The 144,179-nt window shown below is 44.1% G+C and overlaps 1 protein-coding gene and 1 long non-coding RNA gene across 4 annotated transcripts; one reads left to right on the top strand and one right to left on the bottom strand.

The window, feature by feature from the left end:
• Positions 1-33,192: 33,192 nt before the first annotated feature.
• Positions 33,193-44,296, top strand: LOC138852986 (uncharacterized). Of its 2 annotated transcripts, XR_011392226.1 has the most exons (3): positions 33,193-35,589; positions 42,982-43,145; positions 43,490-44,296. It is a non-coding gene; the product is annotated as an uncharacterized lncRNA (long non-coding RNA). The 2 variants fall into 2 exon arrangements; XR_011392225.1 differs by lacking the exon at positions 33,193-35,589 and having other exon boundaries at positions 42,715-43,145.
• A 14,603-nt stretch (positions 44,297-58,899) lies between these two features.
• Positions 58,900-131,234, bottom strand: LOC128700551 (cingulin). 2 transcript variants are annotated; one of them, XM_070086930.1, is made up of 6 exons: positions 130,661-131,234; positions 104,775-104,964; positions 104,503-104,685; positions 73,976-74,074; positions 60,765-60,944; positions 58,900-60,244 (listed from the first exon to the last, which is right to left on the bottom strand). In XM_070086930.1, exons 1-6 carry the CDS (start codon positions 131,098-131,100, stop codon positions 59,663-59,665), a joined length of 1,674 nt encoding a protein of 557 aa, XP_069943031.1. In that variant the 5' UTR covers positions 131,101-131,234; the 3' UTR covers positions 58,900-59,662. The 2 variants fall into 2 exon arrangements, with proteins under 2 accessions (XP_069943031.1, XP_069943032.1); XM_070086931.1 differs by having other exon boundaries at positions 59,529-60,244; positions 60,765-60,941.
• Between the last annotated feature and the right edge of the window lie 12,945 nt (positions 131,235-144,179).

Below are 144,179 nucleotides of genomic sequence, written 5' to 3'. Positions count from 1 at the left end.
TTGCTCTGTTTCTTCCCTCCTCGTCTCTGTTTCCTTCCTCCACTATTCTGTTTCTTTCCTGCACTCCTCTGTTTCGTTCCTCCACCTCTCTGTTCCTTTCCTCCACTACTCTGATTCTTCCCTCCACCTCTCTGTTTCCTTCCTTCACTACTCTGTTTCTTTCTTCCACTTCTCTAAATCCTTCCTCCACTATTGTGTTACTTTCCTTCACTACTCTGTATCTTTCCTCCATCCCTCTGTTTCTTTCCTCTGCCTCTGTTTACTTCCTCCACCTCTGTGTTTCTTTCCTCCACCCCTCTGTTTCTTTCCTCCGCCTCTCTGTTTCCTTCCTCCACTTCTCTGTTTCCTTCCTCTTACTCTGTTTCTTTCTTCCGCTGTTCTGTTTCTTTCATCCACCTCTCTGTTTCTTTCCTCCACCACTTTGTTTCTTTCCTCCACCTCTCTGTTTCTTTCCTCCAATACTCTTTTTTTCCTTCACCTGTCTGTTTCTTTCCTCCGAGTCTCTGTATCCTTCCTCCACTACTGTGTTTCCTTCCTTCACTACTCTGTTTCCTTTCTCCACCTCTCTGTTTTTCCTGCACTTTTCTGTTTATTTCCTCCAATACTCTGTTTCTTTCCTCTGCCTCTCTGTTTCCTTTCTCCACCTCTTTGTATCTTTTCTCCAATACACTATTTCTTTCATCCACCTCTTCGTTTCTTTCCTCCTCTACTCTGTTTTTTTCATCCGCCTGTCTGTTTTCTTTCTCCACTTCTCAGTTTCTTTCCTCCTCTACTCTGTTTTCTTCCTCCACCTCTCTGTTTCTTTCCTCCACCTCTGTTTCTTTCCTCCACCTCTCTGCTTCTTTTTTCCACTGCTCTGTTTCTTTCATGCGCCTCTCTGTTTCCTTCGTTCACTATTTGCTTTTTCCTCCACTACTCTGTTTCTTTCCTCTACCTCTCTGTTTTCTTCCTCCTCTACTCTGTTTCTTTCCTCCTCTACTCTGTTTCTTTCATCCGCCTGTCTGTTTTCTTTCTCCACTTCTCAGTTTCTTTCCTCCTCTACTCTGTTTTCTTCCTCCACTACTCTGTTTCTTTCCTCCACTTCTCTGTTTCTTTCCTCCACTAATCTGTTCCTTTCCTTTACTACTTTGTTTCTTTCATCCCCCTCTCTGTTTCCTTCCTCCACCTCTCAGTTTTTTCTTCCACTAATCTGTTACTTTCACCCGCCTCTCTGTTTACTTTATGTACCTCTTTGTATCTTTTCTCCACTACTCTGTTTCTTTCCTCCACTACTTTATTTTTTTTCTACGTCTCAGTTTCTTTCCTCCCTCTCTCTGTTTCTTTCTTCCACTTCTCTGTTTCCTTCCTCCACTACTGTGTTCCTATCCTCCTCTTCTCTGTTTCCTTCCGACACCTCTGTTTCTTTCCAGAACTACTGTGTTTGTTTCTCCCCATCCCTCTATTTCTTTCCTCCACCTCTCTGTTCCTTTCTTCCACTTCTCTATCTCTTTTTCCAATATTGTGTTCCTTTCCTCCTCTTCTCTGTTTCCTTCCTCCACTACTCTGTTTCTTTTCTCCACCTCTCTGTTTCTTTCCTATGCCTCTCTGTTTCCTTCCTCCACTACTCTGTTTCCTTCCTCTTCCTCTCTGTTTCTTTCCTCCACCCCTCTGTTTCTTTCCTCCACCTCTCTGTTTCTTTCCTCCACTTCTCTGTTCCCTTCCTCTTCCTCTCTGTTTCTTTCTTCCACTGCTCTGTTTCTTTCATAACCTCTCTGTTTCTTTCCTCCACAACTCTGTTTCTTTCCTACACCTCTCTGTTTCTTTCCTACGCCTCTCTGTTTCTTTCCTCCAATACTCACTTTTTTTCCTTCACCTCTCTGTTTCTTTCCTCCGCTTCTCTGTTTCCTTCCTCCACTACTCTTTTTCTCTCCTCCAATACTCTGTTCCCTTTCTCCACCTCTGTTTTTTTCCACTACTCTGTTTCTTTCCTCCTCTACTCTGTTTCTTCACTCGACTGCTCTGTTTCTTTCCTCCACCCCTCTGTTTCTTTCCTCCACTACTCTATTTCTTTCCTCCACCCCTCTGTTTCTTTCCTTCACCTCTCTGTTTCTTTCCTCCGCCTCTCGTTTCATTGCTCCTCTACTCTATTTATTTCCTACATCTCTCTGTTTCATTCTTGCACCTCTTTGTTTCTTTTGTCCACCTCTGTGTTTCCTTCCTCCACTACTATGTTTATTTCCTCCACCCCTCTGTTTCCTTCTTCCACCTCTCTGTTTCTTTCTCCGCGTCTCTGTTTCTTTCCTCCACCACCCTGTTTCTTTCCTCCATCCCTCTGTTGCTTTCTTCCACCTCTCAGTTTCTTTAGTTTGCCTCTCTGTTTCCTTCCTCCACTACTCTGTTTCCTTTCTCTTCCTCTCTGTTTACTTTATGTACCTCTTTGCATCTTTTCTCCATTAATCTGTTTCTTTCCTCCATTTCCCTGTTTCTTTATTCCTCTACTCCGTTTCCTAATTAAACTCCAACTCTATGTATCCTTCATCCACTACTCTGTTTCTTTCACCCGCCTCTCTGTTTCCTTCCTCCACCTCTCAGTTTCTTTCCTCCCTCTCTCTGTTTCTTCCTTCCACTTCTCTGTTTCCTTCCTCCACTACTGTGTTCCTATCCTCCTCTTCTCTGTTTCCTTCCGACACCTCTGTTTCTTTCCAGAACTACTGTGTTTGTTTCTCCCCATCCCTCTATTTCTTTCCTCCACCTCTCTGTTCCTTTCTTCCACTTCTCTATCTCCTTTTTCCACTATTGTGTTCCTTTCCTCCTCTTCTCTGTTTCCTTCCTCCACTACTCTGTTTCTTTTCTCCACCTCTCTGTTTCTTTCCTCCGCCTCTCTGTTTCCTTCCTCCACTACTCTGTTTCTTTCCTTCGCCTCTCTGTTTCTTTCCTCCACCCCTCTGTTTCTTTCCTCCACCTCTCTGTTTCCTTCCTCCAGTACTCTGTTTCTTTCCTCAGCCTCTCTCTTTCTTTCCTTCACTATTCTGTATCTTTCCTCCACTCTTCTGTTTCTTTCCTCCACCCCTTTGTTTCTTTCCTCCGCCTCTCTGTTTCTTTCCTCCACTTCTCTGTTCCCTTCCTCTTCCTCTCTGTTTCTTTCTTCCACTGCTCTGTTTCTTTCATAACCTCTCTGTTTCTTTCCTTCACCACTCTGTTTCCTTCCTCCACCTCTGTGTTTCTTTCCTCCACAACTCTGTTTCTTTCCTACACCTCTCTGTTTCTTTCCTACGCCTCTCTGTTTCTTTTCTCCAATACTCACTTTTTTTCCTTCACCTCTCTGTTTCTTTCCTCCGCTTCTCTGTTTCCTTCCTCCACTACTCTTTTTCTCTCCTCCAATACTCTGTTCCCTTTCTCCACCTCTCTATTTTTTTCCACTACTCTGTTTCTTTCCTCCTCTACTCTGTTTCTTCACTCGACTGCTCTGTTTCTTTCCTCTACCTCTCTGTTTCTTTCTCCGTCTCTCTGTTTCTTTTCTCCACCCCTCTGTTTCTTTCCTCCACCTCTGTTTCTTTCCTCCGCCTCTCTGTTTCTTTCTTCCACTACTCTGTTTCTTTCCTCTACCCCTCTGTTTCTTTCCTAAACCTCTCTGTTTCTTTCCTCTTCCTCTCTGTTTCCTTCCTCCACTACTCTGCTTATTTCCTCCGCCTCTCTGTTTATTTCCTCCGCCTTTCTGTTTCCTTCCTCCACTACTCTGTTTCTTTCCTCCGCCTGTCTCTTTCTTTTCTCCACCCCTCTGTTTTTTCCTCTATCTTTCTGTTTGTTTACTCCAGTACTCTCTTTTTTCTTTCTCCTCTCTGTTTCTTTCCTCCGCTTCTTTGTTTCTTTCCTACACCTCTCTGTTTCTTTCTCGACCTCTGTGTTTCCTTCATCCACTACCCTGTTTCCTTCATCCACCTCTCGTTTCATTGCTCCTCTACTCTGTTTATTTCCTACATCTCTCTGTTTGATTCTTGCACCTCTTTCATACTTTTATCCACCTCTGTGTTTCCTTCCTCCACTACTATGTTTATTTCCTGCACCACTCTGTTTCTTTACTCCACCCCTCTGTTTCTTTCCTCCACCTCTCTGTTTCTTTCCTCTACCTCTCTGTTTGCTTCCTCCACTACACTGTTTCTTTCCTCCGCCTCTCTGTTTCTTTCTTCCTCCTCTCTGTTCTCTTCCTCCACTATTCTGTTTCTTTCCTCCGCCTCTCTGTTTCTTTCCTCCACCCCTCTGTTTTTTTCCTCTACCTCTCTGTTTGTTTACTCCAATACTCTCCTTTTTTCTTTCTCCTCTCTGTTTCTTTCCTCCACTTCTTTGTTTCTTTCCTACACCTCTCTGTTTCTTTACTCGACATCTTTGTTTCCATGTTTCCTTCATCCACTACTCTGTTTCCTTCCTCTTCCTCTCTTTTTCTTTCTTCCACTGCTCTGTTTCTTTCATCCACCTCTCTGTTTCTTTCCTCCACCACTCTGTTTCCTTCCTCCACTTGTGTTTTTTTTCTTCATTACTCTGTTTCTTTCCTACACCTCTCTGTTTCTTTCCTCCGCCTCTCTGTTTCCTTCCTCCAATACTCTCTTTTTTTTTTGCTTCACGTCTCTGTTTCTTTCCTCCGCCTCTCTGTTTTTCTCGTCCAATACTCTCTTTTTTATGCTTCACCTCTCTGTTTCTTTCCTCCTCCACTCTGTTTCCTTCCTCCACTACTCTGTTTCTTTCCACCGCCACTCTGTTTCCTTCCTCCACTACTCTGTTTCTTTCCTCCACTACTCTGTTTCCTTCCTCCACTTCTCTGTTCTTTTCCTCCACTACTCTGTTTCTTTCATTCGCCTCTCAGTTTCCTTCCTCCACTACGCTCTTTCTTTCCTCCACTACTCTGTTTCTTTCCTTCACTACTCTGTTTCCTTCCTTCACCTCTCTGTTTCTTTTCTCCACTACTCTGTTTCTTTAAGCCGTCTCTGTTTCTTTCCTCCTCCTCGCAGTTTCTTTCCTCCACTACCCTTTCTGTATGTTTTCCTCTACCTCTCTATTTGTTTACTCCAATACTCTGTTTTTTTCTTTCACCTCTCTGTTTCTTTCCTCCGCTTCTTTGTTTCTTTCCTACACCTCTCTGCTTCTTTACTCGGCCTCTTTGTTTTCTTCATTCACTACTCTGTTTCCTTCGTCCACCTCTCGTTTCATTGCTCCTCTACTCTGTTTATTTCCTACATCTATCTGTTTCATTCTTGCACCTCTTTGTTTCTTTTATCCACCTCTGTGTTTCCTTCCTCCACTACTATGTTTATTTCCTGCATCACTCTGTTTCTTTCCTCCAATTCTATGTTTCCTTCCTCCACCTCTCTGTTTCTTTCCACCACTTGTCTGTTTCTTTCTTCTGCCTCTCTGTTTCTTTACTACTTTGTTTCTTTCCCCCGGCTCTATGTTTCCTTTATCCATTTCTCTGGTTCTTTCCTCCACTTCTCCGTTTCCTTCCACCACTACTCTGTTTCTTCCCTCTTCGTCTATGTTTCCTTCCTGCACTCCTCCGTTTCGTTGCTCCACCTCTCTGTTCCTTTCCTCCACTACTCTGATTCTTCCCTCCACCTCTCTGTTTCCTTCCTCCACTAATCTGTTTCTTTCTTCCACTTCTCTAAATCCTTCCTCCACTATTGTGTTACTTTCCTCTTCCTCTCTGTTTCTTTCGTTCAGTACTCTGTATCTTTCCTCCATCCCTCTGTTTCTTTCCTCTGCCTCTCTGTTTACTTCCTCCACCTCTGTGTTTCTTTCCTCCACCCCTCTGTTTCTTTCCTCCACCTCTCTTTTTCCTTCCTCCACTTCTCTGTTTCCTTCCTCTTACTCTCTGTTTCTTTCTTCCACTGCTCTGTTTCTTTCATCCACCTCTCTGTTTCTTTCGTCCACCACTCTGTTTCTTTCGTCCACCACTCTGTTTCTTTCATCCACCTCTCTGTTTCTTTCGTCCACGACTCTGTTTCTTTCCTCCAATACCCTTTTTTTCCTTCACCTGTCTGTTTCTTTCCTCCGAGTCTCTGTATCCTTCCTCCACTACTGTGTTTCTTTCCTTCACTACTCTGTTTCCTTTCTCCACCTCTCTGTTTCTCCTGCACTTTTCTGCTTATTTCCTCCAATACTCTGTTTCTTTCCTCTGCCTCTCTGTTTCCTTTCTCCACCTCTTTGTATCTTTTCTCCAATACACTGTTTCTTTCATCCACCTCTTTGTTTCTTTCCTCCACTACTGTGTTTCTTTCTTCCGCCTGTCTGTTTTCTTTCTCCACTTCTCAGTTTCTTTCCTCCTCTACTCTGTTTTCTTCCTCCACCTCTCTGTTTCTTTCCTCCACCTCTGTTTCTTTCCTCCACCTCTCTGCTTCTTTTTTCCTCTGCTCTGTTTCTTTCATGCGCCTCTCTGTTTCCTTCCTCCACCTATTAGTTTCTTTCCTCCACCACTCTGTTTCTTTCCTGAGCCTATATGTTTCCTTCGTTCACTATTTGCTTTTTCCTCCACTACTCTGTTTCTTTCCTCCTCTACTCTGTTTTCTTCCTCCACTACTCTGTTCCTTTCCTTTACTACTTTGTTTCTTTCATCCCCCTCTCTGTTTCCTTCCTCCACCTCTCAGTTTCTTTCTTCCACTAATCTGTTACTTTCACCTGCCTCTCTGTTTACTTTATGTACCTCTTTGTATCTTTTCTCCATTAATCTGTTTCTTTCCTCCACTACTTTATTTCTTTTTTCTACCTCTTTGTTTCTTTCCTCCATTTCCCTGTTTCTTTATTCCTCTACTCCGTTTCCTAATTAAACTCCAACTCTATGTATCCTTCATCCACTACTCTGTTTCTCTAATCCACTACTCTGTTTTTTTCGCCCGCCTTACTGTTTCCTTCCTCCACCTCTCAGTTTCATTCCTCCCTCTCTCTGTTTCTTTCTTCCACTTCTCTGTTTCCTTCCTCCACTACTGTGCTCCTATCCTCCTCTTCTCTGTTTCCTTCCGACACCTCTGTTTCTTTCCAGAACTACTGTGTTTGTTTCCCCCCATCCCTCTATTTCTTTCCTCCACCTCTCTGTTCCTTTCCTCCTCTTCTCTGTTTCCTTCCTCCACTACTATGTTTCTTTCCTCCACCTCTGTGTTTCTTTCCTATGCCTCTCTGTTTTCTTCCTCCACTACTCTGTTTCCTTCCTCTTCCTCTCAGTTACTTTCCTCCACCCATCTGTTTCTTTCCTCCACCTCTCTGTTTCTTTCCTCCGCCTCTCTGTTTCCTTCCTCCACTATTCTGTTTCTTTCCTTCGCCTCTCTGTCTCTTTCCTCCACCCATCTGTTTCTTTCCTGCAGCTCTCTGTTTCTTTCCTTCGCCTCTCTGTTTCTTTCCTCCACTACTCTGTTTATTTCCTCTACCTCTCTGTTTCTTTCCTCCACCCCTCCGTTTCTTTCCTCAACCTCTCTGTTTCTTTCCTCTATCTCTCTGTTTCCTTCCTCCACTACTCTATTTCTTTCTTCCGCCTCTCTGCTTCTTTCCTCCGCCTCTCTGTTTCCTTCCTCCACTACTCTGTTTCTTTCCTCCGCCTCTCTGTATTTTCTTCTACCTCTCTGTTTGTTTACTCCAATACTCTCTTTTTTTCTTTCACCTCTCTGTTTCTTTCCTCCGCTTCTTTGTTTCTTTCCTACACCTCTCTGTTTCTTTACTTGAACTCTTTGTTTCCTTCATCCACTACTCTGTTTCCTTCGTCCACCTCTCGTTTCATTGCTCCTCTACTCTGTTTTTTTCCTCCACCTCTCTGTTTCTTTCCTTCACTACTCTGATTCTTTCCTCCACTACTCTGTTTCTTTCCTCCATCCCTCTGTTGCTTTCCTCCACCTCTCTGTTTCTTTTCTTTGCCTCTCTGTTTCCTTCCTCCACTACTCCGTTTCCTTCCTCTTCCTCTCTGTTTCTTTAGTCCACACTTCTGTTTCTTTCCTCCACCTCTGTTTGTTTCCTCTGCCACTCTGTTTCCTTCCTCCACTACTCTGTTTCTTTCCTCCGCCTCTCTGTTTATTTCCTCCACCCCTCTGTTTCCTCCACCCCTCGGTTTATTTCCTCCGCCTCTCTGTTTCCTTCCTCCACTACTCTGTTTCTCTCCTCCGCCTCTCTGTTTCTCTCCTCCACCCCTCTGTTTCTTCCCTCCACCTTTCTGTTTCTCTCCTCTCCCTCTCTGTTTCCTTCCTCCACTACTCTGTTTCTTTCCTCCGCCTCTCTGTTTCTTTCCTCCACTACTCTGTTACTTTACTCCACTACTCTGTTTCTTTCTTCCATCCCTCTGTTGCTTTCCTCCACCTCTCTGTTTCTTTCCTCCGCCTCTCTGTTTTCTTCCTCCGCTTCTCTGTTTCTTTCCTCCACCTCTCTGTTTCTTTCCTCCACTGCTCTGATTCTTTCCTCCACTACTCTGTTTCTTTCCTCCATCCCTCTGTTGCTTTCCTCCACCTCTCTGTTTCTTTCCTTTGCCTCTCTGTTTCCTTCCTCCACTACTCCGTTTCCTTCCTCTTCCTCTCTGTTTCTTTCCTCCAAACTTCTGTTTCTTTCCTCCACCTCTGTTTGTTTCCTCTGCCTCTCTGTTTCCTTCCTCCACTACTCTGCTTCTTTCCTCCGCCTCTCTGTTTCTTTCCTCCACCCCTGTTTCTTTCCTACACCCCTCTGTTTCTTAACTCCGCCTCTCTATTTCCTTCCTCTGCTACTCTGTTTCTCTCCTCCGCTTCTCTGTTTCTTTCCTCCACCCCTCTGTTTCTTCCCTCCACCTTTCTGTTTCTTTCCTCTCCCTCTCTGTTTCCTTCCTCCACTACTCTGTTTCTTTCCTCCGTCTCTCTATTTCTTTCCTCCACACCTCTGTTTTTTCCTCTACCTCTCTATTTGTTTACTCCAATACTCTCTTTTTTTCTTTCTCCTCTCAGTTTCTTTCCTTCGCTTCTTTGTTTCTTTCCTACACCTCTCTGTTTCTTTACTCGACCTCATTGTTTCCTTCATCCACCTCTCGTTTCATTGCTCCTCTACTCTGTTTATTTCCTCCATCTCTCTGTTTCATTCTTGCATCTCTTTGTTTCTTTTATCCACCTTTGTGTTTCCTTCCTCCACTACTATGTTCATTTCCTGCACCACTTTGTTTCTTTCCTTTACCTCTCTGTTTCTTTCTCCGCGTCTCTGTTTCTTTCCTCCACTACTCTGATTCTTTCCTCCATTACTCTGTTTCTTTCCTCCATTCCTCTGTTGCTTTCCTCCATCTCTCTGTTTCTTTCCTTCGCCTCTCTGTTTCCTTCCTCCACTACTCTGTTTCCTTCCTCTTCCTCTCTGTTTCTTTCCGCCACACTTCTGTTTCTTTCCTCCACCTCTCTGTTTCTTTCCTCCGCCTCTCTGTTTCATTCCTCCACTACTCTGTTTCTTCCCTCCACCTCTCTGTTCCTTTCTTCTTCCTCTCTGTATCCTTCATCCACTACTCTATTTCTTTCCTCCACCCCTCTGTATTTTCCTCTACCTCTCTGTTTGTTTACTCCAATACTCTCTTTTTTTCTTTCACCTCTCTGTTTCTTTCCTCCGCTTCTTTGTTTCTTTCCTACACCTCTCTGTTTCTTTACTCGAACTCTTTGTTTCCTTCATCCGCTACTCTGTTTCCTTCGTCCACCTCTCGTTTCATTGCTCCTCTACTCTGTTTATTTCCTCCATCTCTCTGTTTCATTCTTGCATCTGTTTGTTTCTTTTATCCACCTTTGTGTTTCCTTCCTCCACTACTATGTTCATTTCCTGCACCACTTTGTTTCTTTCCTCCACCTCTCTGTTTCTTTCTCCGCGTCTCTGTTTCTTTCCTCCACTACTCTGTTTCTTTCCTCCATTCCTCTGTTGCTTTCCTCCACCTCTCTGTTTCTTTCCTTCGCCTTTCTGTTTCCTTCCTCCACTACTCTGTTTCCTTCCTCTTCCTCTCTGTTTCTTTCCTCCACACTTCTGTTTCTTTCCTCCACCTCTCTGTTTCTTTCCTCCGCCTCTCTGTTTCCTTCCTCCACTACTCTGTTTCTCTCTTCCGCCTCTCTGTTTCTTTCCTCCACCCCTCTGTTTCTTCCTTCCACCTCTCTGTTTCTTTCCTCCGCCTCTCTGTTTCCTTCCTCCACTACTCTGTTTCTTCCTTCCACCTCTCTGTTTCTTTCCTCCGCCTCTCTGTTTCTTTCCTCCGCCTCTCTGTTTCCTTCCTCCACTACTCTGTTTCTCTCTTCCGCCTCTCTGTTTCTTTCCTCCACCCCTCTGTTTCTTCCTTCCACCTCTCTGTTTCTTTCCTCCACCTCTCTGTTTCTTTCCTCCGCCTCTCTGTTTCCTTCCTCCACTACTCTGTTTCTCTCTTCCGCCTCTCTGTTTCTTTCCTCCACCCCTCTGTTTCTTCCTTCCACCTCTCTGTTTCTTTCCTCCGCCTCTCTATTTCTTTCCTCCACCCCTCTGTTTCTTCCTTCCACCTCTCTGTTTCTTTCCTCCGCCTCTCTATTTCTTTCCTCCACCCCTCTGTTTCTTCCTTCCACCTCTCTGTTTCTTTCCTCCGCCTCTCTATTTCTTTCCTCCACCCCTCTGTTTCTTCCCTACACCTCTCTGTTTCTTTACTCGACCTCATTGTTTCCTTCATCCACCTCTCGTTTCATTGCTCCTCTACTCTGTTTATTTCCTCCTTCTCTCTGTTTCATTCTTGCATCTCTTTGTTTCTTTTATCCACCTTTGTGTTTCCTTCCTCCACTACTATGTTCATTTCCTGCACCACTTTGTTTCTTTCCTCCACCTCTCTGCTTCTTTTTCCGCGTCTCTTTTTCTTTCCTCCACTACTCTGATTCTTTCCTCCTCTACTCTGTTTCTTTCCTCCATCCCTCTGTTGCTTTACTCCACCTCTCTGTTTCTTTCCTTCGCCTCTCTGTTTCCTTCCTAATCTACTCTGTTTCCTTCCTCTTCCTCTCTGTTTCTTTCCTCCACACTTCTGTTTCTTTCCTCCACCTCTCTGTTTCTTTCCTCCGCCTCTCTGTTTCTTTCCTCCTCTACTCTGTTTCTTCCCTCCACCTCTCTGTTTCTTTCTTCTTCCTCTCTGTATCCTTCATCCACTACTCTATTTCTTTCTTCCGCCTCTCTATTTCTTTCCTCCACCCCTCTGTATTTTACTCTACCTCTCTGTTTGTTTACTCCAATACTCTTTTTCTTTCTTTCACCTCTCTGTTTCTTTCCTCCGCTTCTTTGTTTCTTTCCTACACCTCTCTGTTTCTTTACTCGAACTCTTTGTTTCCTTCATCCACTACTCTGTTTCCTTCGTCCACCTCTCGTTTCATTGCTCCTCTACTCTGTTTATTTCCTAAATCTCTGTGTTTCATTCTTGCACCTCTTTCTTCCTTTTATCCACCTCTGTGTTTCCTTCCTCCACTACTATGTTTATTTCCTGCACCACTCTGTTTCTTTCCTCCACCCCTCTGTTTCTTTCCTCCACCTCTCTGTTTCTTTCTCCGCCTCTCTGTTTCTTTCCTCCACTACTCTGTTACTTTACTCCACTTCTCTGTTTCTTTCTTCCATCTCTCTGTTGCTTTCCTCCACCTCTCTGTTTCTTTCCTCCGCCTCTCTGTTTCCTTCCTCCGCTTCTCTGTTTCTTTCCTCCACCTCTCTGTTTCTTTCCTCCACTGCTCTGATTCTTTCCTCCACTACTCTGTTTCTTTCCTCCATCCCTCTGTTGCTTTCCTCCACCTCTCTGTTTCTTTCCTTTGCCTCTCTGTTTCCTTCCTCCACTACTCCGTTTCCTTCCTCTTCCTCTCTGTTTCTTTCCTCCACACTTCTGTTTCTTTCCTCCACTTCTGTTTGTTTCCTCTGCCTCTCTGTTTCCTTCCTCCACTACTCTGCTTCTTTCCTCCGCCTCTCTGTTTCTTTCCTCCACCCCTGTTTCTTTCCTGCACCCCTTTGTTTCTTAACTCCGCCTCTCTATTTCCTTCCTCCACTACTCTGTTTCTCTCCTCCGCCTCTCTGTTTCTTTCCTCCACCCCTCTGTTTCTTCCCTCCACCTTTCTGTTTCTTTCCTCTCCCTCTCTGTTTCCTTCCTCCACTACTCTGTTTCTTTCCTCCGTCTCTCTATTTCTTTCCTCCACCCCTCTGTTTTTTCCTCTACCTCTCTGTTTGTTTACTCCAATATCACTCGCTCTTTGTTTTTTCTACACCTCTCTGTTTCCTCTCTGTTTCTTTCACTTCGCATTGCTCCTCTACTCTGTTTATTTCCTCCATCTCTCTGTTTCATTCTTGCATCTCTTTGTTTCTTTTATCCACCTTTGTGTTTCCTTCCTCCACTACTATGTTCATTTCCTGCACCACTTTGTTTCTTTCCTCCACCTCTCTGTTTCTTTCTCCGCGTCTCTGTTTCTTTCCTCCACTACTCTGATTCTTTCCTCCACTACTCTGTTTCTTTCCTCCATCCCTCTGTTGCTTTCCTCCACCTCTCTGTTTCTTTCCTTCGCCTCTCTGTTTCCTTCCTCCACTACTCTGTTTCCTTCCTCTTCCTCTCTGTTTCTTTCCTCCACACTTCTGTTTCTTTCCTCCACCTCTCTGTTTCTTTCCTCCGCCTCTCTGTTTCCTTCCTCCACTACTCTGTTTCTTCCCTCCACCTCTCTGTTTCTTTCTTCTTCCTCTCTGTATCCTTCATCCACTACTCTATTTCTTTCTTCCGCCTCTCTGTTTCTTTCCTCCGCCTCTCTGTTTCCTTCCTCCACTACTCTGTTTCTTCCCTCCACCTCTCTGTTTCTTTCTTCTTCCTCTCTGTATCCTTCCTCCACTACTCTATTTCTTTCTTCCGCCTCGCTATTTCTTTCCTCCGCTCTCTGCTATTTCTTTCCTCCACCCCTCTGTATTTTCCTCTACCTCTCTGTTTGTTTACTCCAATACTCTCTTTTTTTCTTTCACCTCTCTGTTTCCTTCCTCCACTACTCTGCTTCTTTCCTTCGCCTCTCTGTTTCTTTCCTCCACCCCTCTGTTTCTTTCCTCCACCCCTTGAACTCTCTTGTTTCCTTTTTCCACTACTCTGTTTCTCTCCTCCGCCTGTCTGTTTCTTTCCTCCACCCCTCTGTTTCTTCCCTCCACCTTTCTGTTTCTTTCCTCTTCCTCTCTGTTTCCTTCCTCCACTACTCTGTTTCTTTCGTCCATCTCTCTATTTCTTTCCTCCACCCCTCTGTATTTTCCTCTATCTCTCTGTTTGTTTACTCCAATGCTTTCTTTTTTTCTTTCACCTCTCTGTTTCTTTCCTCCGCTTCTTTGTTTCTTTGCGACACGTCTCTGCTTCTTTAATCGACCTCTTTCTTTCCTTCATCCACTACTCTGTTTCCTTCGTCCACCTCTCGTTTCATTGCTCCTCTACTCTGTTTATTTCCTAAATCTCTGTGTTTCATTCTTGCACCTCTTTCTTCCTTTTATCCACCTCTGTGTTTCCTTCCTCCATTACTCTGTTTCTTTCCTGCACCACTCTGTTTCTCTCCTCCGCCCCTCTGTTTCTTTCCTCCACCCCTCTGTTTCTTCCCTACACCTTTCTGTTTCTTTCCTTCCTCTGTTGCTCTCCCTCTCTGTTTTTTCCTTTCTATCTCCACTACTCTGTTTCTTTCCTCCTGTCTCTCTGTTTCTTTCCTCCGCCCCTCTGTTTTTTCCTGTACCTCTCTGTTTGTTTACTCCAATACTCTCTTTTTTTCTTCTATCTCTCATTTTCTTTCCTCTGCATCTTTGTTTCTTTCCTACGTCTCTCTGTTTCTTTTTCTCGACCTCTTTGTTTCCTTCATCCACTACTCTGTTTCCTTCGTCCACCTCTCGTTTCATTGCTCCTCTACTCTGTTTATTTCCTTCATCTCTCTGTTTCATACTTGCACCTCTTTGTTTCTTTTATCCACCTCTGTGATTCCTTCCTCCACTACTATGTTTATATCCTGCATCACTCTGTTTCTTTCCTCCACCCCTCTGTTTGTTTCCTCCACCTCTCTGTTTCTTTCTCTTCTTCTCTCACTACTCTGTTTCTTTCCTTCATCCCTCTGTTGCTTTCCTCCACCTCTCTGTTTCTTTCCCTTGCCTCTCTGTTTCCTTCCTCCACTACTCTGTTTCCTTCCTCTTCCTCTCTGTTTCTTTCCTCTACACTTCTGTTTCCTTCCTCCACTTTGTTTCTTTCCTCCGCCTCTGTGTTTTCTTATTCCACTACTCTGTTTCTTTCGTCCGCCTCTCTGTTTCTTTCCTGTACTGCTCTGTTTCTTTCCTCCACCTCTCTGTTTCTTTCCTTCACCTCTCTGTGTGTTTCCTCCACTACTCTGTTTCTTTCCTCCACCTCTCAGTTTCTTTCCTCCACTACTCTGTTTCTTTTCTCTGCTTCTCTGTTTCCTTCCTCCTCCACCTTTGTTTCTTTCTCCGCCTTCTGTTTTTCCTCCACTACTCTGTTTCTTTCATCAGCCTCTCTGTTTCCTTCCTCCTCCTCTCTCTTTCTTTCTTCCTGTTCTCTGTTTCTTTCCTCTGTCTCCCTGTTTCGTTCCTCCAACTCTTTGTTTCTTTCCTTCACTACTCTATTTCTTTCCTCCACCTCTTTGTTTATTTCCTCCACTACTCTGTTTCTTTCGTCCACTGTTTCTCTCCGTTGTCTGTTTCTTCGTCCACTACTCTGTTTCCTCTGCCTCTCCTCCTCCACCCCTCTGTTTCACCTCTCTTTGCCTCAACTACTCTGTTTCTCTCCTCCGCCTCTCTGTTTCTTTCCTCCACTACTCTGTTTCTTTCCTCCACCTTTCTGTTTCTTTCCTCTACCTCTCTGTTTCCTTCCTCCACTACTCTGTTTCTTTCCTCCACCACTCTGTTTCTTTTCTCCACCCCTCTGTTCGTTTCCTCCACCTCTCTGTTTCTTTCTCCGCCTCTCTGTTTCTTTCCTCCACTACTCTGTTTCTTTCCTCCACTGCTCTGTTTCTTTCCTCCATCCCTCTGTTGCATTCCTCCACCTCTCTGTTTCTTTCATCCGCCTCCCTGTTTCTTTCCTCCACTACTCTGTTTCTTTCCTCCACATCTCTGTTTCTTTCCTCCACTACTCTTATTCTTTCCTCCACTACTCTGTTTCTTTCCTCCATCCCTCTGTTGCTTTCCTCATCCTCTCTGTTTCTTTCCTCCGCACTTCTGTTTCTTTCCTCCACCTCTGTTTGTTTCCTTTGCCTCTCTGTTTCCTTCCTCCACTACTCTGTTTCTTTCCTTCGCCTCTCTGTTTCTTTCCTCCACCCCTCTGTTTCTTTCCTCCACCCCTCTGTTTCTTAACTCCGCCTCTCTGTTTCCTTTTTCCACTACTCTGTTTCTCTCCTCCGCCTCTCTGTTTCTTTCCTCCACCCCTCTGTTTCTTCCCTCCACCTTTCTGTTTCTTTCCTCTCCCTCTCTGTTTTCTTCCTCCACTACTCTGTTTCTTTCCTCCGTCTCTCTATTTCTTTCCTCCACCCCTCTGTTTTTTCCTCTACCTCTCCATTTGTTTACTCCAATACTCTCTTTTTTTCTTTCTCCTCTCTGTTTCTTTCCTCCGCTTCTTTGTTTCTTCCCTACACCTCTCTATTTCTTTACTATACCTCTTTGTTTCCTTCATCCACCTCTCGTTTCATTGCTCCTCTACTCTGTTTATTTCATCCATCTCTCTGTTTCATTCTTGCATCTCTTTGTTTCTTTTATCCACCTTTGTGTTTCCTTCCTCCACTACTATGTTCATTTCCTGCACCACTTTGTTTCTTTCCTCCACCTCTCTGTTTCTTTCTCCGCGCCTCTGTTTCTTTCCTCCACTACTCTGTTTCTTTTCTCCATTCATCTGTTGCTTTCCTCCACCTCTCTGTTTCTTTCCTTCGCCTCTCTGTTTCCTTTCTCCACTACTCTATTTCCTTCCTCTTCCTCTCTGTTTCTTTCCTCCACCTCTCTGTTTCTTTCCTCCGCCTCTCTGTTTAATTCCTCCACTACTCTGTTTCTTCCCTCCACCTCTCTGTTTCTTTCTTCTTCCTCTCTGTATCCTTCATCCACTACTCTATTTCTTTCTTCCGCCTCTCTGTTTCTTTCCTCCGCCTCTCTGTTTCCTTCCTCCACTACTCTGTTTCTTTCCTCCGCCTCTCTATTTCTTTCCTCCACCCCTCTGTATTTTCCTCTACCTCTCTGTTTGTTTACTCCGCTTCTTTGTTTCTTTCCTACACCTCTCTGTTTCTTTACTCGAACTCTTTGTTTCCTTCATCCACTACTCTGTTTCCTTCGTCCACCTCTCGTTTCATTGCTCCTCTACTCTGTTTATTTCCTAAATCTCTCTGTTTCATTCTTGCACCTCTTTCTTCCTTTTATCCACCTCTGTGTTTCCTTCCTCCATTACTCCGTTTCTTTCCTCCACCACTCTGTTTCTTTTCTCCACCCCTCTGTTTCTTTCCCCCACCTCTATGTTTCTTTCTCTGCCTCTCTGTTTCTTTCCTCCACTACTCTGTTTCTTTCCTCCACTACTCTGTTTCTTTCTTCCATCCCTCTGTTGCATTCCTCCACCTCTCTGTTTCTTTCATCCGCCTCTCTGTTTCTTTCCTCCACTACTCTGTTTCTTTCCTCCACATCTCTGTTTCTTTCCTCCACTACTCTTATTCTTTCCTCCACTACTCTGTTTCTTTCCTCTATCCCTCTGTTGCTTTCCTCATCCTCTCTGTTTCTTTCCTCCGCACTTCTGTTTCTTTCCTCCACCTCTGTTTCTTTCCTCTGCCTCTCTGTTTCCTTCCTCCACTACTCTGCTTCTTTCCTTCGCCTCTCTGTTTCTTTCCTCCACCCCTCTGTTTCTTTCCTCCGCCCCTCTGTTTCTTAACTCCGCCTCTCTGTTTCCTTCCTCCACTACTCTGCTTCTTTCCTTCGCCTCTCTGTTTCTTTCCTCCACTACTCTGTTTCTTTCCTCCATCTCTCTGTTTCTTTTTCTCGACCTCTTTGTTTCCTTCTTCCACTACTCTGTTTCCTTCGTCCACCTCTCGTTTCATTGCTCCTCTACTCTGTTTATTTCCAACATCTCTCTGTTTCATTCTTGCACCTCTTTGTTTCTTTTATCCACCTCTGTTTCCTTCCTCCACTACTATATTTATTTCCTGCACCACTCTGTTTCTTTCCTCCACCCCTCTGTTTCTTTCCTCCTCCTCTCTGTTTCTTTCTCCGCCTCTCTGCTTCTTTTCTCTACTACTCTGTTTCTTTCCTCCATCCCTCTGTTGCTTTCCTCCACCTCTCTGTTTCTTTCCTTTGCCTCTCTGTTTCCTTCCTCCACTACTCTGTTTCCTTCCTCTTCCTCTCTGTTTCTTTCCTCTACACTTCTGTTTCTTTCCTCCACCTTTGTTTCTTTCCTCCGCCTCTCTGTTTCCTTCCTCCACTACTCTGTTTCTTTCCTCTGCCTCTCTGTTTCTTTCCTCCACCCCTCTGTTTCTTTCCTCCACCTCTCTGTTTCTTTCCTCCGCCTCTCTGTTTCCTTCCTCAACTACTCTGTTTCTCTCCTCCGCCTCTCTGTTTCTTTCCTCCACTACTCTTTTTCTTTCCTCCACCTCTCTGTTTTTTTCCTCCGCCTCTATGTTTCTTTCCTCCACTACTCTGTTTCTTTCGTCCACCTCTCTGTTTCTTTCCTCCGCTTCTCTGTTTCTTTCGTCCACTACTCTGTTTCTTTCCTCTGCCTCTCTGTTTCTTTCCTCCACCCCTCTGTTTCTTTCCTCCACCTCTCTGTTTCCTTCGTCAACTACTCTGTTTCTCTCCTCCGCCTCTCTGTTTCTTTCCTCCACTACTCTGTTTCTTTCCTCCACCTTTCTGTTTCTTTCCTCTACCTCTCTGTTTCCTTCCTCCACTACTCTGTTTCTTTCCTCTGCCTCTCTGTTTCTTTCCTCCACCCCTCTGTTTCTTTCCTCTGCCTCTCTGTTTCCTTCGCCAACTACTCTGTTTCTTTCCTCCACTACTCTGTTTCTTTTCTCCACCTTTCTGTTTCTTTCCTCTACCTCTCTGTTTCCTTCCTCCACTACTCTGTTTCTTTCCTCTGTCTCTCTGTTTCTTTCCTTCGCCTCTCTGTTTCCTTCCTCCACTACTCTGTTTCTTTCCTCTGCCTCTCTGTTTCTTTCCTCCACTACTCTGTTTCTTTTCTCCACCTTTTTGTTTCTTTCCTCTACCTCTCTGTTTCCTTCCTCCACTACTCTGTTTCTTTCCTCTGTCTCTCTGTTTCTTTCCTCCACCTCTCTGTTTCCTTCCTCCACTACTCTGTTTCTCTAATCCGCCTCTCTGTTTCTTTCCTCCACCCCTCTGTTTCTTCCCTACACCTCTCTGTTTCTTTACTCGAACTCTTTGTTTCCTTCATCCACTACTCTGTTTCCTTCGTCCACCTCTCGTTTCATTGCTCCTCACCTCTGTTTCTTTCCTACATCTCTCTGTTTCATTCTTGCACCTTTTTCTTTCTTTCATCCACCTCTGTGTTTCCTTCCTCCACTACTATGTTTATTTGCTGCACGACTCTGTTTCTTTCGTCCACTTTTTTTCTTTCCTCCGTTTATCTGTTTCTTTCCTCCACTACTCCGTTTCTTTCTTCCACTACTGTTTCTTTCCTCCACCTCTCTGTTTCTTTCTTCCACTACTGTTTCTTTCCTCCACCTCTCTGTTTATTTCCTCAACCTTTCCGTTTCTTTCCTCCACCTCTCTGTTTCTTTTTTCCAATACTGTTTGTTTCCTCCACCAGTCTGTTTCTTTCCTATTCCTCTCTGTTTCTTTCCTCTACCTTTCCGTTTCTTTCCTCCACTTCTCTGTTTCCTTGCTCCGCGTCTCTGTTTTATTTGTCGACCTCTTTGTTTCCCTTCTATATCTCTATTTCCTTCCTCCACTTTTGTGTGTGTTTCCTCCACCTCTTTGTTTCCTTCCAAAACCTCTCTGTTTCCTTCTTTAATCTCTCTGTTTCCTTCCTCCACATCTATGTTTCCTTGTTCCTCCTCTATGTTTCCTTCCTCGACTTCTCTGTTTCCTTCCTCCTCCCTGTTTCCTTCCTCGACCTCTTTGTTTCCCTTCTATATCTCTATTTCCTTCCTCCTGCTTTGTGTGTGTTTCCTCCACCTCTTTGTTTCCTTCCAAAGCCTCTCTGTTTCCTTCCTCCAACTCTCTGTTTCCTTCCTCCAACTCTCTGTTTCCTTCCTCCAACTCTCTGTTTCCTTCATCCACCTCTCTGTTTCTTTCCCAACTACTCTTTTTCTTTTTTGCACCTATGTGTTTCCTTACTCCACTACTCTGTTTCTTTCCTCCACTACCCTGTTCTTTCCTCTACTACTCTGTTTCTTTCCTAGACCTCTCTGTTTCCCTTCTCCACTACTCTGTTTCTTTCCTCCATCATTTCTTCATTCCTCCACGTTTCTGTTTCTTTCCTCCACCTCTCTCTTTCATCCACTACTGTTCTGCTTTTTTCCTCTACCTATGTGTTTCCTTCCTCCACTACTCTGTTTGTTTCCCCAACTACTCTGTTTCTTTCCTTCATTTCTCTGTTTCTTTCCTCCACCTATCTGTTTCCTTCCTCCTCTATTCTGTGTCTTTCCTCCACCTATCTGTTTCCTTCCTCCGCCTTTCTGTTTCTTTCCTATACCTATCTGTTTCCTTCCTCCATTTCTGTTTATTTCCTCCATTTCTCTTTTATTTCCTCCGCTGCTCTATTTGTTTCTTCCGGCTCTCTGTTACTTTCCTCCACTTATCTGCTTGCTTTCTCCACTACTCTGTTTCGTTTCTGCACTATTTTGTTTCTTTTCCCCACTACTCTGTTTCTTTCCTCCACCTCTCTGTTTCTTCCTCTCCCTGGTTTCTTCCTTTACATTTCTCTTTGCTTTATCCTTCTCTCTCTTTTCTTCCTACAACATTTTGTTTCTTTCGTTTTTTTTCCTTTTTCTTTCTTTCCTTGTTTTTTCTTAGTTCTTTCTCTATTCTTCTCTCATTAATCAATTTTCTTTAAATATTCCTCCTTTTCTTCCCTCTTATCCTATTACCTTTGTTCATTCTTTTTTTACCTTACTTCATACCTCTTTTTCTTTCCTGTACATTCTTTTTTTTTCCTCCATCTCTCTCTCCTTAGTTTCTTTGCTCCTCCTCCAATTCCCTGTTTCTTTACTCCAAATCTCTGTTTCTTTCCTCCAACTTTCTATCTCTTTTCCCTTATTCTTTGTTTCTTGTTTTAACTCTGTTTCTTTATTTCAACTCTGTTAATTTATACAATTTTTCTGTTTTTTTTCCTCCACATCTGTTTTCTTCCTTCATCTCTTGGTAAATTTTTCTGTTGACACTCTCTTATTCGCTAAGTTCGGTTATCTTACTGTTTCCTTCGTGTTCCACTGTTTCCATCATTCCATTTGTTTTATCCTCCCCTTCCTTCTTCATCTCTTTTCTTTCCTTCCTCCTCCCCATTTGTTCCACCACTCCTCTCTGTTCATTCTGTTTTTCCTTTATCTGTTTGTTCCGTTCCATCACTTCTGTTTTCTTCCTCCTCTGTTTCCTTCCTCCATCTCTGCTCCCTTCCTCCATCTCCTGTTTCCTTCCTCCATCTCTGTTCCTTTCCTCCATCTTCTGTTTCCTTCCTCCATCTCTGCTCCCTTCCTCCATCTCCTGTTTCCTTCCTCCATCTCTGTTCCTTTCCTCCATCTTCTGTTTTCTTCCTCCATCTCTGTTCCTTTCCTCCATCTTCTGCTTCCTTCCTCCATCTCTGTTTCCTTCCCCCACATCCTGCTTCCTTCCCCCTCCTCTGTTGCCTTCCTGTATCTCTGTTTCCTTAATCTACCTCTGTTTCCTTCCATCATCTCTGTTTCTTTCATACATTCCTCTACTTTCTTTATTCCAATTGTCTTCCGTTTTCCAAGTCTTCGTTATCATCCTTTACTCTGTTGTTTTTCCTTCCTGATTCTTTTTCTCCACTTTCCTTTTTAGTTCATTTGTCCTTTCATTTATTTCCTTCTTCCTCATATTTTTTCCACCCCTTCCATTATTTTTTTCTCTTCTTTTCTACTTCATTTCTCTTTCTATTTATTTCTTCCATCCTTATTTTTACTTCCTTCATCTTTCTGTTTCCTTCTTCCTTCTATTTCTTTATCTCCTTCTTCCTTCTATTTCTTTATTATCGCCATCCTTCCATATCTTATTTATTTCTTCCATCTTTCTATTTTCTTCTATCCCTCTATTTATTCCCTCCTTCTATATCTTCCTTCAATCTACGTTCCTTTTATCCTCTTTATTTCCTTCTTCCATCACTCTATTTTCTTATTTTCTTTTCTCCTTCCTCATTCTTCTGTTTTGTTCCTTCACATTACGATTATTTCCTCCACCTCTTCCTTCTCTATCCTTCAACTCCTTCTTTCCTTCCTTTAATTTCTTCTCTGTTCCTCCATTCCATTATTTCTTTCCTCCACCCTTCTGTTTCTCTCTTCACCCTACCATTTCTTCTCCCATTTTTTATTCATTTCTTCCCTACTATTTATCTTCCTTCCTCCACCTTTCTGCTTCCTTCTTTCTTCTGTTTCCTCCCTCCACACACATTTTAATATTTTCTCCCTTCTGTTTACTCCCTCTTTCTTTTTGGTTATTTCTCTCTTCTTCTTCACCTCTCTGTTTCCTCATAATTTCCTTTCTCTTCTTTTTCTTCTGTCTTCTCACTTGTTTATCTCATCCTCTTCATTGTATCCTTCTTTCAAAACTTCTGTTTTCTTCTCTTCTGTTTATTTTCTTCTGTCTCTTCTATTAATTTTCTTCCCATCTGTTTCTTCTATTCTATTTCTTCCCTTCTGTCTCTTCTCTTCTGTTTCTTTCCTTCTGTTTCTTCTCTTCTACTTTTTCTCTTCTGTTTCTTCCCTTTTAGTTTCTTCTCTTCTGTTTCTTCTCTTCTGTTTCTTCTCTTCTGTTTCTTCTCTTTTGTTTCCTTCTTCTTCAAGTGTTTTTTTAATTTTTCTTGATTTCCATTCTCCTTCATCCTTGAATTTTCCTCTGTTTACTTCCTCCATCTCTTCCTCCATTCCCTGTTTCTCTCTCCTGTTTTTTTCTGATCGCTTCCTTCACTCTTTTCTTTGTTTTCCTATATTTTTTTTCTTCTTTCTGCCTCTTCGTTTATTCTCCAAACTTTTTTTTTTCATTCTATTCCCTCTGTTTTCTTCTTCTCCCCTTTGCTTTCTTCCTCTTCATTTTAATTTCTTCCTCTTTCCTCTGGTTCAGTGCTCTTCCCTATGTTTTCTTCCTCTTCTTCTTGTTCCTTTTCTCTACCACCTCTTCCGTTTCTTTCCTCTGATCTCTTGCGTTTTCTTCCATCCTCCTTTTCATTCCTCTCTCTCTATTTTCTTTGTCCATCCCTCTGATTTCTCTCTCAAACCTTCCGTTTACCGATTTATCGCTGTTTCCATCTTCCATCTGCATATTTACTCCTATTTCCCTCTGTTTCTTTCATCGACATCTCCTCTTATTCTTCATTCACTTCAATCCTTCCCTCTCCTTTCTTCTTTCTTCTCCCTGATTGTTTCTTCCATCTCGTTATTCTATTTCTTTTCTTTCTGTTTTCTTTCTTCTATGGTATTTTTCATTGTTATTTGTATTTTCCTTCTATATCTTTCTATTTCCTTCTTCCATCTTTCTCTCTCATTCTTTCCTTCTGTTCCTTATATTTATTCTATTTCTTTAATTCTCCTTTGGTTTTATTTCTCTTTATTCTGTTTATCTCCACCACTGCTTTGTTTCCATACGTTATCTCTCTTTTCTTCCTTCCTATTTTTTTCATTTTCTATTATTTTCTTCCTTTCTATCTTTGTATTTCTCCATTCATCTCTCATTTTCTTCCTCTCCATCTCCTTGTTTCCTTCTTTCATCGGTTGCTTCCTTCCTCCAACCTTCGTCTGCTTCTTCCATTTCCTCCTCCATCCTCTTCCTTTCTATTTATTTCTTCATTTCTTCTTATTTTTCTTCCTACACTTCTCCAAATATTTCTTTTGCCACTTTCTTTATCTGTCTTTCAACCTTCTGTTTCCTTTCTGTTCTAACGCCTCTTCCTACCTTTTTCCTTTTCCTCATTTTCTTCCTCTTCCTCCTCCTGGTTCTTCATTCACTATTTTCATCGTTTTTTTCCTTTTCTTCCTTTACTCCTTTGATTGTTTTGCATGTCTCTTTGTTTCCTTCATTCCTTCTTTCCTGCATACTACTGTTTTCTTCCTTCATTCTTTCCTTCCTGCACGCTTCTATTTTATTCCTCCATTCCTTATTGCGTGCTTCTGCTTCCTTCCTCCATTCCTTTTCTTCATTCCTTCTTGCATGTTTCTGCTTCCTTCATTCCTTCTTGCATGTTTCTGCTTCCTTCCTTCATTCCTTCTTGCATGTTTCTGCTTCCTTCCTTCATTCCTTCTTGCATGTTTCTGCTTCCTTCCTTCATTCCTTCTTGCATGTTTCTGCTTCCTTCCTTCATTCCTTCTTGCATGTTTCTGCTTCCTTCCTCCATTCCTTCTTGCATGTTTCTGCTTCCTTCCTTCATTCCTTCTTGCATGTTTCTGCTTCCTTTCTTCATTCCTTCTTGCATGTTTCTGCTTCCTTCCTTCATTCCTTCTTGCATGTTTCTGCTTCCTTCCTTCATTCCTTCTTGCATGTTTCTGCTTCCTTCCTTCATTCCTTCTTGCATGTTTCTGCTTCCTTCTTTCATTCCTTTAAGCATGTTTCTGCTTCCTTCCTCCATTCCTTTTTGCATGTTTCTGCTTCCTTCCTTCATTCCTTCTTGCATGTTTCTGCTTCCTTCTTTCATTCCTTCCTGCATGCTTCTGATCCTTCCTTCATTCCTTCCTTCCTTGTTCATTCCTTTTTGCATGTTTCCTTCTCCGTTCCTTCCTTTTCATTTCTTCTGCTCCTGTTTCATAATTCATTTCCTTCCTTCCTTCATTCCTTCCTGCATGCTTCTGTTTCCATAATTCATTCCATCCTGCATGTTTCCGTTTCATTCCTCCATTCCTTCCTTCCTGCATGCTTCTGTTTCCATAATTCATTCCATCCTGCATGTTTCCGTTTCATTCCTCCATTCCTTCCTTCCTGCATGCTTCTGTTTATTCTTCCTTTCTTCTGATCTCTTCCTGCATGCCTCTATTGTCTTCCTTCCTCCTTTCCTCTATTTCCTTCCCAATGTCTCTGTTTTCATCCCCCATTAATCTGTTTACTTTCTGCGTACATCTGTTTTCTTTATTTTTCTTCTCCATCTTCATGTTGTCTTATTCAAAGTCTAAGTCTATTTCTCCTTTTAATTTGTTTATTCACCCTTCTATTTTCTTTATTCACTTTTCTGTTCTCTTTATTCACCATTCTGTTTTCTTTAGTCGCTCTTTTGCTTTCTTTACCTACTCTTCCCTTTCCTCTATCCACCCTTTCGTTTTTATCCGTCCCTCGGTTCCTTTTATTGACTCATTCTTTTCTATATTCATCCAACTGTTTTCTTTATTTCATTATCTGCTTTCCATTTTTCTTTCTGTTTTATTTATTCACCCGTTTATTATCTTAATTCATCATTCTGATTTCTTTATTCATCCTTCTTTTTTCTTCATTCGTCCCCTTTATTCCCGTCACCTTCCTGATGTTTTTCTTCCCTCTTTATTTCCTTCCTCCATTATCAACATTAATCCATCGACATTCTGTTTCTACTCTTCACTCAACTGTTTCTTTCATTTAACTGTTTCACTCCTCCACCCATCTGCTTTCTTCCTCCACCCTTCTGTTGTTTTCCCCGTACTTTCTGTTTCCTTCCTCCACCCTTCTGTTTCCTTCCTCCACCCTTCTGTTTCCTTCCTCCACCCTTCTGTTTCCTTCCTCCACCCTTCTGTTTCCTTCCTCCACCCTTCTGTTTCCTTCCTCCACCCTTCTGTTTCCTTCTTCCACCTCTGTTTCCTTCTTCCACCTCTGTTTCCTTCCTCCATCTCTGTTTCCTTCTTAACCTCTGTTTCCTTCTTCCACCTCTGTTTCCTTCCTCCACCCTTCTGTTTCCTTCCTCCACTCTTCTGTTTCCTTCCTCCACCCTTCTGTTTCCTTCCTCCACCCTTCTGTTTCCTTCCTCCACCCTTCTGTTTCCTTCCTCCACCCTTCTGTTTCCTTCGTCCACTCTTCTGTTTCCTTCCTCCACCCTTCTGTTTTTTTCTTTCTTTTGCTTTCTTTTATCTTTGCTCTTCTATTCCACCCTTTTGTTTCTTTCCTTCACTTCTGCATCCTTCCATCAATTCTCTCTTTCCTTCACTTATCTCTTTCTTTCACCTCTCTGTTTCCACTACTTCTCTCTTTTTTCCTTCATTTCTCTCTTTTTTCCTTCATTTTTCTCTTTTTTCCTTCGCTTCTCTCTTTTTCCTTTCTGTTTATATGTTTCTCTCCTTCCTTTCTCCATTTCCTTCACTTCTCTTTCTTTCCTTCTCTTTATCTATTTCTTTCCTCTGTTTTCTCTTTTTTTCCTTCATTTCTCTCTTTCTTCCTTCTCTTTATCAGTTTTTTTTCATTTCCTTCTCTCTTTATTTCTTTCACATCTCTCTTTCTTTCCTTCCCTTATCTGTTTCTTCCTTCATTTTTATCTTTCTTTCCTTCACTCCTCTCTTTCCTTCTCTTGTTTCTTTCATTTATCTTTTTTCTTCCTTCACCCTTTTTTCTTTCCTTCATTTATCTTTTTTTTTTTACTTTTTTCGTCTATTTTTTTTCTCCTTTCACATTTCAGTTTTTTCTTGCACCATTTTTTCTCTTTCTTTCTTTCTTCTTCTTCTTGTTTTGCATCTCTGTTTTTCCTTCCATCTCTCTTTTTAATTTCACTTTTTTCCTTCATTTACAACTTTGTTCTTCCTTCTACTTCTTTCTTTCATTTTCTTTCTTTCTTTATCTATTTTTTCTTCTCTCTCGCTTCTGTTATTTGTTCCACTTTTCTTTTTTTCTGCATCTCTTTTATTTTCCTTCTTTCAACCTCTGCTTCCTTCTTTCATTCATTCATCATCAATTTGCTTTATTTCCTTCGTTTATTCATATGTTTGTTCTCTGCTTTCTTCTACCAATCTTTTCTTTCCTTTCACCGTTTCTTCCTTCCCCTGTTTTCTTTAATTCCTCTATATACACTTTTCTTCTTCTTCTTCTTCTTCTTCTTCTTCTTCTTCTTCTTCTTCTTCTTCTTCTTCTTCTTCTTCTTCTTCTTCTTCCTCTTCTTCTTCTTCTTCTTCTTCCTCTTCTTCTTCTTCTTCTTCTTCTTCTTCTTCTTCTTCTTCTTCTTCTTCTTCTTCTTCTTCTTCTTCTTCTTCTTCTTCTTCTTCTTCTTCTTCTTCTTCCTCTTCTTCTTCTTCTTCCTCTTTTTCTTCTTCTTCTTCTTCTTCTTCTTCTTCTTCTTCTTCTTCTTCTTCTTCTTCTTCTTCTTCTTCTTCTTCTTCTTCTTCTTCTTCTTCTTCTTCATCTTCTTCTTCTTCTTCTTCCTCTTCTTCTTCTTCTTCTTCTTCTTCTTCTTCTTCTTCTTCTTCTTCTTCTTCTTCTTCTTCTTCTTCTTCTTCTTCTTCTTCTTCTTCCTCTTCCTCTTCTTCTTCTTCTTCTTCTTCTTCTTCTTCTTCTTCTTCTTCTTCTTCTTCTTCTTCTTCTTCTTCTTCTTCTTCTTCTTCTTCTTCTTCTTCTTCTTCTTCTTCTTCTTCATCTTCTTCTTCTTCTTCTTCATTTCTTTCTTCTGTCTCTGTTCCTCTGATTTGCCACTTCGTTTCCATCCATCACTGTTTCCTTCCTTCCTTCCTTCTCCTTGTGTTTTTCTCCTTCCTTCTCGTTCTCTTTTTTCTTCCCTCCTCATCTGTTTGCTATCTCCTTTATGCATTCCTTTCTTCTTTCACCTTGCTTCCTTCATTCTCGTTTATCTTTTGTTTTTCCTTCATTTTCTCTATTCTTCCTTCTCGCCTGTATTTATTTCCTCAATTCTTTTTTAATTCTACTATTCTTTTGATTTTTTCCTTCTATTTTGTACATTCTTCCTCTATTTTTTATTTCCTTCCTTTAGCCCTTTATTTGCTTCTTCCATGCTACTTTACTGCATTCTTCCTCCTACCTCTGTTTTCTTCCTCTAATTTTCTTCCTCCAGTTTTCTTCCACCTTCCTCTTTCTTCCTCCTTTGTTTTTCCCGCTTCCTATTTTCATCCTTTCGTTTTCTTCCTCTTTCTTCCTCCTTTTGTATCCTCCCGTTTTATTCCACATGTTTGATTCCTCCATGTTTGCTTCCTCCATGTTTGCTTCCTCCATGTTTGATTCCTCCATGTTTGATTACTTCATGCTTGATTCCTCCATGTTTGCTTCCTCCATGTTTGATTCCTCCATGTTTGATTCCTCCATGTTTGCTTCCTCCATGTTTGATTCCTCCATGTTTGCTTCCTCCATGTTTGATTCCTCCATGTTTGATTCCTCCATGTTTGCTTCCTCCATGTTTGATTCCTCCATGTTTGCTTCCTCCATGTTTGATTCCTCCATGTTTGATTCCTCCATATTTGATTCCTCCATGTTTGCTTCCTCCATGTTTGATTCCTCCATGTTTGATTCTTCCATGTTTGATTCCTCCATGTTTGATTCCTCCATGTTTGATTCCTCCATGTTTGATTCCTCCATGTTTGATTCCTCCATGTTTGCTTCCTCCACGTTTGCTTACTCCATGTTTGATTCCTCTATGTTTGATTCCTCTATGTTTGATTCCTCCATGTTTGCTTCCTCCATGTTTGATTCCTCCATGTTTGATTCCTCCATGTTTGCTTCCTCCATGTTTGATTCCTCCATGTTTGATTCCTCCATGTTTGATTCCTCCATGTTTGATTCCTCCATGTTTGCTTCCTCCATGTTTGCTTCCTCCATGTTTGCTTACTCCATGTTTGATTCCTCCATGTTTGATTCCTCCATGTTTGATTCCTCCATGTTTGCTTCCTCCATGTTTGCTTCCTCCATGTTTGCTTCCTCCATGTTTGCTTCCTCCATGTTTGCTTCCTCCATGTTTGCTTCCTCCATGTTTGCTTCCTCAATGTTTGATTCCTCCTTTTTTTCCTTTCTCCATTTTCTCTTTTCTTCCTCCATCCCACAGTATCATTCCTCCATATCTGCTTCCTTTTCCATCCCCCTCTATTTCCATCTATATTTATATTTACTTTCTTTTTTTTCTTCTTTTATCAGACATTATTCACTTCTTTTCAACACTATTTCCTTCATTTATCCTTGTGTTTGAGTCCCCTTTCCTTTTATTCCCTTCTTCTTTCCTTCTGTGTCCTTCCTCTTTCATGTCTTTCCATCCTCTTCCTTTCTGTTTTTCCCCTCTTCTTTTGTCTTTCTTTCCTCTTCCATTCTGTTTCCTTTATTTTTGTTTTGTTTCCTTTAGTTTCCTTCCTCTTTCCTTCAGTTTCTTTCACCTTTCCTTCAGTTTCTTTCCTTTTTCCTTCAGTTTCTTTCCTCTTTCCTTCAGTTTCTTTCCTTTTTCCTTCAGTTTCTTTCCTCTTTCCTTCAGTTTCTTTCCTCTTTCCTTCAGTTTCTTTCCTCTTTCCTTCAGTTCTTTCCTCTTTCCTTCAGTTTCTTTCACCTTTCCTTCAGTTTCTTTCCTTTTTCCTTCAGTTTCTTTCCTCTTTCCTTCAGTTTCTTTCCTTCATTTTCTTTCACCTTTCCTTCAGTTTCTTTCCTCTTTCCTTCGGTTTCTTTCCTCTTTCCTTCAGTTCTTCCTCTTTCCTTCAGTTTCTTTCACCTTCCTTCAGTTTCTTTCCTCTTTCCTTCAATTTCTTTCACCTTTCCTTCAGTTTCTTTCCTCTTTCCTTCAGTTTTTCATCTTTCCTTCAGTTTCTTTCACCTTTCCTTCAGTTTCTTTCCTCTTTCCTTCAGTTTCTTTCCTCTTTCCTTCAGTTTATTTCATCTTTCCTTCAGTTCTTTTCTCTTTCCTTCAGTTTCTTTCCTCTTTCCTTCAGTTTCTTTCCTCTTTCTTTCGGTTTCTTTCCTCTTTCCTTCAGTTTTTTTCCTCTTTCCTTCAGTTCTTTTGCCTTTCCTTCTGTTTCTTTCATTTTTCCTTCTGCTTCTTTCCCTCTTCTCTTCTATTTCCTTCCTCTAACCTTCTGATTAATTCCTATTCTTTTTATTCTTTCAGTTTTTCTGTTTCCTTCCCCTTTCCTTCTTTCGCTCTCAATTTCTATTTCCTCCCCTTTACCTTCTGTTTACTTCCTTTTCCTTCTGTTTCTTTCCTCTTTCCTTCTCTTTCTCTTCGTTTCATCCTCCAGTTTCCTTCTTCCCTTCTGTAGACTCCTTCCTCTTTTCTCTTTCCTTACTCTTCTCGCCTGTTTGCTTCCTCTTTCTTTTCCTTCCTTCCTCCTCTCTTGCATTTCCTTCTCCTTTACTTCTGTTTCCTTCCCTTGTATTTTTCTACCTTTTCTCTTCTGTTTCATTCCTCTTTCTCTTCCCCCCTCTTCCCTTCCTTTTTATTTCTTTTCTTTTCTATTTCCTTGCTCTTTTCCTCTTTTTTCTTCCTCTTCCCTTGTGTTCCCTTCTGTTTTCTACTTTATCTCCATCTCTTTTCCTCTTCTCTTCTTTCTTTCCACATTTCTCTTTTATTTAATTTCTGTTATTTCCAACTGCGTCATGTTTCCTTCATTTTGTTATCTCTCTCCCTTCCATTCTTTTTACTTCCTCCATCGTCTCGTTTCCTCCTTTCTACCTCCGTCTCCTCCCTCTTTTTATCCAGTTTTCTGTCTCCCTCAATTATCTTCCAATCTTCTATTTCCTTCCTCCACTTGTGTTTTTCTTCCTCCATTTCTTTCTCTCATTTACTCATTAGTTTCTTCGTTCCATCCTTCCTGTTTACCCGTTTCCCTTCTAGTTCCTATTTATTCCTCCAACTTAAGTTTTCTTCCTCTCTGTTTCTTTTCCGTTTCTTCCTACCACTGTTCTACTGTCTTCTTCTTACCTCTTTCTGTTTTCTTCACACTCCCCCGTTTCCCCTTTCCATATTTTTTTTCTTTTTCATTTAGCTCATTTCCTTCTTCTATCCTCTTCTTTCTCTTCTTCTCTTATTTGTTTCTGCTCTGCTCTATGTTCCTCATCCGCTTTTCTATTTCCTTCCTTTATCCCTTTTTTTTCTTTTCCATCTCTATTCGCATTCCATATTTTGCCTCTTTCTCTCTTCTTTTTTTACACCTCTCTTCCTCCACTACTTTTTCTCCTCCACTCCTTCATAATTTTTTCTCCGCTATTATTTTTCCTACTCTCTGATTCTATTCTTCACTTCTCTCTTTCTTTTCTCTTACGTCTGTATATTTCCTCCATTCTATGTTACTTATCTTTATCATGTGTTGCTTTTCATCTTCTGTTTTCATACTATATTTTCTTTTCTAGTTCCCACTCCCTTCCCCTTCTCTTTCCTCCTTCCCTTTCTCTTTCCTCCTTCTCGTTCTCTTTTTTTTCCTTTCTCCACCTTCTGTTTGCTACCTCCCCTTATCCTGTCTTTCTACCTACACCCCTTTTTTCTTCCTTTTTCGTTGTTTTCTTTCTCATCACACTCTGTTCTTCTCCACCTTTCGTTTCATTCCTACACTCTCTCTTTCCTTCCTCTACACCATCCGTTTCCTACCTGCACCGTTTGTTTCCTTTTCTACACTCTTTGTTTCATTCCTATACTCTCTGTTTCCTTCTTACATATTCTGTTTCCTTCTTACACTCTTTGTTTCCTTCTTACACTCTCTGTTTCCTTCTTACACTCTCTGTTTCTTTCTTACACTCTCTGTTTCCTTCTTACACTCTCTGTTTCCTTCTTACATATTCTGTTTCCTTCTTACACTCTCTGTTTCCTTCTTACACTCTCTGTTTCCTTCTTACACTCTCTGTTTCTTTCTTACACTCTCTGTTTCCTTCTTACACTCTCTGTTTCTTTCTTACGCTCTCTGTTTCCTTCTTACACTCTCTGTTTCCTTCTTACACTCTCTGTTTCCTTCTTGCACTCTCTGTTTCCTTCTTACACTCTTTGTTTCCTTCTTACACTCTCTATTTCCTTCTTACACTCTCTGTTTCTTTCTTACACTCTCTGTTTCCTTCTTACACTCTCTGTTTCTTTCTTACGCTCTCTGTTTCCTTCTTACACTCTCTGTTTCCTTCTTACACTCTCTGTTTCCTTCTTACACTCTCTGTTTCCTTCTTACACTCTCTGTTTCTTTCTTACACTCTCTGTTTCCTTCTTACACTCTCTGTTTCTTTCTTACACTCTCTGTTTCCTTCTTACACTCTCTGTTTCTTTCTTACGCTCTCTATTTCCTTCTTACACTCTCTGTTTCCTTTCTATACTTCCTGTTTTCTTCCTACTTTTTTTTTTTGCATCTCTCAACTCTTGTTTCCTACTTTATTTATTTTATTTGTTTCCTTCTTTCTTTGTTCCCGTTGGTTTCTTCCTCTTTCTTTTTTCCCTCCGTTTTTTTTTATTTTTGCTTTCTTTTCAAATCCCTCTTTTTAATTATCTTATTCCTCTTCTTCCTTCTTGTGATTTATTTATTACTTCTGCCATTTTTCAATTTGTCTCTCTCCTCTGTTTCTTCCCTCTTGTCCCTTTTTATCTTTCCTCCAAATATTTGTTACTAATTCTCTTCCTCTTTCTAATCTTCTCTGTTTATTTCGTCTTCCTCTTTACCTTTCTCTTTAACCCTTATATTTTCTTCTTGTATTCTTCTGCTACCTTCTTTCTCCTGCATGTTACCTTCCTTCCTTTAGCCCTTCCTTCATAACTCTGTTTCTTTCTGTTCTCTCCCTCTATTTCTTGCTATAACCCTCTGTTTTCCTATTTCTAATCTGTTTCCATTTATTGACTTCATTGTTTTCCTTCTCCACGTCTTTGTTTCCTTCGTGTTATCCTTTTTTTTTTACACAGGGTTTGACAAGGTTAAGGATCCCTAGCTTTATTGACAAGCTATTTACAGGTTAAGGATTCCTAACTTTATTGACAAGCTATTTACAGGTTAAGGATTCCTAACTTTATTGGCAAGCTATTTACAGGTTAAGGATTCCTAACTTTATTGGCAAGCTATTTACAGGTTAAGGATTCCTAACTTTATTGACAAGCTATTTACAGGTTAAGGATTCCTAACTTTATTGACAAGCTATTTACAGGTTAAGGATTCCTAACTTTATTGGCAAGCTATTTACAGGTTAAGGATTCCTAACTTTATTGGCAAGCTAAGAGCTGTTACCTACATCAGCTCATTTGAAAGCATTTTTATTGTCCTTGGCTGTCCTTGTCCTTACATCTCCTGATTTGTTCTTGCCTGTCCTTGTCCTTACATCTCCTGATCTGTCCTTGGCTGTCCTTGTCCTTACATCTCCTGATTTGTTCTTGCCTGTCCTTGTCCTTACATCTCCTGATCTGTCCTTGGCTGTCCTTGTCCTTACATCTCCTGATCTCTCTCTCTCTCTCTCTCTCTCTCTCTCTCTCTCTCTCTCTCTCTCTCTCTCTCTCTCTCTGTTTAGTTCCTCCTTCTCACTGTTTTCTTTTATCACTTGTTTCCTTCCTACATCTTCTGTTTCGTATCTACTCTATTCTACGTTTTCCACCGCACTATTTCCTCTTCTCCACCTCTCGGTTTTTCTTCCTCCCCTGTTTCTTTACTTCACTTTATTTCTTTCCTTTGCTTCTCTGTTTATTTCTTGCAACCCTTCTGCTTCTTTTCACCTACTTGGGCTTTCTTCCTTTCTCCTTCCTTCTTTTCTTTCTTGGCTTTTCTTCTGTTTCTTCCTTCTGCTTCTCTATGTTTTCTCCCTACATACATTTTATCCCTTCTTCTACCCTCCATTTTCTTCCAACATCCTCGTTTACGCTTATTCTACTTTTTATTTCCTTTCTCTTCTACATCCTCTTTTTCTCTTCTATTTGCTTCCCTCAATTATTTATTTCCTTATTTCTCTTCATTTTTTATTTGTGCCCAATCTCTTCACAAATAACCCCATCCTTGTTTGTCCTTGTCCTTACATCTCCTGATCTGTCCTTGGCTATCCTTGTCCTTACATCTCCTGATCTGTCCTTGGTTGTTCTTGTCCTTACATCTCCAGATCTGTCCTTGGCTGTTCTTGCCCTTACATCTCCTGATCTGTCCTTGGCTGTTCTTGTCCTTACATCTCCTGATCTGTCCTTGGCTGTCCTTGTCCTTACATCTCCTGAACTGTCCTTGGTTGTCCTTGTCCTTACATCTCCTGATTTGTTCTTGCCTGTCCTTGTCCTTACATCTCCTGATCTGTCCTTGGCTGTCCTTGTCCTTACATCTCCTTATCTAGATGGCTCAAGTATTTTTTTTTAATAAAAAACCTGCTTCGTTCTCTTTACTCTTGATATCAACCTTCTTTTTTTCCCTCTTTAGACTAATTCATCTTCCATAACCTGTCGTATCTTCCATAACCTGTCGTATCAGCTTCCATAACCTGCCGTATCTTCCATAACCTGTCGTATCTTCCATAACCTGTCGTATCATCTTCCATAACCTGCCGTATCTTCCATAACCTGCCGTATCTTCCATAACCTGTCGTATCAGCTTCCATAACCTGCCGTATCTTCCATAACCTGGCGTATCTTCCATAACCTGCCGTATCTTCCATAACCTGCCGTATCTTCCATAACCTGGAGTATCCAGCTTCCATTACTGCTCTGAAATCTACTACAAAACCTAGTCATCTTTCCCTCTGGCTAATTCATTTCGGTTCTTGTCGTCGAGGATTTCCACCGTAAGGCCGAGTTCTTTGCTCACAGGCTCTCGCTTTTACACTCCTCTTGAAGCTCTCTCGATCGCATCACCAGGGTTTTCAACTTCATATTGCATTCTCTGTTCAGTCTGCCATCTGTGAGCCACCCTCTTGTTTTCTTATGCAAAATAATTCCCCTTAGAAGATCTGTTTCTCATCCTCTTGCCTTCTGACTTACTGAAACTTTTGCTCCTTGTTTTGAATCTTCTTCTCTCACTCGCCTCTATTACTTTCAAAGTTTCATCCAGCCAGTGTGGCCACTCGCGGCCTACAAGATGGTGAGTCTTGATGAAGCGTCACTCTTTACTGACGTTCCTCCTAGTGATGTTGCCGGTTTTCACAGAGTGATGGCTAGTAAGAGGCTAGTTTTTTCTGTCTACTTATGTCTCTCTTGACCTTATGGGTCTTTGTGAGAATTCTATTTAATATTATTTCTAAGGGAACTACCAAGAATGACTTAATTTTCGAAGGTAACTAAATGTAATTTTCATAGGTAACTACAAAACGTAGATATTATTCTCAGACTTTTGGTGTTGTGGGCTCACTCCGATCCCCTGTTCTTGCCAGCCTTCATATGCAATAGAAAGTTCAGATGTTGTTCTACTTCACCCTATTGGTATAAGTTTTTTTTTTTCTCCGGCTCATCTCCACTCTGAGACTGCATGACTCTGGCCTCTCTCAACTCTTCCTTGCTGCTCTTTACACTCTTGCTCCGTCTATCAAGCTTAAAGCTGCTGGGAAGCTTACCCACTAATTCCCTTTCTTGATGTTCATCTCCTTGCTCTGTAATTGGTTTTTTTCCTGTTTACCGGGAAAAAAAGGCTAGTAGGAGGCATATTCATTACTTTTCTTATTATGTACCTCCTACCAAGGGAGGTATTCTGGTTTATCTCTTCCTCTGCGCCCTCTACATCTGTGATTTCCAAGTTCTTGACTGAAAAATTTCACTCTTTGCTGTTCGTTCTCTTGTTTTCCTTCCTTCCTAATTTCAAAATATCTCATGCTATATAAACGTCCTTCTCTCCTAGGTCCACTTTTTGTCTCAGAACTTGTGTGCTTTCCTTAGTTTTTATTTATAATTTACAAAATCGCAATAAGACCCTTCGTCATATGGAAATTAAAGTTGCATTTCGCCAAGTCAGTGCACTTCGCATGAACGTGGTTCATACTTCCCCAACTCATACTTCCGGAATTCATTCTATTTCCCCCTCCTTTTACCCTCTCCAGTACATTAGTGGTAGGGCAAAAGCACATGTCTACACAAAAGGCCTAGTTTCTCAGCTCGGCCTTTTGTGTATTCATATACTCTCGCGCTACCCTCCACAGGATGGAAAAGTGGCGCAGACTGAACTAGTCATTTTGACGACGTTATGTAACCTATTCCGATAGACTTTAAAAGCGTAAAAGAAATATTCACCTTTCTGACATTAGCAATGTCCTGTAATGCTACATCAGAGATCACAGCCAGAGATTTATTCCTGTTTTATCTGTTCCTTTTGTAGTTGTTACAGACGCCGTGTTGTTAAAGCAGACCTCAGACCCAGAACACTTTCAAAATATATCCTCTGTGCACTGTTAAGTGTTCTGGTCTTCAGGACACACTCCCAGTGCATTTCCCAGTGTTCTGGTTTTCAGAGCACATTCCCAGTACCTTGTCAAGTGTTCTGATCTTCAGAACACATTTCCAGAACTTTGTCCAGTGTTCTGGTCTTCAGAGCACATTCCCAGTACCTTGTCAAGTGTTCTGATCTTCAGAACACATTTCCAGAACTTTGTCCAGTGTTCTGGTCTTCAGAGCACATTCCCAGAACTTTGTCAAGTGTTCTGGTCTTCAGAACACATTCCCAGTACTTTGTCAAGTGTTCTGGTCTTCAGAACACACAGGTAAACCTGACCTGATCACTGTTTTCTTCTCATTTATTCTGATATTCTTTCTGGGTATCCTCATCACTTGTCTTCTGACTCCCTCCTCATCTCTTCATCTGTTTTGTGACTTTCTTCTCATCTCTTCGCCTGTCTTGTCTTCTAGTCCCCTCCCCCTCTTTTCCGTTCATTCATACATCTGTTTTCTTCTACCTCTATGTTTTCTCCTCTACCACCTCTTTATTTTTTCTCCCAAACCTTCGTTTCATATCACTGCTTCCTTTCCTTTCGCCACTATTTTTGTTTCCTGCACTCCCAAGTTTCTTTCTTCCTTCCACCCTTCTGTTTCTTCCACCCTTCTGTTTCTTCCACCCTTCTGTTTCTTCTGCCCTTCTGTTTATTCTACCCTTCTGTTTCTTCTGCCCTTCTGTTTATTCTACCCTTCTGTTTCTTCTGCCCTTCTGATTATTCTACCCTTCTGTTTCTTCTGCCCTTCTGTTTATTCTACCCTTCTGTTTCTTCTGCCCTTCTGTTTATTCTACCCTTCTGTTTCTTCTGCCCTTCTGTTTATTCTACCCTTCTGTTTCTTCTGCCCTTCTGTTTATTCTACCCTTCTGTTTCTTCTGCCCTTCTGTTTATTCTACCCTTCTGTTTCTTCTGCCCTTCTGTTTATTCTACCCTTCTGTTTCTTCTGCCCTTCTGTTTATTCTACCCTTCTGTTTCTTCTGTCCTTCTGTTTCCATCTTTCGCAACTTTTCTTAATTCAACGAACACTCTTCTTCTTTCCCTAACTTATGTCTTCTTCCACTAATTTTTTCTTTTACCTCTGTTCTGTTTCCTTTCTCCACTCCTCCGTTTTCTTCCTCCACCTTCTGCTTCATTCATTATTCCTCTGTCCTCTACATTCACTTCTCTGCTCACTTTCAACATTACTCTGTATCCTTCTTCTACATTTCCGTTTTCTACATTCTTTTTGTTCCTTTCCACCTTTTTTCTTTCCTATATTTGTTTTCTTATCAAGCATTTCCTTCTTCTACATTTTCTTCCTTTTGTTTCCTTTAGCTCTCCGTTTCCTTTAATTCCCTTTTTTTTAATTCCTTCGTTTTGTTTTCGTTTTATGTTTCTCCCTCATTATTCCCGCTCCAACGTCTCTACTTTCTACCCCCTTCCTCTTTTTTTCTTCACTCCTATTTTCTTCCCCTCTATTATCCTTCTGTCTCGTCTTTCACCCTGCCTTCCCTTTGTTTCCTCATTCTCATTTTTCATTTCGTCTTTCCTCTATTTCCATTTACTATATGTCTTCATTTTTCTTTCCTCAATTCATCTCCTATCATCCTTCACCATTTTGTGTCCATCCTCCACTCTGCTTTTCTTTCTTCCACCCTTCTGTTTTCTTCTTTCATCTTTCTATTTTTTCCTCCATCTTTCTGTTTTCTTCTTTCATCTTTCTCTTTTTTCCTCCATCGTTCTGTTTTATTCCTTCATCTTTCTGTTTCCTGCCTCCATCTTTCTGTTTCTTTCCTCCATCTTTCTGTTTTCTTCATCCATCGTTCTTTTTTCTTCCTCCAGCTTTCTGTTTTCTCCCAACATCCTTCTGTTATTTTCCCCGATCTTTCTGTTTTCTTCTTTCCTCGTTCTGTTTTGTTCCTCCATCTTTCTGTTTTCTTCCTTAATCTTTCTGTTTGTTCCTTCATCGTTCTGTTTTATTCCTTCACTTTTCTGTTTTCTTCCTCTATCGTTCTGTTGTCTTCCTCCATCTTTCTGTTTTCTTCATCCATCGTTCTGTTTTCTTCCTCTATCCTTCTATTTTCTCCCTCCCTCTTTCTGTTTTCTTCCTTCCTCGTTTTATTTTCTTTCTCCATCTTTCTGTTTTCTTCCTCCATGGTCCTATTTTCTTCGTCCATCTTTCTGTTTCCTTCCTATTTCATTCTGTTTTCTTCCTTCCTCTTTTTATTTTCTTCCTCCATCTTCCTGTTCTTTCCTCCATCCTTCTGTTCTCTTTCTCCATCTTTCTGTTATCTTCATCCATTGGTCTATTTCCTTCCTTCATTTTTCTGTTTTCTGCCTCCATCTTTCTGTTTTCTGCCTCCGTCGTTCTCTTTTCTTTCTCCATCTTTCTGACTTCTTCCTATATTATTCTGCTTTCTTCCTTCCTTGTTCTGTTTACTTCCTCCATCTTTTTGTTTTTTCAGCCATCTTTCTGTTTCCTTCCTTCATCTTTCTATTTTTTTTACTCCATCGTTCTATTTTCTTCCTTCATCGTTTCCTTTCTATTTCATTCCTCTATCGTTCTCTTTTCTTCCTCCATCTTTCTGTTTTCTCCATTCATCGCTCTGTTTTCTTCCTCCATTTTTCCGTTGTTTCCTTCATCTTTCTGCTTTATTCCTCTATCGCTCTATTTAATTCTTTCATCGTTCTGTTTTATTTCTCCATCTTTCTGTTTTCTTCCTCCATCGATTTGTTTCCTTCCATCATCGTTATTTTTCCTTCCTCCACCGTTCTATTTCCTTCTTCCAATGTTCCTTTCCTTATTCCAGTTTTCTGCTTCCTTTCTCTGTCTCCTTACTCTCTTTTTTGTTGTTTTTAAAATTTTCCTTTTCTTTCTTTATTTACTCATTTTTTCCTTCTTTCATCCCTTCCATAACTCTCTCTGTCCTCTATTTCTTTCTTCTTTCTCCCAGTTTTTTCTTCCTCTTCCCTTCTTTATTTTCTTCCATCCATTCTGTTTCATTTCTTTTAATTTCTGCTTATTCCCTCAATTCTTCTTTTACTCTCTTCTGTTGTCTTCCTTCAACCATCTACTTCTCTCCTCCACTTCTCTCCTCCACTTCTCTCCTCCACTTCTCTCCTCCACTTCTCTCCTATACTTCTCTCCTCCACTTCTCTCCTCCACTTCTCTCCTCCACTTCTCTCCTCCACTTCTCTCCTCCACTTCTCTCTTTCTTTCCTCCATCCACCAACATTTTCTTCTTTTATTTTCATGTGTTTCTTCTGTCTATTTTCTAAAATTAAATCTTCATTTCTTCGATAGAATTTCTTCACGTTCTGGTGTCTTCCTTCATTCTTTCTTTACTTCACCCTTCCTTTACTTCCTTCACCCTTCCTTTACTTCCTTCACCCTTCCTTTACTTCCTTCACCCTTCCTTTACTTCCTTCACCCTTTCTTTATTTCCTTCACCCTTTCTTTACTTCCTTTACCCTTTCTTTACTTCACCCTTTCTTTACTTCCTTCACCCTTCCTTTACTTCACCCTTCCTTTACTTCCTTCATCCTTCCTTTACTTCCTTCACCCTTCCTTTACTTCCTTCACCCTTCCTTTACTTCCTTCACCCTTCCTTTACTTCCTTCACCCTTCCTTTACTTCCTTCACCCTTCCTTTACTTCCTTCACCCTTCCTTTACTTCCTTCACCCTTCCTTTACTTCCTTCACCCTTCCTTTACTTCCTTCACCCTTCCTTTACTTCCTTCACCCTTCCTTTACTTCCTTCACCCTTCCTTTACTTCATCCTTTCTTTACTTCCTTCACCCTTTCTTTATTTCCTTCACCCTTTCTTTACTTCCTTCACCCTTTCTTTACTTCACCCTTTCTTTACTTCCTTCACCCTTCCTTTACTTCACCCTTCCTTTACTTCCTTCACCCTTTCTTTACCTCCTTTATCCTTTCTTTACTTCCTTTACCTTTCCTTTACTTCCTTCACCCTTTGTTTACTTCCTTCACCCTTCCTTTACTTCCTTCACCCTTCCTTTACTTCCTTCACCCTTTCTTTACTTCCTTCACCCTTCCTTTACTTCACCCTTCCTTTACTTCCTTCACCCTTTCTTTACTTCCTTCATCCTTTCTTTACTTCCTTTACCTTTCCTTTACTTCCTTCACCCTTTCTTTACTTCCTTCACCCTTTCTTTACTTCCTTCACCCTTCCTTTACTTCCTTCACCCTTTCTTTACTTCCTTCACCCTTTCTTTACTTCACCCTTTCTTTACTTCCTTCACCCTTCCTTTACTTCACCCTTCCTTTACTTCCTTCACCATTTGTTTACTTCCTTCACCCTTCCTTTACTTCCTTCACCCTTCCTTTACTTCCTTCACCCTTTCTTTACTTCACCCTTTCTTTACTTCCTTCACCCTTTCTTTATTTCCTTCACCCTTTCTTTACTTCCTTCACCCTTTCTTTACTTCACCCTTTCTTTACTTCCTTCACCCTTCCTTTACTTCCTTCATCCTTTCTTTACTTCCTTTACCCTTCCTTTACTTCCTTCACCTTTTCTTTACTTCACCCTTTCTTTACTTCCTTCACCCTTCCTTTACTTCCTTCACCCTTTCTTTACTTCACACTTTCTATACTTCCTTCACCCTTCCTTTACTTCCTTCACCCTTTCTTTACTTCACCTTTTCTTTACTTCGTTCACTCTTTCTTTACTTCACCCTTTCTTTGCTTCCTTCACCCTTCCTTTACTTCCTTCACCCTTCCTTTACTTCCCTCACACTTCTTTTACTTCCTTCACCCTTCTTTTACTTCCTTCACCTTTCCTTTACTTCTCCCTTTCTTTGCTTCCTTCACCCTTTCTTTATTTCCTTCACCCTTTCTTTACTTCCTTCACCCTTCCTTTACTTCCTTCACCCTTGCTTTACTTCCTTCACCCTTTCTTTACTTCTCCCTTTCTTTGCTTCCTTCACCCTTTCTTTATTTCCTTCACCCTTTCTTTACTTCCTTCACCCTTTCTTTACTTCACCCTTCCTTTACTTCCTTCACCCTTCCTTTACTTCCCTCACCCTTCCTTTACTTCCTTCACCCTTCTTTTACTTCCTTCACATTTCCTTTACTTCCTTCACCCTTCCTTTACTTCCTTCACCCTTCCTTTACTTCCTTCACCCTTCATTTACCTCCTTCACCCTTCCTTTACTTCCTTCACCCTTCCTTTACTTCCTTCACCCTTTCTTTACTTCAAGCTTTCGTTACTTCCTTCACCCTTTCTTTATTTCCTTCACCCTTTCTTTACTTCCTTCACCCTTTCTTTACTTCACCCTTTCTTTACTTCCTTCACCCTTCCTTTACTTCACCCTTCCTTTACTTCCTTCACCCTCTCTTTACTTCCTTTATCCTTTCTTTACTTCCTTTACCTTTCCTTTACTTCCTTCACCCTTTCTTTACTTCCTTCATCCTTCCTTTACTTCCTTCACCCTTTCTTTACTTCCATCACCCTTCATTTACTTCCTTCACCCTTTCTTTACTTCACCCTTTCTTTACTTCCTTCACCCTTTCTTACTTCACCCCTCCTTTACTTCCTTCACCCTTTCTTTACTTCCTTCACCCTTTCTTTACTTCCTTCACCCTTTCTTTACTTCTTTCACCCTTTCTTTACTTCATTCACCCTTTCTTTACTTCACCCTTTCTTTACTTCCTTCACCCTTTCTTTACTTCTTTCACCCTTTCTTTACTTCCTTCACCCTTTCTTTACTTCACCCTTTCTTTACTTCCTTCACCCTTTCTTTACTTCTTTCACATTTTCTTTACTTCTTTCACCCTTTCTTTACTTCTTTCACCCTTTCTTTACTTCTTTCACCCTTCCTTTACTTCCTTCATCCTTTCTTTACTTCCTTCACCCTTTCTTTACTTCACCCTTTCTTTACTTCCTTCACCCTTCCTTTATTTCCTTCACCCTTTCTTTACTTCCTTCACCCTTTCTTTACTTCCTTCACCCTTTCTTTACTTCCTTCACCCTTTCTTTACTTCCTTCACCCTTTCTTTACTTCCTTCACCCTTTCTTTATATCTTTCACCCTTTCTTTACTTCTTTCACCCTTTCTTTACTTCTTTCACTCTTCCTGTACTTCCTTCACCCTTTCTTTACTTCCTTCACCCTTTCTTTACTTCATTCACCCTTTCTTTACTTCCTTCACCCTTTCCTTACTTCCTTTCCCCTTCCTTTACTTCCTTCACCCTTTCTTTACTTCCTTCACCCTTTCTTTACTCCCTTCACCCTTCCTTTACTTCCTTCACCCTTTCTTTACTTCCTTCACCATTTCTTTACTTCCTTCACCCTTTCTTTACTTCCTTCACCATTTCTTTACTTCCTTCACCCTTTCTTTACTTCCTTCACCCTTCTCATTATTTACTTCACCCTTCCTTTACTTCCTTCATCCTTCATTTACTTCCTTCACCCTTCCTTTACTTCCTTCATCCTTCCTTTACTTCCTTCATACTTCCTTTACTTCCTTCATCCTTCCTTTACTTCCTTCATCCTTCCTTTACTTCCTTCATACTTCCTTTACTTCCTTCATACTTCCTTTACTTCCTTCATCCTTCCTTTACTTCCTTCATCCTTCCTTTACTTCCTTAATCCTTCCTTTACTTCCTTCATCCTTCCTTTACTTCCTTCATACTTCCTTTACTTCCTTCATCCTTCCTTTACTTCCTTCATCCTTCCTTTACTTCCTTCATCCTTCCTTTACTTCCTTCATCCTTCCTTTACTTCCTTAATCCTTCCTTTACTTCCTTCATACTTCCTTTACTTCCTTCATCCTTCCTTTACTTCCTTCATCCTTCCTTTACTTCTTTCATCCTTCCTTTACTTCCTTCACCCTTCCTTTACTTCCTTCACCCTTTCTTTACTTCCTATACTCTTCTGTTATAATTTTTCCTTCACCTTTTTTTTCTTTTCATTCCTTCTCCCTTCTGTTCTTTTCCTTCACCTTTCTGTTACTTTTTTCCTTCATTCTTCTCTTCTGTTACTTCCTTGTCCCTTCTGTTTCTTTCCTTCCTTCACCCTACTGTTACTTTAATTCCTTCACACTTCTGTTACTTAATTCCTTCTCCCTTCTGTTGCTTTACTTCCTTCGACCTTCTGTTCCTTTATTTCCTTCACTCTTCTGTTACTTTACTTTCTTCATCCTTCTGTTGTTGTATTTCCTTCTCCCTTCTGTTACTTTTCTTCCTCCACCCTACTGTTAATTCATTTCCTACGAGCTTTTGATACTTAATTCCTTCTTTCTTCTGTTACTTTAATTTCCTCACTCTTCTTTTCTTTAATTTCTTCTTCTTCTTCTTCTTCTTCTTCTTCTTCTTATTATTATTATTATTATTATTATTATTATTATTATTATTATTATTATTATTATTATTATTATAATTATTATTCAATTATTTTCCGTCTTGTTGTTGTTATTATTATTATTATTATTATTATTATTATTATTATTATTATTATTATTATTATTATTATTATTATTATTATTATTATTATTATTATTATTATTATTATTATTATTATTATTATTATTATTATTATTATTATTATTATTATTTTATTGTTATTATTGTTATTAGTAGTAGTAGTAGCAATAGCAGTAGTAATAATAGCAGTGGTAGGAGTATCACTTTAATAATAACTGTAAGATAAATTACTTTGGTGAAAAGTCTATCGAAAAGGGACACCATCGGCAGCACTTCCAAAGGTGACAGTGTCGGTGGACTCTTCCCTTACAGCCCCAGGCAGTGTGTGAGTGGTGAGAGAAGGCATCCTGATCTACGGAACCGTTGTGGCTGGCACCGAGTGCAGAGAGAGAAGACGTCCGGTCTACGTGAGTCTAAGAATGATTTTTTTTAACCATGAATCAATAGAAGACTGAACGGGGGGGGGGATGATGGAGACTCGATCTGCGGTCCAGGCATATAACAGTCCCAAGGATGCACCACTGAGCCACGAGTCCCGGCTCTAAATTGTTATCGGGATTGAATTAAGGTGAAGAATATTGATCTAAATCCTTCTAAACATTATAATGTCATATGTTGGCATTAATATTGCCAAATAAAGTTACAAACAATTAGATTTTTGTATTTGACGTTAATTTTAGCAAGGTTGGAAGGGTAACTATGTTAACTTTGGTTAAAAAATTATGCTTACACAAACCTATGTTTGCTACAGGTTGTGTCAGAGAAGCCAGGATGGACGACAGAGAGGCCTCGCCTCAGTGAGAAGACGCCTTCACTAGCCAGCGAGGAGTTAACGAGATCCTGGCAAACGTGTAGAGAAGAGGTGCCCAGCTACTGGCAACGTGTAGCGAGAACTTAGCGAGCTTCTAGCAACGTGTAGCAAGGAGTGAATTAGCATAATGAACTTAGTAGAGACTCTGTGTTCCAGCATTTTTATCGGTGGTCATTATTTCCAGTCACTCATTCAAAATGCATCAGTTGTAAATACATTAGCTTAAAAAAACAGCCCATATTTTCAAGGTCAACTCGTGCATATAAATGGATAATACCTGGTGAACACTAAGTCTGCTGGTCGAGTGGCTTGTGTCTCTACCATAGTTGGTTGGTTAATGGGATTTAAAAGCCTTTCGACTACACAAAGGTCATTAAGGTTGCACGTCACCTGTTCGCCACCAACGAAAAATACTCTAATCCCTAAAACAGGAATCAAAGTAATCTATTTGGTGCAGATACACAGGGAGACACAAACCTCTCCGTGTACATATATACTGTATACAGTATCTCAAGTCTTTGAATGATTGTTCACCTTCTTTATATTGAGCTCAGTGTAATCTCTAGTGTGTTTATCATTGCATAAGTAAACTTTGTATGATGCAAAATACTGACTGTGGATCTGAGCTCAATTTTTTCTTCTTGTCGGTTATGATACAAAGTTTGCAAGAGGCGCTATGTAGGTGATAAATATGTCAACAGTTTAACTCGCACCTCAGAAAAATAAAAATATTACAAAGATCCTCCAGCCATGTCTTTCATATACACCTGTTGACTGATACACTGTGTGTTGTTGACGGGTGGACTGTGTTACTGACTGATAGACTGTGAATGTGTTGTTGACTGATAGACTGTGAGTGTGTTGTTGGTTGATAGACTGTACGTTGACTGACAGAATGTGTGTTGTTGACGGGTGGACTGTGTGTCACTGACTGATAGACTGTGAGTGTGTTACTGACTGATGCAGTGTGTGCAAATGTTACTGACTGATGCAGTGTGTGTGAGTGTTACTGACTGATGCAGTGTGTGAGTGTTACTGACTGATGCAGTGTGTGAGTGTTACTGACTGATGCAGTGTGTGCAAATGTTACTGACTGATGCAGTGTGTGTGAGTGTTACTGACTGATGCAGTGTGTGAGTGTTACTGACTGATGCAGTGTGTGCAAATGTTACTGACTGATGCAGTGTGTGTGAGTGTTACTGACTAATGCAGTGTGTGAGTGTTACTGACTGATGCAGTGTGTGTGAGTGTTACTGACTGATGCAGTGTGTGAGTGTTACTGACTGATGCAGTGTGTGCGAGCGTTACCGCCTGATGCAGTGTGTGGGTGTTACTGACTGATACAATATGTGTGAGTGTTACTGACTGATGTAGTGTGTGTGAGTGTTACTGACTTATGCATTGTGTGTGAGTGTTACTGACTTATGCAGAGTGTGTGAGTGTTACTGGCTGATACAGTGTGTGTGAGTGTTACTGACTTATGCAGTGTGTGAGTGTTACTGACTTATGCAGTGTGTGAGTGTTACTGACTTATGCAGAGTGTGTGAGTGTTACTGGCTGATACAGTGTGTGTGAGTGTTACTGACTGATGCAGTGTGTGAGTGTTACTGACTGATGCAGTGTGTGTGAGTGTTACTGACTGATGCAGTGTGTGTTACTGACTGATGCAGTGTGTGCGAGCGTTACCGCCTGATGCAGTGTGTGTGGGTGTTACTGACTGATACAATATGTGTGAGTGTTACTGACTGATGTAGTGTGTGTGAGTGTTACTGACTTATGCATTGTGTGTGAGTGTTACTGACTTATGCAGAGTGTGTGAGTGTTACTGGCTGATACAGTGTGTGTGAGTGTTACTGACTTATGCAGTGTGTGAGTGTTACTGACTTATGCAGTGTGTGAGTGTTACTGACTTATGCAGAGTGTGTGAGTGTTACTGGCTGATACAGTGTGTGTGAGTGTTACTGACTGATGCAGTGTGTGAGTGTTACTGACTGATGCAGTGTGTGTGAGTGTTACTGTCTGATGCAGTGTGTGAGTGTGACTGACTGATGCAGTGTGTGAGTGTTACTGACTGGTGCAGTGTGTTTGAGTGTTACTGACTGATGCAGTGTGTGTGTGTGTGTGTGTGTGTGTGTGTGTGTGTGTGAGTGTTAATGGCTGATGCAATGTGTGTGTGAGTGTGACTGACTGATGCAGTGTGTGTGTTACTGACTGATGCAGTGTGTGTGAGTGTTACTGTCTGATGCAGTGTGTGAGTGTGACTGACTGATGCAGTGTGTGAGTGTGACTGACTGATGCAGTGTGAGAGTGTTACTGACTGATGCAGTGTGTGTGAGTGTTACTGACTGATGCAGTGTGTGTGAGTGTTACTGACTGATGCAGTGTGTGTGAGTGTTACTGACTGATACAGTGTGTGTGTTACTGACTGATGCAGTGTGTGTGTGTGTGAGTGTTACTGACTGATGTAGTGTGTGTGAGTGTTACTGACTGATGCAGTGTGTGTGGGTGTTACTGACTGATGCAGTGTGTGTGAGTGTTACTGACTGATGTAGTGTGTGTGAGTGTTACTGACTGATGTAGTGTGTGTGAGCGTTACCGACTGATGCAGTGTGTGTGGGTGTTACTGACTGATACAATATGTGTGAGTGTTACTGACTGATGTAGTGTGTGTGAGTGTTACTGACTAATGCAGTGTGTGAGTGTTACTGACTAATGCAGTGTGTGAGTGTTACTGACTGATGCAGAGAATGTGAGTGTTACTGACTAATGCAGTGTGTGAGTGTTACTGACTGATGCAGTGTGTGAGTATTACTGACTGATGCAGTGTGTGAGTTTTACTGACTGATGCAGTGTGTGAGTGTTACTGACTGATGCAGTGTGTGAGTATTACTGACTGATGGAGTGTGTGTGAGTTTTACTGACTGATGCAGTGTGTGAGTGTTACTGACTGATGCAGTGTGTGAGTATTACTGACTGATGGAGTGTGTGTGAGTTTTACTGACTGATGCAGTGTGTGAGTGTTACTGACTGATGGAGTGTGTGTGAGTATTACTGACTGATGCAGTGTGTGTTGGTGTTACTGACTGATGCAGTGTGTGTGAGTGTTACTGACTGATGCAGTGTGTGTGAGTGTTACTGACTGATGCAGTGTGTGAGTGTTACTGACTGATGCAGTGTGTGTGAGTGTTACTGACTGATGCAGTGTGTGAGTATTACTGACTGATGCAGTGTGTGTGAGTGTTACTGACTGATGCAGTGTACTCACCTAATTGTGGTTGCAGGGGTCGAGACTCAGCTCCTGGCCCCGCCTCTTCACTGATCGCTACTGAGTCCTCTCCCTCTCTGCTTCCTGAGCTTTGTCATACCTCTTCTTAAAACTATGTATGGTTCCTGCCTCCACTACTTCACTTGCTAGGCTATTCTACTTCCTGACGACTCTATGACTGAAGAAATACTTCCTAACGTCCAAGTGACTCGTCTGAGTCTTCAGCTTCCAGTTGTGACCCCTTGTTTATGTGTCCCCTCTCTGGAACATCTTATCTCTGCCCACCTTGTCAATTCCCCGAAGTATCTTGTATGTCGTTATCATGTCTCCCCTGACCCTTCTGTCCTCCAGTGTCGTCAGTCCGATTTCCCTCAACCTTTCCTAGTACGACATTCCCCTGAGCTCTGGGACTAGCCTTGTTGCAAACCTTTGTACTTTCTCTAACTTCTTGACGTGCTTGACCAGGTGTGGGTTCCAGATTGGTGCTGCATGCTCCAGTATGGGCCTAACATACACAGTGTACAGTGTCTTGAACGATTCCTTATTAAGGTATAGGAACGCTATTCTCAGGTTTGCCAGGCGCCCGTATGCTGCAGCAGTTATTTGGTTGACGTGTGCCTCCGGTGACGTGCTCGGTGTTATGGTCACCCCAAGGTCTTTCTCCCTGAGCGAGGTCTGTAGTCTTTGTCCACCAAGCCTATACTCTGTCTGCGGTCTTCTTTGCCCCTCCCCAATCTTCATGACTTTGCATTTGGCAGGGTTGAATTCGAGAAGCCAGTTTCTGGACCACATGTCCAGCCTGTCCAGGTCTCTTTGCAGTCCTGCCTCATCCTCATCTGTGTGTGGGTGTTACTGACTGATGCAGTGTGTGAGTGTTACTGACTGATGCAGTGTGTGAGTGTTACTGACTGATGCAGTGTGTGAGTGTTACTGACTGATGCAGTGTGGGTGAGTGTTACTGACTGATGCAGTGTGTGTGAGTGTTACTGACTGATGCAGTGTGTGTGTGTGTGAGTGTTACTGACTGATGCAGTGTGTGTGTGTGTGAGTGTTACTGACTGATGCAGTGTGTGTGTGTGTGAGTGTTACTGACTGATGCAGTGTGTGAGTGTTACTGACTGATGCAGTGTGTGTGAGTGTTACTGACTGATGCAGTGTGTGAGTGTTACTGACTGATGCAGTGTGTGTGAGTGTTACTGACTGATGCAGTGTGTGTGAGTGTTACTGACTGATGCAGTGTGTGAGTGTTACTGACTGATGCAGTGTGTGAGTGTTACTGACTGATGCAGTGTGTGTGAGTGTTACTGACTGATGCAGTGTGTGAGTGTTACTGACTGATGCAGTGTGTGAGTGTTACTGACTGATGCAGTGTGTGTGAGTGTTACTGACTGATGCAGTGTGTGAGTGTTACTGACTGATGCAGTGTGTGAGTGTTACTGACTGATGCAGTGTGTGAGTGTTACTGACTGATGCAGTGTGTGAGCGTTACCGACTGATGCAGAGTTTGTAAGTGTTACTGACTGATACTGTGTATATGGGTGTTACTGACTGATGCAGAGTGTGAGTGTTACTGACTGATACAGTGTATATGAGTGTTACTGACTGATGCAGAGTGTGAGTGTTACTGACTGATACAGTGTGTGTGAGTGTTACTGACTGATGCAGTGTGTGAGTGTTACTGACTGATGCAGTGTGTGTGTGAGTGTTACTGACTTATGCAGAGTGAGTGTTACTGACTGATGCAGTGTGTGAGTGTTACTGACTGATGCAGTGTATGTGAGTGTTACTGACTGATGCAGTGTGTGAGTGTTACTGACTGATGCAGTGTGTGAGTGTTACTGACTGATGCAGTGTGTGAGTGTTACTGACTGATGCAGTGTGTGAGTGTGACTGGCTGATGCAGTGTATGTGAGTGTTACTGACTGATGCAGTGTGTGTGAGTGTTACTGACTGATGCAGTGTGTGAGTGTTACTGACTGATGCAGTGTGTGAGTGTTACTGACTGATGCAGTGTGTGTGAGTGTTACTGACTGATGCAGTGTGTGAGTGTTACTGACTGATGCAGTGTGAGTGTTACTGACTGATGCAGAGTGTGAGTGTTACTGACTGATGCAGTGTGTGAGTGTTACTGACTGATGCAGTGTGTGAGTGTTACTGACTGATGCAGTGTATGTGAGTGTTACTGACTGATGCAGTGTGTGAGTGTTACTGACTGATGCAGTGCGTGTGAGTGTTACTGACTGATGCAGTGTGTGAGTGTTACTGACTGATGCAGTGTGTGAGTTTTACTGACTGATGCAGTGTGTGAGTGTTACTGACTGATGCAGTGTGTGTGTGTGAGTGTTAGTGACTGATGCAATGTGTGTGTGAGTGTGACTGACTGATGCAGAGTATGTGAGTGTTACTGACTGATGCAGTGTGTGTGAGTGTGACTGACTGATGCAGTGTGTGTGAGTGTTACTGACTGATGCAGAGTGTGAGTGTTACTGACTGATGCAGTGTGTGAGTGTTACTGACTGATGCAGTGTATGTGAGTGTTACTGACTGATGCAGTGTGTGAGTGTTACTGACTGATGCAGTGTGTGTGAGTGTTACTGACTGATGCAGTGTGTGTGAGTGTTACTGACTGATGCAGTGTGTGAGTGTTACTGACTGATGCAGTGTATGTGAGTGTTACTGACTGATGCAGTGTGTGTGAGTGTTACTGACTGATGCAGAGTGTGAGTGTTACTGACTGATGCAGTGTGTGTGAGTGTTACTGACTGATTCAGTGTGTGAGTGTTACTGTCTGATGCAGTGTATGTGAGTGTTACTGACTGATGCATTGTGTGAGTGTTACTGACTGATGCAGTGTGTGTGAGTGTTACTGACTGATGCAGTGTATGTGAGTGTTACTGACTGATGCAGTGTGTGTGAGTGTTACTGACTGATGCAGAGTATGTGAGTGTTACTGACTGATACAGTGTATGTGAGTGTTACTGACTGATGCAGTGTGTGAGTGTTACTGACTGATGCAGTGTGTGTGAGTGTTACTGACTGATGCAGTGTATGTGAGTGTTACTGACTGATGCAGTGTGTGTGAGTGTAACTGACTGATGCAGTGTGTGAGTGTTACTGACTGATGCAGTGTGTGAGTGTGACTGACTGATGCAGTGTATGTGAGTGTTACTGACTGATGCAGTGCGTGCGAGTGTTACTGACTGATGCAGAGTGTGAGTGTTACTGACTGATGCAGTGTGTGTGAGTGTTACTGACTGATGCAGTGTGTGAGTGTTACTGTCTGATGCAGTGTATGTGAGTGTTACTGACTGATGCAGTGTGTGAGTGTTACTGACTGATGCAGTGTGTGTGAGTGTTACTGACTGATGCAGTGTATGTGAGTGTTACTGACTGATGCAGTGTGTGTGAGTGTTATTGACTGATGCAGTGTGTGAGTGTTACTGACTGATGCAGTGTGTGAGTGTGACTGACTGATGCAGTGTATGTGAGTGTGACTGACTGATGCAGTGTATGTGAGTGTTACTGACTGATGCAGTGTGTGTGTGTTTTACTGACTGATGCAGTGTGTGAGTGTTACTGACTGATGCAGTGTATGTGAGTGTTACTGACTGATGCAGTGTGTGAGTGTTACTGACTGATGCAGTGTGTGAGTGTTACTGACTGATGCAGTGTGTGTGAGTGTTACTGACTGATGCAGTGTCTGTGTGAGTGTTACTGACTGATGCAGTGCGTGTGAGTGTTACTGACTGGTGCAGTGTGTGAGTGTTACTGACTGATGCAGTGTGTGAGTGCTACTGACTGATGCAGTGTGTGAGTGTTACTGACTGATGCAGTGTGTGTGAGTGTTACTGACTGATGCAGTGCGTGTGAGTGTTACTGACTGATGCAGTGTGTGAGTGTTACTGACTGATGCACTGTGTGAGTGTTACTGACTGATGCAGTGCGTGTGAGTGTTACTGACTGATGCAGTGTGTGAGTGTTACTGACTGATGCACTGTGTGAGTGTTACTGACTGATGCAGTGTGTGTGAGTGTTACTGACTGATGCAGTGCGTGTGAGTGTTACTGACTGATGCAGTGTGTGAGTGTTACTGACTGATGCAGTGTGTGAGTGTTACTGACTGATGCATTGTGTGTGTGTTACTGACTGATGCAGTGTGTGAGTGTTACTGACTGATGCAGTGTGTGAGCGTTACCGACTGATGCAGAGTTTGTAAGTGTTACTGACTGATACTGTGTATATGGGTGTTACTGACTGATGCAGAGTGTGAGTGTTACTGACTGATACAGTGTATATGAGTGTTACTGACTGATGCAGAGTGTGAGTGTTACTGACTGATACAGTGTGTGTGAGTGTTACTGACTGATGCAGTGTGTGAGTGTTACTGACTGATGCAGTGTGTGTGTGAGTGTTACTGACTTATGCAGAGTGAGTGTTACTGACTGATGCAGTGTGTGAGTGTTACTGACTGATGCAGTGTATGTGAGTGTTACTGACTGATGCAGTGTGTGAGTGTTACTGACTGATGCAGTGTGTGAGTGTTACTGACTGATGCAGTGTGTGAGTGTTACTGACTGATGCCGTGTGTGAGTGTGACTGGCTGATGCAGTGTATGTGAGTGTTACTGACTGATGCAGTGTGTGTGAGTGTTACTGACTGATGCAGTGTGTGAGTGTTACTGACTGATGCAGTGTGTGAGTGTTACTGACTGATGCAGTGTGTGTGAGTGTTACTGACTGATGCAGTGTGTGAGTGTTACTGACTGATGCAGTGTGAGTGTTACTGACTGATGCAGAGTGTGAGTGTTACTGACTGATGCAGTGTGTGAGTGTTACTGACTGATGCAGTGTGTGAGTGTTACTGACTGATGGAGTGTGTGAGTGTTACTGACTGATGCAGTGCGTGTGAGTGTTACTGACTGATGCAGTGTGTGAGTGTTACTGACTGATGCAGTGTGTGAGTTTTACTGACTGATGCAGTGTGTGAGTGTTACTGACTGATGCAGCGTGTGTGTGTGAGTGTTAGTGACTGATGCAATGTGTGTGTGAGTGTGACTGACTGATGCAGAGTATGTGAGTGTTACTGACTGATGCAGTGTGTGTGAGTGTGACTGACTGATGCAGTGTGTGTGAGTGTTACTGACTGATGCAGAGTGTGAGTGTTACTGACTGATGCAGTGTGTGAGTGTTACTGACTGATGCAGTGTATGTGAGTGTTACTGACTGATGCAGTGTGTGAGTGTTACTGACTGATGCAGTGTGTGTGAGTGCTACTGACTGATGCAGTGTGTGTGAGTGTTACTGACTGATGCAGTGTGTGAGTGTGACTGACTGATGCAGTGTATGTGAGTGTTACTGACTGATGCAGTGTGTGTGAGTGTTACTGACTGATGCAGAGTGTGAGTGTTACTGACTGATGCAGTGTGTGTGAGTGTTACTGACTGATGCAGTGTTTGAGTGTTACTGTCTGATGCAGTGTATGTGAGTGTTACTGACTGATGCAGTGTGTGAGTGTTACTGACTGATGCAGTGTGTGTGAGTGTTACTGACTGATGCAGTGTATGTGAGTGTTACTGACTGATGCAGTGTGTGTGAGTGTTACTGACTGATGCAGAGTATGTGAGTGTTACTGACTGATACAGTGTATGTGAGTGTTACTGACTGATGCAGTGTGTGAGTGTTACTGACTGATGCAGTGTGTGTGAGTGTTACTGACTGATGCAGTGTATGTGAGTGTTACTGACTGATGCAGTGTGTGTGAGTGTTACTGACTGATGCAGTGTGTGAGTGTTACTGACTGATGCAGTGTGTGAGTGTGACTGACTGATGCAGTGTATGTGAGTGTTACTGACTGATGCAGTGCGTGTGAGTGTTACTGACTGATGCAGAGTGTGAGTGTTACTGACTGATGCAGTGTGTGTGAGTGTTACTGACTGATGCAGTGTGTGAGTGTTACTGTCTGATGCAGTGTATGTGAGTGTTACTGACTGATGCAGTGTGTGAGTGTTACTGACTGATGCAGTGTGTGTGAGTGTTACTGACTGATGCAGTGTATGTGAGTGTTACTGACTGATGCAGTGTGTGTGAGTGTTATTGACTGATGCAGTGTGTGAGTGTTACTGACTGATGCAGTGTGTGAGTGTGACTGACTGATGCAGTGTATGTGAGTGTGACTGACTGATGCAGTGTATGTGAGTGTTACTGACTGATGCAGTGTGTGTGAATGTATTATTAACTTGTCTTACATTATACATTTTTCATGCGTTTTAGTCCTTACTATTTAAAAAAAGATGGGAAATACAATAATAATGTTAAGCTAGCTAGTTATTACCTGAGAGTTTTCTTTCCCTCTTTCGTGGAGAAGGTAAGAGTTGAACTCTTGATCGGGAAGGACTCTTATATCCAGAAACTGAAGCTCTCTTCCCCTTCCTCTTATGAAACAATTGATTCCTCTTGTATGATGATGATGATGATAATAATAATAATAATAATAATAATAATAATAATAATAATAATAATAATAATAATAATAATAATAATAATAATAATAATAATAATGATAATAATAATAATAATAAAAATAATAATAATAATAACAATAAGAAGAAGAAGAAGAAGAAGAAGAAGAAGAAGAAGATGAAGGCTTTTCGCCTCGCTTTGTTACCTATATAGAGGCTCATCCTCCTCTTCCAGGTTTATCTGTTTTTGAAACAATAAAGAACACGGAAACCTCGTCAATAAATGATCGTATTATAATGCATTTGTCTTTTATCAGGACCTCTTGTATAGATATTCTGGAGCTGCCACAGCTTTGACCACAACCTATATTACAACTCAGGTACTCAAAGGCCTGTTATCCTGGGTGTAAAGGGAGCAAAATGAACACAGCAAAAAAACTTTGAATTATATTATCCTTCATCAAGTATAAACAACAGTATGTACACTATATCCACTATGTACAGCAATAGATATTAGTGGACGCCACGGTAATCAAAGTAAAATTGAAGCCAATAAAAAACAGACCATGCTTCAACCAGCTCTAGAATGGAAATGACAAGAATGAAAACGTGAGTGGTAACCACGTCACCTTCACAATTGCCAGGTCCCCCTTCTCATTGGCCGAACCTAGACACTGATCTGGCGATGGGGCCCCGATCGTCCGACCCTTACCATCTCGTTCGCTGGTTGGTGAGGCAGCCTATGTGAGTGTGTTAACATGCTCCTAATGAAGATTATATATATATATATATATATATATATATATATATATATATATATATATATATATATATATATATATATATATATATATACATAGGTTGTTGAGAGAGACAAAGAATGATTTGAGGATACAAGGATGCTTTACGTATGTAATAGTGATACACTAGAGTAGATTTATCCCAGGATAACCCAGAATAACTCACTAAAGTCAGTGTGATTTATTGCCGTTTGAGTTAATAACTGTTTGCCAAAAAAGTTCATCCCACAGGATGATTTTCCTATCATACTCCATCACACAGAATGATTTTCCTGTCGTATCTCATCACACAGGATGTTTTTCTTTCCTATCACACACCATTACGTAGGATAGTTTTCCTCTCATACTCGTGACTCGGTTAATAGCAGCCTCAGCTCACACTATGAGGGACCGGAGTTCAATCCCCGGCACGGGTGAAACGTTGGGCGTGTAAGTAGGTACCTGGGTGAGTGGCTTTACTAGGTAAACTTACGTTTACCTATTACTTATACTTACTTTACCTACTATTATGGGACCTTAAATTAAAATCATAGTAAAAATTTATAGTTATCCCTTAAAAACTGTTTTCTTTAAATTGAACAAACATCTAAATGAAGATAAGGAGCAGTAACTATTTTTATTTTATTGACAAAATATTAACCTCGTCGCTGATTAGATAAGTTTATTTAGGTACAGGTATACATGAGTACAGTTAGCATACATAGTTTAACATGTGTGTAAATTACCTGGAATTTAACATGTGTGTAAATTACCTGGAATTTAACATGTGTGTAAATTCTAAATAATTTGCACACGTTAAATTCTAGGTAATTTACACACACATAATAATAATAATAATAATAATAATAATAATAATAATAATAATAATAATAATAATAATAATAATAATAATAATAATAATAATAATAATAATAATAATAATAAAGTCCCTTGTCATGCAGAGCATTTCGAGCAAATTAGGTCAGTTTTGTCCCAGGATGCGACCCACACCAGTCCACTAACACCCAGGTACCTATTATTCCTGATGGGTGAACATAAACAACCGGTGTAAGGAAATACGCCCAATGTTTTTACCCTTGCCGGGAATCGAACCCGGACTCTCACCGTGTGAAGCGAGAGCTTTTGCCACCAGGTCACGGGGCACCGTAAACTATGTATGATAATTGTACTCATTTGTATCTGTACCTAAATAAACTTACTTAATCAGCGATGAGGTTAATATTGTGTCAAGAGAAAAATAGTAACTGCTTCGGTTCACAATTTTCTTATTTTAGAAGTTTGTTGAATTCAAAGAAAACTAATTTTTAAGGGGTAACTATAAATTTTGACAATTGTTTTTTTTTTTTAGGTAAGATAAGATAAGATTTCGTTCGGATTTTTAACCCCGGAGGGTTAGCCACCCAGGATAACCCAAGAAAGTCAGTGCGTCATCGAGGACTGTCTAACTTATTTCCATTGGGGTCCTTAATCTTGTCCCCCAGGATGCGACCCACACCAGTCGACTAACACCCAGGTACCTATTTGCTGCTAGGTGAACAGGACAACAGGTGTAAGGAAACGTGTCGAAATGTTTCCACCCGCCGGGAATTGAACCCGGCCCCTCCGTGTGTGAAGCCACCAGGCCACCGGGCCACCAGGCCACCGGGCCACCGGGCCACCGGGCCACCGGGCCACCAGGCCACCAGGCCACCGGGCCACCGGGCCACCGGGTCACCAGGCCACCAGGCCACCGGGCCACCGGGCCACCAGGCCACCAGGCCACCGGGCCACCAGGCCACCGGGCCACCGGGCCACCGGGCCACCAGGCCACCAGGCCACCGGGCCACCAGGCCACCAGGCCACCAGGCCACCGGGCCACCAGGCCACCGGGCCACCGGGCCACCAGGCCACCAGGCCACCGGGCCACCAGGCCACCGGGCCACCGGGCCACCGGGCCACCAGGCCACCGGGCCACCGGGCCACCGGGCCACCAGGCCACCGGGCCACCGGGCCACCGGGCCACCGGGCCACCGGGCCACAAGGCCACCAGGCCACCGGGCCACCGGGCCACCAGGCCACCAGGCCACCGGGCCACCGGGCCACCAGGCCACCGGGCCACCAGGCCACCGGGCCTCCGGGCCACCAGGCCACCGGGCCACCAGGCCACCGGGCCACCGGGCCACCAGGCCACCGGGCCACCGGGCCACCGGGCCACCAGGCCACCGGGCCACCGGGCCACCTTCTACTATAATAGTAGTATTTTTTACACGTCAATATTACAGACTAAGAGCTGTTATCCTACCTCAGCTTATTTCAGTGCGACACACAACAGTCGACTAACACCCAGGTACCTACTTACTGCTATGTGAACAGGGGCAACAGGTGTAAGAAAACACGCCCAGCGTTTCCACCCGGTCAGGAATCGACCAATGAACACTCGGTATGTGACACGATCTCTGATGCTTGGGATATCAAATTCTTTCCGCATATTTGGAATTGTGGCAGCACGAGGACATCCTAGGATGATCCTTATTGCTTCATTCTGCAGTTTTTTCAGCCCTCCAAGCTTCCAGTTAGACACAAGAACAAGTAGTGGCGCGTCATGATCAACCAATGATGTAATATAACTAAAATTTTTACAATTTTAACATAAGCACCGCACCTGGGATGAAACCTACCTAACTAAAAGTGCTCTCAACTCTTCTTCGTAGTGGTGACAAAGTCTTGTTACAACAGGTCCGGGTAGTGGGACCTCAGAACTTAGATACCTGTATCTAGTTTCATATTCTAGTTCAGCACTGTGTGATTCATCAGCTGATTGTGTGATTCATCAGCTGATTGTGTGATTCATCAGCTGATTGTATGATTCATCAGTTCGGTTGGTAGCGCACTCAGTTCACACATTGAGGTCCATGGTTCGATCCCTGGTACGGGTGGAAAAATTTGGGCGTGTTTCCTTAAGGAACCTATCAGTAAAATAAGTACCTGGGTGTTAACCGACTGGTGTGGGTCGCATCCTGGGAACAAAATTAATCTAATTTGCCCTAAATGCTCATTTTTTCATTATATTAAAAAAAGGAAATAAAAACTAATCACTGGATCAATTTTTATTCAACATATAAAAATATTATGTACAGAGAACATACATATGTACACTATGTACACGGCGCAAAACGGCATAGCCTTTTGCATATCTTACACTGCGGCGTTGCCTGCGGCAGAAGCGGGTGTCCTACACCCGCCAGGGAGCCCAGGTCCGCCCTGAGGTGAACCCAGGACACATCAGGCAAGACTTAGGACACTGTGCTGATTTTAACTTCTTATACCATGTCCAGGGCTCACCCTGGACAAGTGCCACACTGGAGACAATGGCACAGCTATGCCAGGAATACACTTTACGAGGCACTAAGGGGAAGTGATTTTTAGAGAACCATACCATTTTCTGAGAGTATGTCACTTTGAGACACTCACGTAATGTCCGTTTCCAGTAGTACTCCTTGCTGGACATCTTCGCTTTAATACACTTGTGTGATCCCCTCTAGGGACGAACTTAAGATGGAATACACTTTAAATCATCAGTAAATACACACCTGTACGCTTTCACTTCCGCATATGCATGAAGCCAACTCTATTGGGTTTAAAGCTTATCGACTGCACGAGGACCATCAGTTGCATGCCACCTGTGCACTAGCCAGGGTTACAGTAATCCTTAACATATGGATTAAGGTAAACTCTCAGCGTATATTCACTGAGGGAGACGCTTCTCTGCGCATATATCCTTGGCGAGAGTATTCGAGATTTTCGACCTTCAGTACCTTATCCAGATGGTCTTTGCTTCACTGCGAGTCATTTATTGTTACAAGATGAAGCGATGGCCAGCACGATAAACATATGAAGCGCATCTTCATTTCCTCGTTTATTAATACAGAATTCCGAGATCAAATATAATGTTAGTTCTACAAACAACACACACACACTAGCGCGCGCGCACACACACACACAAAGGCCAGGAGCTCGGACTCGACCCCTGCAACCTCAACTAGGTGAGTACACACACACACACACACACATGCACGCTCACACCACACACACACACACACACACACACACACACACACACACACACACACACACACACACACACACACCACCACCACCACACAAGAGACGACAGAGACTGAGTCACAGAAACAGACATCACACACACACATACACACACACACACAGGAGCCAGGAGCTACGACTCGACCCCTGCAACCACAATTAGATGAATACACACACTACTCTCTCTTTCACACACACACACACACACACACACACACACACACTTGGCATACAGCAGCGACATAACCCTACACTATACAACCCAGCTGAGGCTTCCCAAAATGCGTCTGTTTCGCAACGTTGTAGAGCGCTGGTGGTACTGTGTGGAAGTGAATCGACTCTAGCACCCTGGGAACAGCTGTCATATCGCCAACAGTTATAAAAACAAATGACACACGATACAGAACAATTTTTTTAGTACGACAATGTTTCGATCTGTTCAAAGCTTTATCATAGTCTGATAAAGTTCTGCCCAGAGTAAAACGTTGTCCCAGTAAATGCTTGTGGCTTTGTTTTTCCTACAAGTCAACAATTTGATAGTTGACAAAAGGCGAGTATAAGTTAAGAAACAAAGATTTTGGGCAGCCAAGCTTTAAAACAAAGTACATTTTTATATACATCCAATTACTCATAAAATTATATATATTTCTCTCTATATATATATTTCATTCTTTTTCTCCTGTGACTAGGAACTAATGACCAAATCGTTCATTCAGGCACTACGGTGAGGATGGCAGGGGTGTGCTGGAGGGAACATCGTAGGGACATGATGGAGGGAACATCGTACGGGCATGATGGAGGGAACATCGTAGGGACATGATGGAGGAAACATCGTAGGGACATGATGGAGGGAACATCGTAGGGGGAGTGATGGAGGAAACGTATATAAAACGATTGATGGTTGGGGTAGCAAGACGTGAAACATGTAGGGGTGTGGAGGAAGTCAATGATTATTTCGAATGTGGTGAAGTGCTTATGAGGGGGAGGTAGGGACTTACACTAAAGGTAGGACAGTGAGGCTGGTTTTACAGCCGCTGGTCGAAGACACAGTGCCAAGCATTACTCCACGGAGACACCTCGAGGAGAGCTTTATCAAATCACTATAAAGCTCCCCTTGAGCGAGACGTTGTCTTGATGAAGATTAAACTCTCTTCGTATCAGCCGCCACCGGTGCTGCTGAAGTGGGTTCTGCGGCTGCAGGCACTGGCAGCATATATCCGTAACTAGTGGATCATGATACCTCGAGAGTATCTTTGACCAGAGGAACATGTTACTTCGAGACTGTCTGTGGCCGAAGGATCGTGTTATTTCGGGAGTGTCTCTGATCAGTAGAATATGCTATTTTGAGAGTATCTGTGACCAGTTGAACATGCTATTTTGAGAATATCTGTGACCAACGGATCATGTTGCTTTGGGAGTATCTGTGACCGGTGGATCATGTTACTTTATGAAGATTTATGTTAATGTGACGTATTGGCACGGTGCCTCTCCTCTTTCCGTCCTGGGCACTAGCCGCTCGGGGACAGACTTCGACGTCGTCTCTTCCGTGCGTCTCCCGGTGCGTCACTCCACTTCGGCAGATGGTACTTATGACCATCTTGAGGGTGGTGGCGACGCAGTCGCTGCTCCACCTGTTGGAGGCGCTGTAAGGCATCGTTCAGTCTGATGTCGAAGGAAAGCTGTTGGGAGCGGCACTGTGCCAGGATCACATCGTCCTCGAGCTTACGACCCTCCAGTGCTTCTGTCTTGAGAGTGAGATCTTCAAGGTGCCGCGACACAACTTGTAAGTCGGACCGCAAGGCGGAGGTGTCGTCATGGGCCACGCGAGCGTCTTCCTGGCCACTCTGTCGTTCCGCCGCGGACTGGCCCACTGTGAACTCCATCTTGGCCACCTCCTGCCTTACTTCCGCCACCTCCTTCTCCATCCTGGCCTCCAGAGCCTCCAGGGCCGCTAAGAGCTTTACAGAGGACGACTTAACCTCTCCTACACCGGTCGTTGCGGCTTCCACTCTCGTCTCCAGTTGTCGCTCTGCTTCAGTGATTTCCGCAACTCGCTGGTCGATCCCTGAGGCCGGTGACAACGACGACAACTGTCAGCAGAAAATGAAACGTTATTAAACCTCAATTTTTTTCACGAGACTATGCAGTAAATTTTTACAACATTTTCAAATTAGAACCTTAACTTATAAATAAACACAATAAATTACTAAATACTAGGGAAACTCCTCAGATCTTTTTTCCGAATTAACAAAAGAGAGTGGTAAATAAATAATATAAAAAGAACACATCAATTAGTGGGAGCGAGAAAAAGTTCTCGCTGTGCGAAACGTCGATTTTTTAATGAAGTTTTGCTCTGTTTATGTGTCTATAATGTGTTGACTCACTACCTGTCCATTTCACACCAGGCTCAATGACCCAGGCATAAGAATTAGCCAAGAGATCTTGACCCTTCCCCTCTCATCCCGGAAATAAAACCCCTTCCTCAGATCAAACCACATCAACCCTCTATTCCCCCAAGGGCTGCATGGTGACTCCTTTCCCTTCCCCCTTAAGGATTTAGCGTTTCTCTTCCTCCCCCTTTCCCCTCCTTCAACACAGCAACATTGGTACCTTCTTCTGAGTGCGGGTGAGAGCGAAGTCAAGGCTGTCAGTGCGCTTCTCCAGCCTAGCCATGCGTTCCTCTTGACGCACCTGAGACGCACGCACTACAGCAGCTGCTACTCCTGACGCTGCTACGCCTGACGCTGCTACGCCTGACGCTGCTACAGTTGTTGATACTGTTGCTGCCTTCTGTGTGATAATACTGTATTTTAGTGACCAACTTTAATGTATTTACAGCAACAGTAATAATTACCTCTAATAAAGAAATGTGGCATTATTACTACTATATTTGTTATCACGTTTATTGGTGTTTCTCCTCTTATTCCTCTTTCAGTTATACTTATTAATAATTAACAACCAATATAATTAAATTATCTTTTAAATAATTTTGTTGCTCAAACAAAAAACCTTCTTCTCTTCTTCTTCTTATTCTTCTTCCTCTTCCTCTTTTTCCTCCTCCCCTCCAACTCGCCTTCTTCCTTCTTCTCCTCCACCACCTCCTCTTCCTCGTTCTCCTTCTCCTCCTCCACCTCCTCACTAGGCAGTGGATGTCCTTCGCAGCTGCCTACGGCGGACCTCCATTCCTCTGCGGCAGGTGGTGGGCCGACGCATGCGTCCCGCGCCCTTCCCCTCCCCCTCAACCATCTCCCCTCCCCCTCAACCACCTCCCCTCCCCTTCAACCACCTCCCCTCCCCCTCAACCACCTCCCCTCCCCCTCAACCACATCCCCTCCCCCTCAACCACCTCCCCCCCCCTCAACCACATCCCCTCCCCCTCAAGCACCTCCCCTCCCCTTCAACCACCGTCACTCCCCTTCAACCACCTCCCCTCCCCCTCAACCACCTCCCCTCCCCCTCAACCACATCCCCTCCCCCTCAACCACCTCCCCTCCTCTTCAACCACCTCCCCTCCCCCTCAACCACCTCCCCTCCCCTTCAACCACATCCCCTCCCCCTCAACCACCTCTCCCTGGGATATAACAGGGACAAAAAGCCAATACTCCTAGTGTGTAACTACAATCAAGAATAAAGTAGCAGCACATTGCTGATGTACCCAGATTTATTTCAAATAAAATAAAAGGCAGACGGGGAGGTCAGTACATTTTGAGTAAGGTCGCGGATTTTGAAGGAAAATATTGGGTCATAATAGAGCCCATTCTTACACTGGTGGCCATAATAGGCACAAGTACACCAATAAGACACATCTGCAACACTTGGGTGTCTTTACTGTATTTAATAAAGATGGCCGAGCGCTGGACATTTGACTCACTCGACAGTGTGACGTATTGCGTCACGAGCGACGGATTGACTCACCGGGGGACACAGAAGTGTCTTCCGACATGGGTCTGTCAGATGGCATGATGACATATATATATATATATATATATATATATATATATATATATATATATATATATATATATATATATATATATATATATATATATATATATATATATATGTGTGTGTGTGTGTGTGTGTGTGTGTGTGTGTGTGTGTGTGTGTGTGTGTGTGTGTGTGTGTGTTATCGTGTCATCTGACAGACCCATGTCGGGAGACATGTACATTGCCAAGACCTCCCAGGTCCTCTATAGGTAATTTTGGTTTCAAAATGTGCACAAGTGTTTTTCTTCCCATGCATCAGGTGGCGAGCCGCTGTCCAATCACAAGTCGTTGTTGATGGCAGATGTTGTGAGGGAGGGAGGGAGGGAGGGAGGGAGGGAAAGAGGGAAGGAGGAAAGGAGGGAGGGAGGGTGAGAGGCAGGTGTCTCTTGCAGCAGAGCTAATTAAGGTGACCTGCCCTCACCTGCCTCATCTCAACGAGGGCAGGTGGAGCCATGGCCATCTGGCCCTCACCTGGCCCTCACCTGGCCCTCACCTGGCCCTCACCTGGCCCTCACCTGGCCCTCACCTGGCCCTCACCTGGCCCTCACCTACCATACCACCAATACCACCCTAAAAAAACACAACTTTGAGGAATATCAGAAAATTTTGATAACACACACACACACACACACACACACACACCATCCTTGAACTTCACATCACCGAGATATTAAAAATAAATGAACTAACGTAACAACCCGCGTCTCTCAGCAACGTTAACTGCGCAATTAGTGTTTAAATGACGGGAAACTAACACAATTCTAGCTACTGAATGGTCTTTCTTGGATTAATTCTCTTCTTAAGTGTCTTTGTTGTCCTGGAAAATGTATATTTCGAGCTCAAATTAATATACATTTATTTCAATTCGAAATATATAAATTCGGTGTTATTAGGGGGTGCGGGGTTAATGAGTTTTTTTTAGGGGCGTGTACTCGCCTGTTTGTGGTTGCAGGGGTCGTGTCACAGCTCCTGGCCTCGCCAGTGTGTGTGTGTGTGTGTGTGTGTGTGTGTGTGGAGTTAGACTGGACTATTATCATTGTCTTGGGGGAAGCGATAAACCTGCAAGGGTGTGGAACAGCGTCTGGGGAGTGGAAAATAATCTTGCCAGCAGGAAGTTAAAGGCAGCTCGAATTCCTCGTATTAAGAACTCTTCCTCAGCATTAAGGGATTTCCCCTCTGAAGGGACAAGACACTGACAGCTGACAACTACAGTGAGAGCTGACAGAGCAGCAGTTTGACAGCTTGAGCAGGAGCTGACAGCCATAGTAACGACTGATAGCTATATATCAGCAGGTGTTACTCTGTCAGCTGCTGATATAGCTGTCAGATAGAGCAGCCGCTGACAACTATAACATTAGCTTGACAGCAAGACCCCTCAAGGAAGGTTCCTTGATGTTGGTGAGGGGCTCTTGATTTAGGGAATTGGATCTGTGCTCCAGTTCCCCGAATTAAGCCTGAATACCTTCCACATCCCCCCCCCCAGGCGCTGTATAATCCTCCGGGTTTAGCGCTTCCTCCTTGATTATAATAATAATAATAATTGACAGCAAGAAAGTTTTATACTGACGCCTGGCTGACGGTGGTGAGAAAGACAGAGAGAAAGATAGAAAGAGAGAGAGAGAGAGAGAGAGAGAGAGAGAGAGAGAGAGAGAGAGAGAGAGAGAGAGAGAGAGAGAGAGAGAGAGAGATTTAATACTCACCTGCCACCTCTGTGTCGCTAACTGATGACACCTGCTTCCATCACCTGCTGACAACCTCCCTCATGATACCTCTCATCCCTCCCACCTTCATTCCTAGCCTACTCTCTCTTCCTCTTCCCTCCCTTTCCCCATCCTTTTTTTTTGTTACACAGGGTTTGACAAGGTTAAGGATCCCTAGCTTTATTGACAAGCTATTTACAGGTTAAGGATTCCTAACTTTATTGGCAAGCTAAGAGCTGTTACCTACATCAGCTCATTTGAAAGCATTTTTATTGTTATGAGACATACAAGTAGGGAACAAAATGAAGTTGGAGTCATCTGTGGGCCAGCATTTTCATTTGATCAACTGACTTTATCTCGTTGACATCATTATGCTGTACGAATGTGTTCCATACTCGAGTCATCCTGGGTATATAGGATCTCAGATGGAGTGAAGTTCTGGAGAAGGGTACAGCCAGAGTGAAGTTGCTGCTTTCTGCCCGTCTTGTGGCATAAAAGCTTGTTTCACGCTGTCCTCGAAGTGAATCCAAGTGTGGTACTTTGACAATATTGGCCTTGTACATAACAGTAAGGCCACCCATATCCCTCCTATGTTGAAGGCTCTCCTGAAATGACAGATCTATCCAGGATGGGTCCAGGCGAGAGATGAGACGTCTTGCTCTGTTCTCTACTCTGTCAAGCAGTCGCAGATGAGAGGGGGGGGGGGCAGGCAAACCAAGAAAGTGGAGCATACTCAAGGTGCGAGCGTACTTGTGCCTCGTACAGAATCTTGCAACCCCTACTGTCAAGTAGATGCGAGATACGGCGAAGTGCTGTAAGCTTCCTGGCTGCCTTGTTTGCAAGATTTACAACATGGTTCTTCATGGTTAGTTTGGAGTCAAATTTCACCCCAAGAATATCAACTTCTTCTCCAGGTGCCAACACCCTCCCATTCATCCTTACTACTGCACCAACATTACCATCATGGTGCCTAGAGACGATCATCATTTACGTTTTCTCAGGTGCAAATGTTACTTGCCATCTATTTCCCCAAGCTGATATAGCTCTCAGCTGGTGATTGATGTAGCTTAGAGCAGCTGGCATTTCTTCTCTTGGATAAGTGAATGTCAGTGTGCAGTCGTCTGCATATGCATGTGATTCTAGGATGAGATGAAGAAGGTCGTTGAAGTAGACATCCCATAACAATGGTCCCAGCACGCTTCCTTGTGGAACACTTGCCCCAACAGGATGTCTTGCTGATTCCGTTCCATTGAGAACTACACTTAGAGATCTACCATGAAGGTAATCACTGAGGAGACATAGCGTAGAGCCTGCAATTCCCAGTGCTTGAAGTTTTGCTAAGAGGCCCTGGTGCCACACCCGGTCGAAAGCGCCATCAATGTCCAGTGCTACCACACAGCTGACTTTGGATTCATCCAGTGACTGGTGCCACTTAGTGGAGAGGTTTAACAACAGATCAGCAGCAGAGTAACCTTTCCTGAAGCCATATTGACGATCACAAAGTAGTGAGTGATAGTCAAAAAACTCTGTCATTTGTCTTGAGATTATTGTCTCAAGGATCTTACCTCCTTCCCTCCTTATCACCCCTCCCTCTGAATATTCCCTCCCACCTACCCTAACTCTTCGTCTACTCTCCCTCTTTCTCTCCCCTCCCACCATCACTGTTCCATACCAACTCACAAACAAACGACTTGTTTCAACTCCAGGTGATCCGAGGTGTTTGCTTCTCCAAACACCTGCCTCCCCTGTTCACCTAGCAGTAAATAGAACCCAGGTATTGAAACCACTGATGCGAGAGGATCATGCTTCACATAACCACTAAACCATTATAACAGGATTTCGGAGGCATTAGAAGAAATTCAAATTGCAGATGGGGCAGACGTGGATTTCGCAAAGGCATTTAACAAACGCGATCATAGATTAATCGCATGAACGATGAGGACAAAAAGTATCACGAGGAAAGTAAGCAAATGGAATATCAACTTTCTGACAAATAGAACAGGAGTAGTAGTAGTAGTAGTAGCAGCAATAGTAGTAGTAGTAGCAGTAGTAGTAGTAATAGTAGTAGTAGTAGTAGTAGCAGTAGTAGTAGTAGTAGTAGCAATAGTAGTAGTAGAAGCAGTAGCAGTAGTAGTAGTAGCAGCATCAGTAGTAGTAGTAGTAGCAATAGTAGTAGTAGTAGTAGTAGTAGTAGTAGCAGTAGCAGTAGTAGTAGTAATAGTAGTAGTAGAAGCAGCAGTAGTAGTAGTAGTAGCAATAGTATTAGCAGTAGTAGTAGTAGTAATAGTATTAGCAGTAGTAGTAGCAATAGTATTAGTAGTAGTAGTAGCATTAAATAACAAAAAAAAGGCACAATACCGTGACTGGAGCGATACACAAATAACCCGCACATAAAAGAGAGAAACTTACGACGACGTTTCGGTCCGAAACGTCGTCGTAAGCTTCTCTCTTTTATGTGCGGGTTATTTGTGTATAGTAGTAGCATTAGTAGTAGTAGTCGTAGTATTAGCAATAGTAGTAGTAGCAATAGTAGTAGTAGCAATAGTAGTAGTAGTAGTAGTAGTAGTAGTAGTAGCAGTAGTAGTAGTAGTAATAGTTGTAGTAGTAGTAAAGAGAATCTAACATTAACGAAGTAAAAAACCGAGCGCCACAAGGCGCGGTCTTAGTTCCTCTACTGTTTCTCATACTCAAAGCGGACATACATAAACTCGCCACAGTTTCACATTATTATCTGCGGATGATAAGCATAAAAGTCTCCTCGGTAGAAGACACTGAGAAATTGCAAGATATAAACAAAGTCTTCCAATGGTGACACGTTCCAAGATGATAGAGAGGGAAAGAAGGAAGAAGTCAGTAAAGGAACACTAGACCTAAAACACGAGATCACCAATCAGAGCGAAAGAAACTTTTGAAGGACCTGGGTATAATGAAGTCAGCTGATTTGTCTTTTAAAGAACACAATAATGAAAATATTACAAAGGCCAGGAAAATGTTGGGGTGGATAATGGAAACTTTCAAAACAAGGGAAGTAATGTCAAGAGTGACGCTAAGCAAATCGCTTGTGCTCTCTCGCTAGAAATATTCTTCAGAGTTGACGGCTCCATTAAGGGCAGGAGAGATATCAGAACTGAAACACATACAGAGATTGTTCAAGGCTTAACAGCGTTAATAAAATATTTAAATTACATGGAATGCTTCATGATTCTAAATACGAACTCACTGGAGTGAGAGAGAGAGAGAAATACAGGATAATGTATATGTAGCAGGTACATAAGGGCCTGGTTCCATATCTACACACTGCCTTAACAACATAGGCCTACTGGCCCACGCGAGGCAGGTCCAAGTCACCCACCGGCCCAAGGCTAGCCAGGGCAGGTCACACCCTGTTAAGGAAGGAGCTCAGCATCAGACCCATCAACACAAGCTAGTCAGGTCCATCTCACACCCACCCACACCCATTCGTGAATTTATCTAACCTATTTTTAAAAGTATACAACATTGAAGCTTCTATGACGGTACTCGGGAGTTTGTTCCACTCATCCACAACTCTGCTGCCAAACCAGTGCTTTCCTGTATATTTCCTGAATCTGAATTTTACCAACTTAAAACCATTGCTGCGAGTCATGTCTTGGCTTGATATTTTTTAGCACGTTATTTATTCCTATTTTCCAGTTGTGGAAGAAAACGTAAAATAAACCCAGTGAAAAGCAGGAGCGCTGTGGGCACAATATAAAGACATTGTATCAACATCCATGGCCCCAGACTATTCATTAATTTGTTCGAAAGTATTAGAAACACTGTCAGAACAAGTGTAGAAGTCTTCATGAGGAATTTACTCCGACAAGGCCCGGATCAGCCAGGATGTGATATTCATGTTGGTCAGTGAGACGCTAGCCGCAACAGCCTGGCTGGCCAGGCAAGCACAGACAAGCCTGCTAAAGTAGAAAAACTCTGGAAATCCATGCAAGATGGTATACCAAATGGTTGTATTTAGAAGAGCATCTCTGAGAAGATATAAGTCACAACCTAAGATGTGATTACGATGATAATTCTAAATATATTTCCAACACCCACTGTAAGACCCCTACCACCCACCTGCTCTCCAACCACCCCACCACCCACCTGCTCTCCAACCACCCCACCACCCACCTGCTCTCCAACCACCCCACCACCCACCTGCTCTCCAACCACCCCACCACCCACCTGCTCTCCAACCACCCCACCACCCCCCCTGCTCTCCAACCACCCCACCACCCACCTGCTCTCCAACCACCCCACCACCCACCTGCTCTCCAACCACCCCACCACCCACATGCTCTCCAACCACCCCACCACCCACCTGCTCTCCAACCACCCCACCACCCCCTGCTCTCCAACCACCCCACCACCCACCTGCTCTCCAACCACCCCACCACCCACCTGCTCTCCAACCACCCCACCACCCACATGCTCTCCAACCACCCCACCACCCACCTGCTCTCCAACCACCCCACCACCCCCCTGCTCTCCAACCACCCCACCACCCACCTGCTCTTCAACCACCCCACCACCCACCTGCTCTCCAACCACCCCACCACCCACATGCTCTCCAACCACCCCACCACCCACCTGCTCTCCAACCACCCCACCACCCACCTGCTCTCCAACCACCCCACCACCCACATGCTCTCCAACCACCCCACCACCCACCTGCTCTCCAACCACCCCACCACCCACATGCTCTCCAACCACCCCACCACCCACCTGCTCTCCAACCACCCCACCACCCACCTGCTCTTCATCCACCCCACCACCCACCTGCTCTCCAACCACCCCACCACCCACTTGCTCTCCAACCACCCCACCACCCACCTGCTCTCCAACCACCCCACCACCCACCTGCTCTTCAACCACCCCCACCACCCACCTGCTCTCCAACCACCCCACCACCCACTTGCTCTCCAACCACCCCACCACCCACGTGCTCTCCAACCACCCCACCACCCACCTGCTCTCCAACCACCCCACCACCCACCTGCTCTCCAACCACCCCACCACCCACCTGCTCTCCAACCACCCCACCACCCACCTGCTCTCCAACCACCCCACCACCCACCTGCTCTCCAACCACCCCACCACCCACCTGCTCTCCAACCACCCCACCACCCACCTGCTCTCCAACCACCCCACCACCCACCTGCTCTCCAACCACCCCACCACCCACCTGCTCTCCAACCACCCCACCACCCACCTGCTCTCCAAGCACCCCACCACCCACCTGCTCTCCAACCACCCCACCACCCACCTGCTCTCCAACCACCCCACCACCCACTTGCTCTCCAACCACCCCACCACCCACCTGCTCTCCAACCACCTCACCACCCACATGCTCTCCAACCACCCCACCACCCACATGCTCTCCAACCACCCCACCACCCACATGCTCTCCAACAACCCCACCACCCACCTGCTCTCCAACCACACCCACCACCCACCTGCTCTCCAACCACCCCACCCCCCACCTGCTCTCCAACCACCCCACCACCCACCTGCTCTCCAACCACACCCACCACCCTCCTGCTCTCCAACCACCCCACCACCCACCTACTCTCCAACCACCCCCACCACCCACCTGCTCTCCAACCACCCCACCACCCACCTGCTCTCCAACCACCCCACCACCCACCTGCTCTCCAACCACCCCACCACCCACCTGCTCTCCAACCACCCCACCACCCACATGCTCTCCAACCACCCCACCACCCACCTGCTCTCCAACCACCCCACCACCCACCTGCTCTCCAACCACACCCACCACCCACCTGCTCTCCAACCACACCCACCACCCACCTGCTCTCCAACCACACCCACCTGCTCTCCAACCACACCCACCACCCACCTGCTCTCCAACCACACCCACCACCCACCTGCTCTCCAACCACCCCACCACCCACCTGCTCTCCAACCACCCCACCACCCACCTGCTCTCCAACCACACCCACCACCCACCTGCTCTCCAACCACACCCACCACCCACCTGCTCTTCAACCACCTCACCAGCCCCCTGCTCTCCAACCACACCCACCACCCACCTGCTCTCCAACCACCCCACCACCCACCTGCTCTCCAACCACCCCACCACCCACCTGCTCTCCAACCACACCCACCACCCACCTGCTCTCCAACCACCCCACCACCCACCTGCTCTCCAACCACCCCACCACCCACCTGCTCTCCAACCACCCCACCACCCACATGCTCTCCAACCACCCCACCACCCACATGCTCTCCAACCACCCCACCACCCACCTGCTCTCCAACCACCCCACCACCCACATGCTCTCCAACCACCCCACCACCCACATGCTCTCCAACCACCCCACCACCAACATGCTCTCCAACCACCCCACCACCCACCTGCTCTCCAACCACCCCACCACCCACATGCTCTCCAACCACCCCACCACCCACATGCTCTCCAACCACCCCACCACCCACATGCTCTCCAACCACCCCACCACCCACCTGCTCTCCAACCACCCCACCACCCACCTGCTCTCCAACCACCCCACCACCCACCTGCTCTCCAACCACACCCACCACCCACCTGCTCTCCAACCACACCCACCACACACCTGCTCTCCAACCACCCCACCACCCCCCTGCTCTCCAAACCACACCCACCACCCACCTGCTCTCCAACCACCCCACCACCCACCTGCTCTCCAACCACCCCACCACCCACCTGCTCTCCAACCACACCCACCACCCACCTGCTCTCCTACCACCCCACCACCCACATGCTCTCCAAGCACCACCACCTCCCACCTGCTCTCCAACCACCCTACCACCCACATGCTCTCCAACCACCCCACCACCCACATGCTCTCCAACCACCCCACCACCCACCTGCTCTCCAACCACCCCACCACCCATATGCTCTCCAACCACCCGACCACCCACATGCTCTCCAACCACCCCACCACCAACATGCTCTCCAACCACCCCACCACCCACCTGCTCTCCAACCACCCCACCACCCACATGCTCTCCAACCACCCCACCACCCACATGCTCTCCAACTACCCCCACCACCCACATGCTCTCCAACCACCCCAGTACCCACATGCTCTCCAAGCACCACCACCTCCCACCTGCTCTCCAACCACCCTACCACCCACATGCTCTCCAACCACCCCACCACCCTCATGCTCTGCAATCACCCCACCACCCCCCTGCTCTCCAGCCACACCCACCACCCACCTGCTCTCCAACCACCCCACCACCCACCTGCTCTCCAACCACCCCACCAACCTGCTCTCCAATCCCCACCACCCACCTGCTCTCCAACCACCCCCACCACCCACATGCTCTCCAACCACCCCACCACCCACCTGCTCTCCAACCACCCCACCACCCACATGCTCTCCAACTACCCCACCACCCACCTGCTCTCCACCCACCCCACCACCCACCTGCTCTCCAACTACCCCACCACCCACCTGCTCTCCACCCACCCCACCACCCACCTGCTCTCCAACCACCCCTCCACCCACCTGCTCTCCAACCACCCCACCACCCACCTGCTCTCCAACCACCCCACCACCCACCAGCTCTCCAACCCCCCCACCACCCACCTGCTCTCCAACCACCCCACCACCCACCTGCTCTCCAACCACCCCACCACCCACCTGCTCTCCAACCACCCCACCACCCACCTGCTCTCCAACCACCCCACCACCCACCTGCTCTCCAACCACCCCACCACCCACCTGCTCCAACCACCCCACCACCCACATGCTCTCCAACCACCCCCCCACCCACCTGCTCTCCAACCACCCCACCACCCACCTGCTCTCCACCACCCACATTCTGCTCCAACACACCCCACCCACACAACCTGCTCTCCAGCCACCCCACCACCCACCTGCTCTCCAACCACCCTACCACCCACCTGCTCTCCAACCACCCCACCACCCACCTGCTCTCCAACCACCCCACCACCCACCTGCTCTCAAACCACCCCACCACCCACCTGCTATCCAACCACCCCACCACCCACCTGCTCTCCAACCACCCCACCACCCACCTGCTCTCCAACCACCCCACCACCCCACCTGCTCTCCAACCACCCCACCACCCACCTGCTCTCCAACCACCCCACCACCCACCTGCTATCCAACCACCCCAACACCCACCTGCTCTCCAACCACCCCACCACCCACCTGCTATCCAAACACCCCACCACCCACCTGCTCTCCAACCACCCCACCACCCACCTGCTCTCCAACCACCCCACCACCCACATGCTCTCCAACCACCCCACCACCCACCTGCTCTCCAACCACACCACCACCCACCTGCTCTCCAACCACTCCCACCACCCACATGCTCTCCAACCACCCCGCCACCCACCTGCTCTCCAACCACCCCACCACCCACATGCTCTCAAACCACACCCACCACCCACATGCTCTCCAACCACCCCACCACCAACCTGCTCTCCAGCCACCCCTCCACCCACATGCTCTCCAAACACCCCACCACCCACCTGCTCTCCAGCCACCCCACCACCCACCTTCTCTCCAACCACACCCACCACCCATCTGCTCTCCAACCACTCCCACCACCCACCTGCTCTCCAACCACCCAACCACCCACCTGCTCTCCAACCACCCACCACCCACCTGCTCTCCAACCACCCCACCACCCACCTGTTCTCCAACCACCCCCACCACCAACATGCTCTCCAACCACTCCCACCACCCACATGCTCTCCAACCACCCCACCACCCACCTGCTCTCCAACCACCCCCACCACCCACATGCTCTCCAACCACCCCACCACCCACCTGCTCTCCAACCACCCCACCACCCACCTGCTCTCCAACCACCCCACCACCCACCTGCTCTCCACCCACCCCCACCACCCACCTGCTCTCCAACCACCTCACCACCCACATTCTCTCCAACCACCCCACCACCAACCTGCTCTCCAGCCACCCCACCACCCACCTGCTCTCCAACCACCCCACCACCCACCTGCTCTCCAACCACTCCCACCACCCACCTGGTCTCCAGCCACCCCACCACCCACATTCTCTCCGACCACACCCACCACCCACATGCTCTCCAGCCACCCCACCACCCACCTGCTATCCAACCACCCCACCACCCATATACTCTCCAACCACCCCACCACCCACCTGCTCTCCAACCACACTCACCACCCACATGCACTCCAACCACCCCACCACCCACCAGCACTCCAACCACCCCACCCCCCACCTACTATCCAACCACCCCACCACCCACCTGCTATCCAACCACCCCACCACCCAGTTGCTCTCCAACCACTCCCACCACCCACATGTTCTCCAACCACCCCACCACCCACCTGCTCTCCAACCACCCCACCACCCGCATGCTCTGCAATCACCCCCATCACCCACATGCTCTCCAACCACCACCACTACCCACCTGCTCTCCAACCACCCTCACCACCAACATACTCTCCAACCACCCTACGACCCACATGCTCTCCAACCACCCCCACCACCCACATGTTCTCCAACCACCCCACCACCCACATGCTCTGCAACCGCCCCCACCACCACCACCCACCTGCTCTCCAACCACCCCCACCACCCACATGCTCTGCTATCACCCCCACCACCCACATGCTCTCCAAACACCACCACCACCCACCTGCTCTCCAACCACCCTCACCACCAACATGCTCTCCATCCACCCTACCACCCACTTGCTCTCCAACCACCCCACCACCCACATGCTCTCCAACCACCCCACCACCCACATGCTATCCAACTACCTCACCACCCACATGCTCTGCAATCACCCCCACCACCCATATGCTCTCCAAGCACCACCACCACCCACCTGCTCTCCAACCACCCTCACCACCAACATGCTCTCCAACCTCTCCCACCACCCACATGCTCTCCAACCACCCTACTACCCACATGCTCTCCAACCACCCTCACCACCCACATGCACTCCAACCACCCCACCACCCACACGCTCTCCAACCACCCCACCACCCACTTGTCCTCCAATACCACAACCCTCCTGGTCACCCTGCACCACCCACCTGGTCACCCTGCACCACCCACCTGGTCACCCTGCACCACCCACCTGGTCAGTCTGCATGGAGATCGGGACTGGGGTGCCTGACACCGTGCCCTCCGGCAGCGCCTTCAGAAGGTCGTCGAAGTCCTCACGTATAGTAGACACCTGAAAAAGAGAAATTATTATTATTATTATTATTATTATTATTATTATTATTATTATTGTTATTATTATTATTATTATTACAACATTTACTAGGAAATGCTAAATCCGTAGGGGACTCAATCCGAAGAAGAGGAGCTCTAACTCCTAGGATCAAGATCATGAAAATATCCCTTTTATATATTGACAGACACAGAGTTAGCATCAAATGTGTGAGCCTGGAGTCTGTGTGAGACAGGAAGACTGGGAGAGACATGATCACGACGTACAGGATGCATAACTTCATATACAATTTCTAAACTAGGTAAGTCCTAGTTTTCACCAATTAGGATCTCTAGTTATTTTTAATCAAGATCGCGAAGAAACATTAGGTTAGCCACAGAGTAACGACTGTTAATTAGCATATAAAACAGTGCGCCTGGCGGTCCAGCGGGACATGTGTTGTGCGGGGGAACGATGGACCAGGCGAGCGAGCATCTGGTGTGAAACTGGATGCTGCGGGCGGGGTGGTCCAGCACGCGATCTAATTCCACTAGGAACCTCAACTGTTATAAGATCGGCGATGCTCCTGTCTCTCCGTCAGCGGGAGGAGGAGGAGGAGGAGGAGGAACTGCAGCAGAATGAACAGTTGCAGCATCAATACCTGATGATTATTGGGTTACCACTTACACTACATGTGACCGGGGAGAAGGAGGGGAGGGGGATTAACTCTGCTACTAACAACCTCACAGATGTCCAGAATTCTGGTCCACACCCACCTTGGCGTCGGTACCATGCTCTTATTGCGCCCACACGCCCTCTAACACCCTCTCACGGTCTCACATCCACCCACGTCAAACCCACACGCCCTTACCCATGCCACTTACCGCATATATCTTTCCCAACACACATGGTCTCACTAGAAGCAGGTGTCTCTGAGAGAGAGAGAGAGAGAGAGAGAGAGAGAGAGCAGTAAGAGCATTAGGATCCTTAACAAAGCTTCCCTGGTCCCTTAACCTGCAAAGAGAGAGAGACAGAGAGAGAGAGAGAGAGAGAGAGAGAGAGAGAGAGAGAGAGAGAGAGAGAGAGAGAGAGAGAGAGAGAGAGAGAGAGAGAGAGAGAGAGAGAGAGACTCCTTCACAGTTTCCTGTGTCTTGTAAGCATTACCCTGGGCAGGTTAGTAGACCCACATCTGTTGCCTACACTGCCCCATCACCTGTGCTGCTCGCACTACTACCACCTGCTGCCCACTCTTTCAGCACCTGCTTCCACTTGTGCCCACCTCTTAAAAAAAAACTCTGAGGTACCCACCTCTGTGAAGAATAAAAAAAAAGTACCCACCTTTGGATAGAGCAATAGTACCCATCCCTGGGTAGAACACATCTCTCGGTCTCTCAGACAGCTCATCACTTAATTTCTACCTCTCCACTGCCCTTCCCTCAAGGACTGGATAATTCCCAACTCATGGATATACGCTACTTTAGCAATGGTCACATTCCACGTCACTTCTGAGTTCATTAGTCACGACGACCAGCGTCTCTATGATCTCTACACTAGTTTCTGAGAGCTGATGATAGACGACTTAAGACAGGCTGGAAAGATTCCGTTTGTTCGCCAGACGCCATATGTTAGGCTGGAAGAGTTCCATTTGTTTTTCGTCCATTTGTTTGTCGCCTTAGGATAGGCTGGAAAAAATCCATTTGTTTGTCAAATGCCTTAAGATGGGCTTGGAAAAAAATCAATTTGTTTGCTAGATGGTTCAAGACTGTCTGGACAATTTCCATTTCTTTACCAGTCGGCTTCAATGTCTCTGGAGACTTACAACCACACTGAGACGTCCAACATGAGACCCCTCGCTTCTCTACCTGAGTCTCCATTGTAAAAGAGGAACACAGGGGTAGTACCTCTCACACACTGTGACACAACACGTGAAGGGGGAAACACAGGGGTCGTACCTCTCACTCAATGTGACAAGGGTCAACCAGGATGCCCACCAGCGCACTTTGTAACACAACACAGCAGCCAACCCCAAGACTTCCCCTGCAGCACCACTATATAAACAATTGTACATACGAGAGATGTATGTCTTTCAGTGTATATACACTGAGAATTTACTTTATTCTCATTCTTAGATTTTAGAGTGTATTTGATTGGTGGTGAGCAGGTGACGTACAGCCTTAATGACCCTCGTGTGGTAGGAGTCATATAGCACCAGGGAAATGGGACTTAATTAGGTTTGATTCGAGGAACTACAACTCTCCGAATCTGTGTATAGCTTAATCAAGTCATGTTTCTACTCACTGGGAAGTTTCAGTATGTCATACTTCGCTCTGTGTAGAGCTTTTCAAGTAAGAGCTTGTAGAGCTTTATCAATGTGTGTTTCAATGCGTGCAGATTTATCAAGCCGTGTTTCGTTCTAAATAGAGCTTTATCAAGACATCGGCTTAATGAAGCTCTACGCAGAGCGAATGGTTAAACACAGCTGTGTTTAACTCTTCCGGTGCGAGAACCAGCCATCCTCGGAACTCAGTTTGGAAAAACACACAAACTCAAAACACAAGAGCATTTTCCACAGAACATTCAATAGAAACAGAAATTCAGATTTGAAAAAGAGTGAAGATAGATCATCCAGTATTCACTGAAAAAAAAAAAAACACAGTAAAATAGCCCCAGTTGTAGCGTGGGAAAGGTGTTTATATCGGCCAGGGAACCAAGGGAGGGAATTCAATGCTCCGTGAAAAGCGATCCAAATCATTTTCTGCTCTGCTTCGTGTCCTTATTCCCAGGCAGCATTTGCGATCCTCTTTACCACGGAAAGGAGGAGCTAGGAAGGAAGTGAGAGGATCTAATTCTACTTCAAAAGAATCCAGATACATTTCTTAAAAAAAAAAAGGCTGGGTCCCTCCCCTCTCCTCCCCACGACGTGGCACACGACAGTCGACTAAAACCCAGGTCCTTATTTACGGTAAGGACAACAGGTGTAAGAAGACTGTGACCTGACACGTCTTAGTCGGCCAGGGAATCTAATCCAGGACCTTTTTGGTTGCGAGTTGAAGGCCTACCTGTGACCTTTAGCAATTAAAAATGATTAAGTAATACCAGGTAATCAAATGTGACGCCAGGTAATACCAGGTAGCACCATGTAACACCAAGTAATACCAAGTAACACCAGATAATGCCAGATAACACCAGGTAACACCAGGTAACACCAGGTAACCCCAGATAATGCTGGGTAATATCAGGTAACACCAGATAATTCTGGATAATACTAGATAATACCAGGTAATACCGGATAATAAAAGGTACTAATACCAGGTAACACCAGGTAACACCAAGTTATAGCAGGTAACACCAGGGGAGATCATTTAGGGAGTCATGCAGGTAAGATTTGGAGAGACCAGTTATTGAGACCAGTTACTGAGACCACTTTAGAGAAACCAGTTACTGAGACCAGTTATTGAGACCAGTTTAGGGAAACCAGATACTGACACCAGTTTAGATAAACCAGTTATTGAGATCAGTTATTGAGACCAGTTATTGAGACCAGTTTAGAGAAAGCAGTTATCGAGACCAGTTTAGAGAAACCAGTTATTGAGACCAGTTTAGAGAAACCAGTTACTGAGATCAGTTAAGAGAGACCAGTTACTGAGACCAGTTTAGAGAGGCCAGTTATTGAGACCAGTTATTGAGACTAGTTACTGAGACCAGTTTAGAGAGACCAGGTTAGAGAAACCAGTTATTGAAACCCTCTCTCTCTCTCTCTCTCTCTCTCTCTCTCTCTCTCTCTCTCTCTCTCTCTCTCTCTCTCCTATTATGCAACTACTTAATAATTCTTAGTATTATCCTAGGATTATCTGCTGGTGTCCCTGAGACAGGGATACCACAGGATACCCACAAGATACCCGCACACAAGGATACCACAGCATACCGAGGATTCCGTAGAATGTTCTCAGAAGGATATTTTGAAAAGGGAGGGATGAATGAGGGGTAGGAGTGAGGGGTAGGGGTGAGGGGGTAGGAGTGAGGGGTGGTTAGTGAGGGGTAGGGGTGAGGGGTAGTAGTGAGGGAAAGGGGAGAGGGGTAGGAGAGGGGCAGGGGTGAGCGGGTAGGGGGGCGAGACCTGCGGGAAGCTGCGGTTGCGGTCACTGGTCAAAATAAGTGAAATGCGGCCACCCATGAAACACATGGTCGACCCCCATGACACACTTACATCCATGGCTAGTTGAGGATAGGTGTTGGCTAGTGGGTGATGATGCTAGTTGAGGATAGGTGTTTGCTAGTGGGTGTTGATGCTAGTTGAGGATAGGTGTTGGCTAGTGGGTGTTGATGCTAGTTGAGGATAGGTGTTGGCTAGCGGGTGTTGATGGTAGTTGAGGATAGGTGTTGGCTAGTGGGTGTTGATGCTAGTTGAGGATAGGTGTTGGCTAGTGGGTGTTGATGGTAGTTGAGGATAGGTGTTGGCTAGTGGGTGTTGATGCTAGTTGAGGATAGGTGTTGGCTAGCGGGTGTTGATGGTAGTTGAGGATAGGTGTTGGCTAGCGGGTGTTGATGGTAGTTGAGGATAGGTGTTGGCTAGTGGGTGTTGATGCTAGTTGAGGATAGGTGTTGGCTAGCGGGTGTTGATGGTAGTTGAGGATAGGTGTTGGCTAGTGGGTGTTGATGCTAGTTGAGGATAGGTGTTGGCTAGTGGGTGTTGATGGTAGTTGAGGATAGGTGTTGGCTAGTGGGTGTTGATGCTAGTTGAGGATAGGTGTTGGCTAGCGGGTGTTGATGGTAGTTGAGGATAGGTGTTGGCTAGCGAGTGTTGATGGTAGTTGAGGATAGGTGTTGGCTAGTGGGTGTTGATGCTAGTTGAGGATAGGTGTTGGCTAGTGGGTGTTGATGCTAGTTGATAGGCTAGTGGGTGTTGATGCTAGTTGAGGATAGGTGTTTGCTAGTGGGTGTTGATGCTAGTTGAGGATAGGTGTTGGCTAGTGGGTGTTGATGCTAGTTGAGGATAGGTGTTGGCTAGCGGGTGTTGATGGTAGTTGAGGATAGGTGTTGGCTAGTGGGTGTTGATGGTAGTTGAGGATAGGTGTTGGCTAGTGGGTGTTGATGCTAGTTGAGGATAGGTGTTGGCTAGTGGGTGTTGATGCTAGTTGAGGATAGGTGTTGGCTAGTGGGTGTTGATGCTAGTTGAGGATAGGTGTTGGCTAGTGGGTGTTGATGCTAGTTGAGGATAGGTGTTGGTGGTAGCGATCAGTGAAGAGGAGGGGCCAGGAGCTATGAATCGACCCCTGCAACCACAAATAGGTGAGTACACAGGTGACGGAGCATCAAGGGCATAATCACCATGACCCCAACCGTGCCCAGCTGCCCACCACACAGCTGCTACTGCCATCCCCTCCTACCCTCACCCCTCCTCCGCCCATACCCCACCCCCTGCAGGGTACAGACATCCCTTCCCCTTCCTCCTCCCCTCCCCTGCCTTAACTCTATATTTAACCCCTTCCCTTACCTTTCATTAGCCTCTCATCACTTACCCCCTCTACCCCTTACCTCGTTCACCCCCTACCCTTCACACCACTTTTCTCACCTCCTTTTCCCCCTCTCTTGAACCCCTCTCCTCTTGAACCCCTCCCCCTTCTCTTGAACCCCTCTCCCCTCTCTTGAACCCCTCTCCCCTCTCTTGAACCCCTCTCCCCTCTCTTGAACCCCTCTCCACTCTCTTGAGCCCCTCTCCCCTCTCTTGAACCCCTCTCCCCTCTCTTGAACCCCTCTCTCCTCTCTTGACCCCCTCTTCCCTCTCTTGAACCCCTCTCCCCTCTCTTGAACCCCTCTCCCCTCTCTTGAACCTCTCTCCCCTTTCTTGTACCCCTCTCCACATTAATTTCGTGACGCAAACTGAGGGGTACAGAGTGATATATACTTATAAAAAGAAGAAGAAGAAGAAGAAGAAAGATGAGGAGAAGGAGGAGGAGGAGAAGGAGGAGGAGGAGAAGGAGGAGGAGGAGAAGGAGGAGGAGGAGAAAGAGTAGAGGAAGAGAATAAAGAAGAAATTGGTATTGTTTCAGTAAATCTACTTTATCGTATGTGTGCGTGTGCGTGTGTACGTATGTGTGTGTGTGCGTGTGTACGCGTGTTTGCTTGCCCTGTGTGAGTGTGTGCGCATGCGGCGCACTGCGCCACGCTCTGACAGGTGGCAGCTGGTGTGCGCAGCGCGTGGACACGCCGATATAATTGCTATAATCGAGCGAGACGCCTCAGGGGAATATACACGGTGTATTGCGAGGGTATATACAGTGTCTCTCTCAGTGTATATATACAGAGAGTAGACAGGCTTGAAACCCATATAAGTGTGTGTGTGTGTGTACTCACCTATTTGTGGTTGCAGGGGTCGAGTCCTAGCTCCTGGCCCCGCGTGTGTGTGTGTGTGTGTGTGTGTGTGTGTGTGTGTGTGTGTGTGAATTCTCCCAGCTCAGGCTGACATTACAGAAGTTTCCCAGCTCAGGCTGACACTACAGAAGTCTCCCAGCTCAGGCTGACACTACAAAAATCTCCCAGCTCAGGCTGACATTACAGAAGTCTCCCAGCTCAGGCAGACATTACAGAAGTCTCCCAGCTCAGGCAGACATTACAGAAGTCTTCCAGCTCAGGCTGACATTACAGAAGTCTCCCAGCTCAGGCTGACACTACAGAAGTCTCCCAGCTCAGGCTGACACTACAAAAGTCTCCCAGCTCAGGCAGACATTACAGAATTCTCCCAGCTCAGGCAGACATTACAGAAGTCTCCCAGCTCAGGCTGACACTACAGAAGTCTCCCAGCTCAGGCTGACATTACAGAAGTCTCCCAGCTCAGGCTGACACTACAGAAGTCTCCCAGCTCAGGCTGACATTACAGAAGTCTCCCAGCTCAGGCTGACATTACAGAAGTCTCCCAGCTCAGGCTGACATTACAGAAGTCTCCCAGCTCAGGCAGACATTACAGAAGTCTCCCAGCTCAGGCTGACACTACAGAAGTCTCCCAGCTCAGGCTGACATTACAGAAGTCTCCCAGCTCAGGCTGACATTACAGAAGTCTCCCAGCTCAGGCTGACATTACAGAAGTCTCACAGCTCAGGCTGACACTACAGAAGTCTCCCAGCTCAGGCTGACACTACAGAAGTCTCCCAGCTCAGGCTGACATTACAGAAGTCTCCCAGCTCAGGCTGACATTACAGAAGTCTCCCAGCTCAGGCTGACACTACAAAAGTCTCCCAGCTCAGGCTGACATTACAGAAGTCTCCCAGCTCAGGCTGACACTACAAAAGTCTCCCAGCTCAGGCTGACATTACAGAAGTCTCCCAGCTCAGGCTGACACTACAAAAGTCTCCCAGCTCAGGCAGACATTACAGAATTCTCCCAGCTCAGGCAGACATTACAGAAGTCTCCCAGCTCAGGTTGACACTACAGAAGTCTCCCAGCTCAGGCTGACATTACAGAAGTCTCCCAGCTCAGGCTGACACTACAGAAGTCTCCCAGCTCAGGCTGACATTACAGAAGTCTCCCAGCTCAGGCTGACATTACAGAAGTCTCCCAGCTCAGGCTGACATTACAGAAGTCTCCCAGCTCAGGCAGACATTACAGAAGTCTCCCAGCTCAGGCTGACACTACAGAAGTCTCCCAGCTCAGGCTGACATTACAGAAGTCTCCCAGCTCAGGCTGACATTACAGAAGTCTCCCAGCTCAGGCTGACATTACAGAAGTCTCCCAGCTCAGGCTGACACTACAGAAGTCTCCCAGCTCAGGCTGACACTACAGAAGTCTCCCAGCTCAGGCTGACATTACAGAAGTCTCCCAGCTCAGGCTGACACTACAAAAGTCTCCCAGCTCAGGCAGACATTACAGAAGTTCCCCAGCTCAGGCAGACATTACAGAAGTCTCCCAGCTCAGGCAGACATTACAGAAGTCTCCCAGCTCAGGCAGACATTACAGAAGTCTCCCAGCTCAGGCTGACACTACAGAAGTCTCCCAGCTCAGGCTGACACTACAGAAGTCTCCCAGCTCAGGCTGACATTACAGAAGTCTCCCAGCTCAGGCTGACACTACAAAAGTCTCCCAGCTCAGGCAGACATTACAGAATTCTCCCAGCTCAGGCAGACATTACAGAAGTCTCCCAGCTCAGGCTGACACTACAGAAGTCTCCCAGCTCAGGCTGACACTACAGAAGTCTCTCAGCTCAGGGTAGAGGATGAAGCTGCAATCAGCTGTAAGCCAAAGATTTCACTTAATTAACTGGCTTTTCTTTATTAGTGTTTAAATGCTGTGCGAAACGTTCTAAACTCGAGTCATTTTAGGAAGCAACGATATCAGATGAAATGATGTTCTCGAGAAAACATACTGCCAGTGTGGGCACTGTTTGCTGCCCGTCTTGTAGAATAAAAGCTGTCTTTACCCTGACCGCGGAGTGCAGCCAAGTATGGAGCTTTGATGACTTTGAGCATCACAGTAAGGCCATCCACATCTCTCCGAGGTGACAGACTTGACTAAACCGGGTCCACACGAGAGGTAAGTCGCCTTGCACACTTCTCTCTGTTGTGTGGAAGTCACAGATGGGACGGGGAACAGGCAGTCCAAGAAAGTAGAGCGCATTCAAGGGATGAACGCAACTGTGTATCTCATGCAGAGTTCTGTAGCCAATGTTGCGAAGCAGGCGCGATAAACACCTTCGGGCTGGGAGTTTCTTGGCTGCCTTGTTTGCAAGATTCAACACGTGATTCTTCACAGACAAGTTGGTATAAGATTTCACTCTAAACGTATTGACCTCCTCCCCAGGTTCAAACACTCTTTCATTCATTCTTACCAACGCTCCAGAACTGATGTCATGCTGTCTAGAGACCATCTTTGAAAGTGTTTTCTGAGAAGCAAAGGAAACCTGCCATTGTTTCTCGCAAGCTGATACAGCTGTAATCTGGTGACTGATGCAGATCAGAGCAGTTGATATTTCATCTCTTGCATAAACAAGTGTTAGTGTACTGTCATCGGCAAGGGTAGGGGATTCAGGGATGTACAATAATAATAATAATAATAATAATAATAATAATAATAATAATAATAATAATAATCTTTATTTCTACAAGTACATGTACAACTTATACAGACCATAGCTAACATCAATAACATACCATAAGTGTCCGGGGCCCAAGACTGTTCAACAGCCTCCCATCAAGCATTAGGGGAATTGCCAATAAACCCCTGGCTGCCTTCAAGAGAGAGCTGGACAGATACCTAAAGTCAGTGCCGGATCAGCCGGGCTGTGGCTCGTACGTTGGACTGCGTGCGGCCAGCAGTAACAGCCTAGTTGGCCAGGCCCTGATCCATCGGAAGGCCTGGTCATGGACCGGGCCGCGGGGGCGTTGATCCCCGGAATAACCTCCAGGTAATGTCAGGTATGTCAATTTTGTCTCCAGGATGCGACCCACACCAGCCGACTAACACCCAGGTACCTATTTTACTTCTAGGTGAGCAAGGACAGCAGGTGTCTTAAGGAGATACGTCCTAATCTTTCCACCCGTACCGGGGATCGAACCACGGATCTCAGTGTGTGAACTGAGTGCGCTACCAACCGAGCTACGAAACACCAAGGTCACTGAAGCGTATATTCCATAGCAATGTGATCTCTTCACAGTCTAGGGAAAGAAAGGGAGGAAAAAAATGAGGAAAATAGGAAGGAAGGAAGGAAGGGAAAAATAATATAGGGAAAATAAGAGATGGAGGCAGGCAAGAGAGCTCTATCATGTCCAGTGAAGGAGAGATGCGTGAGGGTAAAAGGGTGGGAGGAAGGAGCAAAGAAAACGGGGTAAAGAGGAAGAGGGATGAGGAGAACAAGTAATGGGAGGGGAAAATAGGGGGATGGGAGGGATAGGAAGGGATAAGAAGATCAAAGGTGAACTGTAGCCCTGAAGGTTGAGAGGGAGGGAGGGGGAGGGTGATGAAAGCCAGCGCCAGCATCCGGCCCCGTGGTCAAGACAGATGAGACTTCTAGATGTGGCCATTGCTCTCTCTCTCTCTCTCTCTCTCTCTACACACACACACACAATACATAAATAACCCGCACACAAGAGAGGGGAGCTTACGACGACGTTTCGGTCCGACTTGGACCGAAATGGCCAAGATTTCCAGATATAGCAATTGCTCTCTCTTTCTCTCCATGGGATGGCCAAGACTTCCAGATGTGGCTATTGCTGTCTATAAGGGGTGGCCAAGTCTTACAGACATGGCCACTGCTGTCTCTGCGGCAGCAGTGGCCACACAGGGAGCAAACGACAGACAAGGCTACTTACTGTCTGCTGAGTCAGTTCCAAAATCATAACAGTTGATGTCTACACTAGCCTGGCTCACACAGTCACAGACATGAGCCACGGTAACAGCAGACTGATTCACAATCTGCTCTCAGAGATTTCCCAGAAATCTTCAGTCTGCAACAACAATAAATACAACACCTGTCAAGAATACATCATGCAACAATCCAGTTCTCCTCGACAACACATCTTGCAAAAAAAATGCAAGAGCTTGGGACCATAATACGTCATACAACAACAATACAACACTTAGTAATAATACAATACCTAGCAACAACAATACAGCACCTACCAACAACAATACACCACCTAGGAACAATACAACACCTAACAACAGCAATACAACACCTATCAACAGCAATACAACACCTAGCAACAATAAAACACCTATCAACAATACAACATCTAACAACAATATTACACCTAGCAACAACAACACCTAGCAACAGTACCACCTAGCAACAACAACACAACACCTATCAACAACAATACAGCACTTAACAGCAATATTACACCTAGCAACAACAACACCTAGGAACAACAATACAATACCTAGCAACACCTGGTCGTTGACCTGCTGCGAGTCATACACTACCAGAAAGCCTTCATCATGCAGAGCAGCTTCAACATGCAACAAATCATCCTTCCCTTGCAACTAATCATACCTGCACCCGAGCATCCACTTGCAACAAACAACCACTTAAACGCCCACCTACATTCAATTTGCAACAGCAAATTCAGTCTTTAGCTCTCAACACATTTACCCGGGCGTAATAATTAAGCGAAGCTGCAGCAAGAATGATGGTACACGGAAAGTGTTGCAACACGAATGATGGTTCCCCGAAGGAGAATGATACAAGAAGAATGATAAACAAGGATAATGATGGAAGGAAAATGATGCAACAAGAAAGATACAAAGAGAATGATGAATAAGTAGAATGATGAACAGGAAGAATGATGAGAAAGAAGAATGATGAAAGAGAATGATGAACAAGAAGAATGCTGAAAAAGAATGATGAAAAGGGAGAATGATATAAGTAGAACGATGAACGACTGGACACTGATCAATAACACCCTGAATCACTCTGCCCTAACGACCCTAACCACCCCCTTCATTGCGCGGGGGGGGGGGTAGGAAGCGACAAACCCGTAGCGATCATCAGAGGGTATAGAAGGGAGAACAAACAAGTTTGATCCGAGGAAAGGGAGGATAGGATCCAAAGCCAAGGATCTCCGGCTCGTACGTGAGAGACTGGGTAACAATTACGTCTCAACTAACAACCATCGTTAATGACTTCCTGAATGGTAATTTGAAGGAGGAGGGGTGGGGGGTGGGGGGGGTCGGGGGTGATGAAGATGAGAAGGGAGATGGGAGGATGAAGGGGTAAGATAGAGGCAGGAGGAGGAAGATAAGGAGGAATGTATGGTGAGGAAAATGAGTGTGAAAGTGATGGTTAGGGTGAGTATGAGTGGCAAAAAAAAACACTAAAACACACACACACACACACACACACACACACACACACACACACACACACACACACACACACACATACACACACACACACACACACATACACATACACACACACACACACACACATAAGTCAGCTTTATATATTTTTATATTGCTAGAGTAAATTTTACTTCTTTCACCCCCTGATTTTTATTAAACTATTTTCTAAATCTAAGCAAATAGTCACTGAGTCACGAGTCAGTAAACTGAGTCAGTAAGTTGGTTTGCCAGACGATGTTTCCACTCGTTCGTCTCTTTTGATTATTGTCCTCGTTATTAGTCTCCTATCACTCAGTTTACGAATAGGTCTACCTAGGTTCATATCCTCTGAGGACGTGCACTACCGCTGGTCGCTGCGACCTACAGCGGATGCTGTAAACTAAGCTACCGTCCCCAAGCTTTGGGTTACAACGCTACTTTGTAAACACGAGGAACGCCTGCGAGACCTCAACCAGCTGGCGTTTACAAGATGTCGTACTATAGTGGGTAAAAAAACAATAAAGTACTGTCCATTGCCGGTCGTCCAGGGCAAAATGTTCATCTTAGCGAGGTTCAAGAACCACTTTTAGGCATGTCACATGTAATTTATTGAGAGACTTTAATAATGATAATGAGGCTTATGAACTGTTTATTATATTTTGTAATTCTCATAAATTGGGGAGAATGGTTGCCAGCTACCGCGAGAGTGGGTAGGAAGGGTTGTATAGGTAAGGGATTTTTAGATATTGTTGGGAGGGGGAGAGAGTTGGTCTGCCAGAGGGTTGGATACCACTCTAGGGGGAGAAGGCTGTGGGGAGTGACTTCTGTGTACGTGTCAATGATGTCCTCGTTTATGTTTCTAGCTGTGTCTCTGTGTGATGGCTGTGCCCTCTGTCAACAGGTTTTCCCAGTATTTTGTAAGTTAGAACCATGCCTACTAATGTTGTTATGGTCCTTTAAGGCTTTCCACTAGTCAGTATCCCTTGGTTCTGGCATCTAAGGTGTTCCTAACTTATGACGTGCGTAAAGCCCTAGGGAAGTTCTTTTTTAAAGTGTCTTCTACAGTCAACACTACCACTCTCTACCACGCCAAACTAGACTCTACCACCCCCCACACCACAACTCTCTACCACGCTATACACTACGACCACCACATTACAACTCTCTATCACACCACCGACCTCTACAACACTAGCCACTTTTTCCCACACCGGTTACCCAGGGCACTGCTACAATTGCTACAACAGTAGTCAAAACCGCCTCTTCCCTCCAGACAGCCATTATCAACATAGTTATACTCTCTACCAAAACACTCAAACAATTTCCTAAGATATTCACACCCGAGCAAGAGCACAGGAGCAACGGGAGTCCACAACATGCTCTTACAGAGAGAGAATCAAGCTTCCACCACTCCTTGTATTGATGACTCGATCTTCCGTCCTATACTTGCAGACTTTTGGATCGCATTTATGTATGTGAGACAGCAAGAAGCTTTGATTTTAGATTTACAGAATACAGATACGTGTGTATGATAAATGACTTGCACATGTTAATTCCTGATCAGCCAGGCTGTGGTTCGATGGACTGCGTGTGGCCAGCAGTAAGTCTGGTTCATCAGGCCTTGAACCACAAGGAGGCCTGGTCGAAGAACAAAAGACGGGGGAGTTGACCCCCAAAACAATCCTTCAGGTATCCTTCGGGAATTCATCATCATAATAAACGAGAACACGAGAGCGTAGGTACAGAGTGGCCCATGCTGGGGATGTTTAACTCACACCCAACCACATTCACTCATTTACCCGTCTAATCTCTTTTGAAAACTGTCCGTTCTCGCTTCAATGACGGTAACCAGCGAGTTCGCTCTCCTCATCCTTTCTAAATCTAAATATGTCCAAGTTGAATCTATTGCTGCGAATTCTGTCTTGGTTACTTTCAGCACATTATTTGTATCTTCCTTTTTTTCAGTTTTTCCACATAATGAATGTGACTTACACCAGACAACACATTTACATATCGTGGACTGGTGGACACGAGCGCATCTTGTTTACAAGTCGACAGAACTAAACGCAGGTGTCTTGAGGCTGCCACCGTCCACCTGACCTCCACCACCACTGAGCAAAACAGGAGGATGATTGTCCCGTTTAAGACCCACTGCACAGATAATCTTAGATATAGTTAGTAAACACAGACTATCATGATCTGGCCTGGCACTTGATCTGTCCAGGTGCCACCTGACTTACCTGGAGGTTACCTGGAGGTTATTCCGGGGATCAACGCCCCCGCGGCCCGGTCCATGACCAGGCCTCCCGATGGATCAGGGCCTGATCAACTAGGCTGTTACTGCTGGCCGCACGCAGTCCGACGTACGAGCCACAGCCCGGCTGATCCGGCACTGACTTGACCCAACTTCACTTTTTCCAGTGAGTGAAACGACACATTAATGAGGTTTCTTTACTTAAGGTATCTTTCACCACTTGTAGTAGTAATAAAGTGGTATGAGGATAAGTAGAGGAGGAGGAGGAGGAGGAGAAGGAGGAGGAGGAGGAGGAGGAGGAGGAGGAGGAGGAGGCTAAAGTGGTCGAGTAACAGAGAGAAGAGAATACTTGATATTATTTATGACCTTCACCATGCTCCTCGGTGCGAATGAGTGGGGGAGAGGTGTTGCCTGGATGACCCCTCCTCATTAACGACGGGCATGGAGGTAATGGGGTGGGGATGACGATAGTACGTAATGACAGGGGGTGGAGAGGACGCTGAATGCTACAGCGGGTGGTTGAGGATGGGTGGAGGGGAGGGGGCGTTACAGGCGTGGGAGATACACGGGAGGGGGCACTACATTATTGGGGTTAGAGGTTGTGTTAGGAAGGTGAAGGGTGGGACGTGTTGGTGGGGGTGTCGAGGGGGTCGAAGTACTACTTTGGTGAGGTGGGGGGTTAAATGTTGGGGTGCGTTGATGGAGGGAGGGGGTGAGACGTGGAGTGAGGTACTAGCGATGATCGTGATCCCAACACTGTGAAATGATGGTGAAGACACATGTGCAACAGTTGGGTTTCTTTATTGTTGAAACGTTTCGCCTACACAGCAGGCGTCTTCAGTCAGATATAGAGGCAGCAGATGTAGCCGTGAAATGAAGTTGATGTAATTAATCCATCAACCTAGAAGAAATAGTAATTGAGGTGGTCACCCTGGAGAAGAGTTCATCATCATTTCAATACTACACCTGAAGAAGTCTACTGTGTAGGCGAAACGTTTTCGACAATAAAATGTTTGCAACAAGCCTAATCAGCGTCACGAGCAACGACAACAACCACTGGACTACTCACGTTCATAAATCCTCTCCTCACTCTCCTCATCTGATTGACGGACACCTGACACAGAACTATCATTTACAGACGGAGGATCGACTCTCCGGCATTCCTCAGGTTAAACAAAGTAAAATCCAGAATAATAATAATAATAATAATAATAATAATAATAATAATAATAATAATAATAATAATAATAATAATAATAATAATATCTTTATTTACTACAAGTACATGTACAAGGTATACAGTCCTAGCTGACATCAATGACATACTACTATATAGAAAGCAGCTTGTTATGCCGAGCATTTCGGGCAAATTAGGTCAGTTTTGTCCCAGGATGCGACCCACCCGGATACAACTAACACCCAAGTACTCATTTTGAACTGATGGGTGAACAGAGACAGAGACAGCAAGTGTCTTTTGGAAACACGTCCCTAATGTTTTCCAGATGTACCGGAGGAGATTCGAACCCCGGACCTCAGTGTGTGAGCTGAGTGAGCTAACGATCGAGCTACGGGACACTTAATGCGTCATGAAGGCCCCACCTTGCACACAACTTTTGATTCTTCAGTTGTTTTGCGGAAGGTAACGCGTGTCCTGATGGACAGATCAAAAGTGACAGGAGAAAGATAGTGAAATATTTGATGACATGGAATAACTGTGTGAGGAAACAGATACAAAAAAAAAAGTGCTCTGTTCTCGGAGAAGCAACAGCAGAATTATCTTAGGGTCTTCTGGCTCTGAAGATAATTCCCATCCCTCGAATGTATTGTTTGTGCTGCAGTGGGATGGGTGATGGATGGGATGGGTATCCCAAGGAGCTACTGTAGCGGGAGAATGGGAGAGAGCTTTATGATGGTAGGACTAAAGCTTTATGATGGTAAGATTAGAGCTTTATGATGGTAGGACTAGAGCTTTATGATGGTTGGACTAAAGCTTTATGATGGTAGGACTAAAGCTTTATGATGGTAGGACTAAAGCTTTATGATGGTAAGATTAAAGCTTTATGATGGTAGGACTAGAGCTTTATGATGGTTGGACTAAAGCTTTATGATGGTAGGACTAAAGCTTTATGATGGTAGGACTAAAGCTTTATGATGGTAAGATTAGAGCTTTATGATGGTAGGACTAGAGCTTTATGATGGTTGGACTAAAGCTTTATGATGGTAGGACTAAAGCTTTATGATGGTAGGACTAGAGCTTTATGACGGTAGGTTCATGTTCATGTAGGTTCGCCAGAACGGGTCGTGGCGCTGGTCTCCTCCACGTGGTGACCCGCAGTGGCTCCCGAAGGTGTCTGTGCAAGAGGCGTACCGTTTACAGCCCTGTGACGGAGGCAGCGCTGTGACAAGGGCGCACGGTGACTCTTTCAACTCCATTTGAGCCATTCCTGGCCCTGAGACACCCTGACGTCTGACAGAAGGACGATGGTGGGACTAGAGGTTTATGATGGTAGGAATAAACCTTTACTGTGGTAGTAGAGTTTTCAGATCCTCGGAAGAAGCAGGCAGGGAGAGGCGAAGGTCACAATGCAAGGGTAGGCGAGACGGAGAATAAAGTTGCAAATAATGCTTGTGGATGAGGGGGAGAGAAGGGAAGAGGATAATAGAGGAGAGGGGATCAATGGTGATAGGAAACGGAAGAGAAGATGAGGAGGGAGAGGGAGAAAGATATACATATATATATATATATATATATATATATATATATATATATATATATATATATATATATATATATATATATATATATATATATATATATATATATATGTCGTGCCGAATATGTAAAACTGGTCATTTAGCAAGAACTCATTTAAAATTAAGTCCTTTCTAAAATTTTATGTTATACGTTTAAAGATATATTTTTTTTATTAATGTTGATGTAAAAAAATTTAATTTTGCACCAAAAGGAACTTAGAAAACTTACCTAACCTTATTATAACAAGAGCAATTTATTTTAGCCTAACCCAACTAAATGTATCTTAGATTTGTTTACAATAATTTAATACTAAACAAACACAGTGAAATATATTTTTTTCGTTAGGTTCAGAATGATTTTGGCGAAATTATTGCAAACACAAATCTTCACTTGTCCTATATGGCAAGATGAGCGTTGCTATTTAAGCCAAGATCGCAAGTTCTGTCTATTCGGCACGACATATATATATATATATATATATATATATATATATATATAGAGAGAGAGAGAGAGAGAGAGAGAGAGAGGGATGACATCCCTAGTCAGTGAGTAACCTCTAGCACCCTCCTACGTAGTGTTTATCTTGGCCCTTATTATAATGTATGCTTAAAAATTGGCAGCCAGGTATTGCAGTATCACGATTGGAATTTATTGCTCGATTAGTGCAACAAATAAAATGATTGGCCTTGCAAATGCAGCACGGAGGTGGGGACTGTGCAAAAAGCAACTAGTGCAATACAATGGCATCTCACTACCATGGTAGTGAGATGCCAACAGTTAATACACTACTATGGTAGAGAATACAGATAAAATATTCCAGCAGTATCATGCAGATGCTGTAAATCGATTCTTAAAATACTGTCATATACGACAGTGCTACAGAAGTCCATTTGTCGCTCAAACATGTCATCAAGTTGGCAGCAGACCAGCTGACACATAATTACGAAAGTTAGTAATTTTTCACACTTATACAGAAGAAGACCTCGGTAGCTCCGAGGGACCAGAAGGAACAGGGATACTCGGGTCTTGATGCTTACAGAAGATATTAAAGAACATAGAAAAAAAATCCTGCTGGGAGCGAATATGATACTGGTAAACAATACCGACAATTTGATAAGTAAGACACATGTACAACAGTTAGGTATCTTTATTCCGAAACTTTTCACCTACATAGTAGACTTCATCAGTCGAGTACGCCTTTAAGGGTGAAGGCTGTTTACATCGAATTTGCATCTCTACTACGTCTTCTGCCTCCTCTGTACTCGAATGAAGAAGTCAACTGTGTAGGCGAAATACTTCGGAATAAAATTACCTGGCTGGTGCGCATATTTCTTATCATCCAGCTGGGAGTTTATTGTTGGTAAAATTAGCGCAAGGGGACTACGCAGCTCGACCTTGGGGCACTAACACCAAGTTACTTGTTGGCTCACAAAAACATGGGGTCCGCCTCTTGCAGGGAGTCAAAGGGTGACATTAACTACAGAGGGGGAGAGTGGAGGAGTTCGCGCAGGTTGGGAAAGATGTGGAGGTCAGGGCAATGTTCCACGAGGGGCTGCTGGCTAGGACATTATCCCACACTTTTAAGGTTGATCTTTTAGACATTGTCTTGACAGCTTTCTGGGCCACTTACACTTCCGGTCTGCTGGAAGGAAACTGACGAGGACAATATCCTACGAAGACAACTGCTTGGAGCACTATCCCAAAAGGGAGAGAGAGAGAGAGAGAGAGAGAGAGAGAGAGAGAGAGAGAGAGAGAGAGAGAGAGAGAGAGAGAGAGAGAGAGAGAGAGAGAGAGAGAGAGAGAGAGAGAGAGAGAGAGAGGAAGGTGATACCTTCCTTGCCAATTTTTTTTTTTAAAGTTTCCCTTGACTTACTCATAACAGTTGTTGGTCATGTTATCGAGGTCTTTCTCTAGCTTACCAGTCCATCTCGTTAAACAATCCAATACTACATCACAGGACATGAAGCCTTAGTATCGCCAAAAAAAAAAAAAGCTTGAAACAAATGAACACTTTCTCGTGCGTTAAGACGGATATAATCCTGGAACGGGTTGGGATTAAACTCAAGGTAAGTGAGTCCTCAAACTCAGAGGCCAGTGCGTTAACCACTGGGCCAGCTGCCTCTAATAACATTCATCTAACTAGGTATATTTCTATGCACCATAGGGAGGCTAGCATGCGCCACCAATGTTATTTGGTGGTAAAGATCCTAGGAAGAGTTCTGCTGCCAATATTATTCCGAAACGACGAATGTTGGAAGTAGAAAATAAACTAAAATTGAAAGGAGTCATACAGCGAATGGGGAGCGGGAGGCAATGAGGTTTGATTCAAGGAAACGGAAGAATACCTGCGGGGAAAAGCTCACCATACCAGACACTTATGGGGCATACCCTCTGGGTATTCCTATATACCACCGTCGCGAAAAGTAGATATACCTTATTCTGTGGGATGTGATGAGTTGACAGGCACCTCAAAATGTGTGTGTGAGAGAGAGAGAGAGAGAGAGAGAGAGAGAGAGAGAGAGAGAGAGAGAGAGAGAGAGAGAGAGAGAGAGAGAGAGAGAGAGAGAAAGAAAGAGAGAGAGAGAGACTTGGCAGGTATCAGAGCAGCTGGGAGACGGGGTGACGCTGGTCAGGTGTCGTAACAAGATATACATTGATTAGATACTGCCTAAGGTGGGCCTCAGGTCTGCCCCCGCCTACCGCGCCCTTGACCCACCTTATGGCACCACCTACCTCATGGTACCACCCATCTCATGGCACCACCCATCTCATGGCACACCACCTACCTCATGGCACCATCCACCTCATGGTACCACCAACCTCGTGGCACCACCAACCTCGTGACACCACCAACCTCGTGGCACTGATGCCACAGGTTCGTAAACACCAAATACGTAACCTCTCTGGACGACTGTTTACAACGTAATTCAAATTCGTTTGCCTAGAAAATGCGTGGGCTATATTTCTAGTTAAAATATAGTTAAAATTCCTTGTTTCTATCTGGTAATGATTAGTTAGCTAATTATGTTGCTATAATATTACTGCTGGCAGCACAGGGATTGGTTAATGTATTTAGATTTGAACTCAGGATAGAGTATTGGAAGGGGATTGGATTCCTTCCTGCTGTCTCGTTGCGATTACTAGGGAAAAGGAGAGAGAAAGAGATAGATAGATAGATAGATAGATAGATAGAGAGAGAGAGAGAGAGAGAGAGAGAGAGAGAGAGAGAGAGAGAGAGAGAGAGAGAGAGAGAGAGAGTGAGAGGAGAGAGAGAGAGAGAGAGAGAGAGAGAGAGAGAGAGAGAGAGAGAGAGAGAGAGAGAGAGAGAGAGAGAGATACACAACTTGTCATAGCCAGTTTGATTTCGAGATTTTTTCTTATTTCTGCAGCTAAGCCTACGCCCAAGTAAGCCACCATCACCACCACAATCACCACCTACCTGACTCCACTCCACCACAATAACCCTACCACCCTACCAATCAATCCACCACCCACCATCTACAATCAGACCACCAGCCTCACCCCATCCCAATTCCACCGAACACCTTCCAGGACCCCAGGCCACTTCTTCCATCGCTCAGTTGCCTCATTCATCACTCACGCGCTAATTGAATTCCCCGGGGCGAACGTAAACGAAACAATACGATGAGGAACGACGGGGAGCGTCAGCTGGCGGTCGGAACGTCATGTGGCTGGCGCGGGTCACACGATGTTCTACCTAGATTTTTATTCAGACTTTTTTTGTTCTCGTTATTAAAATGTATTTTTTTTTTTTGAGGACTGAGATCTAAGAAATGATAGTTGTAAAGCAGAGTATTTGTCGTTTGTTGTTATTTGTTGTTGGTGGTGATGTGTTGTTGAACTGTTGTTGTTGGTGTGTTGTTGTTGATGTGTTGTAGTTGTCGATGTTGATTTTGTTGTTTTTTTCGTTGTTGTTGTTGTTGTGTTGTTATTGATGTCGTTGCCGATGTTATTTATTTATTTGCTTGTTGATACGGATGTTATTTATTTGTTGATGATGCTGCTGCCGCTGGGATGATGATTATTGATGTTACCGTTACTGCTGGTTGCTTGCTGCTGTTACCGTTAGTTGATGTTACCTTACTGAATGCTTGATGCCTGTTGCTGCTGCTTGTTACCTGTTATTTACTAAGCGTTATTGCTACCGCTGTGTTGTTGTTGCTGTTGTTATTGCTACCGCTGTGTTGTTGTTTCTGTTGTTATTCCCTCTCTGAATCACAAGAACAATGCCCTACGCACAACGTGGTATCACACATGACAGGTAAAACAACAGGCACCGGGCAAGAAACAGTATGGGCCAGTCTCCCACCGCCTGTAAACGGACCTGAGGGTAGAATACCAGCGTCTGTAGGCCTGTAAATGGACCTGGAGGAATACCCAATACAGCCTCTGTAGCTTGTAAATGACCTGAGGTAGAATACAGCTCTGTAGCTTGTAAATGACCTGAGGTAGAATACAGCTCTGTAGCTTGTAAATGACCTGAGGTAGAATACAGCTCTGTAGCTTGTAAATGACCTGGGAGGGTAGGGAATACAGGCTCTGTAGGCCTGTAAATGACCTGAGGTGAGAATACACAGCTCTGTAGCCTGTAAATGACCTGAGGTAGAATACAGCTCTGTAGCCTGTAAATGACCTGAGGTAGGGAATACAGGCTCACTAGCCAGCCTGTAAATGACCTGGAGGTAGAATACAGCTCTGTAGCCCTGTAAATGACCTGAGGTAGAATACAACGCCTGTAGCTTCATAAATGACCTGAGAGGTAGAAATACAACTCTGCTAAGCTTGTAAATGACCAGGAGGTGAGAATACAGCTCTGTAGCTTGTAAATGACCTGGAGGTAGAATACAGCTCTGTAGCTTAACCTTAAATGCCAGCCTGGGGTAGAACACAGCTCTAACCCAGCCTGTAAATGACCTGGCAGGTAGAATACAACTCTGTAGGCCTGTAAATGACCTGGAGGTAGGGGAATACAGGCTCCTGTAGGCCCCTGCTCAAATGACCTGGAGGTAGAATACAAGCTCTGTAGGCCTGTATCAAATGACCCTGAGGTAGAGAATACAGCTCTGTAGCCCTGTAAATGACCTGAGAGGTAAGAATACAGCTCTGTAGCTTGTAAATAGACCTGAGGAATTAGAATACAGCTCCTGTAGCTTGTAAATGACCTGAGGTAGAATACAGCTCTGTAGCTTGTAAATGACCTGAGGTAGAATACAGCTCTGTAGCTTGTAAATGACCTGAGGTAGAATACAGCTCTGTAGCCTGTAAATGACCTGAGGTAGAATACAGCTCTGTAGCTTGTAAATGACCTGAGGTAGAATACAGCTCTGTAGCTTGTAAATGACCTGAGGTAGAATACAGCTCTGTAGCTTGTAAATGACCTGAGGTAGAATACAGCTCTGTAGCCTGTAAATGACCTGAGGTAGAATACAGCTCTATAGCCTGTAAATGACCTGAGGTAGAATACAGCTCTATAGCCTGTAAATGACGGAAGGTAGAGTACAGCTTTATAGCCTGTAAATGGCCTGAGGTAGAATGCAGCTCTATAGCCTGTAAATGACCTGAGGTAGAATGCAGCTCTATAGCCTGTAAATGACGGAAGGTAGAGTACAGCTCTATAGCCTGAAAATGACCTGAGGCAGAATGCAGCTCTATACTCTGTAAATGACCTGAAGTAGAATACAGCTCTATAGCCTGAAAATGACCTGAGGCAGAATGCAGCTCTATACTCTGTAAATGACCTGAAGTAGAATACAGCTCTATAGCCTGTAAATGACCTGAGGCAGAATAAAAGTTCTTAGTCTGTAAATTCAACGATATAAAGCAAAGGCATCTGCTGACGCCAAGGAGAGGTTCTCCGACGCAACGCGTCCGTACGCACGCAGCTACACCGGTAGAGATGCGTTTTTTTTTTCTCTTTTTTTTTTTGAAGCGGTGTTTGACACATACGTGAGCTTTGTGTGTCACATCAATTGATGAGTTTTTTCTATTGTCGGGTTAGATTACTTTTCTCTCTTTAAAGACCAGCTATCCCGTGACGCGTTTGACGTCACTTCATGACGCACTGGATGTCTCATGAGGCCTCTACCCAAGACATTATTAAGACACGTATTCAATACTTGTTTATCTTTACTAGCGAAAAGTGTCGGTAATAAGATACCCAAGTGTTTCACAGCTGTTATTCCTCAGCTTATCGGCACTGTGGTTTAGAAGGACACGTAAGCAAACACTGTGACATATTTGTTAGAAAACGTTTCGGTCCTGGGACCTTAGAAGTGATCAAGGTCCCAGGACCGAAACGTTTTCTAATAAATATGTCACAGTGTTTGCTTACGTGTCTTTCTAAACCAACTTGTCGGTATTTATTACCAAGGTTTATACCATCGGCACTGTGTACCGTCAGTAATTTAATATCAAGGATACTTGTTAATTTGTAAACTACCATCACATTCCCACTGCGGAGATAAATGGTATAGAATACCGATACAATGGAAAAAAATAGACACAAATGCAGTCTAATGTGATTCTTTATTGAGTGTTACACTCACATATAACAACCAACCTACTTGACCATCCCGTGAAGGTCCGTCTTAGAGCCAGCATCTTCTCAGTCTTACACATCTGATTCTCCATGTTACTTTGCTCAGTATGTATACTCATGTTCTCTCTGCTCAGGTAGATCTATTTGTGGCTTGATATAACTCACTGTGTGGGCGAAACGTTGTCAATAAAGGATCACATTATACTGCATATGTGTTTATATTTCCAACTTGTTTAGTTGTCAAAACTAAGGAGTCCAGTCCCTGGACCCATTAGGTACCATTGTAATCTTTTGACTACCACCCATTAGGATGGGTATGGGGGGATAATATATTTTTGAAAACTAATTAACAGCTATATGCCACAAACTGTATGTAGATTGGTTTTCTTTTTTTTTCCTCTTTTCTGGTGTTGGCGTCTGTGGTAAGAAGATTAGCCTGTAGTTCCTCCGAGTAGCAGTGAGATCAGCCTCACTTGCGGGTGGTTGTGTAAGGTCTCTGAATAGGTCGAAAGGGACACCACCGGCTTTCTCCACCTATTTCATTTCTCTTTCTCTGGCAGTCCATCCCGTTCGAGAGGAAATTGCTCGAAGAGCGATTCGTGTGAAATTTGCTGCCCGAGTTGGAGAAGAAGCGCCACTGAAGCGAGAAGTTGAGTTAGACCTGCCCAGAGTGGGCCAGTAAGCCAGCTGCAGTTATCTAAGGGCGGGTGTATATTTCGTTTCCCAGGATTTATGGTCAGGCCTTAGGCCTGATCATGAATTCTTCCGTAGAGCTTACTAAAGGCTTCTCAAGACTTACTTCTGGCCGCCACGTGAGATCTAATGTTCGGTTACCTCGCCTTCCCATCTTTACTCATAGACACACACATACACACACACATACACACACACACACACACACACACACACACACACACACACACAACACACACACACACACACACACACACACACACACACACACACACACACACACACACACACTCACACACACACATCTGCCCTGGACCTCAGCTCATCAGTCAGCTGTACCTGGCTAACACCTGGTGCACCTATAACCCACCCACTCTAACCCACTCTAACCCACCCTCACCCATCATGACCACGTGCTTGATCACACCTGCCTCCACCTCTTCAGGTCACAGACATGACCCACGACCCCGTGATCTGACCTCCAAAGTGACCTGGCTCCACCTATGACCCGAAAACCCATTCCTACTCCCTCACAAATAAATACCTTCATGCTGCTTATATTCGCCTCCGTGCCGGGGGTCTCCCGCCCCGGTCCCGCCCCCCGGCCCGGTCCCACACCAAACCTCCCACCTGCTGGCCTGATAGAGCAGGCTGTTGGTGCCCGCGTGACTTTTGTAAGTTATGTTACATTGCATTTTTTCTTGATCCTGGTAATTTGTTTTTGTGGACTGTATTATTTTAAGACTTTTGTTACTTATGATGGAGACGTATAATATTGTTTGTTGCTTTTGTTCTTTTATTGTGTAGTTGTGTTGCTTTTGTTGCTGTTGATACAGCTGATGTTACTGTTGCAGCTGTTATTGGTGTTTTTGTTGTTGCTATTGCTGGTTCTGCTGTTGTTGTTCTCTATCTGTCTCTCCGTCTGTTTCTCTGTCTTTGTCTGTCTGTCTGTCTGTCTATCTATCTGTCTGTCTGTCTGTCTGTCTGTCTGTCTGTCTGTCTGTCTATCTGTCTGTCTGTCTGTCTGTCTGTCTGTCTGTCTATCTGTCTGTCTGTCTGTCTCTCTTTCATGGAAGGAGGAGTCTTGAAGGTGTGACTTCTGAAGAGTAGGGTCTTGAAGGGGAACTCCAGAAGAGAAGGGTCTTGAAGGGGAACTCCAGAAGAGAAGGGTCTTGAAGGGGAACTCCAGAAGAGAAGGGTCTTGAAGGGGAACTCCAGAAGAGAAGGGTCTTGAAGGAACTCCAGAGAGAGGGTCTTGAAGGGAACTCCAGAAGAAGAAGGGTCTTGAAGGGGAACTCCAGAAGAGAAGGGTCTTGAAGGGGGACTCCAGAAGAGAAGGGTCTTGAAGGGGGACTCCAGAAGAGAAGGATCTTGAAGGGGGACTCCAGAGAAGAGGGTCTTGAGGGGGACTCCAGAGAATGGTCTTGAAGGGGGACTCCAGAGAAGAAGGGTCTTTGGGGGAGGGGACTCCAGAGAAGAGGGTGAGAGGGGACTCCCAGAGAAGAAGGGTCTTGAAGGGGACTCCAGAAGAAAGAAGGGTCTTGAAGAAGGAACTCCAGAGAAGGGTCTTGAAGGGTATCTCCAGAAGAGAAGGGTCTTGAAGGGGAACTCCAGAAGAGAAGGGTCTTGAAGGGGAACTCCAGAAGAGAAGGGTCTTGAAGGGGAACTCCAGAAGAGAAGGGTCTTGAAGGGGAACTCCAGAAGAGAAGGGTCTTGAAGGGGGACTCCAGAAGAGAAGGGTCTTGAAGGGGGACTCCAGAAGAGAAGGGTCTTGAAGGGGGACTCCAGAGAAGAAGAAGGGTCTTGAAGGGGGACTCCAAGAGAGAAGGGTCTTGAAAGGGACTCAGAGAAGAAGGGTCTTGAAGGGGAACTCCAGAAGAGAAGGGTCTTGAAGGGGAACTCCAGAAGAGAAGGGTCTTGAAGGGGAACTCCAGAAGAGAAGGGTCTTGAAGGGGGACTCCAGAAGAGAAGGGTCTTGAAGGGGGACTCCAGAAGAGAAGGATCTTGAAGAGTCTTATCAGGTAATCCCATTACTTACAATGTGTAAAGTAAACTAGGCTTGTTTTATATGGTCCTATAAGTTGGTTAATGTAATTTTCAGGCTTCTAATGTAATTCCAGCCCATCTTATATAATCCTGACACGCTCTTGAGTTATTCCAGCCCATCTTATATAATCCTGACACGCTCTTGAGTTATTCCAGCCCATCTTATATAATCCTGACACGCTCTTGAGTTATTCCAGCCAAGATAATCCATAAAATCTAATGTAATCCTTGCAAGTCTTGAGGTATTCTGAAGCACGTCAAAGATAATGCTTGGCAAAGCAAAGTAATCCACTTGGTAACCCACCTCGCCTGGGTAATCCTGACACTGCTAGAGTAATCCCTAAGGTAATCCCAGCTGAGTGAAATAATCCAGTGAGGCTGGCGGTCCTCTCTTACTTGGATTTCTATAGCCAGAAATACCGGTAATCCTATCAAGTGAAAGAGATGCTGAGAAGATAGCATGAAGAAGTGGTGGAAATAGACGAGACCGAAGGAGGAAAGGGAAGGGAGAGTGAAAAAAGGGAATGTGGAAGTTGAAGAGAAAGAAGAGAGAGAGGGATGAGTTAGGAAGGACAAGAGAGAGAGAGTGTGTGAGCAGAAAGAAGAAGAAAAAAGAAGAGATAGAAGTGGGAGAGGAAAGAAAGGGAGAATAAATTGTGAGAGTGGAAAGGGGTACGAAAAAGGAGGAAAAGTGGGAGAAGGAAATGGGGGAATGGGCAATGTAGAAAGAAGTTAAGGAAGCGGGGATGGGAAGAGACAGATAGTTACCAGGCTCTAGGTACTAGGAGGAAGAGGAGGAGGAGGAGGAGGAGGAGGAGGAGGAGGAGGAGGAGGGGGAAGAGGGGAAGAAGAAGAAGAAGAAGAAGAAGAAGAAGAAGAAGAAGTAGCTATTAGAAAATGATACTCTCTCTTTCTGCATATGTATATATATATATATATATATATATATATATATATATATATATATATATATATATATATATATATATATATATATATATATATATATATATATAAGAGTAGTACGGAAGGTTTGACACAGACAGGCTAACTGACAGTATCTTAAAGACTCAAACATTCGTAAGATGACAGGAAAAAACTTCCTGACTTTCAGTTACCTTCGCAATACCTTTATTTAATTTTCTTTTCTTGTGTCATAATAGATGTTATTTGTGTAATGTTTGTCTTCCACTTCCACGACAATGTGAGTCAGGAACCTGCCTTGTTGAGTCACTGTGTCGCACTGCACACACAAATGTACGCTTCAAGGGGCTACTTTTCTCTTTATTATCATTATTATTACAGTTATTACTATCATAATTTATAATAATGTTTATCAACGGAAACACACGTCTCTCTATGTATAGCCCTTGTGAACATGTTTTCACCTCTGGGTTCGTGGGTGTCGCCGCTGCCAGGTGAAGATGAAGCCATCATTCACACACACACACACAAACACACAGACACACACACACACACACACACACACACACACACACACACACACACACACACACACACACACACACACACATACACACAAAGAATCTATACATAGCTTTAAGAAGAGATATGACAAAGCTCATGGAGCAGGGAAAGAGTGGACCTAGTAGCTACCAGCAGAGAAGCTTGGCCAGGAGCTGTGAATCGACCCCTGCTACCACAAATAGGTGATTACAAATACGTGCGTGAGTACACACACAAACAGGCTAGCATGGACCGTGCCTCACGGAAAATCGCTACACGGACAATGTGCCGGCTAGCACCGCGGAATCCGCGATGGATGCAGCGTGAGCCGAGAGCAACTCCGTGACGACACAGCCCTGCCATATTACACGACGGCGGGAGGTTGATTACGACAGCCTTATTCCAGTAGCCGGGTTCGAAAGGATCCAACCCATGTCCAGCAGCCGCGGGATGGAACAATAGCTGGGGGACGCTGGGCGTCAGCTTGTTACCGGCCGCCGGATTCAGTGGCTGGTATGACACAGGACGCTCAAGGTTCTCTCTTTCTCTCTCTCGTCCCCAATCATTTTCAGGAGCTGCAGGCCATATTATCCTCCCTTGGGTCACTCTTGCAGGTTCTACGCCTCGTTGTATATTAAATGGCAGAGTTCCCAGACTTGAATAATATGTTCGCTAGTAACAAGAGATCCTCCACAATAATTACAACCATTCCCAGGACCACAGGAAGACGCGGGTGTGAAGCAAAGGCAAATTTAATTTGCTGTGATAGCCATGTTAAGTGCACACACACACACACACACACACACACACACACACACACACACACACACACACACACACACACACACACACACACACACATACACATACACATACACACACAATATATATATATATATATATACATATATATAGACATATATATACATATATATATATAGATATATATATATATATATATATATATATATATATATATATGTATATGCATAATGTATATATATATATATATATATATATGTAATATATAATGTATATATATATATATATATATATATATATATATATATATATATATATATATATATATATATATATATATATATATATATATATATATATATATATATATATACATGTGTACACATATGTACGCATCGTCTAATCTGCAGTGTAGGCTTTACACTGATACAACCTTACGTACGTGCAAAACATTCCTTAATACAGATACCTAAGAGTTGCACAAGTGTCTTATTCATCAGCTTGTCTGTATTATATATCTAAATGACATAAAAAACAGTTATAGGAAAAGTGAGCAGGGAGAGTAGGGGAGAGAGAGAGAGAGAAGAGAAGAGAGAGGAGAGGAGGGAGAGAGAGAGAGAGAGAGAGAGAGGGAGAGAGAGAGAGAGAGAGAGAGAGAGAGAGAGAGAGAGAGAGAGAGAGAGAGAGAGAGAGAGAGAGAGAGAGAGAGAGAGAGAGAGAGAGAGAGAGAGAGAGAGAGAGAGAGAGAGAGAGAGAGGGGAGCGCAATTCCATACTTATACAACAAGAAAGACAATACCTGGGCAGCTCAAACTGCCCTACAGCCACACGAGAAATACCATAGCCATTACTGGAACCCAATCACGTAGAATGACGGTTACAATACCAGCGTCTCCAGGTAGACTCCAGGTAGGTAGACCATTCCTGGTACATGGAAGCGAAATAACAAAGGTTACGACATAACAAAGGTTACGGCATACAGTGCAATTACTCTTACTTTACCCGTCCTCTTACACATTCGAAGGTACTTAACGATTAAGTTAAGAAACTCCTAAAATTCCAATGGTAATTTTTTCCCGTTTCCCAATTTTTTCCAAATTTCCCAATCACTCGTCAGCTACTGATGATTATTCATTCCTGACGAATGAATAATCATCAGAAGCTGACGATCCAAAGGTGATCCAACAAGTGGTTGCTAGATTTCAACCTCATTCTCAGACCAGTCAGAGAGAACCAGAAACGGGAAATGCAACGAACGGCAAAGTATCACTTGAAAAGGTTGAGATTCGTAGTGAAAGGGACCTGGATTGTGTTCCCAGCACAAGACGAGACGAGGAAAATAAGCCATACCTCTTGTTAGCCTGGAATGGTAATCTCAAGAAAACTGTCTTTAAGGAAAGAAACAAAACCAGAGATGTTTATCACTGCAAGCTTCTCGCCACAGGCGAACACTAGTGTATGTAACTTTGGCGAATATGATGGCGTGCGGAAGGAAGGTGAAAGAAAGGCGAAGAAAGGCAGACGTCAAAGGCGAATAACCTAACATGAGGCTTTCTATTGATGTCACTGATGTCAGCTAGGCTTGTATTCCTTGTACATGTACATGTAGAAATAAAAATATAAAAAGAAATTAGGGAGCTGGAAGAGAGGAAAGAGAAGCAGCGGGAGGAAGAGGGAAGCAGAGAAGCGAGGGGAAGCAGACCGGCAGGATGGAGGAAACACAAGGTGTTAAGACGAGAGGGAAGTGTATAACGCAATAACAGGAAGTAGGAAGCAGCCGGAAGACATTTTAAGGAGTAAGGGAGAGAGAAGAAACCTAAAAGGCTTTTCATAAAAATAACCTACAATTAAGACTTTTACCAGAATAACACAAAATAAAAGACTTTTCCTAAAATATTGATTCACTTGCGTCATTAAGTCTGTTGTTGTGTTTGTGAGAAACTTGCGTCGTTTATAAATGTATTAAGAGAAGATTCGAGACAGTGAGGTAGTGAACATGGCAGGGAACATGGCAATTGGACATATTAGTGAACATGGCAGACAACATGGTGGGCAAAGCAGTGAATATGGCAGGGAACAGGGTAGTGAACATGCGTCACGCACCTCCGTGGTCAGCGAGGCCAGGCGCCCCGCCAGACGGTGCTGGTCTCCTGACGTCCTGGTCAGTTCCTCCTGCAACGCCTCCGACGTGGCCGCCGCCGCCTCCGCCTTCGACGTCACCGCCGCCAGTGTTCCCCTGAGAGCGCTGACGTCCTTCGTCACCACCAGCAAGCGAGACTCAACCTCCTGTGGCAGACGTTAGTTAATTTTAGTCTTTAAGAAGACGGAGGGTCAAGCCTTCACTATTCTTTTGCACCGAAGAACAGCTGACTCACCTGCTTGTCGTGCATGGCCTGGCTGATATTGAACGACTGCTGGAGATCAGCCACAGAATCCTGGAGGTGGCGGATGCTGTCAGCTACCCAGGCCACCGTCACCGCCTCCCTCTGCTCGTGGGCGTGGGCGTGGGCAGCGCTGGCCTCGCTCTCCGACGCTCGAGACGACTTCAGTCGCTGTACCTCCGATCTGCAGAGACACGAAGAAAAAGGTTAGGTTTGTTTTTTATAATAATAATAATAATAATAATAATAATAATAATAATAATAATAATAATAATAATAATAATAATAATAATAACAATAATATTAATGAAAGTGATATAAACTTCTATGTGGGGTAGTGTGACTGGTGGGGTGCCTAAAGAATAAGTGGTCCACCCGATGGCATTAATAATTTACATTAAATAGCGCTCCAATTATATGAATATATTTCCATGTAATGGAAAACTCTTCAGTAAGTGTCCACAGGAAAGTAGAGAATAAAGAGTAACAATACCCCGGCTGCAACTGCTGAACAATAACCCGAGTACCGCAGTGTAACTTTGCTGGACGACAAGACAGAGAACTATAATGAAAATACCGATAAGAGAGACACAAGTGGTCCAGGAGGGTCCAAAAGGGCGCCATGAGGTTCCTCTCCTCAGCCTGGGTTAATTGTGAATAAATAGGAAGTCAGACACGTACACGCCTGGTTCGTACTTTTTCCGGTGTTAATACCGTGGAACCTCGGTGTTTGAACTTAACTGGTTCCTGGGTGGTGTTCGAACTGCGATAAGTTCGATGTCCGAAGCAGTATTTCCCAGGCTTTAATTATCAGCGTCACTCACTGGACGATGTTGAACTGATTCTTCCACAAGTCTCTGAGAGTCAGGTTAGTATCAGAGGTCACTTCAAAGTACTTTTGAAACAGGGCTTTAGTGTTTAGTTTTTTTTTTTTACAACTGAATCTTAAACAAGTCAGCACGTTCGGACTCCAGACAAACGTTCAAAGACCGGGTCAGTTTTTTTCTGAAGAAAATTGTTTGGACTCTGGTTTGTTCGAGATCCGGTACGTTCAAACACAGGGGTTCCACTGTACTCTTCCTGTGGCACTCTCTAGGGCACACCCACTGGCACCCCAAAACTCTCCTCTTATCAATCCCCACGTCTTGTTCTATATGAAATTGATAAAGTCCCTGGTGGTAGAAAAGTCTTCACGATAAATTGCCATAACGCGCACTTGTGTCTCTCTCTGATATACAAACTTATTGGCAAAAACATCGTAGGTTTCAAACCTGCTTGTAATGTAATCCTCTATCTTACATGCGAAAACTTTTATGTCTTCAACGCATACTGAAGAATTCTTATGTTTATTCTGATCCCATTAGCCATCTTTTAAGTTAATGCTGAAGCCTCGGTTGCACATAGACTTCAGTCCTCATTATTCTCACAAAAGCGACAGCAAATATGATTAATAATAATGATGATGATGATGATGATGATGATAATAATAATAATAATAATAATAATAATAATAATAATAATAATAATAATAATAATAATAATAATAATAATAATAGTAATAATAATAATAATAATAATAATAATAATAATAATAATAATAATAATAATAATAATAATAATAATAATAATAATCTCCACAAGATATGAAGTTGTTATTAAGCTAAATAACAGTTCATAGGATATATGGAAAGTCTTGGTTATGTAGAGCATTTCGACCAGTAGAGTGGAAGCCTCGAAGGAGGCTTCCACTCTGCTGGTAGACAGCATCGAGGGTAAAGGTGCTTTCATCTGGGAACCCTGGTAATGGTGGAGGTTTGCAATGGGAACTGAGCTCCTAGTCCCGCCCCCTGCCTGGTGTGGGAAAGTCTCTCCGTTGGTGGAGGTGAGAGGGAGGTGGTGATGCTGGAGGTGAAGGTGAGAGGGAGGAGGGGATGCTGGAGGTGAAGGTGAGAGGGAGGAGGGGACGCAGGTGTTAAGTAGTTACCACACAGTGGTTACCTCATATAGCTACTAAGTCTTCCCTGCATCTTCCTCCTGTGTCCTAGAACCTTCCCTACCCATCTTCCTGTGTCTCCCTCTCTCCATGCCCCTTCCAGCTCCCTCCTGTGTCCCAACTTCCCTCCCTCTTTTCCCCATCTCTCCTTGCTTCTCTCTCTCTCCCTCTCTCTCTCCACCTGCCTCTCACACTCCTTCAATCTCCTCTGAGTGTGACAGAAAATGACAGGTAAGCATATCATAGTATAAGTCTGGAAAACTTAATATAATCTTGAAACACACAGTTTAGGTTTGAAACAGTGTAAGTTTGAAACACCCAACATAAGCCTGAAACACTCAGCATAAGCTTGAAACACTCAGCATATGCTTAAAACGAGAAACCTGCATTCTTCTCGCCCACTTTCAAATTACATTATCACGAAGCTGCAGTTTCTTAGAGGATCCCAAGACTCTGACAAGATACAACAGGAAGCTTAGGGAAATAAAAAAAAGAATCCCTCTTGAAAGTAATAACCTACTAGTAATTATCTAATTGTACTTGATTATAATTATCGACTTGTAATTTCCTCTTTGTAATGGCCTGTTTGAAATAACTACAGCAGCAGAACTGTGCTCGTGGTGTCCCGTCTTCAAAGATTTGTTCATTATATATTTTGCTTTAAATTTCCAGTGGTTGTAGCACATTAATCACTTCCTCCTCTTGTATTAATTTATTCCTGTCGCTTTGAGTAGAAAAATTTCCTGGTATCCCTTCGATTCTCTTTTTTTTCCCTTCGTCATCTTCTTGCACAAGTGAAAATTGTCTGTCTCACTGTGGGGCCAGAAGTCGACACAGAATATACACACCGGGAAGTTGATAAATTAGACACATGTGCAACTCTTGGGTATCTTTATTAAGGAAACGTTTCGCCACACAGTGGCTTCATCAGTGTATGGACTGATGAAGCCACTGTGTGGCGAAACGTTTCCTTAATAAAGATACCCAAGAGCTGCACATGTGTCTAATTTATCAACTTGTCGGTTCTGTGAACCATTCATCTACAACACCGGGAAGTGTACTTCTCTCTGTGATTAACATCTGTTTTTAAGGATAAAGCTATTCTTGTCTGGTGGAAAAATGGGTAATGGATAGCCATTAGGTTTTGAATTCCATTAACCAGCCTCACCAATTCGACGTCGCATTCTCAGGCATTCTCAGGCATTCTCAATCCCAACGTCTATTCAAGTGATTATTGACCTGCAGCGGCAGAGAGAGAGAGAGAGAGAGAGAGAGAGAGAGAGAGAGAGAGAGAGAGAGAGAGAGAGAGAGAGAGAGAGAGAGAGAGAGGGACTTCAACATATCTCGTACAAGAGACAATCTCGGGAAGTCTCAAATCCATTTTGCAAGCACCTTAATCTTCGTCTAATTGAGCGGTTCATGATGTATCATTGTCTCTCCACATGTTTGACAGGGAAGGACTCTTCGATCCTACAGGAACTTCCTGGAGACTAGTGCTGGCTTGATTGAGGGATCCCAGGTATCTTTGTTTATTTCTTTTCAGACAATGGTGAGGATGTGGTATTGGTGGTACTTAGGGATGGCAGTGATGTTAGTGGCGGTGGGGTACGTAATGTGATGATAGTGTTTGAGTGGTTGGGGGGAGAGTGGGAAGATGACGTTAGTGGCCCAGATGGGTCAGGATAAGCTAGTAACGATGGGACTTGGAAATGGGGCGGGATTAATAGCAATAGTGGCGAGATTAACACTCATAAGTGTGGAGTTAGTCAAGTAGTCGTGCTAGTGAAGTCAGTAGTCGTGCTTGTGAAGTCAGTAGTCGTGCTAGTGAAGTCAGTAGTCTCGTGCTTGTGAAGTCAGTAGTCGTGCTAGTGAAGTCAGTAGTCGTGCTTGTGAAGTCAGTAGTCGTGCTTGTGAAGTCAGTAGTCTCATGCTTGTGAAGTCAATAGTCGTGCCTGTAAAGTCAACAGGGGTCATGGTGGTCTGTAAATTACACAGTACATCACTTGTCTTGTCTTCAGTTCTGCTGATACAGTCTGGGTTGTCTTTCTTACGTTCAGCAGAATTCTTAAACAACCCTAAATTGTGGCAAATAAAATAGTAAAAGAAATAAATAATAATGGAAGCATAATGTATTCGAATAAATAACGACAGAAGCATTATGCACTTGAATAAATAATGACAGAAGCTTAGTGCACTTGAATAAATAATGACAGAAGCTTAGTGCACTTGAATAAATAATGACAGAAGCTTAGTGCACTTGAATAAATAATGACACAAGCTTAATGCACTGAAACAAATAAATTAGTTTGTACACAAGTTCATACTCGTCTCTAGGTTTCCCACGGACTTTCTCTGGAGCGTAAAAGAGAGAGTTTTAGCTATCCAAGGGCTGTTAGGTCTAATTAGGCCTAGGAGTGTGTATATGGGAAGGGCAGACCACTACCGGGAGGGAGGAAAGGAGAGGAAGCGAGGTTATAGAAGGGTACAGAAGGTAGGTACTTAGGATCTGTGTGTGTGTAGGGGATTTTAAGAACATAAGAACATAAGAACGAAGGAACACTGCAGAAGGCCTACTGGCTTAAGTTAGTATGGAGACACCCGCAGTGTGCTGTTTCCCAATTATCTATGATAATCTCAATGCGAGAACAACCTCAGTGTGCTGCTGCACTATTATATAAGATTGATATAACGGGAGAACAAAAAACTGGCTGTTTTCCCATCATATTCTGTCACACAAGGCGATTCTCAAATTAGATTGAAGTAGTTTGAGAGGCAGGTGGAGAGAGAGGGAAGGAGGGAGAGATGGGTCACAGGGGGAGGAAGGTTGGGACACAGGAGATAGCTGGAAGGGGTGAGGAGAGAGACACAGGAAGATAGAGCAGCTATATGAGGTAACCACTGTATGGTAACTACTTAACACCTGCGTCCCCTCCTCCCTCTCACCGCCATTTCCAGCGTCCCCTCCTCCCTCTCACCTCCACTTCCAGCGTCCCCTCCTCCCTCTCACCTCCACTTCCAGCGTCCCCTCCTCCCTCTCATCTTCACTACCAGAGAGGCTTTCCCACACCAGGCAAGGGGCTGGACTGTTACCTAAGGTCCCATTGCGAACATCCACCATTACCAGGGTTCCCAGGTGAAGACACTTTTGAACTCGATACTAACGATCAGGTATGAGACGCAAATGATATCTGTAAATATTACCTTAGAATTGTCGTTGCCAGAGGAGTGGAAGTCTCCTTGGAAATTCTCGAAATGTTTTGCATAACTTATCTGTGCTGTTAAATGTCATCCAGTTTTGTAACAACTTTGAATGTATTAGACATAAAATATTATTATTATTATTAATTATTATTAGTTATATTAATAATAATTATTATTATTACAGTTATAATTAACTATACTGTTATAATGATAATAATAATAATTATTATTAATATTAGTAGTAGTAATATTAATAAAATTAAAATCAACTATACTATGTGTATCAAACTTACATCATGTGATTCAAGTGTCAACTTAGTCTTTCAGTGTTATAATGTGTGTTTAAAGATTATACTGTGTGTTTCTGTGTTATACTGATAAATCTATACCTATATATATTTATCTATCTATCTATCTATCTATTTATATATATACATATATATATATATATATATATATATATATATATATATATATATATATATATATATATATATATATATATATATATATATAATATATATATATATATATATATATATATATATATATATATATATATATATATATATATATATACATACATACATATATTTTAACAAGTTGCCGTCTCCCACCGAGGCAGGGTGACCCCCAAAAAAGAAAGAAAATCCCCAAAAAGAAAATACTTTCATCATCATTCAACACTTTCACCACACTCACACATAATCACTGTTTTTGCAGCGGTGCTCAGAACACAACAGTTTAGAAGTATATACATATAAAGATACACAATATATCCCTCCAAACTGCCAATATCCCAAACCTCTCCTTTAAAGTGCAGGCATTGTACTTCCCATTTCCCGGACTCAAGTCCGGCTATATAAAAATAACCGGTTTCCCTGAATCCCTTCACTAAATATTACCCTGCTCACACTCCAACAGATCGTCAGGTCCCAAATACCATTCGTCTCCATTCACTCCTATCGAACACGCTCATGCACGCATGCTGGAAGTCCAAGCCCCTCGCCCACAAAACCTCCCTTACCCCTTCCTTCCAACCTTATCGAGGACGACCCCTACCCCGCCTTCCTTTCCCTACAGATTTATACGCTCTCCATGTCATTCTACTTGATCCATTCTCTCTAAATGACCAAACCACCTCAACAACCCCTCTTCAGCCCTCTGACTAATTTCCACACTCCGAATTTTCTGCATAATATTTACACCACACATTGCCCTTAGACAAGACATCTCCACTGCCTCCAGCCGCCTCCTCGCTGCTACATTCACAACCCAAGCTTCACACCCATATAAGAGCGTTGGTAGCACTATACTTTCATACATTCCCTTCTTTGCTTCCATAGATAACGTTTTTTGTCTCCACATATACCTCAACGCACCACTCACCTTTCTTCCTCATCAATTCTATGATTAACCTCATCCTTCATAAATCCATCCGCTGACACGTCAACTCCCAAATATCTGAAAACATTCACTTCTTCCATACTCCTCTTCCCCAATTTGATATCCATTTTTCTATATCTAAATCATTTGATACCCTCATCACCTTACTCTTTTCTATGTTCACTTTCAACTTTCTACCTTATATATATATATTACTCTTGGTGTTTATTTACCTCTCTCTTTCCCAGTGTAAATACTCTAAGAAGACAGACTTACAGTGAATATAAACTTTTGTCTACAGAGCTAGTGGAACTGCAGAAGATAGTGGTGGAGTGCCTAGTCGAGCTCGTCTTTAGTGGAGGAGGAGGGAACTGAACTCCAGAGAAACACTGTGGAGGGCTAAAGTGAACTCAAGGAAAAACATAACAGCGCGGGAAATTGAACTTTTGAAAACATAGCAGAGGACCGAACTGAGCCCTTGTAAAACACAGTGGGCGTCAAATTAAATATCCTAAATCTTAGTTAAGGACCGTATTGTACCCCAGAGAAACGCAGTGTAAAGTATGGTAGAGAGATGAGGTGAACCCCTGAACATCAGCGGGGAAGAGTGCCTACCGTAACTCTTGAAAAACGGGGCAAAGGGCTGATCCTAACTCTTCAAAAGCGTGGGGGAGGGCGCAGCGCCACAGAAATAAACATGAGGTAGGGCTGTGTTAACGCGAGTCAAATGATGCACATCAGGGACCGCTAACACCATCTCACGCACCGTAAACACATCCTCACGCACCGTAAACACCAGTGGCGAAAGTGATCGTGGTTTTTCAAGAGGCGTCACTCGCTGCCTGGGTCGTTACGCGGCCAGGCACAGGAAAACAAGAGGTAAGCGTTGCTGGTATTCGTCACAGAGCGGAGGGATGGATGACTGACTCCGGGGACGCGCTCTGAAGTGACGGTAACAGAATTGTAACTCCTGCTGATTTCAGGATAACGGGAACTGAAATGGTGTAGATGTGGCTTCACATAGAACCATATAAGACACGCCAAGAGTGTTATGGCATTTTATTGTGAGAACGCTTAGTCCACCAGGGACTTTATTATTTATCAATTATTTACATTCCAGTGTAAAATCTACCACTGTATAATCACGTAGCTTCACGCAACACCAGCAGAAGGTAAAAAGGTTGGGATAGGAGCTTGGAAAAAAAAGAACAGTAACAGCAGGAGCAGTAGTTGGAGCAATGGGGTGTACTAGTGATGGGAGACCCCATTTCCAAAGCAGTATCAAGAGCAGGATGCTCTCAGCAGGGGTCAATAGGGGTCAGTAGGGGTCAGCAGGGAATGAACACCTTGACCCGGAGAGTGAGCTCATCATTTCTCTCCTAACTGCTAGTTTACCTTCATAACTAATGTAACTACCCATAATCTTTCTCCTCCATTACTATTTATCCCTTAATCTATCTTGCTACTTCTATATCTAACTACTTGACTACCTACGCGCATAACTATCGCTTGGGCTCTCACACTTTTGCCCTCTTCCCCGTTTCTTCGTCTCTCTCTCTCTCTCTCTCTCTCTCTCTCTCTCTCTCTCTCTCTCTCTATCTATCTATCTATCTATCTATCTATCTATCTCCTTGTCACTTCAACATCAATACTAGAGATGCTACATAAAGTAAATATGAACCATATATGTGTTTAGTTTTTATCTCTGTCATATCATTCAGTGTCCATCTATTTCACTGTTTAAGATCCATGTTCCCTTTTTTTCCTGTTCCGTGTCCCCTTGTCACTGCTCCATACCCTTTGTTCCAGGTCCATGTTCAACTTGTTCTCGTTCTTCCCTCTCTTGTTCCAGTTCTACATCCCATTCCATCTATGATCATTGATCTATTTCCAGCTAACTTTTTTTTCTTTTCATACATATGTCTTTCTCAAAATGCTACCAAAACAAAACATAATAATATGAACGTAGTAAAATAAATACAAGCTGATTACTTATAGCGACGTCAAGTGACAGGTGACAAACAGCTTGCATGCGTTCAAGTTACGCAGATGATGGTGTAAATCTTGGTTATAGATACCGTCAAACTGGTTTAGAAGGACACGTGAGCAAAAACGTTTCGGTCCTGAGACCTTGATCACTTCTAACATACAAAGTTAAACCTGTGTGTGTTAGAAGTGATTAAGGTCCCAGGACCGAACGTTTTCTAATAAATAAGTCCTACTGTTTAATCACGTGTCTTTCTGAAGCAACGTAGAGGATGTCAGACGCCAGGCGACTAAAAGTTTGGATGCGTTCCAGTAACAAAAGCAATGTTAAACCTCAGGTGAGGAACAGCTTGCGTGCGTTCCATTAACGCAGGTGTTGTCAGTCGTCAGGTGGCTAACGAGCCCCGTTGCTTACAGCACAATTCAGGAATGATCGCCGCTAGCGACCACAAGCGGATTTGGGAAGTGGGGCGCTTAGGTCAAACACCAACATTAATGACCCAAATTAAAAACAAAAGAACAAGGAAAACGAATTCCAAGAGCTAAAAAAAGAAAAAGATTTAACGTTGAGGGCGCCGATGTTGATGAGTGATGAGGAAATCCATCATGGGAGCCAAATGACCATCATCACTAAGTGCAGAGTAAGATGTGGAGGAGAACAAAGTGGTAGGATGTATTATGTCTTCTGTCAGGAAGGATACCTGCTGAGTCTTATGCAGGACTTTGGGTAGGATTTAGTACCTTTTCTGTCAGGAAGTATACCTGTTGAGTCTTACGCTGGACTTTGGTAGTATGTAGCGAGTCTGCTGCCAGGATTGAAGAATATCTGCTTAGTCTTATTCAGAACTTTCTGGCTTTCCTCTACATCCAGATGAGATAAAACTGTAGGAGACGCTGAAGGAGAAGCCACTGAAGCCGCTGAAGCCGATTCTCTTTCAAGCACAAATATTCGGACACCCAAAAAAGGTCAGATTATTCGAAAATTGACTGCAGAGCACAAAAATCTCAGTTGAGTAAAATATGTTGGAAAAAATTGTTAAACCTAATGTATTAATCTTTATAGGAAGTATTTGAGTTGTATACTACATGAGGGGTCCCACTGGGGTCAGTGTATTGTATGCAATGTAAATAATTGTCGATACATCTGCCTCTGGGACTCACGATCACGAGTCTCCGGGGCTCTAATCGAGCTCTAACCCTAAAAGCCGGAGGTGAGGGGAAACTCTCCCCTTCTTTCATATTTTTCTTGTTTAGTCCAGAGTTTTTGCAAGGTTAGGTTGAGAGTTCGTATCTTTACCTACAAGCTAAGAGTTGCTATCTACCTCAACTCACTGAAAGCCTTTTTATTGTTGAGACATAAAATAGGGAAGAGGATGTAGTTGGAGCCATCTGGGGACCAGAGGTTTCATATGGTCAAGTGACTTATTTCATCGATGTTATGCTGTACGAACACGTTCCAAACTCGAGTCATTCTAAGAATGAATGATCTCAGATGAAGTGATATTCTGGAAAAGGGTACAGCCATAGAGTATTTGCTGCTTGCTGCCCGTCTTGTTGTGTAGAAGCCATCTTCTCGCTGTCCTCGAAGTGGAGGCAAGTGTGGTACCTTGACATTATTGGCCTTTTACATAATAGTAAGGCCACCCACATCCCTCCTGTGCTGAAGGCCAGGTCCAGATACGAGATGAGTCGTCTCGCTCTGTTCTCTCTTCTGTCAAAAAGTCGTAGACAGGGAGGAGGGGCGAGATAGGCAGTCCAAGAAAGTGGAGCATACTCAAGGTGTGAGGACATCCTGATTACCTACCATTCCCCAAGCATTCCAGGAGCATCATGTGTTAACGCTCTCCCACGGATATAATGATACTACTACTACTACTACTACTACTACTATTTCCACTACTACTACGTCCACTACTACTACTACTACTTCCACTACTACTACGTCCACTACTACTACTACTACTTCCACTACTACTACGTCCACTACTGCTACTATTACTACTACTTCCACTACTGCTACTAGTACTACTACTACTACTACTACTAGTACTAATAATAATAATAATAATAATAATAATAATAATAATAATAATAATAATAATAATAATAATAATAATAATAATAATAATCTAGGCTAAAGAGCCGAAGAATGCGAAGGGAAATGAGGAGAGGAAGGGAGAGTAAATGGAAAGGCAGAGGAAAAGAGAGTAAATTAAATAGTAAAGAATAAATGGAAGGGCATAGGCAAAGAGAATAAATGGAAGGGTAGAAAGGAAGTGAATGAAAGAACACGAGGGAGAAGAAATAGCAAGGAGAATAAATAAGAACATAGGAAAGAAGGAACACTGCAGCAGGCCTACTGGCCTATGCGGGGCAGGTCCATGTCAACCCCCGGCTTAGACCAACGGCCCACCCAGTCAAGTCACCTCAGCTTAAGGAAGGAGCACGGCTTCTGACCCAGTAGCACCAGCTAGGCAGGTCCAGAAGGTGGGAGAATAAATGGAAGGACAGGAGTGGGAGAATAATTGGAAAGGCAGGAGGGAGAATAAATGGAAAGCATGGAAGGGAGAGTAAATGGAAGGGCAGAGTGAGGAATTAGGGCGATCAAGTTTGAGAAGCGAGGGAGGGAGGGAGGGAGGGAGAGAGAGAGGAAGGAGGGAGGGAGGGATGTAAGAATGATTATTTTAACAAGGGTCTGAGGAGGAGGAATACCCTGGGCGGTAATCCCTGGCTTCATAATAGGGATTACCGTCCATCTGGACTGTTGCTTTTGGTATCTCAGTTGTCCGGAAGTCCTCGATTATTTCTAGACCTTGCAGGAGACCTCTTCAGACAGTAGCGAGAGAGAGAGAGAGAGAGAGAGATAGATAGATAGAGAGAGAGAGAGAGAGAGAGAGAGAGAGAGAGAGAGAGAGAGAGAGAGAGAGAGAGAGAGAGAGAGAGCAAGCAGCATGTACAAACTATGCAACAAGACAGACATTTCAACTACCGTTGCAACCTCACATTATTCCCGGTTGCAGAATGACAAGTGGACGTAGGGAAAGATTTTTACATTAATTTTATTCAAGAAAAAAACGCTCTAAAACCATTCTGGCATTTCACGGCGTTTAAATCTTAACCATGGAAGAATTATTTTCTCGTTTTCGCGCAAAAAAAAAAAAAAGTTGGACTTAGACGAGAGACATTTACGTTAGAGACTGACATTGTTCCTCGTGCAGGGAGGTCAATATTATGCCAGTAACACATGTAGTTCATGGTAATGATCACTTGACATTCAGGGAGGTCAAATGTGAACGCATGTAGTTCATGATAATGATCACTTGTCATGCAGGGAGGTCAAATGTGAACGCATGTAGTTCATGGTAATGATCACTTGTCATGCAGGGAGGACAGTATGTGACGACTGAGTCGAGTCGTGGTAATTGATCCTGAAGCCGCTCAAGACACTTGTGCACTACTGCTCAGCACTTGTTTGCTACCATCAACACGTGTAATTACACCCTATACCACTTCGTGTCTTCCTGAGAGCTGACCGCCAGTTCTCTTAGCTGCTCTGACTCTTGCGTTGAGAGTTGATGCTCTGTTGTTGAGTGGAAGTGTGCGAGACTGCGTGCGGTACTATCACACTACAGAACACATCCAAAGGTTTGCGACATGACTAGTCCTAGACCTGGGGAAAAGTGAGTGATGAGACTCAGTGAACTGAACCTGACTACCTGAAGCGAGAGAAGGACCAGCGGAGATGTGATTACGGAGTAGAAGATTTTGAGAGGGCCGATAAGGGAAAATAGTTTGAAATGTGATGGACATGAGGCTTGGCAGCATAGAGGAAACCTGAACACACACGGAGATATTAAAAATAATCTGTAACCGCAGTTTAGTAAAGCAATACTAATGAACTGGATGGAGTTGTTGCTGTTATAAACCACTTTACACAGTTTCAAGAGTAGGTATGATAGGGATCACAAGGCAAAAAAAAAAAAAGTAATGTTTTGAAGTGTACAAACAATACTGCGATGATATTGATGGAAAACGTCAGATATACTCAACAGAATGGTGTTTCGCTCTATATTTAACTTTGTCAAGTCATCGACGTTATGAACCTATTTAGAGTGAAACGTGACGTCTAGATGAAGGTTGCCACTACTCATAGTCTCTACCATAAATTCATCAAGTACACACACTCGCCAGGTTGAGTGAATTACCTCTGAATATCTGCCAAAACCTTCCCAACCTTCCTTTCCTGCCCAGCTACCTGCCTGCCTGCCTGCCTGCCTGCCTCTCTGCTCACGCGATAAAGAACCGTATCCAGTTTTTGCTCCATAATACCCGGGATAAACTTAACCAGTAGCTACGGCGTGATGGCTTCCCTCCATTTCTTCTTCCATTTATTCGCCTCTAATACCACGAGCGTGCAGTTTTTCCCGCCACTTAATACCAATGATGAAGACACTGTCAGCAGCCGCGGAGTCAGGGATCGGCCCGGCTTCGTTTGGACCAGCCTGGGTTCGCATGGATTTGCCCGGCTTCGTATGGACCAGCCTAGGTTCGCATGGATCTGCCCGGCTTCGTGTGGACCAGTCTGGGTTCACACGGATCTGCCCGGCTTCGTGTGGACCAGCCTGGGTTCGTATGGATCTGCCCGGCTTCGTGTGGACCAGCCTGGGTTCACACGGATCTGCCCGGCTTCGTGTGGACCAGCCTGGGTTCGCATGGATCGGCCCGGGTTCGTAAGAGACCAGGAGTCAGGAAGCGGCAGGAATAGCACGATATAATTTTCGTTATGGAAAGCATCCGACCCAATGCTGTGTGTTACATGTGCAACCACGCCTACAAACTTTGCTTTGCCACTCAACCACGCATGTTAAATAGCGGTGGTGAAGATATTGTTGGTTTTTGTAGTTGTGGTTATTTGTGGTTGTAGTGCTGGAGCAAATTAGTGGTGGTGGTGGTGTTGGTGATGTAGTGATGGGGAGGGATGATCTGTTATGGTGGCGATGATAGCTGTTTTGGTGTATGAGATGGTAGTGGGGTAGTGGTAGTGATGGCTGATGTCTCCAACAATAACTGACTTCACAACGTCCTGGACATTAGTTCCGATGTGTTAAGAGGGTGATAAAGGGTTTAATGATGACAGCTGGCTGGCAAGACGACTGGTTCTCTGGTTGCCTGACTGGCTGCCTGCCTTCCTCCCTTCCTGGCTGACTACCTGCCTGCCTCTCTTCCTGGCTGACTACCTGCCTGCCTCTCTTCCTGGCTGACTACCTGCCTGCCTCTCTTCCTGGCTGACTACCTGCCTGCCTCTCTTCCTGGCTGACTACTTGCCTGCCTCTCTTCCTGGCTGCCTACCTGCCTGCCTGCCTCCCTTCCTGGCTGCCTGACAAGTTAACTGGCTGTTTTTCTGGCTCGCGCCAGAAGTCCTCCGTGTTATACATGTGAGTTTTTTTGCCGGTGTTGTTAAGGAGCGCCCAGTGTAATCCAGATTACAGGTGTTATCGTGTAAGGTGTTAGAGAGTATCGCGGGAAATATTCCTCACATCCTAACTACAGTCGGGTGTAACTTACTTCGGTAAAAACTTCTGTTTTTTTTTTTATGTCGTGATTAAGTAAAGGAGAATACCTTTGAAATGTTAACTTTTGTTTTTTTTTTGTAAATTTAGGGCACTGTCATTCTTGTAAAGGATTTATCGTTAGATGGAGATTTTGTCATGGAGTTTGGCAGTGAGTATCATTTCAGTCCCTTGGTGATGGAGTCTTGTACCTGCACTCTGATATGCTTACAACCACCGCCACCACCACTACCACCACCACCACCTTCACTACCATAACTACCATAACTACCATCACTACCATCACTACCATCACTACCACCACCATCATCACTACCACCACCACCATCACTACCATCACTACCATCACTACCACCACCACCATCACTACCACCACCACCATCACTACCACCACCACCATCACTACCACCATCACCACCATGATTACCACCATCACCACCATGATTACCACCACCACCACCATCACTACCACCACCACCATCACTACCACCACCACCACCACCACCACCATCACTACCATCACTACCATCACTACCATCACTACCATCACTACCACCACCACCATCACTACCACCACCACCATCACTACCACCACCACCATCACTACCACCACCACCATCACTACCACCACCACCACCACCATCACTACCACCACCAGTATCACTACCACCACCACCATCACTACCACCACCACCACCAACACTACCACCACCACCACCATCACTACCACCACCACCATCACTACCACCACCACCATCACTACCATCACTACCATCACTACCACCACCACCATCACTACCACCACCACCACCATCACTACCACCACCATCATCACTACCACCACCACCATCACTGCCATCACTACCATAACTACCACCACCACCATCACTACCACCACCACCATCACTACCATCACTACCATCACTACCACCACCACCAGCACTATCACCACCACCATCACTACCATCACTACCATCACCGCCACCACCACCACCATCACTACCACCACCACCACCACCACCACTACCACCACCACCATCACTACCATCACCACCACCATCACTGCCACCACTACCACCACCATCACTACCACCACCACCACCACCACCGCCATCATTACCATCACCTAAAGTCAGTTCCTGATCAGCCGGGCTGTGGCTCGTACGTTGGTTTGCGTGCAGCCAGCAGCAACAGCCTGGTTGATCAGGCGCTGATCCACCAGGAGGCCTGGTCACAGACCGGGCCGCGGAGGCGTTGACCCCCGAAACTCTCTCCAGGTAAACTCCAGGTAAACTCCACCACCACCACCACCATCACTACCACCACCACCACCATCACTACCATCACCACCACCATCACAACCATCACTACCATCACTACCATCACTACCACCACCACCATCACTACCATCACTACCACCACCACCATCACTACCACCACCACCATCACTACCACCACCACCATCACAACCACCACCACCATCACTACCATCACTTCCATCACTACCACCACCACCATCACTACCACCACCACCATCACTACCATCACTACCATCACCACCATCACTACCACCACCACCATCACTACCATCACTACCACCACCACCACCAGCACTACCACCACCACCACCATCACTACCACCACCACCACCACCACCACCACCACCACCACCACCACCACCACCACCACCACCATCACTACCATCACTACCACCACCACCATCACTACCACCACCACCATCACTACCATCACTACCATCACTACCACCACCACCATCACTACCACCACCACCACCATCACTACCATTACCACCACCACCATTGTAATCACCACCATTGTAATCACCACCGCCATTGTAACCACCACCACCATTGTAACCACCACCACCACCACCACCACCACCACCACCACCACCACCACCACCACCACCACCACCACCACCACCATTACCATCATCCACCAGTCTGCCTCTATCTTTCTCAATATCGTCATCAGGTCTCTGGGTTGGCCACTACACCCTCCCACATCCTGTTCTTCCTCTCCCTCTTTCCTTCTCTTCTTTACTTCTTTTACCATCTCCCTGCCTTTTCACTCCTTCCCTTCCCTTCTCGCTTTCCCTCCCTTCTTGCACTCCATTCTTTCTTGCTCCTTCTTCCTATATTTCAACTTCCCCCCTTCCCAATACTGTTTAACTATCCTTTTTATTTTCCATCAATTCTTTTATGTATTTCTTATTCCTCATTTATATTTTCGTGCACCCTTCTATCTCTCATATTTACCGTTCAATTATTATCTTCCAAGTTAACATTACCTCCTACCTCTCTCTCTCTCTCTCTCTCTCTCTCAAATGATCGTTGTAATTTACCAATGCCACACATACAAAGTCTTCTCAGCTGACCTGTTTCAACACTTCTTGCTGTACTGGCTCTTCTGTGACACTGACGGATAACTTTGACAAAAATTACATCTTACAAACATTTTCGTTGCACCTCTTGCCATGAGGTTTCTTTCCACTTTCTTGCGTTACTAACTTTGAATATATATATCTTACTCGTGTTGTCTTGTCTCCAGATATTTGTATTATGATTTCCTGTAGTTTTAGTATTCATAATTTCCTCTTATCAATGGTTCTAGTCTACCTGGAGGGCATTCTGGGGATCAACGCCCCCGCGGCCCGGTCCACGACCAGGCCTACCGGTGGATCAGGGCCTGATCAACGAGGCTGTTACTGCTGGCCGCACGCAATCCAACGTACGAACCACAGCCCGGCTGATCCGGCACCGTCTTTAGGTATCTGTCCAGCTCCATCTTGAAGACAACCAGGGGTCTACCCGTAATGCTCCTTATTGCTGGTGGGAGGCTGTTGAACAGTCTTGGGCCCCGGACACTTATTGCGTTTTCTCTTAGTGTACCAGTGACGCCCCTACTTTTCACTGGGGGTATGTTGCATCGCCTGCCAAGTCTTTTACTTTCGTATGGAGTGATTGCTGTGTGCATATTAGGGACCAGTTCCTCCAGAATCTTCCAGGTGTAGATTATGATATATCTCTCTCTCCTGCGCTCCAGTGAGTACAAGTCAAGTGCTTCCAGGCGCTCCCAGTAGTTAAGGTGTTTGATGGAACTTATACGTGCAGTAAAGGTTCTCTGTACATTCTCTAGCTCTGCAATTTCACCTGCCTTGAATGGAGATGTTAATGTACAGCAGTATTCCAGCCTAGAGAGAACAAGTGATTTAAAAAGGATCATCATTGACTTAGTATCTCCTGTCTTGAATGTTCTCATTATCCATCCTATCAGTTTCCTCGCAGATGTGATAGTGGCATTGTTGTGGTCCTTGAAGGTGAGGTCTTCGTACATTACCACACCCAGGTCCTTCACATTACTTTTCTGCTCTATTGTGTGATTGGAGTTTGTAGTATACTCAGTCCTAGTTGTTATTTCCTCCAGTTGTCCATAACGGAGTACTCACAACTTTGGTTCTAGTACTCACAACTTTGGTTCTAGTACTCACAACTTTGGTTCTAGTACTCACAACTTTGGTTCTAGTACTCACAACTTTGGTTCTAGTACTCACAACTTTGGTTCTAGTACTCACAACTTTGGTTCTAGTACTCACAACTTTGGTTCTAGTACTCACAACTTTGGTTCTAGTACTCACAACTTTGGTTCTAGTACTCACAACTTTCGTTCTAGTACTCACAACTTTGGTTCTAGTACTCACAACTTTGGTTCTAGTACTCACAACTTCATCTTATCATGGGTTCTAATACTCACAACTTCATCCTATCAATGGTTCTAGTACTCACAAATTCATCTTATCAATGGTTCTAGTACTCACAGCCTCATTTTATCATTGGTTCTAGTACTCACAACTTCCTCTTATCAATGGTTCTAGTACTCACAGCCTCATTTTATCAATGGTTCTAGTACTCACAACTTCCTCTTATCAATGGTTCTAGTACTCACAACCTCATCTTATCAATGGTTCTAGTACTCACAACCTCATCTTATCAATGGTTCTAGTACTCACAACCTCATCTTATCAATGGTTCTAGTACTCACAACTTCATATTATCAATGGTTCTAGTACTCACAACCTCATCTTATCAATGGTTCTAGTACTCACAACCTCATATTATCAATGGTTCTAGTACTCACAACTTCATCTTATCAATGGTTCTAGTACTCACAACTTAATATTATCAATGGTTCTAGTACTCACAACTTAATATTATCAATGGTTCTAGTACTCACAACTTAATATTATCAATGGTTCTAGTACTCACAACCTCATCTTATCAGTGGTTCTAGTACTCACAACCTCATCTTATCAATGGTTCTAGTACTCACAACCTCATATTATCAATGGTTCTAGTACTCACAACTTCATATTATCAATGGTTCTAGTACTCACAACTTAATATTATCAATGGTTCTAGTACTCACAACTTAATATTATCAATGGTTCTAGTACTCACAACCTCATCTTATCAATGGTTCTAGTACTCACAACTTAATATTATCAATGGTTCTAGTACTCACAACTTCATCTTATCAATGGTTCTAGTACTCACAACCTCATCTTATCAATGGTTCTAGTACTCACAACCTCATCTTATCAATGGTTCTAGTACTCACAACTTAATATTATCAATGGTTCTAGTACTCACAACCTCATCTTATCAATGGTTCTAGTACTCACAACTTCATATTATCAATGGTTCTAGTACTCACAACTTCATCTTATCAATGGTTCTAGTACTCACAACTTCCTCTTATCAATGGTTCTAGTACTCACAACCTCATCTTATCAATGGTTCTAGTACTCACAACCTCATCTTATCAATGGTTCTAGTACTCACAACCTCATCTTATCAATGGTTCTAGTACTCACAACCTCATCTTATCAATGGTTCTAGTACTCACAACTTAATATTATCAATGGTTCTAGTACTCACAACCTCATCTTATCAATGGTTCTAGTACTCACAACCTCATCTTATCAATGGTTCTAGTACTCACAACCTCATCTTATCAATGGTTCTAGTACTCACAACTTCATATTATCAATGGTTCTAGTACTCACAACCTCATCTTATCAATGGTTCTAGTACTCACAACCTCATATTATCAATGGTTCTAGTACTCACAACCTCATATTATCAATGGTTCTAGTACTCACAACCTCATCTTATCAATGGTTCTAGTACTCACAACTTCATATTATCAATGGTTCTAGTACTCACAACCTCATCTTATCAATGGTTCTAGTACTCACAACCTCATATTATCAATGGTTCTAGTACTCATCAATGGTTCTAGTACTCAATCATCTTATCAATGGTTCTAGTACTCACAACCTCATCTTATCAATGGTTCTAGTACTCACAACCTCATATTATCAACTACTCTTAATATTATCAATGGTTCTAGTACTCACAACTTCATCTTATCAATGGTTCTAGTACTCACAACCTCATCTTATCAATGGTTCTAGTACTCACAACTTAATATTATCAATGGTTCTAGTACTCACAACTTAATATTATCAATGGTTCTAGTACTCACAACTTCATCTTATCAATGGTTCTAGTACTCACAACTTCATCTTATCAATGGTTCTAGTACTCACAACCTCATCTTATCAATGGTTCTAGTACTCACAACTTCATCTTATCAATGGTTCTAGTACTCACAACTTAATATTATCAATGGTTCTAGTACTCACAACTTAATATTATCAATGGTTCTAGTACTCACAACTTAATATTATCAATGGTTCTAGTACTCACAACTTAATATTATCAATGGTTCTAGTACTCACAACTTAATATTATCAATGGTTCTAGTACTCACAACTTCATATTATCAATGGTTCTAGTACTCACAACTTCAAACGTCGTGTTCTGGCCGAAGAAATATATTTAAGCACCGTAAATATTTTTAGCGTTTTATTAATAACTCTCTCTTTCTTTTGGCCTTTTAGACCTTTTCTAAAAAAAAAAAAATATGGTGTATTCACGACACAGCTTCAGGATATCCCACATCCTACATCCCGCTTATCCTACATCCCGCTTATCCTACATCCCGCTTATCCTACATCCCGCTTATCCTACATCCCGCTTATCCTACATCCCGCTTATCCTACATCCCGCTTATCCAACATCCCGCTTATCCAACATCCCGCTTATCCAACATCCCGCTTATCCTACATCCCGCTTATCCAACATCCCGCTTATCCAACATCCCGCTTATCCTACATCCCGCTTATCCTACATCCCGCTTATCCTACATCCCGCTTATCCTACATCCCGCTTATCCTACATCCCGCTTATCCAACATCCCGCTTATCCTACATCCCGCTTATCCTACATCCCGCTTATCCTACATCCCGCTTATCCTACATCCCGCTTATCCTACATCCCGCTTATCCTACATCTCGCTTATCCTACATCCCGCTTATCCTACATCCCGCTTATCCTACATCCCGCTTATCCAACATCCCGCTTATCCTACATCTCGCTTATCCTACATCCCGCTTATCCAACATCCCGCTTATCCTACATCCCGCTTATCCTACATCCCGCTTATCCTACATCCCGCTTATCCTACATCCCGCTTATCCAACATCCCGCTTATCCTACATCCCGCTTAACCTACATCCCGCTTATCCTACATACCTTACCCAGCCTGATACCTTTTAAATATTTTGTCACTCGATCTACATGATTCTTGTGTTCTGATCCTGTTTTAATGGAGTTTAATGCCATTATATGGCATTAAACTCCATTAAATTCCGTTATCCATCTTTCACTATTTTAACGTGTCCAACTCATTACATATTTATTTAAGTTATAGACATTTCTTTTCTTCATTTTGCCATAAAATTGTTTTTGTAGTTTTTGCGAGACTTTTCATGTGATCTTTTTTTCTTGAAGTGGAATTTTGATTGAGTTAAATAAAATATCATCGAGGCAGGAAGAAATGTGTGTGTGTGTGTGTGTGTTTTGCAAGGCTCAAATTTTGGTTTACGTCATAAACAGTGAGCAATGAAGGTTTTAGTGGAGATGTACACAAGTGTACAGGGGTGTACACAGGTGTACAGAAGTGTACACAGGTGTACAGAAGTGTACACAGGTGTACAGGGGATGTACTCGTCTCCCCCAACAATTACAGGAGTTGGAAGGAAGTGACATTAGTGAAGGGAGGGCGGAGGTCAGACATGAGGGGGGAGGGAAGGGCTCTTCCCCTGCTCCCCCTATCCTCCTCCTCCTCTTCCTCCTCTTCCTCCTCCTCCTCCTCCTCCTCCTTCTCCTCCTTCTCCTCCTTCTCCTCCCCGTTCCTTCTCCTCCCTTCCTCCTCCTTCCTTCTCATCTTCCTCCTCCTTCCCCCCTTCCTTCTCCCTCCTCGCCCATTCCTCCTCCTCCTCAATCTTCTGTTAATATCTTTTCCTCTCTTTTAGTTTTAAAGTCTTACTCATCTTTCCAATATTTATACAACTTTACTTCTCCTGTTCCTCTTCAAACCCTACAATTATTCCCAATCATCCCTACTCCATTTTTTTCTCTTCGTCCTTTCTATTCCCCTCTCATCCCTACTCCTATTCTTCTTCACCCGTACTCTTCCTCCTCGTCCCTGCTCACTACTCTCCCTCACTACCTCTTCTCTTGTGCTCACTGGACGCACTTCAGTGCCAGAAGTAGAAAGTCAAAGGAGAGGAAGAAAGTGTGTTGTGCCGGGCACTAAAGACTTTCTTAGTCAAGAAAGTGAACGTAGGAGGTTTTATAAAACTCTTTAGTAAGTAAAGCACTCAAACTGCTCTCTCTCTCTCTCTCTCTCTCTCTCTCTCTCTCTCTCTCTCTCTCTCTCTCTCTCTCTCTCATAACAGTAGAAAATCCGAGATCTCATTCAGGTATTGAAGGTACTTAAAAAAAAAGGTAAATCCTGATACCAGGAACAGTTTGAAGTGAAAGGTAGGAGGAAGGCGACATAACAGCGTGAAACTCAGTGGCAAGAGATGCAACATAAAGGTGTTTTTTTTTTCTTTTTGCCGACGAGTGGGTTCAGCGAGACTATAATTATTAACGAGACGTTTCGATCATCATTAAATACCCTGGTACCCTACACGTGTGTCTCATTTTAAGGTTTTAATTAATGGTGGAGTTCCACGTACTCTCTGCTGTCTCCAAGCACATCTGTACAAAGGTACCTTCCCTCGGTACCGCCTCGATACAAAGGTCACTTTAGAAAATATTAAATTGCCCAACTTGAGATAAGGTAAACAAAGGCGGTGATAACACCGACGAATATCCCAGATAACGACTACTGATAACCAATGAGAACACAGGTTGTATACTCGGATGAAACACTTGAAAAATTTTGTAAATGCAATAATATCGCAAAAATCATTCTGAACCTAACGAAGAAAAAATATATTTCATTGTGTTTGTTTATTATTAAATTATTGTAAACTTATTTAAAATATATTTTGTTGGATTAGGCTAAATTAAATTGTGCTTGTTATAATAAGGTTAGGTAAGTTTTCTAAGGTTCTTTTGGTACATAATTATTAATTCTACATTAACATATATGAAAATAAGAGAAAATTCTAGAAATGATTTAATTTTAAATGAGTTCTTGCTAATTGACCAATTTTACCTATTCGACACCACACACACACACACACACACACACACACACAAACACACACACAAACAAACAAACAAACAAATAAATACACCCACACCCACACACACACATTATACACACACACACACACACACACATCAAGAAACTAGAGAAAGTACAAAGGTTTGCGACAAGGTTAGTTCCAGAGCTAAGGGGTATGTCCTATGAAGAAAGATTAAGGGAAATCGGCCTGACGACACTGGAGGACAGGAGGGTCAGGGGAGACATGATAACGACATATAAAATACTGCGTGGAATAGACAAGGTGGACAAAGACAGGATGTTCCAGGGAGGGGACACAGAAACAAGAGGCCACAATTGGAAGTTGAAGACACAAATGAGTCAGAGAGATAGTAGGAAGTATTTCTTCAGTCATAGAGTTGTAAGGCAGTGGAATAGCCTAGAAAATGACGTAGTGGAGGCAGGAACCATACACAGTTTTAAGACGAGGTTTGATAAAGCTCATGGAGCGGGGAGAGAGAGGGCCTAGTAACAACCGGTGAAGAGGCGGGGCCAGGAGCTAGGACTCGACCCCTGCAACCACAAATAGGTGAGTATAGGTGAGTACACACACACACACATATATATATCGAACCTACGAACCTTGGAACAAGGTATGCAGTGCTTTACCAATCTACCCACACTGGACAATACCTTGGAGTCCAGCATGCGCTAGACTTTGATCCAAGGCAGCCAGCTTTCAGGGAGAAGGCTTACAGCTTTTCATCTCATCCCCTGCATGCATCAGCCTTACTAGAGATTTGAACAATGCAAGGAATTCGCAAGAGCAGGTGAAATATACACAAACACTGATCTCTGGCTGAAGGAGACTCGAACCTACGAACATTGGAAAAGCTGTAAGCCTTCTCCCTGAAAGCTGGCTGCCTTGGATCAAAGTCTAGCGCATCCTGGACTCCATGGTATTGTCCAGTGTGGGTAGATTGGTAAAGCACGGCGTACCTTGTTCCAAGGTTCGTAGGTTCGAGTCTCCTTCAGCCAGAGATCAGCGTTTGTGTATATTTCTTCTGCTCTTGCGAATTCCTTGTATATATATATATATATATATATATATATATATATATATATATATATATATATATATGTCGTGCAGAATATGTAAAACTGGTCAATTAGCAAGAACTCATTTAAAATTAAGTCATTTCTAAAAATTTTTCTTATACGTTTAAATATATATTTTTTTCATTAATGTTAATGTAAACATTTTTAATATTGCACCAAAAGAATCTTAGAAAACTTACCTAATCTTATTATAACAAGAACAATTTATTGTAGCTTAACCCAACTAAATATTTCAGATTTGTTTACAATAATTTAATACTAAACAAACTCAGTGAAATATATTTTTCTCGTTAGGTTCAGAATGATTTTGGCGACATTATTGCATACACAAATTTTCACTTGTCCTATATGGCAAGATGAGCGTTGCTATTTGAGCCAAGATCGCAAGTTCTGCCTATTCGGCACGACGTATATATATATATATATATATATATATATATATATATATATATATATATATATATATATATATATATATATGTAAGAACAATGCAGGAACTTACGTGAAAGTGAAATAAGTTTATAGTATAAAAGTAGGAAGAGAAAAGAAGGAAAATGAAGGTGAAGATGAAGAACATGATGCTATGGCAAATGATTCATATTCATCGTTATTAATCTATGGATAATGATGTGCTTACAACAACAATAATAATAATAATAATAATAATAATAATAATAATAATAATAATAATAATAATATCAGCAGGAGAAACAGCAGCAGCAGCAGCAATGGTAGCAGTTGTAGTTGTAGCAGCAGCTGTAGTAGCAGGAGCAGTAGTAGTAACAGTAGTAGTAGTCCACTGATCTCATAGACCGTAGTTAGAGGCGCAGTACATCATCTCTCTCTCTCTCTCTCTCTCTCTCTCTCTCTCTCTCTCTCTCATTTTTCTTCTCTCCTCTTATTCTCTCTATTTTTATTTTCCACAATTTTTTTCCTATTTATAAGAAAAAGGAAATCAAAAGAATAACAGTAACAACGAACAACAAAATCTAGTGTCATCAGTGACATCAGCGACGCATTGCTGCCATCAGTGACATCAGTGACACATTGCTGCTATCAATGACATTAGTGACACATGGCTGCCATCAATGACATCAATGATGCATGGCTGTCATCAGTGACACGTGGCTGCCATCAGTGACATCAGTGACACATTGCTGCTATCAATGACATCAGTGACACATGGCTGCCATCAATGGCATCAGTGACGCATGGCTGCCATGACATCAGCAACACTATGCTGCCAGCAATGACGTCAGTAAAGTCAGGGTGTCGCCACTGTATCAAGGAGCTTTTATCAGTAACACTAACATATCAAGAAGTGTTTTTTAGTGATATCAAGGTATTAAGGAGTGTTCATCAGTGACATCAAGGTATCAAGGCGTATTTATTAGTGACATCAAGGTATCAAGGAGTGTTTATCAGTGACATCAAGGTATCAAGGCGTATTTATTAGTGACATCAAGGTATCAAGGAGTGTTTATCAGTGACATCAAGGTATCAAGGAGTGTTTATTTGTGGCATCAACGTATCGACGATTTCAACAATGACTTCAGAGATTTTGTCACGAAGACTACTACTCCTACTACCACTACCACCACTACTACTATTACTACTACTCCTACTACCACCACTACTACTACTACTACTACTACTACCACCACCACCACTACTACTACTACTCCTACTACTACCACCACCACCACTACTACTACTACTCCTACTACTACCACCACCACCACCACTACTACTACTACTACTACTACTACAACTCCTACCACCACCACCACCACCACCACCACCACCACCACCACTACTACTACTACTACTACCACTGCCACTTCACTACTCCAACCACCACCACCACTACTACTACCACCACTGCCACTCCACCACTACCACTATTACTATTACTACTATTACACTACTGCTGTTGTTGCTTTAGAAGAATGAGGAAGGTGGTGTAATAAGTTACCTGAGGTAGGTGACCTCCTGTTTAAGCTGAGTGATATCATCCCTGTGTTTCTCCGTCTGCAGCGTCTCTGTCATCGTCTCCCTCATCTCCGCCACCCTCTCCCCCAGGGCAGCCAGGGCTCGCCCCTCCGTCTCCATCATCCTGACGGAGGCTGCGAAGGGCGTCTCTGCGCCAGATGAAGCAGCGGCCTTGAGATGCTCATCACTCTTGCCCTCCCGGAGCTCCTCCACCTCCCTCTGCAGGTTTGTGAGGAGTATGTGGTCGATCTCCTGCCGGAGGAGGAGATTGTCGACGGTATCCTGAAGGCGGGCCAGTTGATCCCGTCTCCTGTGGTGTCTGTGTTGCCGAGGCTGGCCTTGCAGGGCCGCTCCTGAGGCATCCTGTGCCATCAGGGCCACCGATAACACAGTAGACAACAGCATCCAGATGGTGATCATCATTGTGTTTACTCTCCGTAATCCTCTTATGGCACACGCTGCTACACACCTGGTCAAGGCTAGCACATGTCACTAACACTACCACTGGCTCACTAACACCGTGGGTATGCCACCTCGGTCGCGCCCGCCACCAGTTGTAACACTAGCGTATATATATATATACAGAGCGTATACACAGAGTCTTCCTGGGCACGCGCGTTCCTCACTCTCTCAGACCTTCATCTCGTTCCTATTTGTTTCGCCCACCGCTAGTAACTAAAACTGACGTTTTTCTCTCGTATTTCTACAAATAACAGATATTATACAACACCAGGACATTAATGGTAGTACAAAAATTTTATTTTTATGTACTTTCAACGTGTTTTATCATATTTATTTGTTAAATACTAACATGTTCAAGCGAGGCCCGGCGAGATTGCTTACAGGGAGGAGCCAAAGGCAAAAGATGGTAGGTGATTGGCTGTACTCCACGTGATGCTGAGATCGGATGCTGAGTTTATCTTCTTTTCATAATGAGATTAACCTCCTTAATTGCCTCAAAAGCAATATTAAAAAATTCAGTGGTAGACAGAGCGTAATTATATGTGGCCTTGCTGCCATAAACAGACTCTAGAGGGTAATTAAAATAGATGTAGTGAAGAGGTGTTGATCAGTAAGTGGCAACTGTGAGGCCAGCTGGATGGTGATTGGTGGAGGCGGGCAGGTGTGCGGCCCAGCGCAGGTGGACACCCATCCCAGCTGGTCCTCCTGAACGAACATTAACATATTGATAACGTTCATATGCCAAATATTTTCGCTTCCCCCTTCCCCCCCTCCCCGCGCCTATTTGTAGCCGTTATTAATGTGCTCTTCAGTGACTCGTGCAAAATTTTTGGCAGCATCTGTGGGTTTTATATTGAAAATATATTTTTCCCCCTTTTGGATTATGGAATTTTTGAGTTTTTAATAATGCTGGGATCATACGAAGATATTGAAATCATAACGAAAGTGAGTGAAACGAGGGGAAAAAAGGATACTTTTTGGGGAGAGGTGAAGGATGTCTTAGGCCTATTGATGGCGAACACAGCCTACCTCCAACTACAGCTCCTGGGACCCAGCCTGCCTCCAACTACAGCTCCTGGGACCCAGCCTACCTTCAACTCCAGCTCCTGGGACCCAGATTACCCTCAATTCCAGCTCCTGGGACCCACCCTGCCTCCAACTACAGCTCCTGGGACCCAGCCTACCTTCAACTCCAGCTCCTGGGACCCAGATTACCCTCAATTCCAGCTCCTGGGACCCAGCCTGCCTCCAACTACAGCTCCTGGGACCCAGCATACCTTCAACTAAAGCTCCTGGGACCCAGATTACCTTTAATTCCAGCTCCTGGGTCCCAGCCTTCCTCCAACTCCAGCTCCTGGGACCCAGCCTACCTCCAACTCCAGTTCCTGGGGCCCAACCTACCTTCAACTACAGCTCTTGGGACCCAGCCAACATCCAACTACAGCTCATGGAACCTAGAATACCTCCAGTTCTAACTCCAGGACCCACTTTCCTTCCAAAAACCCACTAATCTTCCATCCAATTATATCTTATGTAAATTCCAATCTAATTTTCCAAAATAGTATGTTAGTACATTGTTCCCTGGTGTTATCATGGCAGCAACGGCCGGGAGTGGAGGGTGGGGAGGGAACCTTCTGCTCTACTGTCTTTGAATTACACACCTAGATAATATATTATTTATTATTCTAGACAGAAGTAAATAGTTTTCTGTAGACGGGCTCGGTGTAGACTTCTAAGTCTTTTCTGTCTTTAACATCTCTCTCTCTCTCTCTCTCTCTCTCTCTCTCTCTCTCTCTCTCTCTCTCTCTCTCTCTCTCTCTCTCTCTCTCTCTCTCTCTCTCTCTCTCTCTCTCTCTCTCTCTCTCTCTCTCTCTCTCTCTCTCTCTCTCTCTCTCTCTCTTTCTCTCTCTCTCTCTCTCTCTCTCCTCTCTCTCTCTCTCTCACTTCTCCTCTCTCCCTCTCCTTCTCTCTCTCTCTCTCTCTCTCTCTCTCTCTCTCTCTCTCTTTCTCTCTCTCTTCTCTCTCTCTCTCTCTCTCTCTCTCTCCTCTCTCTCTCTCTCTCTCTCTCTCTCTCTCTCTCTCTCTCTCTTTCTCAGACAGACCAGCAGCTGGACAGGAAAGTGAGTGTAGCAGCTTGGCCAGGTGATGGCTGGTAGTAATATCAAATATTATTACTGTTACTCTCACCTTCCATCATCTCGTATCACACCCGCCGTCTCCAACCGAGATAAGGTGACCCTCTACCACCTGCCCTCCTCTCCACCAGAAAAAATAAAGAGGAAAAGTATTCACAGTCACTCATTCAGTCACTGTTTTGGAATCACAGTTCAGACATCCTGATGTCCACCATCACCTCCTCTCGTTCAGGATGAAGGCATCGCTCTTCCCTCCTCCTCGACTCAAGTCTGATGAATCGATTTCTTTTAATCTCTTTGTAAAAGTTACCTCGCTAACACGTCAAGTTACGAAAAACACTTACCCCGCCTCCTCCACTAATCTAACGAGCACTTTACCCTCCCTTCAGCCCTTCCATCCACCCCTGATTTATATACCATCCTGTCTAGCGTGTACCCGGAGGTGATTTCTGTGCGCAGGTTTGAGACCAGTCCCTGCAGGATTTTATAGGCGTAGATTATGATATATTTTTCTCGCCTGCATTCCAGAGAGTATTGGTCAAAGGATTTCAAGTGTTCCCAGTAACTGAGGTGCTTGGCTGAACTTATACGTGCAGTGAAAGTTCTCTGGTCATTATCAAGATCTGCAATTTTTCTTGCTTTAAAATGAGCTGTTAGTGTGCAGCAGTATTCCAGTCGAGAGTGAACAAAGAATAACATTGGCATGTCATCCAGTGTTTTGAAGGATCTCATTATCCATCTCATCATTTTCCTCATGGTTGAGATAATGACAATGTTGTGATCCTTGAAGATGAGATCCTCTGACATTATCACTCATAAATGCTTCACAATTGTGTTTCGCTCTATTGTGTGGTTAGAATATATTCTATTTTCCGTTCTAGCTTTTATTTCCTCAAGTTTTTCATAACAGTATAATTACGGCCAACTAAAAGACTAGGTATATGTTCACTTGGTGTTTACAATGACCTCAGTTGATGACTCACGCAAATTCTAATATCTACAAGGAATGATACGGTATGATTTACGTCTCAGTCTGTGTCAGATATGAGGACGAGGAAAAGGATGGGGGTCGAGTACTGTCTTGGGGGACCAGAGTCTTTCTCTGTGGCAACCTCTGACTTAACTGTATCTATTATTTACTCTTTACGTTCTGTTTGCTAAAAGATTAAAAATCTATCTGCCCACTTTTCAGTTATTTCTTTTTGATCGCATCTTATGCGTTATTGCACCATGATCGCATTTGTCGAAGGCTTTGACAAAGCCTGTATATACAACACCTGCGTTCTGTTTGTTCTCTAGTGCATCCAAGACCATGTCATAGGCAGGAGAGGCAGGAGCGACCTGTTCTAAACCCAGGTTGCCCTGGGTTGTGCAGTTGTTGGGATGCCCTGGGTTGTGCAGGTGTTGGGATGCCCTGGGTTGTGCAGTTGTTGGGAGTCCAGGTGGCTGGTGATCTTACTTCTTAGAATCCTTTCGAAGATTTTTGTAACGTAGGACGTTAGTGTTATCGGTGCATTCAGTAATTCTTATGCGCCACCATTATGGAGTGGGGAGATGTCAGTTGTTATTAGCAACTCCCATGTCAAAGCTCCTCCATAGAATACTTGTGGTACGTAACAGAGATTTGAAACAGCTTTTGATGAGCATGAAGTTTCACGGATCTGGGCTATAACGCCACTGGGCTTTTGAATCTCGTTCACGAAGAATTCGTTCATATTGTCGACCTTCAATTCGGTTAACAGCTTACAAAACACAGTTATTACAACCCAGGAGTCCCATAGGCCTGTTATCCTGGGTGTAAAGGGAGCAAAATAAACACAGAAGAAAAACTTTTGACTTGTATTATCCTTCACCAATTTAGAACAGAAGTATGTACACTATATACACTATGTACAACAATAGGTATTAGTGCACTCCATGGTAAGCAAGGCAGAATAGAAGCCCCTAGAGAGCAGACAGTGCTTCAACCAGCTCTAGAATGGGAATGACAAGGGCAGACAGGTGAGTGGTACCCACAACACCTCTGGGATTGCCAAAATCATCTCCTCATTGGCTGGAACCTGGGTACTGATTAAACGACGGGGCCCCATCATCAACTCTTAGTACCTGGCTCGCTGGCTGGGGGAGATAGCCTTTCATTGAGGGTGTGTACATGCGCCGAATAAAGGTTACGTACTCTTTGCATGCCACAACAGTCATAATGAGACTTTAATACTTCAGTCACTTCACTCATGTCACTGCTGTCATCATTGTAAGTTCGATCTTGTTCCAGCAATGGCCGGATGCTGGATGTGATCTTTGCTCTGGATTTGGCATGTGAGAAGAAATATTTTGGATTTTTTCAGTTTCATAAATTGTTTTTAGCTCTTGTCTCTCCTGAACTTAATATGAATCATTCAGTTGCGTTCAGTATTTTCTCTTTCACTAGCCAGTGCGTCCTTCCTTGATCATGAGCAAACTCTACTCCACTGGGACAGGAGGCTGGGCAGGAGGCTAGGCAGGAGGCTGGGCAGGAGGCTGGGCAGGAGGATGGGCAGGATGCTGGAGCAGATGTACCACAAACGCCAGCATATCTCTGTCAGCAAAGGCAGGTGCGACCCTCTCAACACACACACACACACACACACACACACACACACACACATTCCAGACTTCTTTAACACCTCTCAGTACACCTGCCCCAATCTTATTACCACTGTCACACAATCTTACTGCCACTGTCAAACAATCTTACTACCACTGTCACACAATTTTACTACCACTGTCACACAATCTTACTACCACTGTCACACGGCCTTATTACCACTGTCACACAATCTTACTACCACTGTCAAGCAATCTTACTACCACTGTCACACAATCTTACTACCACTGTCAAGCAATCTTACTACCACTGTCACACAATCTTACTACCACTGTCACACAATCTTACTACCACTGTCACACAATCTTACTACCACTGTCACACAATCTTACTACCACTGTCACACAATCTTACTACCACTGTCACACAATCTTACTGCCACTGTCAAACAATCTTACTACCACTGTCACACAATCTTACTACCACTGTCACACAATCTTACTACCACTGTCACACAACCTTATTACCACTGTCAAACAATCTTACTACCACTGTCACACAATCTTACTACCACTGTCACACAATCTTACTACCACTGTCACACAATCTTACTACCACTGTCACACAATCTTACTACCACTGTCACACAATCTTACTACCACTGTCACACAATCTTACTACCACTGTCACACAATCTTACAACCACTGTCAAGCAATCTTACAACCACTGTCACACAATCTTACTACCACTGTCACACAATCTTACTACCACTGTCACACAATCTTACTACCACTGTCACACAACCTTACTACCACTGTCACACAATCTTACTACCACTGTCACACAATCTTACTACCACTGTCACACAACCTTATTACCACCGTCAAACAATCTTACTACCACTGTCACACAATCTTACTACCACTGTCACACAATCTTACTACCACTGTCACACAATCTTACTACCACTGTCACACAATCTTACTACCGCTGTCACACAATCTTACAACCACTGTCACACAATCTTACTACCACTGTCACACAACCTTACTACCACTGTTACACAATCTTACAACAACTGTCACACAATCTTACTACCACTGTCACACAACCTTACTACCACTGTCACACAATCTTACTACCACTGTCACACAATCTTACTACCACTGTCACACAATCTTACTACCACTGTCACACAATCTTACTACCACTGTCACACAACCTTACTACCACTGTCACACAATCTTACTACCACTGTCACACAATCTTACTACCACTGTCACACAATCTTACTACCACTGTCACACAATCTTACTACCACTGTCACACAATCTTACTACCACTGTCGCACAACCTTACAACCACTGTCACACAATCTTACTACCACTGTCACACAATCTTACTACCACTGTCACACAATCTTACTACCACTGTCACACAATCTTACTACCACTGTCACACAATCTTACTACCACTGTCACACAACCTTACTACCACTGTCACACAATCTTACTACCACTGTCACACAATCTTACTATCACTGTCACACAATCTTACTACCAGTGTCACACAATCTTACTACCACTGTCACAATCTTACTACCACTGTCACACAATCTTACTACCACTGTCACACAATCTTACTACCACTGTCACACAATCTTACTACCACTGTCACACAATCTTACTACCACTGTCACACAATCTTACTACCACTGTCGCACAATCTTACTACCACTGTCGCACAATCTTACAACCACTGTCACACAATCTTACTACCACTGTCGCACAATCTTACTACCACTGTCACACAATCTTACTACCACTGTCACACAATCTTACTACCACTGTCACACAATCTTACTACCACTGTCACACAATCTTACTACCACTGTCACACAATCTTACTACCACTGTCACACAGTCTTACTACCACTGTCGCACAATCTTACTACCACTGTCGCACAATCTTACAACCACTGTCACACAATCTTACTACCACTGTCACACAATCTTACTACCACTGTCACACAATCTTACTACCACTGTCGCACAATCTTACTACCACTGTCGCACAATCTTACAACCACTGTCACACAATCTTACTACCACTGTCACACAATCTTACTACCACTGTCACACAATCTTACTACCACTGTCACACAATCTTACTACCACTGTCACACAATCTTACACCACTGTCGCACAATCTTACTACCACTGTCACATAATCATCCTCTAAATATTGTACAATCATACTGCCACCACAACTCAATCATCCCTCCCCCCCCCTCCCTGGATCAAATGAACCTCCCTATCCCCAGCACAGACGGGATGGGAGATAGAGGCTAGATAAAGGGGTGTAACGACCGGATGATTCTCCTGCCCGTATCGAGACAACAGTGGAGAGAGTCTGGGAGAGGGAGAAACAATAGCGAGATGGAGGGGGGCGAGGCCCGGGGAACAATAGATAGATGGAGGAAGCCAAGGAACAGGAATAGCGTGATAAATAAGGGGAAATTGAGTTTATATTTTTGTTTTGGCAAATGTGTGAAGCGATGGAGGCTCGACCCTCCGTCGGGGATATTGCATCCGCACGTCATGTATATACGTGTTAAACTTCCTACGTGTTCTGAACATGAGAATGTACCAGGATTTCACCGTGTATACCGTATATATACACCGAAGAATTGTGTATTTCTAAGTAAATATACACAGTGAGGCATGATTCAGTGCGTATTAATTGAAGGATGTGTATTCTGTATCATGTTTACTCTGTGTATATACCCTGTGTATTTCTATATATAAACATCTAGAGGTGTGTATTTCTCATATTTATGCAACGAGACATGTACATATCTATGTATTTTCACAAAGAGATTTGTAATTTCTTATTGTGCGTATACATAAGGGTGAGTATCCCTCAGCTTCGTGCTTGTCAAAAAAAATCTTACGAACTGAGCTTATTCAGCAACGACAATTTGTAAAAAAAATAGTACGTAATTCCACTGGTGCGATAACTCAGCTCACACACACACACACACACACACACACACACACACACACACACACACACACACACACACACACACACACACACACACACACACACAATCTTACTACCAGGAGCTCGGACTCGACCCCCGCAACCTCAACTAGGTGAGTACACACACACACACACACACACACACACACACACACACAATCTTACTACCAGGAGCTCGGACTCGACCCCCGCAACCTCAACTAGGTGAGTACACACACACACACACACACACACACACACACACACACACAATCTTACTACCAGGAGCTCGGACTCGACCCCCGCAACCTCAAATAGGTGAGTACACACACACACACACACACACACACACACACACACACAATCTTACTACCAGGAGCTCGGACTCGACCCCCGCAACCTCAACTAGGTGAGTACACACACACACACACACACACACACACACACACAATCTTACTACCAGGAGCTCGGACTCGACCCCCGCAACCTCAACTAGGTGAGTACACACACACACACACACACACACACACACACACACACACACACACACACACACGATTATTCATAACTTCATATGAGGTATGTCAGTTATGTCACATTGTCCTGCACAAGCATATAACTCATACCTATTCTGGAGAGTAGAGAGCTAGAGAAAAGTCCAAAGGTTCTCAGTGAGACTAGTCCTGGAGGCTGAGATGCCTGGGATGCGAAAAGAGATCAAACGAGCTGAAACTGACGACATTAGAAGACAGAAAGACCAGAGAAGACATGATAGCGACACACAAGATAAACGGATGACGTGGTGGACGAGAGAGACGTGTTGCAGGGACGAAGATCGGGAACAATGTGACATAAACGGAAGCTGGATATGCAGATGAACCACAGGGACGCCAGGAAATGCTTTCCAGCCTCGGGAAGGGGAACGACCCAGAGCATGATGTGTTAGAAGACATCACACACACACAGTGTCAAGAAGACATCACATACACAGTGTCAAGGATAGGTACAACTTATGTGAGGAGTATTGGGGGGCTAAATCAACGTTTATTTAATTGCTTATCCAAACATTTGCAACAAGACTGGTCCCTCAACTTATCTGAGTTGATCAACGAAGCTATGCTAAAATAATTGAACAACATGACTTTAGAGCTTTGACAAATTAGGGGAGATATGATTATAACGTTCTAAATATTGAGAGGACAGAGAGGACTCGACAGTTTAAAGAGAATGATCAGGAACAAGTGGACTCTACTGAAAGTTAAAGAAGCAGATAAGTCACAAGGATTCTTGGAAATGTTTCTTCAGCTTCAAAGGGGCTCGGGAAGTGGAAAGATTAAGATGAGGATACAGTAAAAACCAACTAATACACAGCTTTATGCACAGGCACAACAGCGCCCACGAGACAGGAAAACTGTGAAACAGCTAGTATATCATTGAAATATAGGGTTCAGGAGCTGAGATTCGACCCTCGCAATCACAAATGAACCAGAATAAATAGATAAGTACACAGAGAAACACATGCAGGAGTAACAAGGAAGGTAAACAAGTGGATGAGGAAGAATAGCAGGAACAGAAGCGTGGAGGATTATGGTAAGTATCAGAAGGGGCAGAGGTAACGAGTGGAGTCCCCCAAGGATGAGTATTTAAACCCTGCTGTTGGTGATAAACAACAACAAAAATAAACCTGCCAGAGGAACCTGAGTCTTGTCTGTCACTGTTTGTTGATGATGTGAAATTAATGAGGAAGAAAACAGTTGGAAAGGACCTGGAGAGGCTCCAAGATAACTTAACCAGCTGCAAGACTCAGCCGCTGACTGAACGCAGTCTTGACCAGTGCAAAGTAACTCTGAGAATAAAGGAGGGATGTCAGAAGATCCTCATCGTACCTCTTCTTAAGGCTATGTATGGATACCGCCTCTGGCACTCCACTAGAAAGGTTACTCATCTTTCTAACCACTCTCAGGCCAAGAAATATTTCCTAGCATCCCTGTGACTCATCTGTGCTTTCAACTTACAGCTGTGTCTTTGTGTTCCTGTTTCCCTGGCCGCCCTATCAGTTCCTCTCAGTATTTTGTATGTTGTTATCATGATGGTACAACAGTCGTAGTGTAAGTTCAACAGTCGTAGTGTCGGAGCAAGTTGTAGTGTCGGACCAACAGCCGTACTGTTGGAGCAACAGCCGTGGGGATACGACGTTCTGAGGTCGGTAGCGTCCGGGTGATGGGGCGCCGGTTTCACCCATTTCCTAGAAGATTGGGGGTTACAGGACACCGATGCATAGTTAGCAGCGAGGGGGAAGGGGAACCAGGGTTGAAGAGAATGGTGAGGGACGCGAGGAATCTTGCAAAAAGAGGAGAAAGAGTTGAAGAGTGCTGGGAGAGGGAGGAGGAAAGGGCACACGAAATAAGTTGAAAAATCGAGATTGGAGAGGGCTAGGAGGGATAGGACAGAGAGGGATAGGACTGGGAGGGAGAGGACTGCTAGGAAGAGGTCTGCTAGGGAGAGGATTGGCAGGGAGAGGGGAGGCTGCGAAAGGAAGAAATAAACGTGACAATGACTTAGATAAACAAAGAAGATAGTGATGCCAAGAAAAGTGGATAAGTGGATGGTTCCACTGTAATCCCGCCTCCTCCTGCTTCCACTCACCTGACTAAAGTATATAAGCCACTTCGGTCATATGCTGAACTTTCTGAAAGGTTGATGGACTGAACACATCAATTCCAGACTGAGGGACTGATTACCTTAAACTCCTCCTCTTTTTACACCTTTTTGCTTTGTATTGGACTGATGAAGCCACTGTGTGGCAAAACGTTTCCTAAATAAAGTTTCCCATGTGTTACATCTTTATGGAGAGACGTTCCTCTCTCACAACATGCTGTATCAACCTAATGCAAATGAATACGAAGACTAATATTCTGGAACCAGTGAAAGGAACGGCGAGGTGCGGCAGATGAAGACGTTGTTACATGTGGGCGAGGCCCACCAGTGAAATTTTAGTCCCATGACGTAGGCCAGAAATTTAACAGGGAGGTCGTAGAAGCAATTCTCAGAGCCATGATTCTAAGTTTTTCCTGCGTCAGCCAGGTATCACGAGATCAAAGCAGCTAGTTTTTTTTTTTTTTTGGGGGGGGGGGGGAAATTGGAGTGGGTGGCTTTCAGCTTTGGTCTAAGAAAGGGGAGTGTAAGTCCACTTGCTTGGATCAAGAGCCCCTTATCAACACGAAAGCACCTATCTGGCAGAAATTTCTTTTGACAGTCAAATTTACAAGCTAAGAGCTGTTATCCTGTCTCAGCTTCTGGTCAAGCTAAGAGCTGTTAACCTGTCTCAGCTTCTGGTCAAGCTAAGAGCTGTTATCCTGTCTCAGCTTCTGGTCAAGCTAAGAGCTGTTATCCTGTCTCAGCTTCTGGTCAAGCTAAGAGCTGTTATCCTGTCTCAGCTTCTGATCAAGCTAAGAGCTGTTATCTTGCCTCAGCTTTTAATCAAGCTAAGAGCTGTTATCCTGTCTCAGCTTCTGGTCAAGCTAAGAGCTGTTATCCTGTCTCAGCTTCTGGCCAAGCTAAGAGCTGTTATCTTGTCTCGGCTTCTGATCAAGCTAAGAGCTGTTATCCTGTCTCAGCTTCTGATCAAGCTAAGAGCTGTTATCCTGTCTCAGCTTCTGGTCAAGCTAAGAGCTGTTATCCTGTCTCAGCTTCTGGTCAAGCTAAGAGCTGTTATCTTGCCTCAGCTTTTAATCAAGCTAAGAGCTGTTATCCTGTCTCAGCTTCTGGCCAAGCTAAGAGCTGTTATCTTGTCTCAGCTTCTGATCAAGCTAAGAGCTGTTATCCTGTCTCAGCTTCTGATCAAGCTAAGAGCTGTTATCCTGTCTCAGCTTCTGATCAAGCTAAGAGCTGTTGTCCTGTCTCAGCTTCTGATCAAGCTAAGAGCTGTTATCCAGTCTCAGCTTCTGATCAAGCTAAGAGCTGTTATCTTGCCTCAGCTTCTGGTCAAGCTAAGAGCTGTTATCCTGTCTCAGCTTCTGGTCAAGCTAAGAGCTGTTATCCTGTCTCAGCTGATCAAGCTAAGAGCTGTTATCCTGTCTCAGCTTCTGGTCAAGCTAAGAGCTGTTATCCTGTCTCAGCTTCTGGTCAAGCTAAGAGCTGTTATCCTGTCTCAGCTTCTGATCAAGCTAAGAGCTGTTATCTTGCCTCAGCTTCTGGTCAAGCTAAGAGCTATTATCTTGCCTCAGCTTCTGGTCAAGCTAAGAGCTGTTATCTTGCCTCAGCTTCTGGTCAAGCTAAGAGTTGTTATCCTCACGTCACAGTTCCTCACAGCCTCGTAACTCTTAAAATGATGTAACCAAATTGGATTTTTTTTCAGCTGCCTCGCCTGAATTACGTCACTAACAATGACTGAAAAAAATCGACGGAAAAAATCGTTTGGAGGTGGAAACGTGACTGAGATAGGAAGTTAATATATACTCTGTTGTGTGTGTGTGTGTGTGTGTGTGTGTGTGTGTGTGTGTGTGTGTGTGTGTGTGTGTGTATATGAGAGAGAGAGAGATCTATCATTTCATCAGAGCCTTCAACATAGGAGAGATGTGGGTGGCCTTACTGTTATGTACAAGGCCAATATTGTCAAAGTACGACACTTGAATCCACTTCGAGGACAGCGTGAAACAAGCTTTTATGCCACAAGACGGGCAGAAAGCAGCAACTTCACTCTGGCTGTACCCTTCTCCAGAACATCACTCCATCTGAGATCCTATATACCCAGGATGACTCGAGTATGGAACACATTCGTACAGCATAATGATGTCAACGAGATAAAGTCAGTTGATCAGATGAAAATGCTGGCCCACAGATGTCTCCAACTTCATCCTGTCCCCTACTTGTATGTCTCATAACAATAAAAATGTTTTCAAATAAGCTGATGTAGGTAACAGCTCTTAGCTTGCCAATAAAGTTAGGAATCCTTAACCCTGTCAAACTCTGTGTAAAAGAGAGAGAGAGAGAGAGAGAGAGAGAGGGGGGGGGGTTCTAAAGTTATCATACTGAAACCAAAAGGGAGGGAAATCCTTTATATATATACTGACCAGAGAGCAGCAACTGTGTTTCCACAGTCATGATTCCCCGGCACTGACAGTTTGAAGTCAGTCGGACGAAGTGTTCTCGAGTTGTAAGCGAAAACTTTGAAGAGAGAGAAATCATGCGCCGACTGAAGAGTGTACCTTGGAGGATACTTAATAACTGAGGGATTTTAAGATGTTTGCGTGATTATCAAGATTACTGGGAGGAACTTCACTGTGTCTGCACGTCC

Source organism: Cherax quadricarinatus, chromosome 20 (genome assembly GCF_038502225.1).
Source record: "Cherax quadricarinatus isolate ZL_2023a chromosome 20, ASM3850222v1, whole genome shotgun sequence".
NCBI lineage: Eukaryota > Metazoa > Arthropoda > Malacostraca > Decapoda > Parastacidae > Cherax > Cherax quadricarinatus.
The sequence above is the reverse complement of the archived record's forward strand: the minus strand, read 5'-3'. Positions and strand labels throughout refer to the sequence as shown.

Coding starts and splice junctions, on each gene's coding strand:
- LOC128700551 (XM_070086930.1), bottom strand. CDS start 131,100: ATGATGATCACCATCTGGATGCTGTTGTCTACTGTGTTATCGGTGGCC. Junction 104,686..104,774: donor AGGCCATGCACGACAAGCAG/GTGAGTCAGCTG, acceptor CGTCTGCCACAG/GAGGTTGAGTCTCGCTTGCT. Junction 74,075..104,502: donor TGGCCTCGCTGACCACGGAG/GTGCGTGACGCA, acceptor TCTCTTTTTCAG/GTGTCTACTATACGTGAGGA.